Source organism: Pogoniulus pusillus, chromosome 29, assembly GCF_015220805.1.
Source record: "Pogoniulus pusillus isolate bPogPus1 chromosome 29, bPogPus1.pri, whole genome shotgun sequence".
NCBI classification, from domain to species: Eukaryota; Metazoa; Chordata; class Aves; order Piciformes; family Lybiidae; genus Pogoniulus; species Pogoniulus pusillus.
Genome location: NC_087292.1, coordinates 15,547,871 through 15,667,014, shown reverse-complemented (window position 1 = coordinate 15,667,014; position 119,144 = coordinate 15,547,871). Strand labels below are relative to the sequence as shown.

The 119,144-nt window shown below is 52.8% G+C and overlaps 4 protein-coding genes across 5 annotated transcripts; 3 read left to right on the top strand and 1 right to left on the bottom strand.

Moving 5' to 3' along the window:
• Window positions 1–324: 324 nt before the first annotated feature.
• PCMTD2 (protein-L-isoaspartate (D-aspartate) O-methyltransferase domain containing 2) lies at window positions 325–18,852 on the top strand. Of its 2 annotated transcripts, none has more exons than XM_064167567.1 (6): window positions 325–413; window positions 5,143–5,477; window positions 8,127–8,229; window positions 10,072–10,243; window positions 12,668–12,791; window positions 15,243–18,852. In XM_064167567.1, the coding sequence occupies exons 2-6, from the start codon at window positions 5,171–5,173 to the stop codon at window positions 15,623–15,625; spliced, it is 1,089 nt and encodes a 362-aa protein (XP_064023637.1). In that variant the 5' UTR covers window positions 325–413; window positions 5,143–5,170; the 3' UTR covers window positions 15,626–18,852. The 2 variants fall into 2 exon arrangements, with proteins under 2 accessions (XP_064023637.1, XP_064023636.1); XM_064167566.1 differs by lacking the exon at window positions 325–413 and adding an exon at window positions 554–671.
• Window positions 18,853–24,347: 5,495 nt separating this feature from the next.
• On the top strand, window positions 24,348–75,238 carry LOC135188100 (peroxidasin homolog). Its single transcript, XM_064167328.1, is given in 22 exon segments — window positions 24,348–24,550; window positions 36,572–36,643; window positions 44,410–44,481; window positions 44,665–44,736; window positions 45,973–46,044; window positions 48,280–48,351; window positions 51,440–51,609; window positions 53,464–53,581; window positions 55,880–56,049; window positions 56,670–56,942; window positions 57,444–57,560; window positions 61,045–61,203; window positions 62,313–62,425; window positions 64,148–64,304; window positions 65,246–65,354; window positions 66,430–66,587; window positions 68,436–69,939; window positions 70,401–70,535; window positions 71,889–72,097; window positions 73,652–73,766; window positions 74,341–74,434; window positions 75,143–75,238. Coding segments are annotated over 22 exon segments (4,221 nt in total). The 5' UTR covers window positions 24,348–24,386.
• A 6,153-nt stretch (window positions 75,239–81,391) lies between these two features.
• SRMS (src-related kinase lacking C-terminal regulatory tyrosine and N-terminal myristylation sites) lies at window positions 81,392–96,433 on the top strand. Its single transcript, XM_064167531.1, has 8 exons — window positions 81,392–81,747; window positions 86,497–86,618; window positions 88,174–88,340; window positions 90,823–90,961; window positions 92,230–92,388; window positions 93,351–93,532; window positions 94,429–94,585; window positions 95,775–96,433. Exons 1-8 carry the CDS (start codon window positions 81,392–81,394, stop codon window positions 95,966–95,968), a joined length of 1,476 nt encoding a protein of 491 aa, XP_064023601.1. The 3' UTR covers window positions 95,969–96,433.
• A 6,936-nt stretch (window positions 96,434–103,369) lies between these two features.
• PPDPF (pancreatic progenitor cell differentiation and proliferation factor) lies at window positions 103,370–106,580 on the bottom strand. Its single transcript, XM_064167433.1, has 5 exons — window positions 106,450–106,580; window positions 105,300–105,390; window positions 104,145–104,222; window positions 103,897–103,993; window positions 103,370–103,712 (listed from the first exon to the last, which is right to left on the bottom strand). The coding sequence occupies exons 2-5, from the start codon at window positions 105,352–105,354 to the stop codon at window positions 103,601–103,603; spliced, it is 342 nt and encodes a 113-aa protein (XP_064023503.1). The 5' UTR covers window positions 105,355–105,390; window positions 106,450–106,580; the 3' UTR covers window positions 103,370–103,600.
• Between the last annotated feature and the right edge of the window lie 12,564 nt (window positions 106,581–119,144).

Genomic DNA, 119,144 nt, shown 5'->3' with positions numbered 1-119,144 from the left:
ATTGAGCAGGCCAGAACTGGACACAGCACTCCAGGGGTGGCCTGAGCAGTGCTGAGCACAGGGGCAGAAGAACCTCCCTTGTCCTGCTGCCCACACTGCTCCTGAGCCAGCCCAGGATGCCATTGGCTCTGCTGCCCACCTGGGCACTGCTGCCTCCTGTTCAGCTACCCTCTCCCAGCACCCCCAGTCCCTCTCTGCCTGGTTGCTCTCAGCCACTCTGGCCCCAGCCTGTAGAGCTGCTTGGGGTTGTTGCGGCCAAAGTGCAGAGCCTGAGCACAGATGCAACAGAACCTCCTTCGACCACCCTTGTCTTGGCCCACTGCAGGACACCGTTGTGCACTGTGAACACGAGCACACCTCGCAGCCTCATGCTCCACCTGCCCATCGGCTTCGACCTGCACATCTCCCCTCAGGTAATCAGCGCGTCCCCCCGCCCCTCACACAGTGGTACAGCCCGCTCCCCCCCGGCTCTGCATGGTACAGCCCAGGGAGCTCCCCCCGCCGTGCCGCAATGGTCTGCTCCTCTCGCCCCCCGCCGGCGCATGGTGCGCGCCGCGCATGCGCAGTGGCGGCTCGTGCGCTCAGCCGGTGGTGTTTACGGCTCCGGAGGGCGGCGGGACGGGCCCGGGAGGGGAGCGGCGTAAACCGGGCCGGGCCGCGCCGCTGCTCAGGTACGGGTGGAGGCTGAGGAGAGACCCTGTCCGCTGAGCTGTGGCTCGTCTCGGTTCGACGCGACCTCACTGGGCCGCTGCCTCTCTCTCCAGCCCTCACCTCGCCCTTCCTCACCGCAGTAGCAGCCCCCTCGGCGATGCTCCCTCGGGCCGCGGCCCCTCAGCGCTGCCCTGCGGCTTTCCCTCGCCACTGCGGCTCCTGCTTCTGCCGAGGGTGCCCTCAAGTGTGGGTGCTCGGTCTTTCCCGTGGCTTTTCCACCGCCTTAACACCTGCTCTCCGGTCAGGGTAGCCTTGGGGCTCCGGGCATGGCCGGAGGCAGCGATGCTGTGTGGGCGCCGGGGCTAAGCAGGTGCAGCCGAGGCGAGGCGGGAGGCGGTGGTTATCACCATCACGCTTATCTAGGCACACCTCACACTCTTATCTCCATCGCTTTCCTCGGCAGCAGCCCGATAAGGCAGGTAGTGACTGAGGTGTGTGGTGTGGGGCTTTTAAGTGTTGTTTGAGGGGGTCTGAAGGGATCAGATTGACAGCTGCGCCGGCTGGAATTTGGGGTTTAATGGGTAAACAGCCTCACCTTTGTTACTCCTTCTGCAGCCTCTTATGCCAGAGCAGGGATTACCCTGGAAACCTCTTGTGGTGAAGGATTGCAGTCTTGTGCCTCGCGTATGGTTTGGAGTCTTCCCTTCTGCGTCTGTTGGTGTTTGCCTTGGAAGAACTCGCTTTGATTCCAGCGTTTTGGTTCAGGCCTCTGAAGGCAGCTTCCCTCGTCAGACTTGTTTGGGTTTTTTTTTTGTGTTATTACTTCTCCTGAAAGATGGCAACGTGTAATTGAGAGGTTTCAATGCTGAAAGGCTGCTCGGTTTGTTACCTGGGTTGTGGCCAGCTAATGGCCAGAGGTGTTTGGGTTTGCATGTTGAGTTTTGCCCCTGCTGAGATTCGTGGCAGTCTGTGCTTTGTAAGTGAATGAAAGAGGTCTGGCAAACGTGGCCTATGAAGAGTGGCTGAGGGAGCTGGGGTTGTACAATCTGGAGGAGAGGAGGCTGAGAGAGGGCCTTATTGCCCTCTACAGCTGCCTAAAAGGAGGTTGTAGTGAATTACTAATGATAAGACAAGAGGAAATGGCCTCAAGTTGCATCAGGGGAGGTTTTGGTTGGATGTAGGCAGGTGGGGATTGGTCTCTTCTCCCACACAACCAGCAACAGAACAAGGAGACACAGTCTCAAGTTGTGCCAAGGGAAATACAGGCTGGATGTTAGGAGGAAGTTCTTCACAGAGAGAGTGATTGCCATTGGAATGGACTGCCCAGGGAGGTGGTGGAGTCACCATCCCTGGAGGTGTTCAGGAGAGGACTGGATGGGGCACTTAATGCAATGGTCTAGTTGACTGGATGGGGCTGGGTGCTAGGTTGGACTGGATGAGCTTGGAGGTCTCTTCCAACCTGGTTGATTCTTTGTTGGGAAGAAGGTCTTTACTGAGTGGGTGGTCAGGCACTGGAACAGTGGTGGTGGAGTCGCCATCCCTGGAGGTGTTTAAAGGTAGAGTGGATGTGGCACTTGAGGCTGTGGTCTAGTGATGAAGGATGCTGGGGTGGAGGTTGGGCTGGATGATCCTGGTGGCAATTCGTAGTGATTAGATGTTGTGCTGAGGGATTTGGTTTAGTCAGGGACTTGTCAGTGTGAAACTAATGATTGGAGTCGATGATCTTGAAGGTCTTTTCCAATCTAAGAATTTCTGTGCTTCTGTGGAAAGTGCAACTGGGCTGATTAGTGGAGGGGGAGACCCTAAAAAGCTGGCTGAAAACAAGCCCTACTTCTAATCTTGGTTCTCACTTCCAACAGAAGGGAAACAAGGTTAAGCAGTATGAGGAGTTGAAATGTCAGAGCTCTATTTTCTGCATTCAAAACAGGCATTGTAGTGGAAGTAAGCTAGTTTCAGAGGTGCCTGACACCTGTCACCACTTGGATATTCCTTGATCTCATTAGAAAGATGCCTCTATGTTGTGGAACGTGGAAGGACAGTTAACTGAGCTAAAACCAGGTTGGACCAGTTGTCCCAGTTGTGTGTTTTGGGAACAATTTGGTTGGGATCTAAAGCAGAGCGCTGTTAAAAGGCACAACTTTTTCACCCCTGCTTTGAATCTCAAGATGTACACTTTAGATTCAAATTAACATTATCAAACGTACATTTAATGGTGAAAAAGTGGAAGAAAAACAGGAAACCTAAGAACCAACACGTGAAGGAAAGTCAAGGGAATCAGCAGCTTCAAGGAAGAGAGGAGTGAATGCAGGATGCAATATGAAACAGATCGAGCAAAGGGATAAGCAGCTCTGTATGTGCAGATGCAAATAGCTGGTGTGTAAGAGAAGCAACAAAACCAAACCAAACCATGCTGGTTGATGAACCCACCTAAGGCTTCAGCTTGATGCCTTTCCTCTCTGAAATGGTAAACTCTTTTTATTGTAGAGGAAATGAAAGGAGTAACTACAGAAAGGGGAGGAGAGGTGGTTTTGGGTTTGTTTTATTCGCGTTTGGGCCATGAATGTCTCAAAAAGTGGCTCGGGTTCCCTGCCTCAGTGTGCCCTGTTTTGTGTGTCTCCACAGGTAGGATGGGTGTTGTTTGAATAGCTGTGACCTTTCCTCAAGGCTCCTTTAGCTTTTCTTTGTTTCCTCTGGAAAGCGAAGTGTGTAATTTACTCTTGCTGAAGGGAACAAATAAAGCCCAACAATTTAGCTCCAGGCAGGTCTTTGGAGCCCAAGAATGAACTCTGGAGCTGTGCTTACTGTGAGCAAAGAAAAGGAATGCATTTAAAAATAAAACACCTTGTGTTTGCTGAAAAAGGACTTAGTGTGTTAAGATTTGGGGGGGGAGGAAAAGCTGGAATGCTAAATTCTTCTGTGTTCTTCTCCCCCTACAGCTTTTCCTTTCAAACCTACAGGTGTTCTATGCATGAAGCCTACAGCTGTGCTTAGTGTAATGCACAGTGGAGGAAGGTGTTTGCTTTTCCTCCCTCCTCATCAACCAGCCTGGCTGGGTTGCTGGAGACGATGATGTTGGTGAATTGAGAAGTGTCTGTAATTGTTAAATCTGTGTCACTCGAGAGTTTCCATGCTGGGGGTTGGCTCATTTAAGAGTTCAGACCTAAGAAATTCCAGTGGAAACTCTCTGCTCTTGCTGCAAGTACTTTACTAATGATAGTGGCTCCAGCTCTAAGGATGAGCTGCGGCAAAGTGCATTTGCCAAAGCTTTTTTCTGCCTCTGAGTTGTTTGAAGCTCTGTGAAAAGAAAACTAGAGATTTTCCAGCTTCTTTCTGCCCATGTCTTAGTCTCTTAATTTACCACTGATGCCATTAGGGATAGAAAGTCCCTGTGTGGCAGGAACTCTAACAGCCGAGCCAGACTTGCGCTGCTGGCTGGATTTGCAGTGAAAAATGACCTATGAGCACAGGAGCTGGAATAATCCTTTGTATAAAAGGCTTCAGTGGAAAAGCTGATGTGGTAGTAAAACGTTGGTAGTGTTTGAAGACACGTGTCTAGTGGCTGTTGTCATTTTCCCCACTGGTGTCAGGTATTCCCTGCCAGATCTGCTGCATTTCCATCTTCATTGTCTGAACCCGGGTAGATGGAGGTGCTTGGCCACAACAACCCCAAGCAGCGCTACAGGCTGGGGACAGAGTGTCTGAGAGCAGCCAGGCAGAGAGGGCCCTGGGGGGGTACTGGTAGATAGTAGCTGAACATGAGCCAGCAGTGTGCCCAGGTGGCCAAGAGAGCCAATGGCATCCTGGGCTGGCCCAGGAGCAGTGTGGCCAGCAGGACAAGGGAGGTTCTTGTGCCCCTGTGCTCAGCACTGCTCAGGCCACCCCTGCAGTGCTGTCCCCAGGTCTGGGCTCCTCCATTGCAGAGAGATGTTGAGATGCTGGAAGGTGTTTGGAGAAGGGCAGCAAGGCTGGGGAGGGGCCTGGAGCAGAGCCCTGTGAGGAGAGGCTGAGGGAGCTGGGGGTGTGCAGCCTGCAGCAGAGGAGGCTCAGGGCAGAGCTCATTGCTGCCTGCAGCTGCCTGCAGGGAGGCTGTAGCCAGGTGGGGTTGGGCTCTGCTGCCAGGCAGCCAGCAACAGAAGAAGGGGACACAGCCTCGAGTTGTGCCAGGGCAGGTCTAGGCTGGGTGTTAGGAGGAAGTTGTTGTCAGAGAGAGTGATTGGCATTGGAATGGGCTGCCCAGGGAGGTGGTGGAGTGGCCGTGGCTGGAGGTGTTGAAGCCAATCCTGGCTGGGGCACTTAGTGCCATGGTCTGGTTGGTTGGGCAGGGCTGGGTGCTAGGTTGGACTGGCTGAGCTTGGAGCTCTCTGCCAACCTGCTTGATTCTACGGTTGTGGGGATGCTTTGCTAGTACTCATGGTCCTGAGAGTGCCTTAAAGTGCTTCAGCATGACTAAGTGCATGTTCTGTACCTCACCTTCCTTTACTCTTCTTTTAGCTTTAGTGCTTACAGCAAACTCCTGACGATGGGAGGCGCAGTGAGCGCGGGAGAAGATAACGACGAATTGATTGATAACCTGAAGGAGGCACAATACATCCGGACAGAGCTGGTGGAGCAGGCATTCCGAGCCATTGATCGAGCAGATTACTACCTGGAGGAGTTCAAAGACAATGCCTACAAGGATTTGGCCTGGAAGCATGGCAATATTCATCTCTCGGCGCCGTGCATTTACTCTGAGGTGATGGAAGCTTTGGATCTGCAGCCAGGGCTGTCATTTTTGAATCTTGGCAGTGGCACTGGTTATCTGAGCTCTATGGTTGGACTCATCTTGGGTAAATAACTTTTCAGTCATCTTAACTGTTTACATTATGTCTTAAAAAAGACAAAAAACAACAAAGGAAAGGTTTTGAAATTGGGAATGAAGCATTCCTCAGGTATTGAAACTGAGAAGTAGGTAGGGACACACAGACCACATGAATCCAATGGGCCAGGTTATCAGGGTGCTTGCAGCCTTCTTTCTGCAGCTGGATGGGATCCAGATTTGTGTGAGTTCAGAATGGGCAGTGATGTAGCTGCATGAGTGGCTGTAGTGGGTTGCTCTAGGACTGGATGCAAACTTGGATTTATTGCTCCATGAGCAAGAACCCATCTCAGGGCCTGCAGTGCTATGGTTAACCTGGGATTGAGCATGTTCACAGAAAAAATCTCCTCTGTGCCTGGTTTCCTCTCCCCTGCCTAGACTGAAACGTGTTTGAGATAGAGTTTTGACTCTTCCCAACATACAGGTGGGAATAGTCTCTGGACAGCAGTTCATGAGTTGGAGCAGGCTTTGTGACCACATCTACAGGAGGCACAAAGCATCAAAGTGCAGATATACAACTGTAATTCAGCCTCATGTGCTTCAGTCCGCAGTTGTGCTGCAGAATGGACAGCAAACAGCCACAGGGTACGTGAGCACTCACAGCCCAGAACCAGCCATGTCCTGGGCAGATCTCTGACAGCAGGGGAAGGCAGGGGATTCTGCCCCTCTGCTGCACTCCACTGAGACCTCATCTGTAGTAGTGGGTCCAGCTCTGGAGTCCTCAGCACAGCAAAGACAGGGACCTGTTGGAGCAGGGCCAGAGGTGGCCACAGCAGGGCTGGAAGCTCTCTGCTATGAGACCAGGTTGAGGGAGTTGGACATTTTCAGCCTGGAGAAGAGAAGGCTCCAGAGAGACCTTCTGGTGGCCAATCAGAAAACTGGAGGCAGACTTACCGGGGCCTGTTGTGACAGGGCAAATGGGGATGGTTTGAGCTGAAAGAGGGAGATTGAGACTGGAGAGAAGGAAGGAAGGAATGTTTGACACTGAGGGTCGTGAGAATCTGGCCCAGGCTGCCCATAGAGGTGGGAGCTGCCCCATCCCTGGCACCATTGCAGGTTAGCTTGTTTGGGACTGTGAGCAGCCTTTGCTTGCAGAGGTCCCTCTGACTGCAGGGGGCATGGACCTTTGAAGGTCAACTCCAACCCAAAACAGTCTATGATTCTGTATTTCCCTTTTGGGGAGCTGTGAAGAGCTCCAGCTGCTGAAATGTTTGCTGGGGTCAGGGTAGAGCCTCGCTCCCATCTCTCACTTGTGATTTGCTGAGATTACCCTGGGTGCCAATAGGTAACTCCAGGGCTTTTGAATTCTGTTGTACTTTTGGATGTTAGAAAGTCAGTTCTGATTTTAAAAAAGCTGAACAAGTTCTGTGTTCCTCAGTACAATTTTTCTGTTCATTGAGACAATGTCTGGTAGCTTTCCCTGCTTCCACTGAGGAGATTTTTGCCATATGAAAAGAAGTGTAAAAGGAACATTGAAATTTTATCTTTTAGGGGAGTGTTTTAAAGTTAGTGCCCTCCATTAGGGTTTGCTCCAGGTAGTCAGTTTTCCAGCAAGAATATGAACGTGTCCCTCCTACAGAGGAATTTCCTGCAGAGTCAAGAGGGACTGATTCAAAACCAGTTGTGCCAAACAGCCTCGTTTGCTGCCAGGAGTGGCAGGTAAAGGATTGCAGGTTCCATTGTAGTACCAAGAGCTGACCCTATGCAGACACTGAAGGAGCAATCAGTTCTAGAGAGCACCCAGAAATGCTCAATCCTGCATGAGCCAGCAGTGTGCCCAGGTGGCCAAGAAGGCCAGTGGCATCCTGGCCTGTATCAGGAATAGTGTGACCAGCAGGACCAAGGACATCCTTCTGCCCCTGTACTCAGCACTGCTTAGGCCACACCTTGAGTCCTGTGCCTGGCTGGCCACTCAATTTAAGGAAGATGTTGAGGTGCTGGAATGTATCCAGAGAAGGGCACCAAGGTTGGTGAGGGGCCTGGAGCACAGCCCTGTGAGGAGATGCTGAGGGAGCTGGGAGTGTGCAGCCTGCAGAAGAGGAGGCTCAGAGCAGAGCTCATTGCTGTCTGCAGCTACCTGAAGGGACGCTGTAGCCAGGTGGGGTTGGATGAGGCCTTGAGTGACCTGTTCCAATGGGAAGTGTCCCTGCCTATGGCACAGGGGGGTTGGAACTGTCTGAGCTTTGAGCACAGCCTTGTGAGGAGAGGCTGAGGGAGCTGGGGGTGTGCAGCCTGCAGAAGAGGAGGCTCAGGGCAGAGCTCATTGCTCTTTACAACTACCTGAAAGGAGGTTGTAGGCAACTGCAGTCAGGCTATTCTGCCAGGCACCCAACAAGAGGACACAGCCTCAAGCTATGCCAGGACAGGTTCAGGCTGGCTGTTAGGAAGAAGCTCTTCAGGGTAAGAGTGATTGGCAGTGGAATGGGCTGCCCAGAGAGGTGGTGGAATCACCATTCCTGGAGGTAAGAGAAGACTGAATAAGACACTTAGTGCCATGGGTTAATGAGAAGGGTTAGGTGATAGGTTGGACTCGATGATCTTAGATGCCTGTCCCAGCCTGGTTGATTCTGTGGCTCTGTGTTGTTTCCTGTTGCCATTATCTCATGTTCTAAACCTGCAGGTCCTTTTGGTGTTAACCACGGTGTGGAGCTTCATTCCGATGTGATCGAATATGCCAAGCAGAAGCTGGACTTCTTCATTAAAACCAGTGACAGCTTTGACAAGTAAGAGTATGGAATCTTTGGCTTCACTTTGTGCACTTGGCTTTGGTCACAGCAGCTCTTGCTCTCTTGTGGCAGCTCTGGATCCAGGGTAATCTGAGGATTCTGGCTCCTTAGGCTTGCTGAGCTGCAGAGTGTGACCTTTGAAGCTGATCTGTGTTGTGGCGGGGGGGAGGTTCAGGAATGTGTTCACAGTGGTTTTAACAGTGGAGCTGCAGACCTTAGAAGGAGCTGGAGAAGGTTAGTTGAAAATACACCTGCAGGTAACAGCTGGAACCTTGCAGGTAGCAGGAACTTGGAGATAATCTCAGGGAACTGGACTGGTTTGAGTGAGGTGGGGATTGGTCTTTTCTCCCCAGTATCAAGTGATAGAACAATTTTGCCAGGGGAAGGTTAAGTTTGAGATAAGGGAAAATGTCTTTCCTGCAAGAATGGTCAGGGATTGGAACAAGCTGCCCAGGGAGGTGTTGGGGTCGCCATCCCTGGAGGTGTTGAAGAAGAAATGTGTGACCATGGCACTTGGGGACATAGTTTAGTTGCTGTGCTGCTGTTGGGTTGCTGGTCAGACTTGATTTTCAAGCCAAACAATTCTATCATTCTTTAATAGTTAGGTTTGTGATCATGTGTGTGGTTATCAGAAGAGTATGCACTGGTAACTGTGTTGGCCTCACAGGTTACGTGAGGAGAAAACAAATGCTGGTTTAAAATGAGAGGATACTTTTATGATGATTAAACAGGTACTAAAACTGCTCAGCCTTTGAGTTATGTTCTTCCTTAGAACCTTCATTTTGTTGATGTCACAAGGAAGAACTTTCCAGCAAGATAACCACTGCCAACAGTTACCTCAGCAAAAATGTTGTGCCTGTCATAGTTTTGGATCCCTCTCACGGTTTATTCCAACAGGGAAGTGTCTCTGGATACCTGATAGTGCTCCCCTTGTGGGAGGAAGAAAACTGAAGCTGTGACATGCTGGAATTTAAACTCCTCAGCCTTGTGCTGTTTCTGCAGTACTGGAAAGCTGCTGATTGCAGGGGCTGAGTGTTCTTGATGTTGGCAGCAGACTGAAAGTTTTTTGGCATGGACAGTGCTTGTGCACAGATAACAGTGTGGACTCCCAGCCTGGAGCCAGCTCTGTCCTGGGCTGATCCCCAGCGATGTGGGCAACAGGGGCAGGGAGAGGGTTCTGCCTCTCTGCTGCACTCTGCTGAAACCACACCTGCAGTGCTGAGGCCAGCTCTGAAGTCCTCTGCACAGACAGGGAACTTTTGAAGCAGGACCAGAGGAGGCCACAGCAATGGTAGGAGGGCTGGAAGCTCTCTGCTGTGAGGCCAGGATGAGAGAGTTGGGCTTGGTCAGCCTGGAGGAGAAAAGGTTCCAGGGAGACCTTAGAGAGCAGCCTTCCAGAATTTGAAGAGGGCTACAGGAGAGCTTGGGACAGCCTTTGTAAAAAGGCATGGAGTGGTAGGATGCAGACTGATGGCTCCAAAGTGGAAGAAGCTCAGTTTACATGAGGCATCAGCAAGAAATTCTTCCCCGTGGGGGTGATGAGGCACAGGAACAGGTTGCTCAGAGAAGTTCTGGAGCCTTCAAGCCTGGAAGTGTTCAAAGGTTGGATGGGGCCTTGAGCAAGTTGGTCTAGTGGGAGGCATCCCTGCCTATGACAGGGGAGTTGGAACTAGATAATCTTTAAAGTCCCTTCCAACCCACACAACTTTATGATCCTGTGTTATGATGTCTGTCTTTTTTCCAGTCTTTTCCATTGTTTCATTTTTGTCAGAGTCACAAAACCAATTCCTTTGCTCAGTTGTAACATTCTTGTGCTGTGCACTTCTCCTTCCCTTCCAGATTTGAATTCTGTGAGCCATCTTTTGTTACTGGCAATTGCTTGGAGATTTCTCCTGACTGTACTCAGTATGACCGTGTTTACTGTGGTGCTGGTGTCCAGAAGGAACATGAAGACTACATGAAAAACCTCTTGAAAGTTGGGGGAATTCTTGTCATGCCTCTAGAAGAGAAGGTTGAGTGATCTTTACACCTCTTCCAGTTCTTTCTTTTGGGTTTGTTTAACAGCTCTTCCTTTAGTCTGCCCTTATGTAGCAGGTTGACCCTGGAATGGGTTGCCCAGGGAGGTGGTTGAGGCCTCATCCCTGGAGGTGTTTAAGGGCAGGCTGGATGAGGCTGTGGCCAGCCTGCTCTAGGTTAGGGTGTCCCTGCCCATGGCAGGGGGCTTGGAACTAGATGATTCTTGTGGTTCCTTCCAACCCTGACTGATTCTATGATTCTAGGTTGAGGAAAGAGTGAAGCCCTCCAGTTCTCACTGTGAGGGAGGCTGCAGCTTTGCACACTTCAGAATGTGTAAGGAATTGAGAGTGCTGCCATTTTTTCACATATTCTGATCTGTTCAGTACAAATTCACTTGCCACGCTGCAGCAACATGCCAGTGACATCATCTGTTGTAACAGGAGAAGGGGTGATGGCTTGAGTGTTACCCACCTTCTCCACACTTAAGAAAAATCACCCAGACTAGACTCAGCTGAGCTGGAAATCAGAATGAAGCGTTATATTTATAGCTTAGCACAAGATCTAAGCAGGTGTTTACAATCTATACAGCTATAGATAATAATATGCAAGTTAAAAAGTGATACAGAAACACAACAGCCCTCCCAGAAACCAGAGTCCCCAGGAGGAGCTCCCAACCACCCTTCCACCTCCTTTCCACCTCTTTTCCTTGTCCTAGGTTTTGCCTTGCATTCAAGGTGAGTTTGGAGAATTGGCCAGGGGAGTTAAGCAGAAGGATTAGTCACACAGACAGCAAGTTAGGGAGAGAAGGGAGGCAGCCAGAGCCAGAAAGCAACTCTGTTATCTATATTTGTGTTCTTGTTTTTATACACCTCAGCAAGCCTATGAGTGCAGTAGACATCACCATTGTTTCCTTTTCACAGCCTATCATCTAATTCCTCTCACTAAAATATCCCTTCTAGGCTCAAACTAGCACACTAAAAGAGGGGAGATTCAGCCCAGGTAGAAGGAATATGAGGAAAAGAGGAGAATCAATGTGGCTGGAGAAGCAGTGTTGCTGAGGGAGTGCCTGCTGGGTTGTGCTGGTAAAACAGCCTGTGCAGGAGCTGCTTGCTGCCTGCTCTGAACGTCACAGAATCATTTAGGCAGGAAAAGGCCTTTCAGATCTAAGAGTCCAACCAGTAACACTACCAAATCCATCACCAAGCCATGTGTGTCAGCACATCTCCAGGGCTTTTAAACCCCTCCAGGGATAGGGACTCCATCACTGCTCTGGGCAGCCTTCTTTCAAGGCCTGACAACCCTTCTGGGGAAGAAATCTTTCCTCATGGCCAACCTAAGCCTCCTCTGTGGCAACTTGAGGCTGTTTCCTCTGGTTCCTTGGGAGAAGGGATTAACCCCCACCTGACTCCAGCCTCCTTTCAGGGAGCTATAGAAAGCCAGAAGGTCTCCCCTTAGCTTCCTTTTCTTCTGGGTTAGCACCCCTAGATCCTTGAGCTGCTTCTCACAGGATTCCTGCTCTGCACTTCAGGAAGTGTTTAGAGATAAATAGGTGCTGTATTGAGCTGCCTCTCAACTCAATGGCTCTGTTATACAGCTTCTGTTGAAATCAATCCTTAGGTGTAGGGCTTAAAGCTTGTGTAGTTTTGGAGCATGTAAGGAAACCAGAAGCACCACAGAATCATTTAGTTTGTCCTTCTAAACTGATTCAGAAATGCTGTGGGCAAAAACTCTTTTTTGTGAGGGGTGATGTCACAGCAGGCTGCCCAGGGAGGTTGTGGAGCCTTCCTCCCTGGAGATACTCAAAACCCACCTGGATGTGTTCCTGTGTGGTCTGGTCTAGGAGATCCTGCTCTGGCAAGGGGGTTGGACTGGATGAGCTTTGGAGGTCCCTTCCAGCCCCTGACATTCTTTTGGGGCTAATCAGCAAGTGACAGGATGAGAGCAAATGGCCTCAAGTTGTGCTGGAGGAGGTTTAGGTTGGACATGAAGAACAAATTCTTCCCCTTGATTGTTGTCAAAGCCTGACCTAGGCTGCTCAGGGCAGTGATGGAGTCCCCATCCCTGGAGGGCTTTCAAAGCTGTGGAGCCAGGGACCATGGTTTAGTGGTGCCCTGGCACTGCTGGCTGGGATGATCTTGGAGGTATTTTCCAAACTGAATGGTTCCATGATTCTAAGATGTGGGAAAGCAGGGGGAGCCAAACTGCTGTTGCAACAGATGAAGCTCCTTAGGACTAAATCCTGTCACAGGTTCTCTGGTTTCCCAAAACATCCTCAGTATCTCTCCTGGTCACTTAAACTTTTCCTCTTGTAGCTTGTCCAGGCAGAAAAAATTGCTTGTTCATTTTTGTGTGTGTGTGTGTGTTCAGAGCTCTTACTGTAGCTCACACAATGGACAATCACCTCCTTGTTTTGCTTTAGCTGACTAAGATCACTCGTACTGGCCCTTCTGCCTGGGAGACCAAGAAGATTCTGGCTGTGTCCTTTGCTCCTTTGATTCAGCCCAACCAGGCAGACTCAGGCAAATCTCGGCTTGTTCACCTGCGTGAGTACACTCCTGGGGCTGGGGGAGGCTTCCTTGGGGCTCCATGGCTTTAAGGTCCACCTTGCCTCCTTAGATGTCACATCCCTCTGAATCCTTCAGAGGGAAACAACTGCCAACTGCTTCCTGCTTTGAGCACTGGTGTCAGCCTTATGTTGATCCCTCTCGTTTCATAGAATCAGGGAATTGTTTGGGTTGAAGAAGACCTCTAAGATTCATTGAGTCCAACCATCAGCCTAACACCACCAGGGCCATTAAACCATGTCCCAGAGGACCATATCTACAGGTTTCTTGAACCCTTCCATCGTTGGCAACCTCACCACCTTCTCTGGGCAGCCTGTTCCAATCCCTGACCACTCTTGCAGGGAAAACATTTTTGCTTATCTCCAACCTAAACCTTCCCTGGCACAACTTCAGGCCATGAAATAACTCTGGAGGCCTGCTGCAAGAATCACCATTTCAGATTCTGATTGCTTGGGAAACTGTACCTAAACTTTGTGGGATGTTGCTTTTGCACACCCAGACATCTGTTTTTACTCCAGTGTGATGCACTGCCGTGGTTCTGAGGCCATGGGGATGAAAACCACACGAGCACTACCTGTCAACAAACATTTTTATCTACTCAAAGGCTCTCCTCACCTAGAATTAAGAATTATTCTGAGCCTGCAATGCTGGAGAGAGAGCCAAGTTGTGCAATTTCTGGTGAGCTGTTTGAAATGCAGGTCGTAGGCAGTGGCCTCAATCTTGAGATTAAGCTTGCAGTGTGGAAAGGCCTCTTAAGAACACATGAAGGCAGAGACACTTCCATAAAGGGATTAGTCAGGCTTTGTTCTTATTCTGGCAAGGTGTCTTTGCGTGACAAAAAGCAGCTCAGGAAGCAGCCTTTAGAGTGCTGGAGAGTCCTTTAGGGGCCTATTTCAGCGTGCTCTGCGTGGTGGCTTTGTAGTGAGACCTGCATGTGGAATATATTCCAGGAGTTTTCTTGGTGATTCCTTCATTCAGGGCAAAGGATTTGCACATCTCAGTAGAAAACAGAGCTTTCTGCTGCAATTTTAATTCATTGCAATGCATGGATGTGTGTGCATCAAGGCATTGTGCTTCTTTAGCTTCATGAGTTGTGCTGTGCACTTCCAGGCTGGCAGCAAATGAATGATGAAGACAGAATAGTTTTTCCAAAGCCTTGTTTTGGGAAGGATTTTAATACAATAACTTACTGTATGCTTCTATAATTAACTTTCAGCAGATGATTTCCAGCCTGTTTTCACCCACTTAGGTCTGAAGCAGTTTTTGGAGGGCATGCTGAGGTTTTAGAAGTGAAGAACTTGGCAGTGCTGAAGGAAATTCATGAGGGAAAAACGATTCTCTGGAAGAGTTGATTGGATTTGGGGTCTGGTTATCTTCTGTAGGAAAATAACCCCCTCTCAGTTCTTAACCAGCCATGGTTTCAGTCACTAAGTCTGCATTTGTATAATCTTTAAGACATATGTATGCTAAAATAATCATCAGGATCTAGCTGAGGATGTCCCTGCTTAACTGCAGAGGGGCTTGGACTAGATGACCTTTGCAAGTCCTTTCCAACCCAGACCATTCTGTGATTCCATGACTTGACATCAAACTATGAAACTTTTCTTTCATCCCATTCTTATTTTTCAGTTAATGAGAGAAAAGTGTAATTAACTGTTTGTTTGGAAACTTCCAACCCAGTTTATCAGAGCTGACAGCAGTTGAATAGAGCTGGTTTTGTAAGCCCAGCAGGGAATTCCAGTGGCCTGATTTTGAGCAAATACCACTTCTCCTGTCAGTACTTAAGGCTGAGAGACTTGGGGCTGTTTAGTCTGGAGAAGGCTGAGAGGGGATCTGATTGATGTTTATAAATGTCTAAAAGGTGAGGGGCAAGAAGAAGGGGCCAGGCTCTCTTCACTGAGGTCCTGTGGTAGGACAAGGGGCAGTGGACACAAACCAGAACCCAGGAAGTGCCATCTCGAAGTGAAGAGAAACTTAGTTACTCTGAGGGTGCTGGAGGCCTGGAGCAGGCTGCCCAGAAAGGTTGTGGAGTCTCCTCTGGAGACTTTCAAGACTCATCTGGATTCATCCCTGTGTGACCTGCCCTAGGTGACCCCGCTTTGGCAGAGGTTTGGGCTTGATCTTTGGAGTTCCCTTCCAGCCCTTAGCCTTCTGCCATGCCTCCAACCCTTCCTTCCCTGGAGATCTTTAAGGCCAGGCTGGATGAGGCTCTGAGCAACCTGATCTAGTGTGAGGTGTCTCTGCCCATGGCCGGGGGATTGCAATCCTGCCTCAATGCCTCTGTGATTGTGTTTCAGCCCCCGTGGCTGTTCACACTACAACCTTCAGATCCTTTTCTGCCACCAGCTCTCCAGCCACACTGCCCCAGAGCTGTAGCATTGCCTGGGGCGGTTGTGCCCCAGCCTCAATGCCTGTGTCATTGTGTTTCAGCGCCCGTGGCTGTTCGCAGCCTGCAGGACTTGGCTCGCATAGCCATCAGAGGAACCATCAAGAAGCTCATCCAGCAGGAGAGCCTGGGCAGGGCCGGGAGCGGGCTGAAGAACCCGCCGCGGTTCAAGCGCCGCCGCCTGCGCCGCCGCCGGATGGAGACCATCGTCTTCCTGGACAAAGAGGTCTTTGCCAGCCGCATCTCCAACCCCTCGGATGACAACAACAACAGCGAGGAGATGGAAGAGGAGAGGCGTGAAGAGGAGGAAACCAAACCTTCTGAACTCAAGCCAGATCCCCCTGTAAACTTCTTGAGAGAAAAGGTCTTGAGCCTGCCTTTGCCTGACCCCTTGAAGTATTACCTGCTGTATTACAGGGAGAAGTAATTCCCTTCCCCTAGAGAGAGGGAAGTAGGCAGAAGATGCTACTTAGGGCTTGACAAATGTATACCACTTGCTTGCCTGCTAAAAGACCACCCAAGGCAGTAGGCTAGCTGGGGAATGTGGCTCCTGTACACTTAAACTTGTTAGCTTTTGGTTTTTTTTTAATTGAATTTCTTCTTTCTCCTCAGTTGTGTGCTAGAGTTTTATCCTACAGCAGGGATTCCTTAGGAAGCAAGTTGGTGAAATGCTCAGCTGCTGCTGGAAAGGAGGATTGAAGTCCCTGAGGCTAACTGTGCAAAGACACTGAATATCTCGTGGCTGCTCTGCTGAGTTGCAATGTTAAGTACTTCTAAGCAGCTCCCTAAAGACCTTGGCTGTCTCTGCTCCCTCCCACCACACCTGCCTCATGTTCACTGTGGGGTGTGTTTAAGGGAGGATGAAGATCATTAGTGAAAACCAACCTGGGCAAAAATTGTTTCTTCCAGTCCTCAGCTTGGACAGGAATGAAGGAATGCTTCGTGTTAACCCTTGGTGCCATCTGGGTTTTGAACAAGAAGGAAACCATCAGCTCCCCTTTGGTTGGTCTCAGTTTTGCTTAGAAACGAGCTGCAGTTTGTCAGTGAAAGGTGAAGAGGTACAAATGGTTTAGAGAGTTTTGGTTTTCCTGGTGGGGAAACAGCTGCTCTGGTGAAGTGGTCTGAGAGGGGCAGAGTTGGTGCTTGGTTTCGTTTGTAAAGTGGTGGAGGCAAAGAAAGAGATGCAAACCTGATCAGCTTTGGCAGGATGCTGGGAGAGTTAGGGCTGGGGCTGCTGTCTGTGGAGATGTTTACTCTTAAGTGGGGAAGAGGGTAGAGAGGAGAAGCAGAGCAGTGAGGTGGTGAGAACTTGACTGTGAAAGCAGAATCTGGGTTTTGCTGCTGTGTGAGAGCTCTGCTGGGCTGAAGAGTGTGGAGTGAGGCATGCTAGGCTGAGCAGAGCTCTTTGTGTCCTGCTAAATCAGCCAAATGGAGTTTTGTGGAGGCTGTCTAGAACCTGAGAACAGTCTAGAAAGCCACACTGGTGCAGGTGTTAGTGCACCTGAGCGTGTGCACCCTGCAAAGTGGCTGGAGCACAGCTTTGTGCACACACCTTCCACCTGCATAGGTGGAGTGAAGTTGATCCACTTGCTAGGTGATTTTTATTCCTGCAGCAATCAAATAGATGTTTTTAACAGGCTCATGCAGAAGAACTTGACACCCTGCAGCTCTGTGGATGTGACCTCTTCACTTTTTATCCCCAGGTCTTCCTGAAATGGTGATGGAAGGAGGTAGGTTTAGGAAGGGAAGTTTGGATCTGCCTGTTAGAAGAATCTACCTAAACTGGTAGAGGCTGGAGAGAAACCTTCGTCAAACACTCCTAAAACTGGGAGAGAGGTTAAAACCACCCCTCTGAATAGGTCATGAGGCTATGGTAAGGCTTTGCCCCATCAGAAGGGCTTCAGTTGGGTGTCTCTTTGATATCTTTTTGGGCTCATTTTTGTCTTGGGCTGGCACCTCGTGTGAGGAGGACTGGCCAAAAACCCGCTGGGTTCTCGGTTAGCGGTGCCGAGTTGCACAGCTTGCTTAGTGACAAACAGCAGCTCCAAAATAAACAGATAACTTTTATGTCCTGAGTGTGAGGTGGAGAATTCTTCCTTGCTCTTCAGTTTTTGGGTGTATTTCTAAGGGTGCCAGGTAATGTGGTGTCTGCCGTGCAACTGCTGGTGCATAACACGGTTGTAGGCTGTGTTTTGCTTCTGCTTTCCCAAGTCTCCACTGCTGGCCTCAGTACACCCCAAAATATCTTGCTCTTTCAGGTTTTTGTTTCTTTGGTTAAACAGGGCAGTTCTGTGGGCGCTCAGCTGATGGTTTCCTGCACACCTGCAAATACCCTTGGTGTGAATCTAGCAGCTGCCACAGATTTCCCTCTGAAGCTGGTGGTGAATAGAGGCTTAACGTACTCAATGTGTGATAGCTCTCTGTGCCTTCCCCACAGGCTGTCACCTCCATCTGGGAGGCTTTTCTGCTCTTTAGCTGTCACACTAGGTGCCTTTCTGAATTGTGGCACAGTTTTGTACCCCTGCAGAGCACAGAGTGCTCCTGCTTCTGGCTACCAGGTTGTACTTCAGTTTGTTGATTAAGAAATTTCTTTTAAAGCAGCTGCTTTAAAAATTAACCTGCACTTTTGGCTTTGGTTATAGTTAAATCTAGAAGAGGGCAGGTTGAGGCTGGAGGTTAGGAAGAAATTCTTGACAGTGAGAGTGGGGAGACACTGGCACAGGTTGCCCAGGGAGGCTGTGGATGCTCCCTCCCTGGAGATGTTCAAGGCCAGGTTGGATGAGGCCTTGAGCAACCTGTTCTAGTGGGAGGTGTCCCTGCCTATGGCAGGGGGATTGGAACTGAATGAGCTTTGAGGTCCCTTCCAACTCAAACCATTCTATGATTCTGTGAAGGCCTTGCTGAGACCCTGTTAAAGCTGACCAGTTGTGGGAGAGTTCATTATCATTTATCCCTGTTGGGTTTTTACCCCCATCCTACCCCTAGTTGTCAGAACCTCATTTAGCAGATTTTTCTTTCACCAGATTTGCCTTTGTTTGTTTGTTTGTTTGTGTTTCATTTATTACATCTGCTAGATTTTTTGGGTAGCTTTCTATGAGATGCCTAAAGGAAAACATTGCTATTTTTATTTTCCCCTAGAGATTATTGACTCAATAAATATTTAGACAGGGAATTTATGTTTGGGCTTGTCAGATTGTCCCCAAACCCCACAGATCCAAACAAACCCCATAGCAGAAGTGTGCTGTGTAGTTAACAACTGTGAGCTGCTATTGCTTATAGCCTGGAATCAAAAGGCAACTAAATCCATTTCCCCTGTGCCACTGTAGTTTTCTTTGTGGATTAACTACAGGCTAAGTCTGGAAGCTGTCTGGGGATTTTTACCTGCTTTATTTCCCTTCCTGCTCTAATTTTTCCTCTTCATTTTAACTGGATCTGCTATCTCCTTTTAGGATTTCAGTACCACCATGAACTTGCAAAGAGGACTGAACTTGAAGCTGCTTTAATCATTAGTGTGTAAGTTACCAACCAAACAACAGATCTCTCTGTAGAAACTAGAGTGGAATTGGCCTGAGGCATGCACAAGTGTTACTCAACTTCAACTTTAAGAAGTGTTTCTGTATCAATACATTCAGTAAAGACTTTTTAGCCTTCTTACCTTGACTCTGCATCTTCTTGTGATAAGGATGCTCTGTAGATAAGGGTTTCTTTCCCTAAGAGACTACAAACATTAAGGGGGGGGGGGGGGGAAATAAAGGCACTTAATAATGTAGTGCAGCTGCATAGTTTTAGGTGAACTCCTCAGAAAACAATCTCTCAAACCTGCCCAGCTGCTCATTTCCAAACCTTTATGGAATGGAGTTGTGCAAGCAATGGTTTGGAATTGGCACAGACAGAACTGATCTGGATTTAATGGATCAGAATGATGAAAGAGTGAATTCACTGCTAGACCTGTGGACAACAGATACCTAATTTGGTCCATTTCTGTGCTTCAAGGAGCTGCCTGAACCAAATGTTGAGGGATTTGTTGAGTTCATTCTGAACTGCAGCTCCTCTCTTGCCTCCTGTGCTCTGTGTCAGTGCTTCATGAATGCAGATTTTTCAGAGCTGATGTTCAAGATTTCCATTTTGTTACTACTGACAACAATATTTTGGCTTCAGCTGGAAGAAAGAATGGATCATAACAGCAACTACAGCTGTTGCTGATGAAACCATAGAATGGGTTGGGTTGGAAGGGACCTCCAAAGGTCACCCAGTCCAGCCCCCCTGCAGTCAGCAGGGACATCCTCCACTACAGCAGCTTGCTCACAGCCTTGGCCAGCCTCACCTTGCATAGCTCCAGCCATGGGGCCTCAACTCCATCCCTGAGGAGCCTGCTGCAGTGTTCCAGCAGCGTCTTGGTGCAGAACTTGTTCCTCACCTCCAATCTCAAGCTGTTCTCCTCTCACAGAATCCATTATCCTCTTCCTGTCCCTGCAGGCCTTTGCCAAGAGTGTCTCTGCAGCCTGCTTGTAGCATCTTCAGCTACAGGCAGGCTGCTCTGAGGTCTGCCTGGAGCCTTCTCCAGGCTGAACACCTCCAGTTCCCTCAGCCTGTCCTTGTAGCAGATGTACTCCAGCCATCTGAGCATTTTCCTGGCCTCTAGACCCCTTCAGGTCTGTGTCCTTCCTGTGTTGAGGGCTCCAGAGCTGGACACAGTGCTCCAGGTGAGGTCTTAACCAGAGCAGAGTAAATTCCACAGGGTAATCACCTTTGTTCTTTCACCAACACAAGACTAGTTCAGGGTTAATGTTTCCCTTTGTGTGATGCTTGCTGAAAAGAAAAGTCTGCTTTGGAAAACAAAAATCCTCTTCTGCTTTGGGAAGCTCTGAATGTGTCGCACAAATGCTATCAAGTAAATTAAATGTGTCACCTTTGTTCCCCACTCCAAGTCCTTCATCACAGTTTGGGGGACCTACTATAATGAGATCTTGCTAGGGCATAAGTGCCTTAAAAATAACATTTAGAGGTGAGGGGAAACAACCCTCCCCAGGAAAGAAAACCACCCAAGGACTCCTTACATTCTGCTGGTGTAAAAAAAACCTCTGTCCAACAGAGGCTGGAGGTGCTTAAACATGGGATGTGAATGTTAACCCTGGAAGGGTCTGGGTTTGCAGATTTGTTTAGAGCTCAGAGTTTATGCATCGAGATGCAGGGAGAAGCAAGGTGTTTGCAGTCAGGTTATAGAATCTTAGCATACCTGAGGTTGGAAGGGACCTCAGAGATCATCTACTTCAAACCTACCCCCCGCCATTGACAACTTGGATGCTCAAGGCCTCATCCAGCCTGGTCTTGAAGACCCCCCCTGGGGGGGAGGTCATAGAATCAAGCAGGTTGGAAGAGATCTCCAAGATCATCCAGTCCAGCCTCGCACCCAGCCCTGTCCAATCATAGAATTAACCTAGGCTGGAAGAGACCTCCAAGCCCATCCAGTCCAACTTAGCACTCAGCCCTAGCCAGTCATCTGGACCATGGCAGAGACTCACCACCTTCTAGTGAAGAACCTTCTCCCTTAGCTCCACCCTAACCCTGCTTCAAACCATTCCCCCTTGGCCTATCTCTAGTCACCCCCATGAAAAGTTCCTCTGCAGCCTTTGTGTAGGCTCCCTTCATGTACTGGCAGGCAGCTCTAAAGTTGCCCTGGAGTCAGCCCCAGCTCCCTCAGCCTGTCCCCATAGCAGAGGTGCTGCAGCCCTTGGAGCATCTTTGTGGCCTCGTTTGGACTTTCTCCAACAGCTCTGTGTCCTTCTGCTGGGGAGACCAGAAATGGAAGCAGTATTCCAGGTGGGGTCTCACCAGAAGAGAGACGAGGAATAGTCACATCTGTCCTGCTGGCCACACTCCTCTGGATGCAGCCTGGGTGGTGATGAATGCCCTGAACACTGAAGTGTGGCTTGAAGAGAGCAATTCTGTTTATTCTCTTGGAACTGCTTTACAGAGCAGCTCCTGATTAGCTGTGTCCTAACAGAGCTCAGTCTGCTTTGGAAAGAGCTGGCATAGGGAACAACCAGGCTGGAGGGACATGGCTCAAGTCATGGAGACATGTGGTGGCATGGCCTGGCTTGTTTGATCTGCTGCACATGAAGAATGGCCTCTTGGACTCTGCTCTGGTAAGGCCACACCTCCAGTGTTGTGTTCAGTTTGGGGCACTGCAGAGAGAGATGTGGAGGTGCTGGAGCAGGTCCAGAGGAGGGCAACAAAGCTGGGGAAGGGCCTGGGGAATAAAGCTGATGAGGAGCTTAAGGGGATGGTCAGTGTGAAAAAGAGACAGAGGGCAGACCTCATTGCTCTCTACAACTACCTGAAAGGACATTATGGAGAGGCTGCTGCTGGGCTCTGCTCACAGGTAGTTGGAGACAGAACAAGGGGGAATGGCCTCAAGCTGAGGCTGGGGAGGTTTAGATTGGACATTGGGAAAAAAGTTTCTCATTAAGGGAGTGGTCAGGGACTGGAATGAGCTGCCCAGGGAGGTGGTGGAGTCACCCAGCCTGGCTGTGTTTAAGGGTGGTTTGGCTGTGGTTTAAGGTCTCAAGCTGTGCCAGGGCAGGTCTAGGCTGGATGTTGTTAGGAAGTTGTTGTCAGAGAGAGTGATTGGCATTGGAATGGGCTGCCCAGGGAGGTGGAGGAGTGGCTGTGGCTGGAGGTGTTGAAGCCAAGCCTGGCTGGGGCACTTAGTGCCATGGTCTGGTTGGTTGGGCAGGGCTGGGTGCTAGGCTGTGCTGGCTGAGCTTGGAGCTCTCTTCCTCCATCTATGATTCTGAGATGAATTTTGTAGAGTAGGGTTCTAGGTTGGACTTGGTGATCCTGAGGGGCTTGGCCAACCTGCACGGTGCTGTGATGCTGTGGCTGCACTCTTGGTGCTCTTCACTTCTCAGCCTGGACTTTGAAGCTGTCACTCGCCGGCGCTGCCTGCCCTCGGCTGCTACTCGTTAGGCAGAGGCTGGAGCAGGCAGCTGTAGCCTCTCACCCCCTGAGTTGGTAGGCGAGGGGTTGGGTGGCCGCTAGAGGACACTCGGCTCAAACCGTGAGTTGGGTCCACAGGAGAGCTGGGAGGAGTTGAGTGAAGCTGCTTAGATCTCAGCGGTGTCTGGGCAAGCAAGGAGCAGATCCCCTGAGGGCGAGATGCAGCAAACCTGCACTGCAGCCCTGGGTCGCTGGGCAAAATACATCTTCTGCCACCTAGGACATGTAAATGAGACCCCAAACCCCAGCGGTCTGTCCCTTGAATGCTCAAATGGCAATCTGAAGGGAGAATCAGAGAATCAATTAGGCTGGAAGAGAGCTCCAAGCTCAGCCAGCACAACCTAGTACCCAGCCCTGCCCAACCAACCAGACCATGGCACTAAGTGCCCCAGCCAGGCTTGGCTTCAACATCTCCAGCCACGGCCACTCCACCACCTCCCTGGGCAGCCCATTCCAATGCCAATCACTCTCTCTGCCAGGAACTTCCTCACAACATCCAGCCTAGACCTGCCCTGGCACAGCTTGAGGCTGGGTCCCCTTGTTCTGTCCCTGGCTGCCTGGCAGCAGAGTCCAACCCCACCTGGCTACAGCCTCCCTGCAGGCAGCTGCAGGCAGCAATGAGCTCTGCCCTGAGCCTCCTCTGCTGCAGGCTGCACCCCCCCAGCTCCCTCAGCCTCTCCTCACAGGGCTTGTATTTTTTCAGTAGTACCCAGCCAGGATAAGAGGTAAAAAGCACAAGCTGGAACGTAAGAAGTTCCATTGAAACCTGAGGAGGAACTTCTTTAGTGTAAGAATGTTGGAGTCTCCTTCTCTGGAGTCATGCAAAACCCATCTGGACATCATGTCCCCTGGCAACCTGCTGTGGGTGACCCTGCTCTGGCAGAGGGGTTGGATGAGATGATCTACAACTGCTGTCTGCAGCTGCCTGCAGGGAGGCTGTAGCCAGGTGGGGTTGGGCTCTGCTGCCAGGCAGCCAGCAACAGAACAAGGGGACACAGCCTCAAGCTGTGCCAGGGCAGGTTCAGGCTGGATGTTGTTAGGAAGTTGTTGTCAGAGAGAGTGATTGGCATTGGAATGGGCTGCCCAGGGAGGTGGTGGAGTGGCTGTGGCTGGAGGTGTTGAAGCCAAGCCTGGCTGGGGCACTTAGTGCCATGGTGTGGTTGGTTGGGCAGGGCTGGGTGCTAGGTTGTGCTGGCTGAGCTTGGAGCTCTCTTCCAACCTGCTTGCTTCTATGATCTCCAGAGGTCACTTCCAACTCTTATCATTCTGTAGCTCAACTGGGAAGAAATTGTCCCTCTTGCATCTCTACTTTATTATCCCATGGGAGAAACAAGCTGAGCTCTGCATTTCCTCCCATCCAGCCTTAGTCAATTTCAGTCTTTGCTTCCCTCTCTTTACTGTCTTCAATTTCTTCAAACCCCAAACACTTTTCTGGATGAGCTGCCTGGGGAAAAAAAAAAGACATTTTACCAGTGTAAAAAGTGTTTGAAAAGAATCAGCTTATACTTGGCACAAGAAGCTGCAGACTGTACAGACATGGGAGGGTCTTGGGGGGTTAGTTGGCCTCTATTTGCAGGAGGTTTATTTCTTTTGATGACTTCCTTTTTAAGATCTCTTATCTGTAGCTTTTCCTCTTCCCACCAATGGCTGAAGACGTCTTCTAGCTGGATGTTGTAACCACATGTAACAAGAGACAGAGTCCTGCTGCCTGCTAGGTTTGCCAGGCTGTTAGAGAAGATTCTGTCCTTAATGTGCTAAGGCAAAAGTCCTGCCACTATTAAACTTGACTCTCGACCATCTGCATCCTCCCTCAGCTCTGCAAGCCCAGGCTCTTGTGGTGGTCTCTATCCCTGAAGGTTCAGATGAATGCCTGAGGAGAAAGCAAGGAGTTAATTTGCTGTTCAAAGTAAGGAAGAGAGCAAAACTAAACTCAAACGAAGAGTTTGGGTCACAGCATCTCAGCTAGATGGAAGGGGGGGTGGGAACAGGCTGATCTTCAGTGCTGTCCTTCATGGCAGAGAGGGTGGGTGGCTGGACTGTCAAACTGCCTTAATTTAATCACAAACACATGCTGATGAGTCCCCTCCTCCTCCTGGACCTCAGTGCTGGGAAACTCTTTTCTTGTTCCTTTTTTTTTTTGTCAGCTCCCTGCAGCTCAGAATTGAGGCAAATCCACTCCAGCTAGCACCATGCTGCTCCCATCCTCAGCTCTCCCAGGCTTTCTGTGCTTGCTCCTCTTGCCTGCCTTCTCCTGCTCCTGTCCCAGCCGCTGCCTGTGCTTCAGGACTACAGTGAGATGCATGCATCTGATGCTGGAAACCATCCCTGAGATCCCACCCCAGACAAGCATACTGTGAGTAAGCCTTTCATTTTACTGCCTTTCTTACCCTCTTGGGCTCCAGAAAGAAAAAGTCAAGGCTGAGGAGATGCTTTTTACCCTTCCTCCTCTCTCCCCTTCCTCCTCTCTCCCCTTCCTCCTCTCTCCCCTTCCTCCTCTCTCCCCTTCCTCCTCTCTCCCCTTCCTCCTCTCTCCCCTTCCTCCTCTCTCCCCTTCCTCCTCTCTCCCCTTCCTCCTCTCTCCCCTTCCTCCTCTCTCCCCTTCCTCCTCTCTCCCCTTCCTCCTCTCTCCCCTTCCTCCTCTCTCCCCTTCCTCCTCTCTCCCCTTCCTCCTCTCTCCCCTTCCTCCTCTCCCCACAGCATTGTCTGCATCACAAAATGCTTCATGCTTTTAAGGCACAAAACATCTTCATTTGTCGTACCAGGACAATTGAGGGAATGAAAACTGTGGGAAGAATAATGGCACTAGAAGGTGGCTTTGGAGAATGGAAGGTCACAGGTGTTAAGCTGAGCTTATAGAGAGGTACAAAGTTAACATCTGAGGAGGCTTTGTCTGTGGGAGAGAGGGGAAATGCAGCAGCTCAGACTTTGTCTGTGCTGAAACAAACCTTCTCCTGGTACAGACACCACCATTTCCACCTCAGCCTGTTAGTGCTGCTGTCCCAGTTTCTATCTGAACTGTACAAACCCAATTTAAGGGTTGTTTGGTGACAGAGACCTTGAGAACTAAAGTAGCTGATGGTGAGGGAGCTGCTGGCTGAGTATGGATGGGAAAGGTGGAGGAAAAAATAGGCAGTTAATGCTTGGAGCTTCCTAACAGTTGACAGATCTAGAAGGGCACTTCCCTGTGATCCTAAACTTCAATGTAGCTGCAGTGGCATGGGACAAAACTCTTCCCTTTGTGCTACTCTCAGCTGATCCCTGAGAGAGCCTTTTCTGTAACAGTAGGAAAGACTTGTCAAAAGTTTGTCCTTGTACTCATCCTCCTTAAGCTTTATCAGCTCCTTAAATTGATTGTCAAATGTTTTCAGCAGTGCTTAGAGAAGCTTTTCTCTGTGCCTGTCACACCCCAAATGTGGGCTCAGCCAGAACATCTCTACCAGCATTCAACCATCACCCTGATACTGCTGATGCAGTTTCTCTGCTGGCAGCCTAAGGAACTTGCTGTAGGCAGGATGCTGCCATCCAGACCTGCTTCAGCAGGTGGAAGCCACAGAGATTCCAGCATTAGTGGCACAGAAGAGAAAGTCTACACTTGCTACAGCTGCCAGAGCTGTGCTGGTGGGGACACTGATAGCAGCTGGGCTACTCAGGAGACATCCTGATGTGGGGCAGCTCAGCATCTGGACTTGCTTCTTCCCTGGGCAAGTGATGGAGTGGTTACTTACAGCGTGGAACTGGTCAGTGCTGGGGCTTGTTGGCAACTGGGCAGTGCAACTGGGCTCTACACCAACCTGCACAGTCTGACTCACTAAGCTGTCACCAACCCTTTGCCTCCCCTTATTCCCCTCTATCTTGAAAGAGCAGGCTATTTTCTATACCCTCACACTGTTTGGCTTTAGCAAGATAACTTGGCATCTCCCCACTTAAACAGAGAATTTTATCAGGGAGAAAGTTTGCTTTGTTGCCTGAATTAAGTCTGAGCTCAGGAGTTTCTGTTCTGTCTTTGAAGTGAGCCAACATTTGCAGTCACACTGGAGAGCCTGAGTGTGTTTCTGGTAGGGATTCTTTGAGTGCAGAGAGAGGGAAATTTACTGTAGTCACCAACAGTTGCTTTTTCAGTCCAGGTTCATGGTTAAATCCCTTCTGGCCCCAGCAAGCTTCTAGGCTGCAGGGGGAAAAAAGCCTAACTCTGCTCCATGGCTTGTCCCTGGAGCTTTAGTTGAATTCCAGGGTGGCATCTTGCTGTCATAAAGTGGCCTTGAGCTGTCTGTAGAACTCAGTCTAGGAGGGTTTGCAGGTTTTGCAGTGTAGACAGACACCCTAATTCCCTCTCCCCTTCACACTGCTTGTGAACCACAGCTTCAGAGAATGATTTGTGTTGGAAGGGACCTCAGAGATCATCTAGCTTCAGGTTGCTCAAGGCTTACTCCAACCTGGCTTTGTACACCTCTAGGGAAGGAACATCCACAACCTCCCTGGGCAACCTGTGCCAGTGTTTATTTAGTTTGACATGACAGAATCGTCACAAGATGGTTTGGGTTGGAAGGGAACATTCAAGGTCATCTATAGGCTGGATGTGAGGAGGAAGTTGTTGTCAGAGAGAGTGATTGGCATTGGAATGGGCTGCCCAGGGAGGTGGTGGAGTGGCTGTGGCTGGCGGTGTTGAAGCCAAGCCTGGCTGGGGCACTTAGTGCCATGATCTGGTTGGTTGGGCAGGGCTGGGTGCTAGGTTGGGCTGGCTGAGCTTGGAGCTCTCTTCCAACCTGCCTGATTCCATGATTCTTTTAGCCCTGTCTGCTCCATTGTGATCAAGCCCCAACCGGATGAGCACAGATCCCCATGGATAGAGAGCTGAGCCTGGGAAGTGCTGTCTGTTGGCAAAGCCTGTGCCTTTGTGTGGTGTGTGGCAAGACAAACCCCTTGGCACTGTGGCTATCTGGAAGATCTGCTGCACGTCAGTGCATTTGCCAGCCAGCATCCCCTCGGGACTCTTACAGACAGCAGCAGAATAATGAAACCTCTCAGTTGTGAAAGAGCAAAGAATGCTTCTTTACCAAGCCCCTGACCACTCCAGCTGTTTGGTATTGTGATGGTTTGGGTGTTACCTGCCCCCTACACTTGTGAAAATCACCCAGACTAGGCTGAGTCCATCTGGAAATTGGATGGAGCTTTGTACTTACAGCTTAGCACAAGATCCAAGCAGGTATTTACAGTAGATGCAGCCAGAGACAGAAAGAGACAAGTTCAAAAGGGAATACAGAAACACAGCAGCCCTCCCAGAAACCTGAGTCCCCAGGAGGGGCTCCCAACCACCCTTCCACCTTCTCCCCACCCCTCTACCTCACCACAGACTTTGCCTTATGCTCAAGGTAGTTCGGAGGGTCGGCCAGGGGGGTTAGGATGCAGATGGCATAGTCAGGCAGCAAGTTAGAGAGAGAAGTGCAGCCCAGAAAGCCCAGAGAGAGACTCTGTTATCTATGTTTGTGTTCTTGTTCTTATTCATCTCAGCAAGCCTATGAGTGCAGCAGCCATCAGCATTGGTCCCTTTTCACAGCCTAGCATCTGATTCTTCTCACCAAAATACCCCAGCTAGGCTCAAACTAGCACAGCTATGTTAAGCTTCCTCCTGGGAGCACCCAGGTGCCAGGGAGAAGGTTTAGAGTCAGAGCAAGGGCAGTCCTGTTGGTGGAGTAGTTCTGAGTGGCAGGTGTGGGGTTGTGCTGCTCTCCATTCGCCCTTGGGTCTGAGCAGGGCCAAGGCAGTGAGTGCGGATCCAAACGCCAGCCCCAGGCTCCAGCTCCATTCCCTGGCGCAACAGCTGCAGTTTCCACTTGGGGCTGGCTTTGAAGTTGGGACTTTGGGACTTTCTGACCTCCACCACTCTGTGCCACCCTCTCTCTAACAACCCTTGAAGAGTGGGGAAGTCTTGTAGCCGGCGCAGGCTGTGCTTCAACAAGCCCCATTGGCAGATGGCCCCCCTGGGGCTGCGGCCAGCTGGCTTCACTTCCAGCGGCCCATAGCCTTCCCCGAGCGATGCTGGGGTTGGCATGGAACCAGTTCCAGGATTGATGAGCTGTTACTGGCTCCTCTTTGGTCACCATGTCCCTCCTCCTCCCTCCCCACTCCCAGCTGGGTGCAGCTGAGGATCTGGCCCAACGTCTGCCTTTAGCAACGGACTATTTAGCTCCGGTAATGAAGCCTGTTGGCGGAGAACGGGATGGCAGGGACAGCTACACGTGTACAGATAAGGAAGCTATAAAAACCCTCCTGCAAATGTATTTTGGCTGCTGTCTGTTCAACTGGAACATGATTATCCAGATGTGATCTTCTGGTTACCACTGGGAGTCAAGCAGCTCTTTCAGGCAGCAGCCCAAAGGAGGGAACAGCTGCGAAACATGCACTCGGAAAATCTCCATAGGTCTTTAACCTTCTAAGCCATTTGTTCTGCAGTGTGACATTTCAAACAATAAACTCTGAGACGTGTGGGCATGAGGAGAAGTTGTTCATGGCAAGAAGTTCCCCTCTGGCTGGCAGCTAATGGGTTGCAATCCAATTATCCCTGGGTTGTTCTCCTCGCCGCATTGATGCGTCGCGCTTCATGAATGAGCTCTTCTAGAGGGATGGAGCTGAGGCCACAAGCAAAGGGCTCTGAACACATCGTTGGCACGAACTGAAGGTGACCCAGTTGTTCACAGACCTGCTTGCTAATTGGGCAGTGTAAGCATGGCCAGCTTGACAAGGGGTTTTTTTTGTCCCCTTCCTTTCATCACTGTGCTGCTTGTTTGGTGGCCACTCAGTTCCTTTCTTCCTCCCTCGGGTCACTGCACTACAGCGGGGAAGCTGTGGTAGGATGGGATGCAGCTCGCAGGCTGAAGGAGCAGCTCACAGGCTGAAGGAGCAGAGTTTTGATCAAGCACTTCCTAGAGTCGTTGGGGAATGGTTTAGAGAGCAAATGAGTTCTTGGAAATGCTGCTCCCTTTGTGGTCTCTGTCGTGCTCTCTGGGTCGAGGAGGGGATTACTCATTTCCTCTGCGTGTGATAGTCTCATGTGCAGCCATTAAATGCACACCCACGCAGCCTGCAGTCTGCCAGGTGGGAGCTCTTCCTGACTTCTTTCCCTGGAGTGTTTCATCCACATGAAACCTTTCTGAGGTGACCAAAGTCTTCTGCGTGTTCTGTTTGTGGATGCCTCTCCGGCGCAGCGGAAGGAAGCTGGGAAGGGAAAGTATTTGGAACATGCTCCCCTTCCTAGAAACATTCCAGCATCTTTTGAGGAAAACATCTTGGCTCTTGGCATTGCAGCTACCTCCAGGATTTAGAACCACTGAATGGATTGGGATGGAAGAGACCTGCAAAGGTCACCCAGTCAAGCCCCCCTGTAGCCAGCAGGGAAATCCTCCCCTAGAGCAGTTTGCTCACAGCCTTGTCCAGCCTCACCTTGAGCAGCTCCAGCCATGAGGCCTTAGCTTCCTCCCTGGACAACCTGATGCAGTGTTGCAGCAGCCTCCTGCTGCACAACTTGTTTCTCCCCTCCAATCTCAAGCTGCTCTGCCCTCATTTCAATTCATTGCCCTCATCCTGCTCCTGCAGGCCTTTGCCAGCAGTCCCTCTGCAGCCTGCTTGTAGCCCCTTACAGCTACAGGCAGGCTGCTCTAAAGTCTACCTGGAGCATTCTCTTCTCCAGGCTGATCACTTCCAGCTCCCTCAGCCTGGCCTCATAGCAAAGGTGCTTGGAGCATCTTTGTAGCCTCCCTGGACTCTCTCCAACAGCTGTTCAAGAAAAGCCTGGATGAGGCACTTAGTGCTATGGTCTGGTTGACTGGATAAGGCTGGGGGATAGGTTGGACTGGATGATCTTGGAGGTCTCTTCCAACCTGGTTGATTCTATGATTCTCTGTGTCCTCCTTGTGCTGGGGACACCAGCGCTGGACGCAGTACTGGAGATGAGATCTCACCAGAGCAGAGTAACTCTCCCCTCTTTGTGAGGAGCTGAAATCCTCAAAGGCTGGTCTGGGGAACAGCTGTGATGATTTCTTAGTTAAAACCTGGTGTGCCCATCCTTGACAGCCCCAGGTGGGCAGTGTGGCAGTGAGAGAGAGCACAGCAGCCTCTCCTGCAGCACGAGGCTCTCTTCAGTGCTTGGGTGCTGATGTTTCCATTCTGAACATAGTTCCTTTCCTCTTCTCTCTTTGAAATCTTCATGCCTTCAGCTAGTACATCCCAAAATAACTAGGACTTGGGGGGAAAAGAAAACCCCAAACAAAGCAGCACAGAGCCTCCCTGTGGTCTCCTCATCTGTCTAGCAGAGACGGCGATGCTCAGCTGTCCATGTAGGGACTTGGAGATGAGGGCTGCCATTTATTAAAGCCATTTGGGGGTTTCTGTGTGAGAGAGAGTTGGGAAGCTGATGACAGTGAGTCTGGAAGGCTTCACTGCCATCTCAGCAAGGCAATTTTTCCTGCCTGCCAGGACTTGGAGCTGTTTGGCAGGACAGAGGAACCTGCAGAGCTGACTCTGATGTTCTGTGGATAAGGAAATGAGCATCTTTCTGATGGATGTTCTGGATCTGCTCAGTGGCAGGCAACTTAACTCTGAAACTGTCTTCAGGATGGCTTTCACACTCTGCCTTCCCTGGGAAATACAGAAAGGAGCCTTGATGTCTTCTCTTTCTCTCAAATCACCTTCACTCACACACAGAATGCATTGGGTTGGAAGGGACCCTCAAAAGTCACCTTGCCCAACTCCCCTGCAGTGACCAAGGAGATGCACAACTAGATCAGATCGCTCAGCACCCAAACAAGTTTGACCTTGAATGCCTCCAAGGATGGGGCCTCAACCACCTCTCTGGACAACCATTTCACCACCCTCGTGGTGCAGAACTTCCTCCTGATGTCCAACCTAAATGTACCCTGCTCCAGTTTCAAACCATTACCCTCACAAGCCTTTCTAAGCAGTTCCTTCCCAGCTTTCCTGCATCCCCTTTCAGGTTCTTGAAGGCTACTCTAAGATCTCCCTGGAGCCTTCTCCTAACCAGACTGGACACCCCCAACTCTCAGCCTGTCATAGAATCATAGAATCAACCAGGTTGGAAGAGACCTCCAAGATCATCCAGTCCAACCTGACACCCAGCCCTAGCCAGTCAGCTAGACCATGGCACTAAGTGCCTCATCCAGGCTTTTCTTGAACACCTCCAGGGACAGTGACTCCATCACCTCCCTGGGCAGCCCATTCCAATGCCAATCACTCTCTCTGCCAACGACTTCCTCCTAACATCCAGCCTAGACCTCCTCTGGCACAACTTGAGACTGTGTCCCCTTGTTCTGTTGCTGCTTGCCTCAGAGAAGAGACCAACCTCCACCTGGCTACAGCCTCCCTTCAGGTAGTTGTAGACAGCAATGAGGTCATCTCTAAGCCTTCTCTTGTCCAGGCTGTCCCCATAGCAGAGGTTCTCCAGCCCTTCAATCACCTTTGTGGCCTCCTCTGGACCTGCTCCATCAGGTCCATGTCCTTCCTCTATGCTCTTGTTGCTAGTGGTTTGGTGGCCTCTCTATCCCTCAACCAGTTCTGGGTGGAATGGTCCAGCACTGCCATTGCTGTGCACAAAGATTTAACCTCAAGAGATGCTTTAATGGGACTAAGGCAGTAAATTTCCCTGGGGCTGCAGTAAAACACCTCTTGTAGCTAATTATCTGCTTCACTGATGTAGTGATAGAGGGCTCTGCAAAAGCCTAAATCAATTCAGCAGAAGTGGAAGCCTCTTGTAAAAGCCAGGGGTGGCTTTGTGTGCTAATCACTGCTAATCAGTTAACACAGCACTGTCAGGAGTGATCCTTCTGGCAGCAGCTGAGAGACTCAGCAAGATTCAAGTGTCATTCCCTAAAGATCTCTTTCCCCATCCATTCACAACTTCTGGCATCTTTGGTAAGGCTCTGCCACGGGGTTAAGAGTTCCAGCAGCCACAACAGGTGAGTTGTTGTGATAGCAGATTCCAGATGATCCTCATAGAATCAAGCAGGTTGGAAGAGACCTCCAGGATCATCCACTCCAACCTAGCACCCAGCCCTGCCCAACCAACCAGACCATGGCACTAAGTGCCCCAGCCAGGCTTGGCTGCAACACCTCCAGCCACGGCCACTCCACCACCTCCCTGGGCAGCCCATTCCAATGCCAATCACTCTCTCTGACAACAACTTCCTCCTAACATCCAGCCTAGACCTGCCCTGGCACAGCTTGAGGCTGTGTCCCCTTGTTCTGGTGCTGGCTGCCTGGCAGCAGAGCCCAACCCCACCTGGCTACAGCCTCCCTTCAGGTAGTTGTAGACAGCAATGAGCTCTGCCCTGAGCCTCCTCTGCTGCAGGCTGCACACCCCCAGCTCCCTCAGCCTCTCCTCATAGGGCTGTGCTCCAGGCCCCTCCCCAGCCTTGCTGCCCTTCTTCAAACACCTTCCAGCACCTCAACATCTCTCTGCAATGGAGGAGCCCAGAACTGGGCACAGCACTCAAGGGGTGGCCTGAGCAGTGCTGAGCACAGGGGCAGAAGAACCTCCCTTGTCCTGCTGGCCACACTGCTCCTGGGCCAGGCCATATCCCATCCCAATGTCCTGACAGAGCTGTGGTGCTTTGGCTTGAGGGTTTGGTGGCATTTTCTGCTCAGCCACTTGAGCTGGTGTTGTCTGGAAGGATGAGGACTGTGTGATGGAGGAGAGCTGCTGGCCCAGGACTCCAGGCAGTGTATATGTGAAGGCAGAAGAGGACCTGAGATCCTCCAGCGGCAACTATCCCTTTTATTCTTTGGAGAAAGGTATCTTGCAATATCTCTCTGCTCTGCTGAGACCCCACCTGCAGTGCTGGGACCAGCTCTGGAGTCCTCAGCACAGCAGAGACCTGCATCTGTTGGAGAGGGGCCAGAGGAGGCCACAGCAATGATGGGAGGGTCTGGAAGCCCTCTGCTATGGCCAGGCTGAGAGAGTTGGGGGTGTTCATCCTGGAGAAGAGAAGGCTCCAGGAAGGCCCTAGAGCAGCCTTCCAATGTCTGAAGGGGTCCATCTGAAAGCTGGGGACAGACTTCTGAGCAGAGCCTGTTGTGACAGCACAAGGGGGGATGGTTTGGGCTAAAAGAGGGAGATTCAGACTGGAGAGAAGGAAGAAATGTTTGACACAACTCAGGTTGCCCAGGGAGATGGGAGCTGTTCCATCCCTGGCACCATTGCAGGTCAGCTTGTTTGGGGCTCTGAGCAACCTGCTCTTGTTGGGGACCTGTTCTAGTAGGAAGTGTCCCTGCCTATGGTAAGGGTTTGGAACTAGATGATCTCTGACATCCCTTCCAACCTAAACCATTCCATGTCCCTGCTGACTGCAGGTGAGATGGAACTGGATGACCTTTAATGGTCTCTTACAACCCAAACCATTCCACCACCCAATGATTAACCCCAGACTGCCAAGCTTTGAAATCAGAGGGGAGAGTGAAACCACAAGGCCTGCTATTGTTGTTCCTTTTTTTCCATTCCCTCCATTTTGCACATGCCAAGGTGGGAAGGAGCAGGAGGGAGTGAGTGAGCCCAGCTGCTGGTGCTCACAGCAGCTACAATGGGCTGGCATGGGAGAAGCTGTGTGGTGGGTCCCCATGAAAAGCTCATTTGTTCATGGAAGGGAACATTTCCAGAGTGAGTGCCCTGGGAACAGAGAGAAACATTCCTCTGGAGGAGGAGGCATTTCAAAGCCATGGAGTTGTGCTGCTGAGGGACATGGTTTAGTGGTGGACTTGACAGTGCTGGGTTAATGCTTGGACTCTGGGATGATTAAAGTGAATCTTGTAGAGTAGGGTTATAAGTTGGACTTGGTGATCCTGAGGGTCATAGAATCATAGAATCAACCAGGTTGGAAGAGAGCTCCAAGCTCAGCCACTCCAACCTAGCACCCAGCCCTGCCCACCCAACCACACCATGGCACTAAGTGCCCCAGCCAGGCTTGGCTGCAACACCTCCAGCCACAGCCACTCCACCACCTCCCTGGGCAGCCCATTCCAATGCCAATCACTCTCTCTGACAACAACTTCCTAACAACATCCAGCCTAGACCTCCCCTGGCACACCTTGAGGCTGTGTCCCCTTGTTCTGGTGCTGGCTGCCTGGCAGCAGAGCCCGACCCCACCTGGCTACAGCCTCCCTGCAGGCAGCTGCAGGCAGCAATGAGCTCTGCCCTGAGCCTCCTCTTCTGCAGGCTGCACCCCCCCAGCTCCCTCAGCCTCTCCTCAGCTCCTTTCCAACCTGGATGATTCTGTGCTCTTGGAGGTCTTTACCTTTATGATTCTGTTCTCAAGCACTTGCTTGGAAAAAAAACATTTCAGCCCCTTGGATCCTCACTCCCAGTTCAGGTTTGCAGCCTCCTGCAATGACTTTGCCTCTTTCTAACCTTTTTTTTCCCAAAGGCCCTGACATTTCTTGGTGCCCTTTCTGAAAACAAGTGTTCATTTTGTAGCTATTTGAGGAACTCTTGTTTTCAGCTCTGCCTCCAAGTGCTCTGTGAGCTTGGACAAACCAGCATAGAAGCACAGAATGGTTGGGGCTGGGAGGGACCTTCAAGATCAGAGCTTAGACAAACCAGCATAGAAGCTCAGAATGGTTGGGGTTGGAAAGGACCTTCAAGATCATCCAGTCCTAAACCCCTGCCATGGGCAAGGACACTTTCCACTAGCCCAGGTTGCCTGGGGGAGCATCTTGATGTGGTTATTACCTCTTAAAAGACTGCCTTGAACCAAGGAATAGCTGAGCTGTGTGTTCTCTAAATGGGAGAGATCAGGCAGCATGAGGTGGGAGGGGAAATGCAGCTTCATCATTGTGCTTTGGATAGAAAGGAGCAGCTAAAAATCCATCTCTCACTCCTGCCTGATTTGCTTTCATGCACTTGACCAGGGAAGGTGTCAAACCAATGCATGTTCCCCATAGGAGTGTTTCTACTTGGTTAAGCAGGTTCAACCACTTAGCTCTTATTTGATTATCTCATTAGCAATCCAAACCCCCCCACATTTAAGGGCTCCAAGCTGATGGAGCTACACCAGCAGCCCTTGACATTTGCCAGGATCCCCTGGACTCTACTAATTCTAATTGAAGTTGGCACAAATGTGAACTGCAGGCAGTGATAAGCTGGTCTGAGTCTTGGAGCACAGGGAGAGATGCTTGCTCTATGAGGTTATTTCATCACATTTAACCATTTTAGGGCAGAGGTGATTTTGGTAGGGAGTTAGAAACTGGTTCTGTGAGAGGGGAGGTGTAGAGACAAATCAGAATGAGGTGCAAGGGTAATTGCATGGGAATTTGGGGTGTTGAGCAGCAGGCCTTGGAAATGGTCATTTGGGTCCTTTTCAGTCTTTAGTTTCCTAGGAAATTGAAATTCACCTGTTCAAGGTGAGGCTTGAGAGGGCTCTGGGCAACCTGATAGAATCATAGAATCAACCAGGTTGGAAGAGACCTCCAAGCTCATCCAGTCCAACCTAGCACCCAGCCCTATCCAGTCAACCAGACCATGGCACCAAGTGCCTCATCCAGTCTTTGCTTGAACACCTCCAGGGATGGTGACTCCACCACCTCCCTGGGCAGCCCATTCCAATGGCAAATCACTGTAGTTGAAGATGCCTCTGCTTGCTGCAGAGAGGGTTGGGCTGGGTGACCTCTGGGGGTCCCTTCCAGCTCAGCCCAGCCTGTGACTCTGTGGAAGTGAATTGTGTCAGTTTAGGTCTGTCCTGGCTGTTGTTTGACTTTGCAGACAAGAGCAGAGCCCAGGCATTGTCCTTGCTTTTTCTCCTCTCCCTTCCCCTGATCTTTGTCTCCATTTCTCCAGCTTGTGTAGGCCTGGTAGGATGGACTGAACAGCCACAAAGTGTGCTGAAGGGAATGGAACATCTCCCTAATGAGGAAAGGTTGAGGGAGCTGGGGCTTAAGCTTGGAGAAGAGGAGCCTGAGGGGTGTCCTTATTCATGCTGATAAAGATGTGAAGGGCAGTGGCAGAGCCAGGCTCTTCTGGGTGATGTCCACTGCCAGGACATGGGGCAATGGCTGCAATCAGGAGCAGAGAAGGTGGCAGGGGAACAGAAGGAAAAACTTTGTCACTGTGAGGACACCAGAGCCCTGGAGCAGGCTGCCCAGAGAGCTTGTGGAGTCTCCTTCTCTGGAGGCATTCAAAACCCTCCTGGATGTGTTCCTGTGTGATGTGACCTGCCCTGGGTGATCCTGCTCTGGCAGGAAGGTTGGACTGGATGATCTGAAGTCCCTTCTAGCCCCCAGAATTTAGTGACTCTCCCCAGAGCCCTCTCCCTTCCTCCCATGGGTGATGCTGAGTGCCAGTGGCTGCTCTGTACCTGATTATCTTTTCTGCTCTCAGAGATCTACGCTTCAACCGCATCAGGGAGATACAACCTGGAGCCTTCAGGAGACTGAAGAACCTCAACACCCTGTAAGTTGCAACCCTGGAGTGAGGATCTCCTATCCATTTATCACCTGTGTTCTCCTATCCATTTATCACCTGTGTTCTCCTATCCATTTATCACCTGTGTTCTATCCATGCATCACCTGTGTTCTCCTGTCCATCCATCACCTGTGTTCTCCTGTCCATGCATCACCTGTGTTCTCCTGTCCATGCATCACCTGTGTTCTCCTGTCCATCCATCACCTGTGTTCTCCTGTCCATGCATCACCTGTGTTCTCCTGTCCATCCATCACCTGTGTTCTCCTGTCCATCCATCACCTGTGTTCTCCTGTCCATCCATCACCTGTGTTCTCCTGTCCATCCATCACCTGTGTTCTCCTGTCCATCCATCACCTGTGTTCTCCTGTCCATGCATCACCTGTGTTCTCCTGTCCATTCATCACCTGTGTTCTCCTGTCCATTTATCACCTGTGTTCTCCTGTCCATCCATCACCTGTGTTCTCCTGTCCATCCATCACCTGTGTTCTCCTGTCCATCCATCACCTGTGTTCTCCTATCCATGCATCACCTGTGTTCTCCTGTCCATGCATCACCTGTGTTCTCCTGTCCATGCATCACCTGTGTTCTCCTGTCCATTTATCACCTGTGTTCTCCTGTCCATGCATCACCTGTGTTCTCCTGTCCATCCATCACCTGTGTTCTCCTGTCCATCCATCACCTGTGTTCTCCTGTCCATCCATCACCTGTGTTCTCCTGTCCATGCATCACCTGTGTTCTCCTGTCCATCCATCACCTGTGTTCTCCTATCCATGCATCACCTGTGTTCTCCTGTCCATCCATCACCTGTGTTCTCCTGTCCATCCATCACCTGTGTTCTCCTATCCATTTATCACCTGTGTTCTCCTGTCCATCCATCACCTGTGTTCTCCTATCCATTTATCACCTGTGTTCTCCTATCCATGCATCACCTGTGTTCTCCTATCCATGCATCACCTGTGTTCTCCTATCCATGCATCACCTGTGTTCTCCTATCCATTCATCACCTGTGTTCTCCTATCCATGCATCACCTGTATTCTCCTGTCCATTTACCACTTGTGCTAGTGCTACCTCCTCTGGTGACTGAAGGACAGCCTTGGCCTCTCAATTCTTTCAGCCAAGGGCTGCACATCCAATTGAAGCTTTCACATTCCCTCTGTCCTAACCCTGGATTGTGTCTCTTACCCTCTTCAACTCAATGTGCTGTGGAATAATGTCCATTTTTCAGAAGTGACCTGGCTTTTCAAACAACAAACTAAAACCCTGATGCACACTGGCACTGCCTGGAGGTGGTTGAGCAGGCCTGGCCTTAGAGCAGCCCAGAAAAGCAGTCTGGGATCAAGCTACTGGAAGGGTGCATGGAAGGCTTCTTCCTTTCCATGACCTCCTCAAACACATCACCCACAGGAGTTGCTCTGCATGAGTTTGCTTAACTGCATCCTCCCAAACAGCAGCTTGCCATATCATTGCTGTCTGCAGCTACCTGAGGGGAGGCTGGAGCCAGGTGGGGTTGGGCTCTGCTGCCAGGCACCCAGGGACAGAAGAAGGGTATGTATAGGCTGGGTGTTAGGAGAAAGTTGTTGTCAGAGAGAGTGATTGGCATTGGAATGGGCTGCCCAGGGAGGTGGTGGAGTCACCATCCCTAAAGGTGTTGCAGCCAAGCCTGGCTGGGACACTTAGTGCCATGGTCTGGTTGGTTGGGCAGGGCTGGGTGCTAGGTTGGAGTGGCTGAGCTTGGAGCTCTCTGCCAACCTGGCTGATTCTGTGGTTCCTGTGATGATTTTGTGTGCCAGGGCAGTAAAAGGAGTGTGCTTTGCAGAGCCTTTGCAAACCCTCCTGCTTTCCCCACGTGCTGTCCTGCAGCCATGGTCAGAGCTGGAATCCTGGGCTGGGTGAAACCTTGCTCTAACACACTGCGTTTCCACATGGGAATGCTGAGAATGAACTGCTCCTGCAAATCACAGGATTGCAGAATCATTTAGGTTGGAGAAGGCCTTCAGGATCATCGAGTCCCAACCATTAACCCTACTCTAGCAAGTCCTATCCCAAGGCTTCACATCTCATGCACAGAACAGCCCAAGTTAGGCTCTCAACCAGCACCATGTGGTGCTTAATTCCCAAACCCAACAGAGAGGAGAGAAGCTTTGGCTGGATTTCTGTCATCTGAGATAGGGTCAGATAGGGTGATAAATGAGGCTGAAATATCTAGAGAGAGAAAATAGAGCCTGACTCCTCAGGGGTTTACCTTATCACAAAGCTCTGCTGAGGCATCTTGATCTCCAGCCCTGCTCTTCCACCCCTGAAGCTCTCCTGAGCTGAGAAAACCTTTCCAGATGATGTCATCTGTGTGTGCTGCAGACAGATGTTTGGCAGCAGCTCAGCAGGCCTGCAGCCGAGGCTCAGCTGCACCCTGGGGAAAAGAAGGCTGCTGGCAAGCCTTCAGTTGGAGAGATGCTCCACCCAACCTGCTGAGCTCTGCAACAGATCCCAGCTCCTGCCCTGCCTGTGCCTTGCTCTAGGCAGGTCCCTGCCAGCTACCAGCCTTCTGTTGCCAGAGGTGGGGGTGATAGAATCAGGCAGGGTTGGAAGGGACCACAAGGAGCAGCCAGTTTCAAGCCTAGTGCCTTGGGCAGGGACACCTCACACTAGATCAGGGCCCACAGCCTCATCCAGCCTGGCCTTAAACACCTCCAGGGATGAGGCTTTCACCACCTCCCTGAGCAACCCCTTCCAGGATCTCACCAACCTCACAGTAAAGGACCTTATTGGTCTCTTTTCCTCACTATTAGGTGAGAGGATGGGAGGAACTGGCCTGAAATTGTACCAGGGAAGGATTAGGTTGGTATCATAGAATCAATCAGGTTGGAAGAGAGCTCCAAGCTCAGCCAGTTCCACCTAGCACCCAGCCCTGCCCAATCAACCAGACCATGGCACTAGAGGAAGGATTTTTTACTGCCATAGTGCACAGGAGTTAGGCTGCCCAGAGAGGTGGACTCAGCATCCCTGGAGCTGTTAAAGAAATGCATGGACATGGCACCTAGGGCCATGGCTTAGTGGCCATGGTGGTGTTGGGTTGATGTCTGGACTTGATGATCTTGGAGGTCTTTGCCAACCTAAACAACATTATGATTCCTGACTCCTGCCTCCCTGTTTAAACGTAGGTATAGGCATAGAGCCTGGCTGAGGTGGCTCCAAGAATGTCACAGATTCTTTCTGCCTTCCTCCTCCTCACCTTCCTGGCCAGGAAGCTCAAGGACAGCAAGTTCATGGGCAGGTAGAGAAGGGAACAGGCAGGATTGTCACCTCTAAAAGCCTATGAGGAGAGGCTGAGGGAGCTGGGAGTGTGCAGCCTGCAGCAGAGGAGGCTCAGGGCAGAGCTCATTGCTGTCTGCAGCTGCCTGCAGGGAGGCTGTAGCCAGGTGGGGTTGGGCTCTGCTGCCAGGTAGCCAGCAACAGAACAAGGGGACAGAGGCTCAAGCTGTGCCAGGGGAGGTTCAGGCTGGATGTTGTTAGGAAGTTGTTGTCAGAGAGAGTGATTGGCATTGGAATGGGCTGCCCAGGGAGGTGGTGGAGTGGCCGTGGCTGGAGGTGTTGAAGCCAAGCCTGGCTGGGATACTTAGTGCCATGGTCTGGTTGGTTGGGCAGGGCTGGGTGCTAGGTTGGGCTGGCTGAGCTTGGAGCTCTCTTCCAACCTGCTTGACTCTATGGTATGGAGGATCTTTGAAGGTAACATCTTCCTGCCAGCAAGGAGGGAGCCTGTTTGCATCAGTTCACAGTTTCTTTCTCAAATCTGGGAAATGGCTGTTCCAGATCACCAAGGGACAACTCAAGGCTGAATGTTGAGCTCACCTTTTCTCCCCCTTTAAGTACCCTATTTGCTGATTTTGGTACTGGTGGGAGGGGGAAAACAGCTGCTCTGTCACCATGACTGTAGCATGTGGCTTGTCAAATGCAAGAGAGCATGGCCTGAGGTTGAGTTCTGAACTCTCACATCGTTTAAAACATTCTTCAAACCAGACAACAACTCACTGGATGCAACTTAAGCCTGTGCTTGGCAACTCAGTGAGAGGGTGGGGAAGGAGAAGGGAGGGGTGGTCAGGCCATAAAACCTAAAGGAAGCTGAGTGTAAAAGGTCCTCTGAGGGAATCAGGGCTGGATCTTGTGGTGCTTGGAGATTTTGAACCTCCCAGGAGTTCTCAGGATTAAGATGCTTAGAGGGTGCAGCAGCTCTGCTCTGAGGACAGGCTGAGAGAGTTGGGGCTGTGCAGCCTGGAGAAGAGAAGGCTTGGAGGAGACCTTGGAGTGGCCTTCTAGGATCTGAAGGGGGCTACAGGAGGGCTGGGGAGGGACTATTGAGAAGGGCTTGGAATGACAGGAGGAAGAGGAATGGGTTTGAAGTGGCAGAGGGGAGATTGAAAGTGGCTGTTAGGAAGAAGTTGTTTGCAGTGAGGGTGGTGAGACACTGGCACAGGTTGAGGGTGGTGAGACAATGGCACAGGTTTCCCAGGGAGGTTGTGAAGCACAGAAGCACAGAATGTGATCAAAGATCAAAGATCACATTCTGTGCTTCTGTGCTCCACAACCTCCCTGGAGGTGCTCAAGGTCAGGTTGGATGAGTCCTTGAGTGACCTGTTGTAGTGAGAGCTGTCCCTGCCTATGGCAGGGAGTTGGAACTGGCTGATCTCTGAGGTCCCTTCCAACTCATTCCATGATTCAGCTGATAATGATCTTCCCAGCTTCACTCTGCCAGAGTGGTTATTCTGGAGCCTCTATTGCAAGAGGGCTATGGAGGTGCTGGAAGGTGTCCAGAGAAGGGCCACGAGGGTGAGCAGAGAGCTGGAGCTGCTCTGCTGTGAGGAGAGACTGAAAGAGTTGGGGCTGTGCAGGCTGGAGAGGAAAAGGCTCCCAGGGGACCTTCTTGTGGCCTTCCAGGATCTGAAGTGGGCTATAAAAAAGCTGGGGAGGGACTTCTGAGGCTGTCAGGTAGGGATAGGTATGAAGGGAATGGAACCAAGCTGGAAATGGGGAGATTCAGAGTGGATGTTAGGAGGAAGTCGTTCATGGTGAGGGTGGTGAGAGGCTGGAATGGGTTGCCCAGGGAGGTGTTTGAGGCCCCATGGCTGGAGGTGTTTGAGGCCAGGCTGGTTGAGGCTGTGTGCAGCCTGCTCTAGGGTAGGGTGTCCCTGGGCATGGCAGGGGGGGTTGGAACTGGCTGCTCCTTGTGGTCCCTTCCAACCCTGACTGATTCTGTGATTCTTCCCAGCAGAACTTAGCACTGAATCCTCTCTAACATGAGAAGGAAGTTGGAGGGGGGGCTGCTGTTGACTGAAGCTGGGACCAATACCCAGGTCAGGGCAGGTCTTTGCTCACTTCTCTCTCTGGGTGAAGTGCCCAGGGGCTGAGGAGCAGCCAGAGCTGGGCACAAGCCATCTAAGCTCTTTCTAGGAGCCAGATGTGCTGCCTTGCCTCTGGGTTTCTCCGAAAGCAGCATGTTGGATTATGTGGAAGTTTGATGGACTTCATCAATTATCTCACTTGTGAGGGTTTGCCAGGACATATCCTCCAATTCCAATGGGGAATCCTGAGGCAGGAAATGGAGATGGCTCCTTCCATACGCCTGGGCAAGGACCAGGAGGCTGAGTATCAGACGATGAGATAAGAGATGCTGCATGCCATCTCGGCTTCCAGAGCCTCTCTGCTTTGGCTTGGATCACTGATGACACCCCCTGAGCCATTCCAAGTAGCCAAGAAAACAAAGCAGCCTTTGGTTAATTCTTTTTAACAGCATCAAAACGCAAGCAGAGAACATATTGCAATTTGAAATCACCCCCCTGGGCTTCAGTCCTGGTCTGAACCCACTGCACTGAACAAAAAGGGGTCAGTGGAGGAGCTGAGAACATTGGACTGGGCTGCCCAGGGAGGTGGTGGAGTTGCCATGCCTGGAGGTGTTGAAGCCAAGCCTGGCTGGGGCACTTAGTGCCATGGTCTGGTTGATTGGGCAGGGCTGGGTGCTAGGTTGGGCTTGGTGAGCTTGGAGCTCTCTTCCAAACTGGTTGACTCTGTGATTCTGTGATCATGGTGCATGGGGCTGCTCAGGGTGGTTGGTGTCATCCTGTCTCCAGGATCTGCTCATCTGGTTAGTGTCTTATGCTCAGAGGGCTGCAGCAGCTCTGCTCTGAGGACAGGCTATGAGAGTTGGGGCTCTGCAGCCTGGAGAAGGCTTGGAGGAGACCTTGGAGTGGCCTTCTAGGATCTGAAGGGGTCTACAGGAGGGCTGGGGAGGGACTATTGACAAGGGCTTGCAATGACAGGGGGAGGAGGAATGGGTTTGAAGTGGCAGAGGGGAGATTAAAAGTGGATGTTAGGAAGAAGTTGTTTGCAGTGAGGGTGGTGAGACACTGGCACAGGTTGAGGGTGGTGAGACACTGACACAGGCTGTGGCTGCTCCCTCCCTGGAGGTGTTCAAGACTTGGTTAGACGAGTCCTTGAGTGACCTGTTCCAGTGGGAGGTGTCCCTGCCTATGGTGTGGGGTTGGAAGTGGCTGAGCTTTGAGCTCCCTTCCAACCTAAACCGTTCTGTGGTTCCTGTGCCCCGTGGAACGAGCAGCCAATGCCAGCTGCGTGGCAGGGGATAGGTGGTCATGTCTGTGGGATGCCACAGGAGCTGGCACCCATCTCTCAGCCCATCATGCACCCTCAGAAGTGGGGCCAAGGATCAGATAGCAGAGAACAAGCTGCCTGCCTGCTGCCTTGGCTGAAGATGAAAGCTGCTGAGGGAGGGCAGGGGAGGAAGCACGCACGGTTGGTGCCTGTGTTGTCTTTGTCCTGTGGGTAAATAGACAAAAGCCCTCTCCTGTGCTGCTCCCCAGCAAGTTCTTCTCAGTCCTTGGGTGTTCAATCATCAAGTAAACCTTTAGGTTGGTGCTCAAGGGCTGCATTTCCACTCAGCATTTCTGGCTGTCAAAGCAGGGTGGTGTGTTCCAAGGACCTGACATCATTTTTGCATCGTCTGAGGATCTGTGTCAGCTAACAATATTGAGTCCATGATTCTAAGAGGGGCAGCAAGGTCTGAAGTGGCCTTATTGTGGCCTTTCAGTATCTTAAGGGGGTGACAAGAAAGCTGGGGAGGGAGTTTTGAGGATGTCAGGTAGGGGTAGGACTGGGGGGAATGGAACCAAGCTGGAAATGAGGAGATTCAGACTGGATGTTAGGAAGAAGTTGTTCAGCATGAGGGTGGTGAGAGCCTGGCAGGGGTTGCCCAGAGAGGTGGTGGAAGCCTCATGCCTGGAGGTGTTTAAGGCCAGGGTGGATGAGGCTGTGTGCAGCCTGCTCTAGTGTGAGGTGTCCCTGGGCATGGCAGGGGGGTTGGAGCTGGCTCATCCTTGTAGTCCCATCCAGCCCTGCTTGATTCTGTGATTTCTCCCTCACTTCCACCTCCTTCTGCCTGTCTCTCTTTCCCTCATCCATTTTTTGGCCAAAATGGCCTCTTTGGGGTCCAAAGCACTGTGGCAAAAGGTGAGAAAAGTCTTTGAGCATTGCAAATAGTGGAAGTATTTGGCACCCCTGGGTGAGGAAGCTTCTCATTGTCTTAGCTGCTGTGAGAATCCAGACTTTGCCTGAGCAACCTCTTTAAAGCTTTAGCTCTGCAAAGCACAGGTTCAGGACCGTTTGAAGTGGCCACCCAGGCAGAGCAGTGCCCCCCAGGCTCAGAGGTGCTGCCTTCACCAGCTGTGTTTTCCTTTCTCCCTTTGAACAGGCTGCTGAACAACAACCAGATCAAACAAATTGTGAGAAGATCCTTTGAAGAGCTGGAGAACCTGAAATACCTGTGAGTTCCTTAACCTCTTTGCAACTGAACTTCTGATCTTTGCCAGTCAGGGACCCGTGTTCAGAGCTCAGAATGTTAATGTCCCAGCTAGAAAGCATTGCTCTGCTTTGGGCTGAAGTTTGTGGCTGGTTCCTGTCTCCATCAGCCTGATGCTTTTTTCCCCCCTGCCTTTTCTCCTGACAGCTACCTTTATAAAAATGAAATTCAGAGCATCCAGCATCATGCCTTCAGTGGGCTCCACTCCCTGGAACAGCTGTAAGTACAAACAGGTCTTGTCTGTGCTGGCTGTGAGGGGGGGTAAGAGCTGATTTAGCAGCTCCTCGAACCCAAGTGTGGGGTTTCCAGTGGTGGAAGGTGCCAGAACCTTAGCAAGGGGGAAGATGAAGTTCCTACTGTCTCAGCATCCAGCTTGGCAAGACTGCACTGGCTTCATTTGGGAGCAGCAGGTTCCAGTGCTGATTTTGGTTAGTTTACAGGAATAAAGAATCAAGCAGGTTGGAAGAGACCTCCAAGATCATCCAGTCCCACCTATCACCCAGCCCTAGCCAGTCAACTAGACCATGGAAGAGACCTTTGAGATCTTTGAGTCCAACCATTAACCCAGCACTGCCAAGTCACCACTAAATCATGGCCCTCAGCATCACATCTCTATGGCTTTGAAACCCCACCAGAGATGGGGACTCCACCACTGCCCTGGGCAGCCTGGGCCAGAGCTTGACAACTCTTTTGGGGAGGAATTTGTTCCTCATGTCTAACTTACAGGTCCCTTGGTCCAAACCTAGGTTGTTTCCTCTTGACCTAACATTTGTTGCATGGAAGAAAAGGCCACCAGTGAGGTCTTCTCCTACGGACCCATGTGTGCATCAGGAGCAGTGTGGGCAGCAGGACCAGGGAAGTCCTTCTGCCCTTGTACTCAGCACTGCTCAGGACACACCTTGAGTGCTGTGTCCAGTTCTGGGCTCCTCCACTGCAGAGAGATGTTGAGGTGCTGGAAGGTGTTTGGAGAAGAGCAGCAAGGCTGGGGAGGGGCCTGGAGCACAGCCCTGTGAGGAGAGGCTAAGGGAGCTGAGGGGGTGCAGCCTGCAGCAGAGGAGGCTCAGGGCAGAGCTCATTGCTGCCTGCAGGGAGGCTGTAGCCAGGTGGGGTTGGGCTCTGCTGCCAGGCAGCCAGCAACAGAACAAGGGGACACAGCCTGAAGCTGTGCCAGGGCAGGTCTAGGCTGGCTGTTAGGAGGAAGTTGTTGTCAGAGAGAGTGATTGGCATTGGAATGGGCTGCCCAGGGAGGTGGTGGAGTGGCTGTGGCTGGAGGTGTTGAAGCCAAGCCTGGCTGGGGCACTTAGTGCCATGGTCTGGTTGGTAGGGCAGGGCTGGGTGCTAGGTTGTGCTGGATGATCTTGGAGCTCTCTTCCATTCTGCTTGATTCTATGATTCTTGAAAGCTCTTCTTTTCAACTGCAACCTCACAGCCCTCTGTGGTTTTGCTGTGTGACAGCTACCTGCATTTCAACAACCTGGAGAGCTTGGAGCTGGAGACTTTCAGTGACCTGCCTCAACTTGAAAGGCTGTAAGTAAAGATGGGACCTTTCTAGGGCTTGAGGAGAAAGGGGGTGGAGGGTGGAGGGAAGCAACCTTGGCTTTGTTTAACCATTTTGGTGGCATGAAGATTGAGCTTCAAAAACGAAGGGAAAGGCAAAAGAAAAAGCTTCACTGGAGAAGGAAATTTGTGTGCTCTGGCTGAGTGGATTAGTGAGAATAGGAATCCAAGAGGATTAGTGAGAATGGGAAGGGGATTTCCCATGCTGTGTTGTGTCCACGTTTCCACCCAAGCAGGGCTCAGTCTGCAGAAAGCCTTGCAGCTGGCCAAGCCAACTGAGCTTTTGCTCAGACCAGAAGGTCAACATTAGTCATTGCTGGGCAGTTTGTGCTAACAACATACGCTGGGGGGGGGGGATAAAGTCAGAACCAAAATCCACCAAGGCAACCACCACCTCCTCCTTCTGGAAGGCAGCTGGGAAATGCAGTCCTGTGTCTCCTGCCCTCCAGCTTTGCTTCTGGTAGCAGTGGAGGTACTGGGACAGAAGCTCACATGGTGTGATCCTCAGCCCGTGCTGCAGGGGAAAGAGCCTTGTGTCCATGTGTGCTAGGGAAAGCAAATCCTGGGATCCAAACGCCCTTAGGGGAATTCTGAGCTGGATCAGGACCCTGAGGCTGATCTCAGTGGCTGTATCTGGTCCAACAACAACTTTGGGCTTGCATTTCAGAGGAAGGTTTGTCAGCATCCAAGCTGGGCAGCGAGGCTGAGCTCGTCTGGGCACGGCTGTCTGCTGGCATCCAGGTGTCAGCCTGTGCTGCTGCTGTGCTGCTTTCCTGCTCCTCCACCACCTCAAATTGCTCCCTGGGAGCTCAAACTGCTCCCTGTCTTCTGTCAAAGGGCTCCTATGAAGTGTAGATGCAGCCAACATTACTAAATCTATGAGGATGCTGAGGGGATTGGAGCACTGCCTGGTGAGGAGAGGCTATGGGACCTGGGGCTGCTTAGTCTGGAGAAGAGAAGACTGAGAGGGGATCTAATAAATGTCTATAACTATCTGAGGGCTGGGGGTCAGGAGGGGGGGACAGGCTCTGCTCACTGCTCCCTGGGATAGGACAAGGAGCAATGGATGGAAGCTGCAGCACAGGAGGTTCCAGCTCAGCACAAGGGGGAACTTCTTGCCTGGAAGGGTCCCAGAGCCCTGGCACAGGCTGCCCAGAGAGGCTGTGGAGTCTCCTTCTGTGGAGCACTTCCAGTCCTGTGTGCCCTGAGCTAGATTGTGTGGTCCTGCTGTGGCAGGGGGGTTGGACTGGATGATCTCTTTGGGTCCCTTCCTACCCCAGTCTGCGATCCTGTGATTTCCCCCCTGTTAGGAGAAGGGAAGGTCATTATCCCATCCTGGTCCCCAGTGATCCATTTTAGTGCAAGCAGGAGTATTTTCTCTCTGCTAAGGCTCTGGAAGTGTCTGGAAGAGAGCAGATTTGAGGTGGAAGAGAGTTGATTTAGACTGGAGACTAGGAAGAAAGTCTTCACAATGAGGCTGGTGAGACACTGAAACAGGTTGCCCAGGGAGGTTGTGGATGTCCCCTCCTTGGAGGTGTTCAAGGCCAAGCCTTGAGCAACCTGCTCTAGTGGGAGGTGTCCCTGCCCATGGCAGAGGGTTGGAACTGGATGAGCTTTGAGGTCCCTTCCAACCCAAAGCATTCTGTGAATCTATGGTAAGTGAAAATTGGCCTTGGGTTTGTTGGGAGATAAGCTCAGCTGAGGCTGTTGTGATCTAGGTTAGATTTACTCCTGGATTTGGGTCAATAACCTCTCTAGGTCCAGGGCATGGTCATCCTGTGTCTTCTGCAGCCTTACTTCAGTAGCTGTGGGGAGGGGGGGAAGAAAAGGTCCCTTCTGCACTGGAGCTGGGACAGGCACAGCACACACAGGGTGGGTCCAGCCCATGGGGATTTTGTGCCCTTTCTCCTCCCTCTGCAGAGCATGGAGCAGATTTAAGGCTCCAGTTTCACCCTGTTACATCACTTCTTGAGTCACCCTTTCCAATCCCCACCCTCTCTCCACTTTGGTGTGTTGCATTGCCCAAATGAACAAGATCCCAACAGCTCATGGAAACAACACACAGAGCACTGCAGAACTCAGCTCCATTGTGGAAGAGCAGCTTTTTGTGCTGGAGTTCTGACCTGGGGGGGGACAGGGGAGTGGGGTTCATTTGTGGGGTGCAAATCCTCGCTCATGTTTTGGCCTCTTGCTCTCCTGCTGCAGATTCTTGCACAACAACAAGATTTCCAGGATACATCCAGGGACCTTCTCTCAACTGGCATCCCTCAAACGACTGTAAGTCAAAAGCAGTGCCTGCAAGGAGCAGTTGTTTGTCTGTCTTTGTTCAGACGGCCAGGACCTGAGGAGGAATGTGCCTGCTTGGCAAAGATTTCAGCTGTTGCACTTCTAAGGCCACTGCTAAGTTTATAAAGCAGTTTTGTTTGGACCCAGGAGTTGATTTAACTACTTAGTAGTTTCTTTATGCTGGTGTCTAATTATAATCCAACTGCAATCTGCTTACAGCTCACTAAGGTCACAGGAATGAACGATACTGGAAGGGTCCTCACAATGCTTTGAACCCACAAAACACCCTTCAGAAAGCTGAGGAGCCCAGGCCCCAGAATCCCAGCATGGTAGGGCTTGGAGGGACCTCTGGAGATCCAGTCCAGCTCCTCTGCCAAAGCAGGGCACCCACAGCAGCTTGCTCAGGAGCACAATGGCCAGCAGAGGTTGGAAGCTCTCCAGAGAAAGAGACTCCACAACCTCTCTGGGCAGCCTGCTCCAGGGCTCTGCACCCTCACACCAAAGAATTCTATCCTCCCATTCAGGTGGAACCTCCTGGGTTCCAGTTTGTGCTCAGTGCCCCTTGTCCTGTCACTGACAAGAGTCTGGCCCCATCCTCTTGCCCCTCACCCTTTAGCTGTTGCTGAGCATTGATCAGATGCCCTCTGGGGCTGCTCTTCTCCAGGCTCTCAGCCTTTGCTCCTCAAAGAGCTGCTCCAGGCCCCTTAGCATCATCATAGGCTCTGCTGGACTCTCTCCAGTAGATCCCTGACCTTCTTGAACTGGGGAGCCCAGAACTGGAAGCAATACTCTCTAACCCTAACTCAATACTCCAGCTGTAGCCTCACCAGGGGCAGGAGAACCTTTCTTGACCTGCTGGTCCCACTCTTCTTTATGCACCACGAATAAAAACCAAACCAACCAGCCCACAAAACCAAACCCCTGACATGCCCTCAATAAACAGGCATTAAACTCTCTCTGAGATGTTTTGAGCTCCAGCTGACCTTGAACATGACTCCAGATCAGTATCTAAGGTGGAAGGAGCAATCAGAGCTATTAAAGACAATTCTCCTCCCATGCAGCAACATCCTGCTGTGTTGTTCCCACTTCACCTGGCTCTCTTTTAAGCTCACTTTTTTCCTTGCAGAGCTTGTGCTTTGTTTGCCTTTTATGACCTTTGGAAATCAGTTTTATGACATTTTTTCAGGGAGGGAAAAAAAAAGGGGGGGGGGGAGAGGGAAAGTAAAGAATTTTTGGTGCTCTGCCATGCTTTGAACCTACAAGAAAAGAGATGTGCTGCTCTGTGACTTCTGCAAGCAGCTAAAGTGCTTTGCTTTAGCAGGGAATAACTTGTGAGGTGCCTGCATGTGGCAGAGGAAAAGCTGAGCTGTCTCTAAAATGCTCTGCCATGACCTTGTGTGAAATCTTCCCCTCCTCAACTCTGTCCCTGAGCACATCAGAACTTCCTGCCATGGTTTGGTTTGGTGGCCCAGCCCCAGCTGCTGTAAAGCTGTCAGTGGGGAAGGAGACATCAGCTAATCCCCAAACTGTCTCTTATTTACCCTTACCCTCAGCCCTGCAGTCAGGAATGAGGTCAGTGGAGGCAGAAGCAGGGATGCGCTGGGAGGTCACCATGCTCCATATGGCAGGGGTCAGGTGGATGTTGCAGGAATAAAAGCTGGAGCTGTGCTGAACTGCTGCAATCTCTAGCAGCTGGCCATGGGAAGAGATTGATCTAGTGGAGGCTAAGATCAGTTAAAGGTGTTTGGGAGGCTGAATGGAGTGGGGAAGCTCCAATGGATGTGGTGTCGAGTGCTGCTCTTAGAGAGCTCTCTAAAGGCTGAGGCATAGAAACACAGAATCACTTTGGTTGGAAGAGACCTTTGAAGGTCATCAAGTCCAACCCTTAACCCAGCACTGCCAGGTCACCACTAAACCATGGCCCTCAGCATGCCTTTGGAATCCCTCCAGGGCTTAACCACTCTTCAAGTGAAGACATCTTAATATAAAACCATCTTCACTCACTCTGTGTCCTCAGTGTTCAAAGTAGGGCAATAAAGCTCAGCCCAGAGCTGAGGAGCAGCTGAGGGAACTGAGGTTGTTCAGCCTGGGGAAGAGGAGGCTGAGGGGAGACCTTCTGGCTTTCTACAGCTCCCTGACAAGAGACTGGAGCAAGGTAGTGGTTGGTCTCTCCTCCCAAGGAACAAGACACAGGGCAAGAGGAAACAGCCTCAAATTGCCCCAGGGGAGGTTTAGGTTGGAGGCAGTAAACTTCAAAACCCCTCCATGGATGGAGACTCCACCACTGTCCTGAGCAGCCTGTTCCAAGCCTTAACAATCCTTTTGGGGTAAGAAATTCTTCTTCATGTCCAACCTAAACCTCCCCTGGTGCAACTTGAGGTTCAGTGGCCGTGGTGGTGTTGGGTTGATGGTTGGACTTGATGATCTTCAGAGAATCCCAGAATTAACCAGGTTGGAAAAGACCTCTGAGATCATCGAGTCCAATCTATCACCTAACCCTTCTGATTAACTAACCCATGGCACTGAGTGCCCCAGCCAGCCTCCTCTTAGACACCTCCAGCCATGGTGACTCCACCACCTCCCTGGGCAGCCCATTCCAATGCCAATCACTCTCTCTGACAACCGCTTCCTAACAACATCCAGCCTAGACCTGCCCTGGCACAGCTTGAGTCTCTGTCCCCTTGTTCTGTTGCTGGTGCCTGGCAGCAGAGCCCAACCCCACCTAGCTACAGCCTCCCTGCAGGCAGCTGCAGACAGCAATGAGCTCTGCCCTGAGCCTCCTCTGCTGCAGGCTGCACCCCCCCAGCTCCCTCAGCCTCTCCTCACAGGGCTGTGCTCCAGGCCCCTCCCCAGCCTTGCTGCCCTTCTCCAAACACCTTCCAGCACCTCAACATCTCTCTTGAATGGAGGAGCCCAGAACTGGACACAGCACTCCAGGTGTGGCCTGAGCAGTGCTGAGCACAGGGGCAGGGCTCGGAGAGCTTTGCCAGCCGCAACGTTTCTGCCATTCTGCATGCCCTGAGTGAGGAGGCAGCAGTGGGAGGCTGGGAGCTGAGCTGTCCTCTCCTTGTTGTTGCAGGAGGCTGGACTCCAACACCTTGCTTTGTGACTGTGACCTGATGTGGCTGGCTGAGCTGCTGAGGAGCTACGCGCAGCAGGGCAGCATCCAGACAGCTGCCACCTGCGAGGCTCCGCGGGAGCTCCACGGCCGCTCCATCGTCACCCTCACTGCCCAGGAGTTTAACTGTGGTGAGTGGGCTCAAACTCCTCAGCCTGTGGCCTTGGGCTCTGGACCAAGGATTGCTTCTTCTACCCCTTTCCCTCCCTCTTCCCTGAGGAGTTGAACCGGTGAGAAGAGTGGAAGACCTCTGCAGTGGATGGAAGCTGCAGCACAGGAGGTTCCCCCACAACACAAGGGGGAACTTCTTGACTGGAAGGGTCCCAGAGCCCTGGCACAGGCTGCCCAGAGAGGCTGTGGAGTCTCCTTCTGTGGAGCCTTTCAAGGCCTGTCTGGATGTGTTGCTGTGTGCTCTGAGCTAGATTGTGTGGTCCTGCTGTGGCAGGGGGGTTGGACTGGATGATCTCTTTGGGTCCCTTCCAGCCCCATTCTGTGATCCTGTGATTTCCCCCCTTGGTTAGGAGAAGGGAAGGTCATTATCCCATCCTAGTCCCCAGTGATCCATTTTAATGCAAGCAGGAATATTTTCTCTCTGCTAAGGCTCTGGAAGTGTCTGGAAGAGAGCAGATTTGAGGTGGAAGAGAGTTGATTTAGACTGGAGATCAGGAAGAAAGTCTTCACAATGAGGCTGGTGAGACACTGAAACAGGTTGCCCCTGACATCCTGTGAGCTGTGATCTCTGTTAGGAGGAAAGACTGAGAGAATTGGAGTTTTCTAGCCTGAGGGGGGGATCTCATCAATGCTGAGTGTCTGGAGGATGAGATCAGGCATTTTCCAGTGACAGGCACCAAGATGAACATCAGAAATCCCCTCTAAACGTGGAGGAACTTCTTTAATTAAGAGTGATGGAGCCCTGGAGCAGACAGCCCGGGCAGATGGTGGAGTCTTTGTTTCTGGAGAGGTTAAGAACTCACCTGGACATGTTCTTGTGTGAACTTTTCTAGGTGAACCTTCCCTGGCAGGGGGGTTGGACTGGTTGATCTCCACAAGTCCCTTCCAACCCCTACCACTCTGTGACTCTGGCACAAAAGGCTCTGTAACCTCAAGTAAGGGGGAACTGGCAAGGGTCTGGAGGGAGCAGCTGTGGGACACATGGAGTGGCACTCACTGGGAGTGGATATGGCACACAAAGAGCTGCCCCCACTCCCCCCTGGTGCCACAGTACAGCCATTAATGTAAATTTGTTCTGGTTTAGGCAGGGGCACACAGTGGGATGCTTGACATTTAGCCAGAGCACCTGGTGGGAAGATTTTGCTGGCATTAGGCTTTTAGGCTGGTGTGGTGCCAGCTGGGAAGGACAAATGCTGCATAATTCAGCAGCAAGCTCTAATGATGCAGGCAGCTGATATCTGAGTCAGTGCAGAGCCTGCTGGCACCACCTGAACCCACTGTGGCTCACAGATGTGAGTCAGAGAAGAAAATCTGCCCAGGGACAGCTTGTGGGGCTGGGCTGAGTTTGGTTCTGAACTGGTGCTGTTGTTGGGGATAAACTGCCAAGCCCAGAACTTGTGATCTAAGGAGTAGACTCTCCACAGAATCCCAGCATGGTGAGGGGTGGAAAGGACCTCTAGAGACCATCCAGTCCAACCCTGTTAAAGCAGGGCACCCACAGCAGCTTGCCCAGCAGCACAATGCCCAGCTGGGGTTGGAAGCTCTCCAGAGATGGAGACTCCACAACCTCTCTGGGCAGCCTGCTCCAGGGCTCTGCATCCTCACACTGGAAAAGTTTTTCCTCCCATTCAGGTGAGACCTCCTGGGTTCCAGTTGGTGCCCACTGCCCTTTGTCTCTTGACTAGAATTTTTTCAGTGGTGCCCAATGACTGGACAGAGGGCAACAGACACCATCTGGTGGTGGTGTAGGGACTGGGCTGCAGGTGGCTTTTGCGCCGCTCTGAACTGGGTTCTGTTGGGATGCTCTTTCACAGAGAGACCTCGCATCACCTCTGAACCCCAGGATGCTGATGTCCTCTTGGGAAACACAGTTTACTTCACCTGCAGGGCAGAAGGCAACCCCAAACCTGCCATCATTTGGCTGCACAACAAGTAAGTCACACCCGAGGAGCCCTGGGGCAGCAGAGGGTTCTCAGGCATACAGCTCTTGGCTTGCCTCTAGCTACAGAAAACTTGTTTCATGCAACATAAACCCAAACCAATCCCCACAGATAGTGCCTGGGTTTTATTTGCCTCCCCTTTACCAGCGTTCTCTGGTGACCAAGGAGTGTTTTCATCTGCACTTGGAGTATTTCATCTGCATTTGTAACGGCTTCCCAGAGCTCACAGCTCACCCATGAACACACTCTGCCGGCTGTAAGCCTTTTGATGAAGAACAAAAGTCCAAATGAGTGCTTTGCATTGCTCTAAGGCACCATTTTTGCCTCCTCTTAACTGCTGGGATGCTTTTCCTCTCCAGGTTTGTCTCAGGAGAGGATGGCTTTGGTATTTTTATCCTTTTCCCTTCTCCACTGGGCTCCCTTGAAGGACAGACCTCACAAAGCAGCCTGGAGATCATCGTGCCAAGCAGCAATGCTCCAAAAACCCAAGGGTCTGTTAGAGGCTAAAGTGTTCCTGGGAAATGCTACATGATAAACCCCCCTCTGTGCTCCAGCAGTTGTGCAAGGCTGCAGAGGTGGGCACAAGCCGACCTCAGGAGGTTCAACAAGACCAAGGGCAAGGTCCTGCAGCTGGGCCAAGGCAAGGCCAAGCACAAATGCAGGCTGGGCAGGGACTGACTGAAGAGCAGTCCTGAGGAGAGGGACTTGAGGTGCTGCTGGAGGAGAAGCTCAACAGGAGCCAGCAGTGTGCACTTGCAGCCCAGAAAGCCAAGCAGAGCCTGGGCTGCAGCAGCAGAAGTGTGGCCAGCAGGGCCAGGGAGGGGATTCTCCCCCTCTGCTCTGCTGAGACCCCACCTGGAGTGCTGCATCCAGCTCTGGAGCCCCTGGGACAAGAGGGATGTGAAGATGCTGGAGAGTGTCCAGAGCAGGGCCAGGAGGATGCTCAGAGGCTGCAGCAGCTCTGCTGTGAGCACAGCCTGAAAGAGTTGGGGCTGTGCAGGCTGGAGCAGAGGAGGCTCCCAGGTGACCTTCTTGTGGCCTTCCAGGATCTGAAGGGGGCTACAAAAAAGCTGGGGAGGGACTTTTGAGGCTATCAGGGAGCGCCAGGAGTGGGGGGAATGGAGCAAAGCTGGAGGTGGGGAGAGTGAGGCTGGAGGTGAGGAGGAAGTTGTTGAGCAGGAGAGTGGTGAGAGGCTGGAATGGGTTGCTGGGGGAGGTGGTTGGGGCCCCATGGCTGGAGGTGTTTCAGGCCAGGCTGGCTGAGGCTGTGTGCAGCCTGCTCTAGGGTAGGGTGTCCCTGGGCATGGCAGGAGGGGTTGGAACTGGCTGCTCCTAGTGGTCCCTTCCAACCCTGCCTGATTCTGTGATCCTGTGATTCTAAAGAAGTGAAGTCACTGCACTGCTTTATGAGCTCCTCGTCTGCCGGAGCCTGAGCGAGGCTCGGTCATGAATAAAAATGATCCATGTTTGCTTCTTCAGCAAACTCCCCACCAGGCAGAGCTTCAGCACAGAGCAACAGTTTATGGCTGAATTAAATCCCCCTGGAAGGGAAGGTTTTGTTAGGGAAATGCTGGCAGGCTCCCAAAACCAGCATTGCAAGAGGACTAATGATAATAAATGCTCCTCAAGCAAGATGTAGCTGGAGTGAGGAGACACCAGGGGAATGAAATGAATGCCTAGCAAGCCAGAGTGGATTGCAGAGTGGATTCAACCTTTGTCCTGGGGAGGGAGAGGTCTCTTCTCCCTTCTCAGTCATCTGCAGCCATCCTTTGTGCTGGGATAAATGGGATGTAGCAGTGGGACCTTCTGCTGCAGGCTGGGATGCAGGAGTCGCAGGTCACCCTAGAGAGAAGGAAGATGTGTCACAGCCCTTGGGTTGGAGTCCAAGCTATGTTGGGGTCCCACAGTGACTTGTTCAGAGTGTTTTGCCCTCTTGAGGTCATTTGACTAGGAACAGCAATGTTAATTCATTGTTGTATCTGCACTTAGTAAATCATGGGAACAAGCTTGCTGGGCCAAGCCTCCCTGCACAATGGCAACAGCGCTCTTGCAGGAGAGCAGAACAGCTCTCTTCATGGGCTATAAATGTCATCTGTAATCAATGGTGAGAGGGGAAGGAGCTCACCCAGGCTGTAAGCCAGAGCTGGAGGCTGTAAATCATCACTCTTGCTATGAATTTCATGGAGGTCTCAAACCATCTCCAAGGAACACCAATGCCTGCAAAGTCCTACTGCTCCCAGGGGCAGCTTTTACTCCGCTCAGACTTTGCCTCTTTGTGCCTGTTTTTCAGTAATGAGATTGACATGAAGGATGACACTCGCCTCAACCTCTTGCAAGATGGTACCTTGATGATCCAGAACACCAAGGAGTCAGACAAAGGAGTCTACCAGTGCATGGCCAAGAACATAGCTGGGGAGGTCAAGACACAAGAAGTTGTGCTGCGCTATTTTGGCACCCCATGTAATTGAGCCTCCTGCACCCCTTTTAAAGGTTGGGGCTGGGAGTGGAGCTAAGGCAGAGGCAGTCCCAGCTTTGTGTGAGCCAAGATGTCCTTGGTGTGGTGGGAAAGAGAGTGCCTGCAGCATAGAGTGCTCTCAGCTTTAGGAGGTTCCTTCATGGGAGTGGGAAGCTAGGGAGTGTTAGAGATTGAAGGTAATTTGGGGCTGGGGAGGGTGTTTGGAGGCTGGGAGGAATTAACACTGGCACAGGTTGCCCAGGGAGGTTGTGGCTGCTCCCTCCCTGAAGGTGTTCAAGGCCAGGTTGGATAAGGTCTTGAATGACCTGTTCTAGTAGGAGGTGTCCCTGCCCATGGCAGAGGGTTGGAACTGGCTGAGCTTTGAGCTCCCTTCCAACCTAACCCATTCTATTCTATGACCCAGCAGCACAGAGGTGTTAAGAGTGAAGGGGACAGAGAAGCTGGGAGGAAAGAGGTGGTAGGAAGTACTGCTGGGGGAATTGCTCACAGTGAGCCTTTGGAGCTGACTGCTAGCTGGGTTGCATCAGGAGGCCAAGCAATTTCTGCTGAGAGGTGAGTGGGCAGCAGAGGTTCTGGTTTCTGAGAGGGGCTCATTTCCTTCCAGCCAAGCCCACTTTTGTGATCCAGCCACAGAACACTGAAGTGCTGATCGGGGAAAGCGTCACCTTGGAGTGTGGGGTCTCTGGGCACCCCCACCCTCGCATCAGCTGGACCCTTGGCACAGGCTCTCCTTTACCACAGGATCCCCGTTTTGCTATCACCACCTCTGGAGGCCTCTTCATCCAGAACGTCACCTTCTCAGACCAGGGACAGTACAACTGCAATGCCAGCAATGCTGAGGGATCCATCCAGGCAACAGCAAGGATCATAGTGCAAGGTGAGGAGCCCCAGATGGCGTTTCTGGGGCACAGTGTTTGGTCAGGGGGGTGCATTTTTGATGATCTGGATGAGGGGATCAAGTCCAGCATCAGTAAGTTTGCATATGACACCAAACTAGAAGCAGGTGTGGAGCTGGAGAGTAGGACAGCCCTGCAGCAACAGAACAAGGGGACACAGCCTCAGCTTGTGCCAGGGGAGGTCTAGGCTGGATGTTAGGAAGTTGTTGTCAGAGAGAGTGATTGGCATTGGAATGGGCTGCCCAGGGAGGTGGTGGAGTGGCCGTGGCTGGAGGTGTTGAAGCCAAGCCTGGCTGGGGCACTTAGTGCCATGGTGTGGTTGGTTGGCCAGGGCTGGGTGCTAGGTTGTGCTGGCTGAGCTTGGAGCTCTCTTCCAACCTGCTTGATTCTAAGGTTCTACCATTTAAGCCCACTGACTGAGACCTAACCCAAACTTGCTGTTTGAGTTTTAACTGCTGCTCAGTCCTTGCTTTCCCCTCCAGACTCTCCCAGGTTTCTCCTCATTCCCACTGACCAGACAGTGACTGAGGGACAAAGTGTGGATTTCCCCTGCTCTGCTGAGGGCCACCCTCCACCTGTGATTACCTGGACAAGGGCAGGTACTTGACTCGTCATTTCTTTCCCTCCCATGCCATCATCCACGGGATAGAGGTGAGAACAGCTGAGCTGATGGTCCAGGGTGATGACTTGCAGTGGTGACACAGGACAGATGGAGCTCACCACAGACCTAGTCACACTAGGGAGGGATGTTACAGATCACCAAGGGTGATGTTAAGCCCTGAGGAGCTTCTTAGGTCTTTGACACACTAAATTGCCATGTCAGAAGGAAGGAGTGTGATGGTTTGCATCAGCATGAAACCCATGCAAAGCCTCAAACTTCCTCCTGGGGTGGCTCTTGACCTCTAAAAACCAAGGGCTGGACACTGCAAACAGTGGCTGTCACCACGTGCCAGCTCTCTGTCACTGCCATTGCTTTTGCTCCTTTTGGGGAGCACGTTGCAGAAGAGCAGTGCTCACCACTGGCACACCTCTGAGCTTCCTTCTAGCTCAGAACAAACCACTTTGGGCCAACAGGTGGTGGTGGACTTTTAAGGTCTAGGATGCTTGTTAGCACTGGCTCCACAGAACTGATCCCATCCAACACTTTCTGGGACTGAAGCCAACAATGCTTGGCCCAGAGCCCCTCCAGCTTTTCCTTATGCTTCACAAGCCATAATTAATGGGTTAGTGCTGTGGAGAGTTCATGGCTATTGTACTCCAGCTTCCACAGCAACAGCTCTGAGATAGAGTTAAGGACTGGCTGCAATTCTCCTCCACTAGCATGTTCTCCATCTCCTTTGGTTGATGATCTTGACACAGACATAGAGTGTATCATCAGTGAGTTTGCAGATAGCACTAACTTAGGTGGGAGTCTTGACCTGCAGGAGGGTAGGGAGGCTCTATAGATAGACTTTGATATATTAGATTGATGGGCCAATGTTAATGGTATGAGTTTCAGCAAGGTCAAGTGCCAAGTCCTGCACTTAGGTCACAATAACCCCGTGGTAAGCTACAGGGTTAGGGAAGTGTGGCTGAAAGGCTGCCTGACAGAGAGGGATCTGGGGGTTCTAGTGAACAAGCATCTGAGTATGAGCCAGTAGTGTGCCCAGGTGGCCAAGAAAGCCAATGGCATCCTGGCTTGTATTAGAAATGCTGTGTCCAGCAGGAGGAGGGAGGTGATTGTCCTCCTGTACTCAGCTCTGCTGAGGTCACACCTCAAGTATTGTGCTCAGTTTTGTGCACCTCAATATGAGAGACAGGCCCCTCAATTCAAGAGAGATGTTGAGGTGCTGGAGTGTGTCCAGAGAAGGGCAACAAAGCTGGTGAGGGGCCTGGAACAAAAACCCTATGAGGAGAGGCTGAGGGAGCTGGGGGTGTTTAGCCTAGAGAAGAGGAGGCTCAAAGGTGACCTTATTGTTGTCTACAACTACTTGAAGGGAGGCTGTAGCCAGGTGGGGAGTGGCCTCTTCTCCCAGGCAAGCAGCAATAGAACAAGGAGACACAGTCTCAAATTGTGCCAGGGCAGGTCTAGGCTGGATGTTAGGAGGAAGTTGTTGTCAGAGAGAGTGATTGGCATTGGAATGGGCTGCCCAGGGAGGTGGTGGAGTCACCATCCCTGGAGGTGTTCAAGAAAAGCCTGGCTGGGGCACTTAGTGCCATGGTGTGGTTGGTTGGGCAGGGCTGGGTGCTAGGTTGGACTGGCTGAACTTGGAGCTCTCTTCCAACCTGCTTGATTCTATGATAAGGTGCTGCAGCAAGTGCAGAGGGCAACAAAGCTGGTGGATGGCCTGCAGAAAAAGCAAGTGGTCTATGCTGGATGTCAGGAGGAAGTTCTTCACAGAGAGAGTGATTTGCCATTGGAATGGGCTGCCCAGGGAGGTGGTGGAGTTGCCAGCCCTGGAGGTGTTCAAGCAAAGCCTGGATGAGACACTTAGTGCCATGGTCTTGTTGCTTGTCCAGGGCTGGGTGCTAGGTTGGACTGGCTGAGCTTGGTCTCTTCCAACCTTCTTGACTCTATGATTCCTCTAACCTATTTTCCTCCACTGCCCAGATTTCAGAAGGTATCTCTTGAAAACCTGTGGAAAGGAGCAGGTGACAAGAAGTAGGATCAGTAATTGCTTTGTGACCAGGTTTGCTAGCTCACTCCAGCTACCTGGAGATCAAGCAGGCTTTGAAGTGCTTCTGCAGAAGAGTTGCTAAGAGCGAGTGAAGAAGAGAAATGATGGAGCATCCTTCATCTCAAAGCCACTTTTGACAGTGTGGGGAGGATCCAGATTCCTTTCAGTATTTGGGAGGAATAAACAGAGCCCTTATTTGGTGGGGAAACAGAATATTAGGAGGAATAAAGTGGCTGAACTGAGAAGTTCTAATTGTTTTGTTTGGGTTTGCTGAAGCAATTTTGAGGTTGAACTTTTCTCCTTAAATAGAGGAAATATTGAAACAATGCAGATCCCCAAAGCAAAGGGAAATCAAAATACCCAATTAACACAGCTGAATGTTTCCATTTGTTTGATTAAACAGCACTTTGGGTAATTGAACACAGATTTGCTTCCCATCAGGTGTCAGTAAGGCTGCAGTCTGCACTGAGAAAAGAGTGAGGAGGAAAGAAAAGGGGCTCCAGTTGCTCAGACAAGAAAACTGCTGCCTACAGCTCCCTGAAAGGAGGTTAGGGTGAGGTGGGAGTTGGTCTCTTCTCCCTAGCATCAGGTGATGGAACAAAAGGAAATGGACTAAAATTGTGCCAGGGTTTAGGTTGGATGTTAAGTAAAGCTTCTTTCCTGCAAGAGTGGTCAAGGATTGGAACAGGCAGGCCAGGGAGGTGGTGGAGTCCTCATCCCTGGGGGTGTTCAGGAAATATGTGGCCATGGCACCTGGGGGCATAGTTTAATGGCCATGGTGGTGTTGGGTTGATGGTTGGACTCTATGGTCTGAAAGATCTCTTTCAACCAAAACAGTTCTGGGATTCTATGAACTCAGTCATCAGTCAACCTCAGCCTGACAGGAGGCTGTAGCCAGGTGGGGTTGGGTTCTTCTGCCACAGAACAAGGGGACACATCCTCAAGCTGTGCCAGGGCAGGTTCAGGCTGGATGTTAGGAGGAAGTTGTTGTCAGAGAGAGTGATTGGCATTGGAATGGGCTGCCCAGGGAGGTGGTGGAGTGGCCATGCCTGGAGGTGTTGAAGTCAAGCCTGGCTGAAGCACTTAGTGCCATGGTCTGGTTGGTTGGGCAGGGCTGGGTGCTAGGTTGGGCTGACTGAGCTTGGAGCTCTCTTCCAACCTGCTTGATTCTATGATCATCACAGAATCCCAGGATCCCAACTTGGTGGGGCTTGGAAGTGGCCTCTGGAGGTCATCCAGTCCAACCTCCCCACTGAAGCAGATGGGAAGAGCAGAATCTAAGTTCCTCCCTTAGCAAGACCAAGGTGGTTTTTCAGGGTGGCTGATGGCATGTTGGGAAGGAAATGCCATCTGGAGCTGTGGCAGCAATCCCCCCAGTGCTGGGAAGAGGAATGCCACAGCCAGCTAACAAAGCTTGTCTGAGCAGGTGGGCAGCTGCCGAGCGACCGGAGGCACAGCATCCTCTCCACGGGCACCCTGCGGGTGATGCGGGTGGCTCTGCACGACCAAGGCCAGTATGAATGCCATGCCATCAGTGCCATCGGGGTGAAGAGCCTCCCAGTGCAGCTCTCAGTGACTCCTCGAGGTAAGCTGGTGAGGCTGGGGGCAAGAAGGGCTGGCAAATAGATTCCCAGCTGGAAAGAAGGCGTTTTTGACACTGAGGGTGGTGAGATCCTGGCTTTGGTTGTCAAGAGAGGTGGTAGATGCCCCAGCAGGGCACTGTTGCAGGTGAGCATTCCAGGCCAGGTTGCCAAGGGTAGGATTGGATGAATGATGGCCAGAAGACCATGGGTCTCAAGAAATGCTGAATGAGTAATTGGTGCAGGCCCAGAGCTCCTGAGAAACAAGGAGCTAAGAGTCTGTTCAATTTGGGGCACCACAGTACAAGAGAGATGTGGAGGTGCTGGAGCAGGTCCAGAGGAGGGCAGTGAAGCTGGGGAAGGGCCTAGAGAATAAATCTTATGAGGAGTGGCTGAGGGACCAAGGGATGGTTAGATGGAGGAAGGGGAGGCTGTGAGGAGACTTCATTGCTCTCTATAGCTACCAGAAGGGACATTGTGGAGAGGCTGCTGCTGGGCTCTGCTCACAGGGAATTGGAGACAGAACAAGGAGGAATGGCCTCAAGCTGAGGCTGGGCAGGTTTAGATTGGATATTAGGAAAAGATTTTTCATGGAGAGAGTGCTCAGGGAGGTGTTGGAGTCAGCATCCCTAGAAGTCTACAGTTGCCTGAAGGGAGGCTACAACTACCTGCAGGGAGGCTGTAGCCAGGTGGGGTTGGGCTCTTCTGCCAGGCATCAGCAACAGAAGAAGGGGACACAGCCTCAGGTTGCGCCAGGGGAGGTTCAGGCTGGCTGTTAGGAGGAAGTTGTTGCCAGAGAGAGTGATTGGCATTGGAATGGGCTGCCCAGGGAGGTGGTGGAGTGGCTGTGCCTGAAGGTGTTGAAGCCAAGCCTGGCTGGAGCACTTAGTGCCATGGTCTGGTTGGTTGGGCAGGGCTGGGTGCTAGGTTGGACTGGATGAGCTTGGAGCTCTCTTCTGACCTGCTTGATTCTATGATTCTAAGTGTTCAAGAAACCTGTGGCCATGGCACTTTGGGACATGGTTTGTTGGCCATGGTCCTGTTGGGTAGATGGTTTGGCTTGATGATCTCAGAGGTCTTTTCAATCTTAGTTACTCTATGACTGTCCCCACAGTGATACCTGTGTTCCTCCATCCTCCCCAAGATGTGGTGGCAGAGACAGGCCAGGATGTTGCCATTACCTGCAGTGCCCAAGGAGAGCCAAGGCCCACCATAACCTGGGTGAAGGTAAGAGATGGCAGCATGACATCAACAGCCCCTGGGGAGCAGGATGGCTCCTCCATGGAGTCACTAACCACCTGGCTCCTCAAACACCTCTCCCAGCTCAACTAATAGGGTGGGACAGGTTGCTCAAAGAGGTTGTGGATGCCCCCTCCCTGGAGGAGGAAAGGAAAGGGTTCTTTGCAGTGAGGGTGGTGAGACACTGGCACAGGTTGCCCAGGGAGGTTGTGGAGCACAGAATGTGATCAAAGATCACATTGGGTGCTTCTGTGCTCCACAGCCTCCCTGGAGGTGTTCAGAACCAGTCTGGATGACTCCTTGAGTGACCTGTTCTAGTGGGAGATGTCCCTGGGTTGGAACTGGATGAGCTTTGGGGTCCCAAGCTGACCTTCAAGGCTCCCTTCCAACTTGATGCCTTCTGTGATTCTATGAGCTGGGTGATGCTGGTTGGCTCTAGCTTTGATGGGACAAAGCTGAGATCCTTCACTCTGCTCTTTCAATAATTCATCAGATGGAGCTCTTCAGGCTGTTTTCCTGCTGTGCTGTAGCACAAAACCTGTGACCTTCTTTGGGACCTGCTCTGCCTTTGAGCAAAACTGGAGGGGAAAATGCTTGAACCTCAATTACCCTGCAGAGGTCTCATGAGAGGTGACCTAGCAGCTTGTCTGGAGCTCCAGACAGCTGTGGGTGAAGAAGAGAAGAGCCTGGGAAGCAGAGTAAGCATGAGATTGGGGCAGGGTAGCAGGAGGTTAAGAACAGGATAAGGAAAACCTGGAGCCTCATCCAGGCTGAGAGGTGGGATTTGATCAGTGATGCTGCCCAGAGGAAATCTGGTATCTGCAGTTCAAAGCCATCAAAAATCTCTCAGGTTGTCCCCAAACTGAAGACTTTTAGTCATATTTCTGTGCCACGGCTCTCCAATGGCAGCATTAGGGCACAGTCTGCAAGAGGTGCAGGGAAATGCGTGGGGGAGTCTGTGCCCTGCACTGAGTGTTTGGAGGTAGACCTGAGTGAAGGAGCTGGGCAAGAACCTTCTGGCAGTGGGTCCAAGCAGGAGCAGATGTCCTCGGGTGGCTCTCTGGTTTCTCTGGTAGAGCAATGCTAACATCTGCTGGCCACCCTGTTCATCGCAGCCACCTGCAGCTTTCACAGGATCAGAGATGTCAGGGGCTGGAAGGGACCTCCAAAGCTCAGCCAGTCCAACCCCCCTGCCAGCGCAGGATCACCTAGAGCAGGTCACACAGGAACACATCCAGGTGGGTTTTGAATATCTCCAGAGAGGGAGACTCCACAACCCCTCTGGGCAGCCTGTGCCAGGGCTCTGGCACCCTCACAGGGAAAAAATCCTCCTCATGTTTGCACAAAACTTCCTCTGCCTCAGCTTCCACCCAGTGCCCCTTGGCCTGGCACTGGGCATCACCCAGCAGAGCCTGGCTCCAGCCTCCTGCCACTCACCTGCACACATTGATAACCATTGCTGAGGTCACCTCTCAGCCTCCTCCTCTCCCAGCAGCACAGCCCCAGCTCCCTCAGGCTCTCCTCAGAAGAGAGAATCCCTTAATCCATTCCCTTAATCACCTTTTCTGGCTGGGTTCTCTCCAGCAGTTCTATGTCCCTCCTGAACTGGGGGGCCCAGAACTGGACTGCTTTGCTGAGCAGGCTTCCAGCTGGACTGGGAGGAAGCTTTCCACACCCTGACATGTTCTCTGTCTTTTGGTGATGCAACAGGAGGGTATCCAGATCACAGAGAGTGGCAAGTTCCACATAAGCCAAGATGGGACCCTTTCCATTCAAGACCTCGGCGTGGCTGACCAGGGCAGATACGAGTGCATAGCAAGAAACCCCTTTGGCTTCACCTCCAGCACCATGCAGCTCACCATCACTGGTAGGGTATCTCCTCTGTGCCTCCTCAGCCTTCTCCTGCTCTCCTGTGAGCAGGGGCTCTGCTGGGTTGGCACTTTGGTCAGATAACTCTGGTATGTCTGCCTTGCAGACAGGTCCCTTGCAGACATGAAAGCCCCACACATCTCCCAGCTGCTCCTCACTGTTTTCTCAGCTGAGCTGCAGCTGCTCCCTGCAAAGCCAGAGGTGTTGTCTGAATCCTCCTCCTGCATGCTCAGCTGTTGGCATGCCTGGAGTCACTGCCTCTGCTGGGAGGGAGGAACTAATTAACAGAATCCCAGAATTCCTGCCTGATAGGGGTTGGAATGGCCCTCTGGAGATTATCCAGTCCACCTGCCCTGCTAAAGCAGGGCACCCACAGCACCTTGCCCAGGAGCACAAAGGCTGGAGTGGATTTGGAGTCTCTCAAGAGAAGGAGACTCCAGAGCCTCTCTGGGCAGCCTGCTCCAGGACTCCAGCACCCTCACAGTGAAGAAGGTTCTCCTCAGATAGCTGAGCAATTTCTCTGCTCAGATAGAGTCCCCTAGGTTCCTGTTTGTGCCCACTGCCCCTTGTACTGTCACTGAAAAGAGCCTGGCCCCATCCTCTTGCCCCCCACCCTTTAGCTCTTGCTGAGCATTGAGCAGATCCCCTCTGGGGCTGCTTTTCTCCCGGCTCAACAGCTCCATCGTTCTCAGCCTTTGCTCCTCACAGAGCTGCTCCAAGCCCCTCAGCAGCTTTGTAGCCCCTGCTGGACTCCCTCCAGCCTTCTTCAGCACATCTGCTGAAAACAATAGACTCATGGTGCTGATGTTGCAATTGGAAGTGCAGCTCTACCTTCTGCAGAGTTAGAGCTTGTGCTGCCAGCCAGATTTTCGTGAGCTTGGAAGACAAATGAATACCAAAGTAACTTTAGGAACTGTTCTTTCTTTCTGCTTTGGAAAGCCACAGATGTTGGCCGGAGTGGGGACACGTTTGTGGTCACATCACTACGAGAGGCCATCAGCAGCGTGGATCAGGCCATCAATTCCACACGCACAGAGCTGTTCAGCAAGTAAGTCCCTGGAGCAACCAGGATCTGAGAGCCTGAGGCAGAAAGGAGATGGAAAAGACACTGAAAGGAACTGCTTTGAGTCTGTTGTTTGCAATCCACAAAGCAAAGCTCCAGCTTGGTTTGGAGTGGTGGATGTTGGAACTACACAAGGCAGAAGTGAGGCTGTGAGAGCTCCGTAGTGAGCCTTCCATAGCATCTGGGGATTGTAGGATTGTTAGGGTTGGAGGAGACCTCCAAGGGCACTGAGTCCAATTGTTAACCTAACATTGCCAAGCCTGACACTAAACCCTGCCCTTAAGCATCCCATCTTCATGATTTTTGAAACCTTCCACTGATTGCAACTCCACCACTCCTCTGGGCAACCTGTTCCAGGGCTTGACAAACCTTTCTTGGAAGACCTTGTTCCTCATGTCCAAACTAAACCTCCTCGATGTCCTTCTTGGCGTGAGTGGCCTGAAACTGAACCCAGCATTTGAGGTGCAGCCTCACCAGTGCCAAGCACAGGAGGGCAATCAGTTCCCTGGTCCTGCTGGCCATGCTGTTACTGATCATAGAATCAGAGAATCAAGCAGGTTGGAAGAGGCCTCCAAGCTCAGCCAGTCCAACCTAGCACCCAGCCCTGCCCAACCAACCAGACCATGGCACTAAGTGCCTCATCCAGGCTTGGCTTCAACACCTCCAGCCACAGCCACTCCACCACCTCCCTGGGCAGCCCATTCCAATGCCAATCACTCTCTCTGACAACAACTTCCTAACAACATCCAGCCTAGACCTGCCCTGGCACAGCTTCAGGCTGGGTCCCCTTGTTCTGTTGCTGGCTGCCTGGCAGCAGAGCCCAACCCCACCTGGCTACAGCCTCCCTGCAGGCAGCTGCAGGCAGCAATGAGCTCTGCCCTGAGCCTCCTCTGCTGCAGGCTGCACCCCCCCAGCTCCCTCAGCCTCTCCTCACAGGGCTGTGCTCCAGACCTCTCCCCAGCCTTGCTGCCATTCTCTGGACACATTCCAGCACCTCAACATCTCTCTTGAATTGTGTCTCCTTTAATGTTCCTGCCTCACCTTTAACTCCTTCCAACAGGCGCCCCAAGACCCCCAATGACTTGCTGGCTCTCTTCCGCTACCCCCGGGACCCCTACACCATTGAAACAGCCAGGGCAGGTGAGATCTTTGAGAGGACCTTGCAGCTGATTCAGGAACATGTGCAACAAGGTCTAATCGTGGATATGAATGTCACAGGTAGGAGAGACTTTGCTTTCCCTTTCTTAACTTTAGGATTAAGCTAAGACAACAATGTCCAGAACGTTCAGAAGTGCAGAGGTGTCCCAAAAAGCCCAGATGACTCTTGGGTCTATCAAGAAGTGTGTTGGCTGGGTTGTGTCTCTTACATCTCGTGGTTTCCCTAAGAGCTGGAGGGCTGTTACCATGGAGGAGATAGAAAGATTTTCTCTTTCAGGTCCAGCTATAAAAGTCCTAATCTTTAGAACACATCTACCCACCTGAATCTCAAAGGGAAACCTTTGTGAAGTCCCTTAGCAGTGTGGTCAAAGAGGTTTCCTGCCCTCCAAGATGCAAGGAGAAGAATACTGTAAACTCTGAAGAAGAGGAAGGGAGATGCCACTTCTGACTTTCCTCTCTGTCTTTCTACTACTTAGACCTCTTAACTATAAGCTTAGTTGAGTTCCAGCTACTCAATTCATAGAATCATAGAATCAAGCAGGTTGGAAGAGAGCTCCAAGCTCAGCCAGCACAACCTAGCACCCAGCCCTGCCCAACCAACCAGACCATGGCACTAAGTGCCCCAGCCAGGCTTGGCTTCAACACCTCCAGCCACAGAGACTCCACCACCTCCCCGGGCAGCCCATTCCAATGCCACTCACTCTCTCTGCCAACAACTTCCTCCTAACATCCAGCCTAGACCTGCCCTGGCACAACTTGAGGCTGTGTCCCCTTGTTCTGTTGCTGGTTGCCTGGCAGAAGAGACCAACCCCACCTGGCTACAGGTTGCTTTTATTGAGGCAAGATAACCAAGAACAAAGCAATGCCACACCGAGTTAACTTAGTGAGGTCCAAGCAGCCAGCAGCTGGACTCCAAAACTTGTGTCTGGGAATTCCTTGCTACAAGAGACCTTCCTGTACCCTGCATGTTTCTGCCCATAGTGTGAATCACCGTGGGGCAGGTGTGTACCTTTGAAGCCCATAAATATTTTTACCTGCCTGGATGTATTCCAGGGCATGAGAAGTCTTTCTCCAGTGCAGGTCTGGCCTGGGCTGGTTGGATTCCCAGCCTCTCCTCCTGCTTGCCCTGTCAGCACCCTCTGAGTGCAGCATTATTGAGTGCTTTCAGGTGCTGTAGCACCCTGGCAGTCAGCCACAGCTTCCCTGCTGCTTGTCGCATAGGGTTTGGGTGGCAGATGGAGCTCCAGGGTGCAATAATAACCCAGAGAGATGTAAAATATCTGAGGGCTGGGGATCAGGAGGGGGGGACAGGCTCTGCTCACTGCTGCCTGGGATAGGACAAGGAGCAATGGATGGAAGCTGCAGCACAGGAGGTTCCAGCTCAACACAAGGGGAACTTCTTGACTAGAAGGGTCCCAGAGCCCTGGCACAGGCTGCCCAGAGAGGTTGTGGAGTCTCCTTCTGTGGAGCCTTTCCAGGCCTGTCTGGATGTGTTCCTGTGTGCCCTGAGCTAGATTGTGTGGTCTGGCTGTGGCAGGGGAGTTGGACTCAATGATCTCTTTGAGTCCCTTCCAACCCCTGCCATCCTGTGAGCCTGTGAAAATAAACCTAGAATGGGCACCAAGACCACCCCCCACGGCCTGGTCTACCAGTTGCACTTTTGGTGTCCAGCTCAGTGCAGTTTAGTCTAAATTCTTCCCCTCCTTTTCTTCTTCATGGGGCTGATACCATCTCAGCCTTCATCTGCCATCCGTAAATTGCACAGCAACACCCCGGCCAGAGGCCTGACCTCCCTGTGCCCACCTGGACAGCCCCAGCAGCATGTTCCACACCAGAGGCCTGGCATGAGGCGGTGGGAACCAGATGGCTACAGCAGCCACGGTCTGACTGGGTGCTTTGCCTTCGCAGGCTATCGTTACAACGACCTGGTGTCCCCTCACTACCTGGCCATGATCGCCAACCTGTCCGGCTGCTCTGCCCACCGCCGCACACCCAACTGCTCAGATATCTGCTTCCACCAGAAGTACAGGACCCACGACGGCTCCTGCAACAACCTCCAGCACCCAATGTGGGGAGCATCTCTCACTGCCTTCCAGAGGCTCCTCAAACCTGCCTACCAGAATGGATTTAACCTCCCCCGGGGCTTCTCCTTGGCAGAAGATGCCAGGGACTTGCCTCTCCCTCTCCCTCGCCTCGTCTCCACGGCCATGGTGGGGACGGAGACCATCACCCCCGATGACCAGTTCACACACATGCTGATGCAGTGGGGACAGTTTCTGGACCACGACATGGACCAGACGGTGGCAGCCATCAGCATGTCCCGCTTTTCAGACGGCGCGCCCTGCAGCCAGGTGTGCAGCAACGACCCGCCTTGCTTCTCCGTCACTGTGCCTGCCAACGACCCCCGCGTGAGGAACGGCCGCTGCATGTTCTTCGTCCGCTCCAGCCCCGTCTGCGGCAGTGGCATGACCTCCCTGCTGATGAACTCCGTCTACGCCCGGGAGCAGATCAACCACCTGACCTCTTACATCGACGCCTCCAACGTTTACGGCAGCACGGAGCAGGAATCGCGGGAGCTGCGGGATCTGAGCGGCCAGCGGGGGCTGCTGAAGCGAGGGCAAGTTGTGGCCGGCTCAGGGAAGCATCTCCTCCCCTTTGCCGTGGGGCCACCGACCGAATGCATGAGAGACGAGAACGAGAGCCCCGTGCCATGCTTCCTGGCGGGAGACCACCGTGCCAACGAGCAGCTGGGGCTGACGGCCATGCACACGCTTTGGTTCCGCGAGCACAACCGCGTGGCCACGCAGCTGTCGGCCCTCAATCCCCACTGGGATGGGGACCTCCTGTACCACGAGGCGCGGAAGATCGTGGGTGCCCAAATGCAGCATATCACCTACACCCAGTGGCTCCCCAAGGTCCTCGGGGAAGCTGGCATGAAGATGCTGGGTGAGTACAAAGGCTACGACCCCAACGTCAACGCGGGGATTCTCAATGCCTTTGCCACTGCTGCCTTCCGCTTCGGGCACACCCTGATCCACCCCGTCCTGTACCGGCTGAACGAAACCTTCCAGCCCATCCACCAAGGCCACCTCCCCCTGCACAAGGCCTTCTTCTCCCCTTTCAGGATCACACAGGAGGGTGGGATCGATCCCCTCCTCCGTGGGTTGTTTGGAGTTCCTGGGAAAATGAGGGTCCCCTCTGAACTCCTCAACATGGAGCTGACGGAGAAGCTCTTCTCCATGGCACACTCTGTCTCCCTGGACCTGGCTGCTATCAACATCCAGAGAGGGCGAGACCATGGCATCCCACCTTACAATGACTTCAGGGTCTTCTGCAACCTCTCATCTGCACAGGAGTTTGAGGACCTCAGGAATGAGATAAAGAACTTGGAGATCAGGGAAAAACTCAGGAGGTACTGTAACCTGGACTTGGAAGCATCAGAATGCCTGGAGATCAGTCCCTGAAAAGTTCCTGCTCTTCCCAGGATGCCTATCAAATAACCCTCTCAGATATTGCTCCCCACAGACCTTAAGACAGGGTAATAGCTGTGGGTTAAGAATGGGGGAGGACAAATGATGGCTCTCCAAGTGGTCAGTCTGGTTCTGAGTGGAATGCCATCAAGCCCTGTCACAATGTAGCTTGGCAGCAGGTTGAGCCTTGGAGCTATTTCCCAGTGAGCCTAAAGTACATCCCATTGGAACTGGCTGCCTCTTTCCAAGGCAGGCCTTTATCCCATTGTCTTGTAGATAAGCCCACTAGAAATAGTGTCCAAGACAAGTTCCTTGTGTATAGATCCCTATGATGGGATCAGATTTATGTTGTCTCCATTCTTGGGTAGTCTTCTAACTTCTTTTGCTGTCTGTTACTCTGCAGTTTGTATGGAACTACCAAAAATATTGACCTGTTCCCAGCCCTGATGGTGGAGGATCTTGTCCCTGGTACCAGAGTTGGCCCAACGCTGATGTGCCTGCTAACAACACAGTTCAGAAGGCTGAGGGATGGAGATAGGTATTGCTGTGAGGGTCAACCCAAAGTCTTTGGAACCCTCTTCAGGGACATTTCCTCCCTATGGAGAAGAACAGAACCTGTGATTGTTGATTATTTCTTGCCTTGTGTTATAAGGAAAAGTCTCCTTCGACCAGGTCCATTTGCAAAAGGACTTGCCACAGTCACTGGCAGTGAGTCCTTTCCTGGCTTAATGGTTGCCATTCACTGCAGGACACTGAGGATGTGCCCAGTGTCCCCTGAAAATATTAGAGTATGCCCACAGCAGCTTCCTTCTAATCCCTGCTTTCTGCTTGTGAGAATCACAGATGGTTTGGATTGGAAGGGACCTTAATGATCATCTAGTCCCAACCCCTCTGCCATGGGCACCTTAAAGATCACCAAGTCCCAACCCCTCTGCCATGGGCAGGGGTACCTCCTGGTAGACCAGGTTGCTCCCCCACCCAATCTGTCTTTGAATTGACAGGAGTAGGGGAAATGGAGCAAAGCTGGAGGTGGGGAGAGTCAGCCTGGATATGAGGAGGAAGTTGTTCCATATGAGAGTGGTGAGAGGCTGGAATGGGTTGCCCAGGGAGGTGGTTGAGGCTCCATCCCTGGAGGTGTTTAAGGCCAGGCTGGATGAGGCTGTGGCCAGTCTGATATAGGGTAGGGTGTCCCTGCCCATAGCAGAGGGGTTGGAACTGGCTGATCTCTGTGGTCTCTTCCAACTCTGACTGATTCTATGACTCTATGAATGAGACACACCTTTGCCTGGTGATGCACTTAGGACAGGAGCATTGTTCATCCATGTCCCAGCCTGCTACAGCAGAGCTGTCTTGGCCTTGGGATTCCCCTCCAAGGGGCTGTATCTGCAGGTGGTGGCACCCTGAAGCTTCATCCTGCAGTTCATATGGAGATTCAAGGGTTCAGAAAAGGGCAGTCTGTGCTTGCAGCCGCTTGAAACCAGAGTAATAGCTCCTTCTAGGGAGACTCTACAGCAGCCTTCCAGTACCTGAAGAGGGCTACAAGAAAGCTGGGGAGGGACAAGAGGAAGTGGCTTTGAGCTGGAAGAGAGCAAATTGAGACTGGAGATTAGGAAGAAATTCTTGACAGTGAGAGCAGTGAGACACTGAAACAGGTTGCCCAGGGAGGTTGTGGTTGAGGTATTCGAGGCCAGGTTAAAAACCTTAGGCTAGTGGAAGGTGTTCCTGCCCATGGCAGGGGAGTCAGAACTAGATGATGTTTAAGATCCCTCCTAACCCAAACCATTCTAGGATTCTGAGGGGTGTGGGTGAAGGGGAACTCGCCTCCCTCTCCCAGCCTCACTCCCTGTCCTCTCTTCCTCCTGAGTCATGCTGTGATTACAACCCACTGCAGATTTTGGTATGAGAACCCTGGAGTCTTCACAGCAGCGCAGCTGACTCAGATCAGGCAGGCATCCCTTGCTCGTGTCATCTGTGACAACAGCGACCACATCCAGCAGCTCCAGAGGGACGTCTTCAGGGTGGCACCATACCCACAGGGCATGGTGGGCTGTGAGGAGATTCCCACGGTGGACCTCCGCCTGTGGCAGGACTGCTGCGAGGGTAAGGAAGGAGACTACTCCGGCAGCAGCTGATGTGGGGATGGCTCTGAGTGGCATTTGTCACATGCCATCAGCTCATGGGGAGTGCCAGGAGATGCTTTCGTGCCTCACCACGAGAAATGTGTGTCAGCAAATGGATGCAAGGAGAAGGATGGGATGGGGTGGGAAGGAGAAGGATGGGATGGAGTGGAATGGAACAGAATAGAACAAAGCAGGGCAGAGCAGAGCAGAATAGAAATAGAGCAGAATAGAATGGAATGGAATGGAATGGAATGGAATGGAATGGAATGGAATGGAATGGAATGGAATGGAATGGAATGGAATGGAATAGACTGGAATAGAATAGACTGGAATAGAACAGAGGAGGGCAGAGCAGAGCAGAATAGAATAGAATGGAATAGAACAGAGCAGGGTAGAGCAGAATAGAAACAGAACAGAATGGAATAGAATAGAACAGAATAGAATGGAATAGAACAGAGCAGGGTAGAGCAGAATAGAAACAGAACAGAATGGAATAGAATAGAACAGAATAGAATGGAATAGAACAGAGCAGGGTAGAGCAGAATAGAAACAGAATAGAATGGAACAGAATAGAATGGAATAGAACAGAGCAGGGTAGAGCAGAATAGAAACAGAACAGAATGGAATAGAATAGAACAGAATAGAATGGAATAGAACAGAGCAGGGTAGAGCAGAATAGAAATAGAACAGAATGGAATAGAATAGAACAGAATAGAATGGAATAGAACAGAGCAGGGTAGAGCAGAATAGAAACAGAACAGAATGGAATAGAATAGAACAGAATAGAATGGAATAGAACAGAGCAGGGTAGAGCAGAATAGAAACAGAATAGAATGGAACAGAATAGAATGGAATAGAACAGAGCATGGCAGATCAGAGAAGAATAGAAATAGAATAGAATGGAATGGAATGGAATAGAACAGAGCAGAGTAGAGCAGAGCAGAATAGGAATAGAATAGAATAGAACCGAACTGAACTACTTCAGTTGGAAGGGACCTACAACCATCATCTATAACCTATAACTGTAGTCCTATGTCCTGGCCAGTTCAAGACAGACCAAAAGTTAATGCAGATGATTAAGGTCATTGTCCAAGTGCCTCTTAAACACTGACAGGCTTGGGGCATGGATCATCTCCCTGGGAAGCTTCACTGAACCTGGCCAAAGGTCCATCTAGCTGAGGGCTTCTGTCTCTAGCAGCAGCCCGAGGGAACAGAGGCCACGAGGATGTAGTCGTGGTGAGCCCCACCATGTGCCACTCTACAGATTCGTTTGGGAGGCTCACAGACTCTGCCACCAAACCCCAGATCCCATCCTGGCCCCTTTGTGCTGTGTTCTGGGTACAGGCGTCCAGCTGAGACATGGGCATCCATGTGTGATGCCTGCCCTGCTACACACCTTTGTCGCCTCCTCCCCTCTGGCAAAAGAGACCTGCCAGGGGTGGGTGTTGAAGGAGGGCAGCCTTCTGTTGCCTGCAATCCCCATGGGTCTGCTCTGAACTCCAGTGCTCACTGCAGGCTTTCCCTTCCTTCCCAGACTGCCAGACACGAGGGCAACTCAGGGCTCTTTCCCAGCGCTTCCGAAGGAAGAGGTCTCCAGGCTTCAGCTACCCAGAGGAAAGCCCTGCCAAGGTGAAGCCTGCCTCCTCCAGGTGTAGTATCACCACTTCTTACCTTCACTTCAGGAAGCAGAGGGAAAGCTATCAGAGGGACTGTTTCAAAGGGCATGTGGTGATAGGATGGGGGGCAATGGTTTGAAACCAGAGCAGGGCAGGTCTTGGTTGAACGTTGGGAGGAAGTTCTGCTCAATGAGAATGGTGAAACACTGGAACAGGTCACCCAGAAGTGTGGTGGAGGCCCCATCCCTGGAGCCATTCAAAGTCAGGGCCAAGCAACCTGATCTAGTTGCAGATGTTCTTGCTCCACTGCCGAGGGGTGGGACAAGTCGACCTTCAAGGGTTCCTTCCAACCCAACCCATTCAGAGCTTTGAAGTTTGGAGGTCAGAGGTGATTCAGTAGGTAGATACTGAGCTCAAAGTTTTCCAGTGCTGTAGTGCAGAGCCCAGCTCTGATATTTAAATGGGCAGAGTGGCTCTTAATTGGCTCCCCTTGCTTAGGTGATTCTGGCAGCTGGGCCCTTCTGTGTGGTGCTGACTCAGAGAAGGCAGAATGAGTCTTACATCTGATGTTTGTATGATCCCTTGGACTTTTTCTCTCTGGCCCCAGAAATGAGATGCCTTCTCCAAGCCCTTCCTCCAGAGAGGATCTCGAGTCCCTTGTGGCTGAGCTGGAGAAGACAGTTGCTTCTCTGCAGAAACAGGTAACACTTTGTGCTCTGGTGTTTGCCTGCCATGGAGTGACCCCAGCAGCAGGAATTAGCCTCTGAGACTCTACAGCCAAGAGCAACCTCATCAGAGGCAACTAGTGGCAGGTAGAGAAGAGGCAGAATAGGGAGAAAAGAGATGAAGCTGATCTCTGTGAGCTCAGACCTCTACCAGCTGTGAGGTAAAACAGGAGGTTGAGCCTCAGTGAAGGTGACCCGAGTCAGCACTGTCTTCTTACATTTGGGACAGGTTGCAAGTGATCTGTGATCTCCTCTGAGCTGCTGCTTTCTTGTCCCCACCAGGTGTCCTGTCCCAGGGAAGTGGTGGAAGCCTCATTCCTGGAGATCATAGAATCATAGAATCAAGCAGGTTGGAAGAGACCTCCAAGCTCAGCCAGTCCAACCTAGCACCCAGCCCTGGCCAATCAACCAGACCATGGCACTAAGTGCCTCATCCAGGCTTGTCTTGAACACCTCCAGGGACAGCAACTCCACCACCTCCCTGGGCAGCCCATTCCAATGCCAATCTCTCTCTCTGTGAAGAACTTAAACACCTTAAACATCTGTGAAGATGTTTAAGACCAGGCTGGATGAGGCTCTAGACAGCCTGATCTAGTGTGAGGTGTCCCTGCCCATGGCAGGGTGGGGGTGGAACTAGATGATTCTCGTGGTCCCTTCCAACCCTGACTGATTCTCTGATTCTAGGTACATGCACTAGAGGGCCAGCTGAGGTGGCACCAGAGGAGCAGCAGCACTCATGGGCAGAGGAGGAAGACTGGAGACAAATGGTGACAAAGATGACCACGTTGCCTGTTCAGATGAGGTCAGTGTGTTTGTTCTGGGCTAGCATCCAAGAGGCTTGGGTCAGTGTGGTCCTGCTGAGCATGCAGTGGGACACTTCAGCAGTCTTCACATAGAGAAGAAGCTGCTGAAGAAAGGGATGGAGCAATCAGGTGATGAATGGGAGAGGAGGTAATAAGGCTTGAGTGCAGCAGCTTAGACACTCATTTCTGCCAGTAATGATCAGTGACTCACTGGAATGGGTTGTCTGGGGACCTTGTGGTCTATCCATTCCTGGAGGTCTTTTAAGAACTGGTTTGGCAAAGATGGGGAAAGACATAAGTATAGGATGGACCAGGTGGGACTGGGTGAGGTCTCTCAGGCCTGTTCTCCTGGGACTCTGGGTAGGTTTCTTCTAACAATTAATATCATAACCCCAAATCCAACAGCCTCCAAAGGACCTTTGTGGGGAGAGATATCACAAAGCTCAGTGAGGGAGTAGAGGGACTGGTTCCTCCTAAAGGGAACAAGGACATTTGGGCTGATGGAGCAATCCATCATTTGCTTACATATTGGCAGAGGTTTCCCCCTTGACATCTGAGTCACTGTGCACCTCTTTTCTGAAGGCACCTCTGTCTGCTCAGCTTGAGCCTAGGAAGCAAGGCTCTGAAATGGGTGTTTGAAGTCCCTGCCAGCACCCACCAGCCTAGGGCCTCCTGCTGCTGCTCAGCTGTGGCAAAGTGCTGGCAGAAAGCTGCTGGACTTCTGATGTCTGGTGTTCAGGGGCTTGGAAAGCACAAACTGATCTCCTTTAGCTTCCCACGGAGATCCCTGCAGCCTGGAGAGAGAGGATGAACAACTCGCTGGCACCTGCCAGTCTGGAGGAGGTGTTGAGTGGTTGCAAATGATCACTTCGGGAGCAGGAGCAAAAGAGTTCTGCAGAAGGGTTGTTCTGCCAGGCAGTCTGTAGCTGAAGGAGCACCCTCTGGAAGGCAGATTACAGGGCAGAGCCAGCAAAGGCTGCTTGGTGCTGGTAATCTCAGCAGAAAGCAGAAGCCTGTAGGCTGGCCACATCGTTTGCCACTCACATTTGCTGTGTTGGCCTTCAGAGATTTTGCCACACAAACAGCAATTGCCCTCAAGCTAGAACCACAGAACCACAGAATTGTTTAAGTTGGGAGAGATCTTGAAGATCATCAAGCCCAACTCTTTAGAATAGAATAGAATCAACCAGGTTAACCCAGAACTGCCAAGTCCACCACTAAACCATGTCCCTTGGAAGCACATCTACACAATTCACCCAGGGATGGTGACTCCATCACTGCCCTGGACAGAAACTGCAGTGTGACATCTAAGTTGGCTTTTCCTTGCCATCACTTCAGAGCTTTGAAGAGCAGGGTCCCCATGGGACAAACCCACTGGGGTTTGGAGGGGCTCTGGAAAGTGTTTTTGAGGGTGTGAAGGGCTGCTGCTGGTTTCATGCTGCACTTATGCCTGCTCTGGATCCCCCAGGCACAATACAATACCTTGCTCTGCCTCAGCTGCTGTTCTGCTTCCTTGTGCCATTTCAGGTGCCCTGTGACCTGCACTCCTGCTCTCCACCAGCCTAATCCACTCCTGCAGGGCTCAGAAAGAGCAGCCATGAGACCCCACCACGCTCTGCCTCCTCTCACACAGCTCCCGTATCACTCCCTGTCCCAGGACAACTGTACTTTTGCCCGTGCCAAACCTTCTGCACTGACTGTGAACTCCTCAGCCCTTGGACCATTCCTGCCCTCATCAGCCTCCTGGTACAGGCTCTGAGCTCTTTGATGCTACCAAGAAGCCAGCTTCTTCCACAGTCCCCAGGAAAAGGAGAATAACTGAAGCTGCTTTAGTGCCACCATTCTGCTTTTCTCCTCTGCCCACGTAATGCTGTCATCATCCACCACCCCTTGTCTGAAATGTGCCATGGGCACCCAACCAAAACAACTCATCAAGAGGCAAAACCTCTCTCAAATGCACTGTGGTGCCGAGGAGGTGCCTGGAGAAATCTAACAAAAATAAGATCAACCAAACATGAAACCTAAACCAACCCTCCCCAGCCACCCACTCATGAGCAAGAGGAACCTCAGGGGGCCCTGGCAAGCACTGTTTGCTTTGGGCTTACAGCCTCTGCCAGCAGTGAAGAGGTGAAAAGAAGGGCTGGGGAAGTCTCCCAGCTGTTGAGTTGCTCCAGGATGGGATGCCAGGCACAGAAGACCTTGATGATCTGCTCTGCTTTGCCAGTCATTGGGTCACAAGTGGCACATCCTTGGTTACCTGACCCTGAAAGTGACCTGCTACTATGTGCCCAGTGCTGAACACCATCTCCCTCAGCATGACCTCCAACTTTCTGCCTCTCTATGAGTTCAATTGAATTGATGCTTCTCTTCCTTTCATTTCTCCCAAAAAGGCTCCTTGCTGGAAGATGGACTTTGAGGTCAGCCTTAACAGGCCCTGGAACAGATAATTATCCCAGATGATTAGATGTAATGAGTGCCCTCTTTAGTGGAGGGGAGCTGCTGGTTCCTGTCCATCAGTAGTGGAGAACATGATGTGCAGCCTTACAAGACATGGATGAAGGTGATGTGGCTCTGTTTATTCCTCCCAGGTGCTCTGCAATGAAACCAGGACCTTGACACCAGTTCTACTGAAGAGGTCTTCTGATTTTGTTGCTCTTTGGAGGTGCTTTGTAGTGGTGCTAGAACTAAAGTCCCTGTGTAGCCACCCTAAGCCCAGATCTGTGGACAGATTGGTGTTGAACCATCCTTGGAAGCTGGTCACAGGGACTAAAGAGAAGATACTTGATCCATTTGTGCCTTCCTCATCTTTCTCACTTTTCCCTGCACCCTCCTACCTTCCCTCCCACAACACAAGGACCAGAAACTAACTAACTTTCTTCCTTTCTTCCTTTCTTCCTTTCTTCCTTTCTTCCTTTCTTCCTTTCTTCCTTCCTTCCTTCCTTCCTTCCTTCCTTCCTTCCTTCCTTCCTTCCTTCCTTCCTTCCTTCCTTCCTTCCTTCCTTCCTTCCTTCCTTCCTTCCTTCCTTCCTTCCTTCCTTCCTTCCTTCTTCCTTCCTTCCTTCCTTCCTTCCTTCCTTCCTTCCTTCCTTCCTTCCTTCCTTCCTTCCTTCCTTCCTTCCTTCCTTCCTTCCTTCCTTCCTTCCTTCCTTCCTTCCTTTCCTACTTTTAGGTGCTTTTTATAGTACCAAAGGGATTGAAAGCAGCAGGGATGCTCCTGGAACTTCACAGGAAAATAAAGAAGGGAATAAAAGGATACAGGGGGAAAAAAAGGTTGTGATTTCTCAGCTCTTTCAGGGCATGGCTCTGTGTGTGTGTGTGCCTTGTGCTGTCACAGGGTTGCAGTGATGAGTGTGTGTTGTGCATGTCTGGAAAGCCCAGCTCAGAGGCAGCATTTAGTCCTCAGGGCTGTTTGTCATCTTGAAGTCCTCTTTCATTTAGGTGCAAATCAAGATCTGAAGCCTTGTGTGTTATCCACCAAGCTGCACTTGTCCCTCACTTGTACCACCAGAGAGCTCAAGCTGACAGAGGTCAATAAAGGTAAATCTGTCTCCAGCCTCCTTCTGCAAGCCACAAGGTCACCAAGTCCCCATTCAAAACAGCAAGTGCTGGATCTAATCAGATCATCTCTAAGTGCATAACCAAGCAGCTCTGGTGGAGCAGGAGGTGAGGAGCAGAAGCAGTGGAAGTGCTGCAGAAGGCCAGCAGAAGGGATGTCCCTTCTCCACGTGTTGCAGACCCTTCTGTGCTCCATGCTCTGTGCCCATCCCCAAAACACAAGGTGAAATGACACATCCCTTTGTGCCACCAAGGGGGCAGGCTGTGTGCTGAGCACCTGGGGAAGGTCTTGAGGGCACCATCCATATATCCAGGTGCTACTCTGAGAAGTAGGCACCCAACTTAAAGACCTGTTCTTTTTCCCAGGTCCCAGCTCTACAGCATCACACAGGGCATGCTCGTGGAGCTCTGTTGACTCCTGTCCTCTGCCCTGAGCTTCTCTGCCTGCAGGAGGATGAGGAAAGACCTGACCCCTAAATCCAGATACTAAAGTCCAGCTTTTGCAGGTTATTTGGCCATGGTGAAGCACCCAGGGTGCAGGACAGGGCAGCTGTTGACCCAGGGATCACAGAATTGTAGAATCATAGAATCAGCCAACTTGGAAGAGACCTCCAAGCTCATCCAGTCCAACCTAGCACCCAGCCCTAGCCAAGCAACCAGACCATGGCACTAAGGGCCATGAACACTTGTTCATGTGCTTGAACTCCCCTGGAGGTGTTGAAGCCAAGCCTGGCTGGGGCACTTAGTGCCATGCTCTGGTTGATTGGGCAGGGCTGGGTGCTAGGTTGGACTGGATGAGCTTGAAGGTCTCTTTCAACTTGGCTGATTCTATGATTCTATAATCCAGGCTTTTCTTGAACACCCCTAGGGACAGCCACTCCACCACCTCCCTGGGCAGCCCATTCCAACGCCAATCATTCTCTCTGACAACAACTTCCTCCTAACATCCAGCCTAGACCTCCCCTGGCACAGCTTGAGGCTGTGTCCCCTTGTTCTGTTGCTGGCTTCCTGGCAGCAGAGCCCAACCCCACCTGGCTACAACCTCCCTTCAGGCAGCTGTAGACTACCTACAACTGGATGGGCCCAGTTTGTCCTTCATACACTTTCTGGCTGCAGTCTGAACCTTACATCCTTACAATGAATTTTCCATTGCCTTTTTATTATTTTAAGCAACCTCTTTCAAAACCCAACTGCCCACCCCAAAATGAGCTGCCCAGACTGATTACAAGCAGAGGAGGACTGAAACGATGGGCTTGAGGCCAGGAGTTGCCAGGCACATAACTCCCACTAATTAGATGGAACAGTTAAATGACAAATCCCAGGCAGGGGCTGGCAGGGCCTGGAGTTGGGATTTTTCACCAGAGCAGTGAGCTGCAAGAGGCTTAAAGTGGGCATGTAAGATGTGAGCTGGAGATCTCCATACTTCAACCAACTCCTGTGGTTGCTTGGGTTTGGCAGGGAGGTTGCAATCTGCCCAGGACTGTGGGGAGGGTTTGGCAGGGAGGGTTGTAGCATGCTAGAGCTCACCTCTGGATGCTACCTGGGGCTGATCCATACCCTGCATCAGCCAAGGATCTCTTGATGTTGCTGGGGACCCATCTCTGCTGGAGGCTGAAGCATGCTAGAGCTCACCTCTAGATGCTACCTGGGGCTGATCCATACCCTGCATCAGGCAAGGATCTCTTGATGTTGCTGGGGACCCATCTCTGCTGGAGGCTGAGCAAGCACCAGATCCTGGTGGAGGTGGGAAGTGGATTTTCTAGAGATCTAGGGAATTAGTGGGAAGGGATGAATGCTTTGGTGGGGTAATAGAGGAGGTCAGTGCAGATCAAAAGGAGAAAGGATCTTGTGCTACAAATCCCACGAGACAAAATAATGGAACTGTGGATAGTGGTGTGGGTTGGAAGGGACCTTAAAGGTCATAGAATCAGTCAAGGTTGGAAGGGACCACGGGGATCATCTAGCTCCAATCCCCCCTGCCATGGGCAGGGACACTCTACCCTAGATCAGGTCATCTACTTCCAACCCCTCTGTCAGCAAACATCCACCCAGCAAATACCCAAACCACGCCAGGTCCCTTCCGAGGTTACTTCCTTCGTTCTGCCTGGGCTCTCCCACGTTTGTGGACGCAATTATTGTCCTGTGGGAAAGCAAACAGCCTCCCACACAGGCAGGGCTATTAGCTGGAGTCAGCCACTTGTCAGGAGAGCTGCTTGCAGGAGAGCTGTGTTTAGGCGAGCAGCCTCGGCAGCAGTAATTAGCGAGGCACAAAGCCGTTGCCCGTCCCGGAGAGCGAGGAGCCCGGCTCCAGCTGTGCCTGTGGGGCTGCCAGCTGTGCCCGCGGGGCTGAGCCCTTGCCTCCCGCCTGGCAGACTCATCCCACCTGCAGACTGGTCCCACCAGACCGACCAGTTTCACTTTCCAGCGCTAGGAAGTGGGCCGGGAAGCTGCCGGCGAGCGCCCAGACGTGTGCGGGACGGCAGCATGAGCCGCGGCAGCGGTGCCAGGGGCCGGGGCTCGCCTCTGCCCCCCGCCCCCGGAGCCTCGCCGCCTTAGCCCGCCGCAGCCAGCAGGCATGGAGCAGTTCGTCCGCAAGCGTTTGACCTTCCTGACATCCTTCTGGAACAAGCTGCGGCCCCGCTCGGTGCAGGAGAGCTGCTCCCTGGCCTACCTGGGCTCCGATTCGGTTTCGCTGCACTCGGAGCCCAGCTCCGTCTCCTTCATCCCCAAGTCCTCCCTCTTCATCGCTCTCTACGCGTTCACAGCCCGCAGCGAGGAGGAGCTGAGCGTGAGCGCGGGGGACAAGCTGCGTGTGCTCAGGGAGGAAGGAGACTACGTCCTTGCCCGACGGCTGCTGGGGGAGCCAGCCATGGGCTACGTCCCTGCCGCCTACGTGGCCAGCCTCAGCCAGGGCACCTCTGCGCACCGGCCGTGAGTAACCCTGGGCTCCGCCGGGGGTGGAGGCTGGGCCAGGGCAGCCTGTGCCTGCCCAGGGAGGCAGCCCGTGGTGGTGGGAGCAGGAGCAGGAGCGTAAGGACAGGGAATGGTTGGATTTGGTGTCCTTAAAGAGCTTTCCAAACAGTCTGGTTCTATGATTCTATCCCCTGCTTTTCCTGTCAGCAGTGGTGGGACCAAGTAAGGATCTGCCCTTCCTTGGATAATCCCTGCCACGAGGCTCCTGCAGCTCGCAGCAGTGGTGTGGAGGTAGTCAGCACAGCAAGCAAGGCTTGGAGGGTGGATCAAAGAGGAGAGATGTTGATTCCCCTTCCTAGGGGTTGCTCTGTGGGGGCAGAGATGTTGGTTCCCCATTCTAGGGATTGCTCTGTGGGGGCAGAGATGCTGGCTCCTCTTCCTGGGGGATGCTCTGAAGGGCAGAGATGCTGGCTCCTCTTCCTGGGGGATGCTCTGAAGGGCAGAGATGTTAGTTCCCCTTCCTGGGGGATGCTCTGAAGGGCAGAGATGCAGGCTCCCCTTCCTGGGGGATGCTCTGAAGGGCAGAGATGTTAGTTCCCCTTCCTGGGGGATGCTCTGAAGGGCAGAGATGTTAGTTCCCCTTCCTGGGGGATGCTCTGAAGGGCAGAGATGTTAGTTCCCCTTCTTGGGGGATGCTCTGAAGGGCAGAGATGCAGGTTCCCCTTCCTGGGGGATGCTCTGAAGGGCAGAGATGTTAGTTCCCCTTCCTGGGGGATGCTCTGAAGGGCAGAGATGCTGGTGTCTCTCTCTGGGCTTACCACCCTCAGACAGGAGGAGGTGACTGGCCAGGGACATGAGGTGATGGTGTGTAGTGGTGCAGTCACAGTGCTGAATAAAGGAACTTCTGCTTATTCTGTCTCCTCTCCCTCTTGCCCCACATTAAAGGGGAAGCAGCAGGGAAGTTGTTCCTGAACCCTGCCAGTTCTACAGGGCCCAGGAGCATGGGTAGAAGCAGTTTGGATTGGAACCTGTTGGGAAGCCCAGAGATTTGCAGGGCCAAGCCATGCAGCTGCTGCCGCCATGCAGCTCCTGCTCATCCAGGGCTGGGAATCCCTCCTTGTCAGTGCCTCTGCCACCCAACATGAGCTCAGGATGATGTCTCAGCCATGTCTCAGCAGAGAAAAGCCCGAGCTCATTGTTGCATAAGGCAGCCTGGTCCTGACACGCCAGGCAAAGCGCCCCGAGACACTGCTGCGCCCTCTGTCCTGGGCCCTGAGTCATGCCCAGTGATGGGAAGTGCAGGCACAGGATGGGTGCAGCCACCCTGCAGAATTCCCAGGCACTCCCCTTCAGCTGGGGGAAAGGAAAGAAGCAGAGTGGGCCTGGGAAGGGCTCTGACTTGCAGGGGCAGTGACAGCAGCTGGTGGGATGGGAGAGAACCCTCCCTCACTTTCCTGTGTGTGCTTTGGAGAAAGGCAAATCTGGTCTGGGCTGCACTGTGCTGGGGCCACAGTGGTGAGGACCACGGGGTAAGCTTGCTGATTTAGTCCCATCTAGTCCTGGTTCAGTCCCACCACATGAAATGTTTGAGGTTCCTTTGTGTGTGTGTGTGTGTGTAACCCATGCCCATCTCAACAATGAGGATGCAGTTGGGGGTTGATGCCAAGAGATGCAGGAGGAGGTTCGTAGAAGCATACCCATCACTGGATTGGAAGGGAGCTTCAAGACCATTTAGTTCCCATGAGCAGGGACATCTTCAACTAGACCAGGATGTTCAAGGCCTCATCCAACCTGGTCCTGAACAGCTCCAGGGAGGTTGTGGAGCACAGAAGCACAGAATGTGATCTTTGATCCCATTCTGTGCTTCTGTGCTCCACAACCTCCCTGGAAAACCTGTGCCAGTGTCTCACCACCCTCAACCTGTGCCAGGCTCTCACCACCCTCAATGGAGAGAATTACTTCCAAATCTCCAGTCTGAATCTCCCCTCTTCTAGCTCAAAGCCATTGCCATTTGTCCTGTTGCTACATGCCCTTGTAAGAAGTCCCTCTCCAGCTCTCCTGTAACCCCCTTCAGGCACTTTGCAGGCTGCTCTAAGGTCTACTTGGAGCCTTCTCTTCTCCAGGCTGAACAACTCCAACTCCTTCATCCTGTCCCCATAGGGCTCCATCCCTCTGACCTCTGACACAGGCTCCATCTCTCTAACCACTGACAGATTCCATCCCTCTGACCACCTTCAATTTCTAGTTTTTAAAAGAGCAAAGTATATGAGGTCTTCAAGCAAAGCCTGGATGAGGCACTTAGTGCCATGGTCTAGTTGACTGGATAGGGCTGGGTGCTAGGTTGGACTGGATGAGCTTGGAGGTCTCTTTCAACCTGGTTGAGTCTATGATTCTATGATTCTGGACCCATGCCAACAGTTCTATGTCCTTCTTGTGTGGAGGGCACCAGACCTGGAGGCAGCACTGCTGGTGGGATCTCAGCAGACCAGAGCAGAGGGGCAGGATCACCTCCCTCACCCTGCTGCTTTGGTTGGCAGCAGCCACATGCAGCTTTGCAGAGGGCACAGACTCCACGGAGCCGCAGGTTGGGGTTGGGTACTAATTTGTTCAGCTGCTCAAACCCCATCATGTGTAATTTGCTGCCCAGCTTCTTCAGAAGCTGGTGATCCCAGCTAATGGTGACACCTCCAGCTTCTCACGTCCGCCAGCCAGCCAGCCAGCCTGCCTTTTCCTACTGGAGAGCCTCTGGTGAATCTTGGCACTGAGCTACCACAGGAATCATAGAATCAAGCAGGTTGGAAGAGAGCTCCAAGCTCAGCCAGCACAACCTAGCACCCAGCCCTGCCCAACCAACCAGACCATGGCACTAAGTGCCCCAGCCAGGCTTGGCTTCAACACCTCCAGGCACAGCAACTCCACCACCTCCCTGGGCAGCCCATTCCAATGCCAATCACTCTCTCTGCCAACAACTTCCTCCTAACATCCAGCCTAGACCTGCCCTGGCACAGCTTGAGCCTCTGTCTCCTTGTTCTGTTGCTGGCTGCCTGGCAGCAGAGCCCAACCCCACCTGGCTACAGCCTCCCTGCAGGCAGCTGCAGGCAGCAATGAGCTCTGCCCTGAGCCTCCTCTGCTGCAGGCTGCACCCCCCCAGCTCCCTCAGCCTCTCCTCACAGGGCTGTGCTCCAGGACCCTCCCCAGCCTTCTTGCCCTCCTCTGGACACCTTCCACATCTCTCTTGATTTGAGGAGCCCAGAACTGGACACAGTACTCAAGGTGTGGCCTGAGCAGTGTTGAGTACAGTGGAAGAAGAACTTCCCTTGTCCTACTGGCCACACTGCTCCTGATACAGAGAGGGGTTTGCCTGGGTCCTCCCTCCTGGCATGGTGCTGCTGAGGTCCTCAAGCATCACTGCAAAGGGCAGGTGCCAGAGGTGTTTTCACCAATGTGATTTGCTGATGGGCTCTGAGTGCTGGTTGTGTCCATGAGCTGCAGGCTAAGATGTACAAAGGCAGCCTGTGCCTGTAGCTGTTACCCTTGTGGCAGGACATATGGGTGCAAGCCACACTTCATGATCCAGGGAGACCTTCAGGTGGCCTCTCAGTGCATAAAGTGACCAATCAGAAAGCTGGGGACAGACTTTTGAGCAGGAGCTGTTGTGAAAGGACAAGGTGGGTGGTTTGAACTCAAAGAGGGGGATTGAGGCTGGAGGGAAGAAAGAAGTGTTTGACACTGAGGATGGGGAGAACCTGGCCCAGGCTGCCCAGAGAGGTGGGAGCTGCCCCAGCTCTGGACCTATTCCCTCCCAGCCCCCTTCCCAGCCCCAGCAGAGCTCCTCAAGGTCAGTCAGTGAGGTGCTCTGGTCCTTCCCATCCCCAGCAAAGCCCCCAAAGCATGAGCTGTGCTTTACACATCAGGTGTTGGAAGTGACACAAAGAGATCACTGAGTCCAACCCCCTGCCACAGCAGGACCATACAGTCCAGCTCAGGGCACACAGCAACACATCCAGACAGGCTTTGAAAGGCTCCACAGAAGGAGACTCCACAGCCTCTCTGGGCAGCCTGTGCCAGGGCTCTGGGACCCTTCCAGGAAAGAAGTTCCCCCTTGTGTTGAGCTGGAACCTCCTGTGCTGCAGCTCCATCCATTGCTGCTTGTCCTATCCCAGGCAGCAGTGAGCAGAGCCTGTCCCCCCCTCCTGACCCCCAGCCCTCAGATACTGAGAAACATTTATTAGATCCCCTCTTAGTCCTCTCTTCTCCAGACTAAGCAGCCCCAGGGCCCTCAGCCTCTCCTCACCAGGCAGTGCTCCAGTCCCCTCAGCATCCTCATAGCTCTCCTTTGGTCTCTCTCCATCAGAGGAGGAAGTTCTTCACAGAGAGAGTGATTGGCATTGGAATGGGCTGCCCAGGGAGGTGTTGGAGTCACTATCACTGGAGGTGTTCAAGAAAAGACTGGATGAGGCACTTAGTGCCATGGTCTGGTTGACTGGCTAGGGCTGGGTGCTAGGTTGGACTGGATGAGCTTGGAGGTCTCTTCCAACCTGATTGATTCTATGATTCTATGATCTCTCTCCCTCTTCAACTGGGGAGCCCAAAACTGATGGCATTACTGAAGAGAGGTCTCCCCATGGCCGAGCAGAGGCAGAGGAGAACCTCCCTCCATCTGCTGGACACACTCTTCTTAACACACCCCAGGATGCCATTGGCCCTTTTGGCCACATCTCCTCCCCACCTCCTCCCCCCTCACTAACCTCTGCTCTGCCTCTCCAGCTGGTACTTCAGCAGGATCAGCCGGAACGAAGCCGAGCAGCTTCTGCTTTCGGCTCCCAACCAGCACGGCTCCTTCCTGGTCCGGGACAGCGAGAGCAGCAGGGGGGAGTACTCTCTCTCAGGTAATTGTGTGGCAATCACCCAGGGGAAATCAGCAGAGGGAAAGGAAGCAGCAACCTGTTCCTTAGGGGCAGCTCCTAGCTAGGTCAGCACGGGAGAGGGAAGGGTTAAAACGCGGACATCTGTTTGAAGCGTTTGGCAGCATCTTGCGAGAGGGAATTGCTTGGCTGCTAGGAAAGGTAATGGGTGCAGGTCTGGGTGGTTGAGTTACTGCAGCCAAGGAAAGTGAGTTGCTCCATGTGCAAGGTATGAAAGGCAGAAGCAATTCCCAGCAGCTTAATGATGGCTTTGCTCCACTGACTCCCAGGATCTCATTCCAGTGGCTTTTGTGTCATAGGATCACAGACTGGTTTGGGTGGGAAGGTTTTCTCACAGGTCATCTTGTCCAGCCCTCCCCCCCCCCCACAGTGAGATCCCCAAACACATCAGGTTGCACAGGGCTCCATCCAGTTTGAATGTCTCCAAAGATGGAGAGTCTTAACCACACTTCTGGGCAACCTGTTCCCAAGCTTCACTACCCTAATGTCCTCCTAATGTCCAACCTAAATCTCCTCTGCTCCAGTTTCAAACCATTGCCACTCATCCTATCCCCACAGGCCCTTCTAAACAGTCCCTCCCCAGCCTTCCTGTAGGACCCCTTCAGATATTGGAATGCTGCTCTAAGGTCTCCCCAGAGCCCTCTCTTCTCCAGGCTGGACAACCTCAACCCCCTCAATCTGTTCCTCTTGTCCTCTGAAGGCTGTCTAAATATACACTGCCACTCCAGGTTACCAGGGCCTGGGATGCTCCCATGTAGAGACATCAGAGTTCAGAAGAATTCAAACCAGGCAGCTCCAATAGGATCTGCTCTGACCCATCCAAAAACAGCCATGAGATATTCATGAGGAACCTCACATCTCACCTATCAGTCCTCTGGGCAGTGAGGTGCCCACAGGAGCTCCATCTGCTGCTGGTTTCTCCACCTCCAGCAGCAGTGAGCTCCACTGCTCTACAAGCATTTGTGGGGGAGGTTGGACTTGATGATCTCTGGAGGTCACAGAACCATAGAATCAACCAGGTTGAAAGAGACCTCCAAGCTCAGCCAGCACAACCTAGCACCCAGCCCTGCCCAACCAACCAGACCATGGCACTAAGTGCCCCAGCCAGCCTTGGCTTCAACACCTCCAGGGACAGCAACTCCATCACCTCCCTGGGCAGCCCATTCCAATGCCAATCACTCTCTCTGCCAACAACTTCCTCCTAACATCCAGCCTAGACCTCCCCTGGCACAACTTGAGAACCTTCCAACCTCTGAAGTTCTGTGCTCTGTGGTTCTGTGACCTGCCCCTGCCCATCAGGCATCAGCTCTCCAGTCCAGCTGAGCCCTGCTCGCCCATGGTCAGGAGGTGGGAGCAAAGGGAGCGATGGGCATTGGGATGTAAGCCCCACCCAGGGCTGAGTTGGGTTGCTTTAGGGTGACTTACCAGAGTGGCTGCCTGGAAGGGAGAGAGCATGAGAGTCCTGCAGGAGCTGGTGGTGGCACGAGCTGAGCTCTCTCTGCAACGGGCTTCCCCGCAGTGCGCAACCACGCCAAGGTCAGCCACTTCCGAATCTGCAAGAGCCCTGGGGGCAGCCTCTACATCCAGAAGGGCCATCCTTTCCCCGACATGGAGGAGCTCCTTGCCTTCTACACCAAGCACTGGAAGGTCATCCAGAGCCCCTTGCTGCAGCCCTGCAGCCCCGCGGTGCGTACGTGGACAGCGTGGCTCAGCCAAGCTCCCAGCCATGGCTGGCCAGGGGGGAAAAAGGGAACTGGGGGGAAAGAGAAGGAATTAGTCTGTCCTTTGGGATTTCAGCTTGTTAAAGTTAAGATAGGGCCATGAGGATGAGCAGAGGGCTGGAGCACCTCTCCTATGAGAGACTGAGGGAGTTGGGGCTGTGCAGTCTGGAAAGGAGAAGGCTCCCAGGGGACTTTATTGTGACCTTTCAGTATCTTAAGGGGGATAAAAGAAAGCTGGGGAGGGACTTTTTAGGCTGTAAGGTAGGGATAGGACTGGGGGGAATGGAACAAAGCTGGAAATGGGGAGATTCAGACTGGATGTTAGGAAGAAATTCTTCAGCATGAGGCTGGTGAGAGCCTGGCAGGGGTTGCCCAGGGAGGTGGTGGAAGCCTCATGCCTGGAGGTGTTTAGGGCCAGGCTGGATGAGGCTGTGGGCAGCCTGCTCTAGTGTGAGGTGTCCCTGCCCATGGCAGAGGAGTTGGAACTGGATGATTCCTGTAGTCCCTTCCAACCCTGCCTGATTCTATGATTATTTGAGCTGCCAGCATGAACTTTTATCAGCAGTGTGAAGGCCAGGATATGACACTGGAGTTTGGTTTTGACCAGCCACATTGCACAAGGCTGTTCTGAAATCATAGAAGCATCATAGAATGGTTTGGGTTGGAAAGGATCTTAAAGATCATCCAGTTCCAACCCCTCTGCCATGGGCAGGGACATTCCCCACTGGACCAGGTTGCTCAAGCTTCATCCAGCCTGGTCTTAAACACTTCCAAGGATGAGCTGTCCATAACCTATCTGGGCAACCTGTCTCACCACCCTCATAGCACAGAATTTCTTCTAAGTCTCCCCTGCTCTAGTTTCAGACTATTGCTCCTTGTCCTATCACCACAGGCCCTTATAAAAAGTCCTTCCCCAGCTCTCCTGTGGCCCACTTCAGGCACTGGAAAGCTGCTCTAAGGTCTCCCTGGAGACTTCTCCAGGCTGAACTGACCAAACTCCTTTAGCTTGTTCTCACAGGAGAGATGCTCCAACCCTCTGATCATCTTTGTGGCCTTGTGTGGACCCTCTCCAACAGATCCATGTCCTTCTTGTGTTGAGGGCTCCAGAACTGGATGCAATGCTCCAGGTGTGAGCAGATTGAGAGGAAAACCTCCCTTGCCCTGCTGCCCACACTTCTTTTGATGCAGCCCAGGACATGGGTGGCTTCTGGGCTGCCAAGAGCCCATTGGTGGCTCTTATCAAACACCTCACCGAGCAGTACCCCCAAGTCCTTCTCTGCAGGGCTGCTTTCAGTCCACTGAGCACCCAGCCTGTATTTGTGCTTGGGATTTCTCCTACCCAGGTTCAGGACCTTGCATTAGCCCTGTTGAACTTCCTAAGGTTGGCATCTCTCCAGCCTGTCAAGATCTCTCCATGTCCATGTTGTTACCAATCTCTTTGACACCCAGTCTGGAAATACCTGCACTTCCAACTCGTGTTTGCCTAGAGCACAACAAGACCAGGTTGCTTTCACATAGTTTTCATGCCAATTAGCCTGGCACTCATCAATGCAATTAGAGCATTAATCCCTAATTGCCAGCTCATTTCCTGATTAGGTTCCAGCCACCGATGATGACTCAGAAATAACAATTAAACCTGTGAATAAGCCCCGGGGTGAAACTGAACCGTGTGAGAGAAAAGAGATGCTTTGTGAGCTGAAGTCACAAATCAGCCTTCATGTGCAACAACAGTCATTTAATTGCTTTCATGTATTGGTGGCAATGGGGAAAGGCCACTTTTGAGGTCTGCTGAGCAGTGAATTGTGACCTGAATTCCTGATATTTCATGTAGCCTCCCCAAACCTCCTCCCTTGTGCATGTTGGGTCCTGGCAGAGGCAGGGTAGAGGATGCTATGCATGCTTTGTGCCCTCAAGGAATGTTTAACAGAGGGAGAAGCCATGCAGGTGGGAGAGCAGCACCTTCTGCATTTATTTGTGCCCACCAGGCCTTGGTGGGCACCAAGAACTGCTCCTTCCAAGTATTGAATGTCCCCCCTTGTGCATGCTGGGTGCCAGCAGAGGCAGGGTAGAGGATGCTCCACATGCTTTGTGCCCTCAAGGAATGTTTAGCAGAGGGAGAAGCCATGCAGGTGGCAGAGCAGCACATCCTGCATTTCTTTGTGGCCACCAGGCCTTGGTGGGCACCAAGAGCCAGTCCTTCCAAGTATTCAATGCCTGTTTGCATACCTGCAAAACCTCCCCCCTTGTGCATGCTGGGTGCCAGCAGAGGCAGGGTAGAGGATGCTCTGCATGCTTCGTGCACTCAAGGAATATTTAACAGAGGGAGAAGCCATGCAGGTGGCAGAGCAGCACATCCTGCATTTCTTTGTGGCCACCAGGCCTTGGTGGGCACCAAGAGGCAGTCCTTCCTGGCCAGCTGTTCCAAGTCTGCAATGCCCATTTCACAGACTCCCCCCGAGAGGGACGGCTGGGAGCGCCCACGCTGGGAGTTCACCCTGCGGAGGAAGCTGGGCGAGGGCTACTTTGGAGAGGTGTGGGAAGGGCTGTGGAGGAACACAGTGCCAGTGGCCATCAAGATCATAAAAGGTAGGTGGAGGGCAATCATAGAATCACAGAATTGTAGAATCAGAGAGTCATAGAATGGTTGATGTTGGAGGGGACCTCAGAGATCAGCCAGTTCCATCCCCTGGCCATAGGCAGGGACACCTCCCACTAGAACAGGTTGCTCAAGGACTCATCCAACCTGGTCCTGAACACCTCCAGTGGGGTTGTGGAGCACAGAAGCACAGAATGTGATCTTTGATCACATTCTGTGCTTCTGTGCTCCACAACCTCCCTGGGCAACCTGTGCCAGTGTCTCACCACCCTCAACCTGTGCCAGTGTCTCACCACCCTCAACCTGTGCTAGTGTCTCACCACCCTCACTGCAAACAATCCTTTCCTAACATCCACTTTCAATCTCCCCTCTGCCAGTTCAAACCCATTCCTCCTCCTCCTGTCATTCCAAGACCTTGTCAATAGTCCCTCTCCAGCCCTCCTGAAGCCCCCTTCAGATCCTGGAAGGCCATTCCAAGGTCTCCTGGAAGCCTTCTCTTCTCCAGGCTGCACAGCCCCAACTCTCTCAGCCTGTCCTCAGAGCAGAGCTGCTGCAGCCCTCTGGACATTTTCATGACCTCCTCTGGACTGGCTCAAATAGTTCCATGTCTTGCTTGTGTTGGGGGCTCCAGAACTGCACACAGGACTCCAGGTGGGGTCTGAGGAGAGCAGAGCAAAGGGGCAAAATCCTCTCCCTTGCCCTGCTGCCCACACTTCTCTTGCTGCAGCCCAGCACAGGGTTGCTGTCTGGGTTGTGTGCACACACAGTGGCCAACTGAGTCTCTTGTTCACTACCACATGGTTGGCCTCCTTTTGTTTCCTGGTCAGTGTGTCTATCTTATCAAGCTAGATGTGGTAGGAGCTGGTAAGCAGCCACTGGACTTCTTGTGGACCCATCTGAGATTGGGCTGTGCCTCTATAAAATGGCTTCAGCCAGTGGGATTTGTGATGTCACATCCAGGCTAAGCAAATGGGCATGGGGCAAGTCACATCAAGTCAGGTCAAATGGCTTTGTGACAAGCACAATGGATCTGTGGTAAACCAAATCCTGATGGGATCTGGAAAATGGGATGCAGAGCCCTGCAGAAAACAGCTCTTGAGTGTTTGGATCTGTGGCACAGGCTATGCAGACCTGAACATTTGAGTTCAAGGGTGGGTTGTGAGGAAGGAAGAAAATCCTTTCCTCAGCTGGAGGTGCTGAGTTCTGATGTGCACATGAGGCAGTAGCTCACAGAGGCCACCTTGGCTTTCTCCCCCAGCTGACATGAAGGCAGAAGACTTCACCAAGGAGATTCAGAATCTGAAGTGCCTGAGGCATGAGAAGCTGATCCAGCTGCATGCTGTCTGCTCTCTGGATGAGCCAGTGTACATCATCACTGAGCTCATGAGGAAAGGCAACCTCCACAGCTACCTCAACAGTAAGTACCTGAGCTGGCCCCACAGGGTGCAGGCTCCTGGGGCAGTGCTGCTCTAGGAATGCTTTTTGTGCCCCAGAATGGCCCCATGAGCCCAAGAGGGAACCCTAAGAGAGCACAAGATTAGTTTTGATCCTGTTCAGATCAGTGATCATGCAGAGCAACCCATGGGTGCTTGGTAGAGACCATCCTGGGTGACACCAAAACCCAAAGACATAGTCCTTGGGTATAGTCCTTTTGGTGTCTGTGCCCCTGGGACCCCAAGAGTGCTGGTGAGGACCTTCAGCCCCCTTACTTCACTCATCCATGTTCTTCCAGCTCTTGGCAGTGCACAGAAACCCCACTGCCATGTTTGGGCAACTCTGCCTTTGCTGGGAACGAAATGACCCAACACTGCCCCGGGTTGGCACTGTGGGTTTGGTCATGTGCAGAGCTTGTAACAGGCCACAGGCCACTCATCACCTGCCTGGCAGTTTATTTGTCTTGGCCTTTCTTCTCCTGACCCAGTAATCAGTCTTGAGGAGAAACAAGCCAAGCCAAACCACTCCCACCAAGACCTGTTTTTCTGCCTAGTACAATCCCCCCCCCCCGACACTGACCTAATTTTTGCTTGAGGCTCCAGTGGCATTTGGTGCTGGAGGAGCTGGAGCTTGCAGGTAGGACAGGTTGAGAAGCTCAGCTGGTGATTTGCATGGCAGAAGGTCACCTTCAGCTCTGAATGAGCCATGGAAATCTGCACCTTTGCTGAGGCAGAGACTCTTCAGAGCTCCCCCTGCCCTATTCCTGAGGAGCACATGGCTGTGCTGAACTTCCCAGGCACTCCAACCAGGATGGATAGGTTCCAGTTTAAGGTTTTACCCTAACCCTGGTCCCACACTGCTGGCACAGGCTCTCCATCCAAACCACAACACCCAAAATAGTTGCTGCTAGACCCCCTCCAATGCTTGGATCATCTGGGTTAACAGGTCCTGAAGGGAAGTCCCTGGGCACCTCCCACCTGCTCAACATTGCCTGTCAAGTGGCAGATGGAATGAGGTACCTGGAGGAGAAGCACATTGTCCACCGGGATCTGGCAGCCAGAAACATCCTGGTGGGAGAGGAACTCACCTGCAAAATCGCTGATTTTGGGCTTGCTCGGCTCCTCAAGGTCAGTCAGTGAGGTGCTCTGGTCCTTCCCACCACCCCAGCTCACCAGCTTGCCCCATCCTGCAGCCATTCCCTCCCAGCTCCAGCAGAGCTCCTCAAGGTCAGTCAGTGAGGTGCTCTGGTCCTTCCCACCACCCCAGCTCACCAACTTGCCCCATCCTGCAGTCATTCCCTCCCAGCTCCAGCAGAGCTCCTCAAGGTCAGTCAGTGAGGTGCTCTGGTCCTTCCCACCACCCCAGCTCACCAACTTGCCCCATCCTGCAGTCATTCCCTCCCAGCCCCAGCAGAGCTCCTCAAGGTCAGTCAGTGAGGTGCTCTGGTCCTTCCCATCCCCAGCAAAGCCCCCAAAGCATGAGCTGTGCTTTGCACATCAGGTGTTGGAAGTGACACAAAGAGATCACTGAGTCCAACCCCTCTGCCACAGCAGGACCATACAGTCCAGCTCAGGGCACACAGCAACACATCCAGACAGGCCTTGGAAGGCTCTACAGAAGGAGACTCCACAGCCTCTCTGGGCAGCCTGTGCCAGTGCTCTGGGACCCTTACAGGCAAGAAGTTCCCCCTTGTGTTGAGCTGGAACCTCCTGTGCTGCAGCTTCCATCCATTGCTCCTTGTCCTATCCCAGGCAGCAATGGGCAGAGCCTGTCCCCCCCCCTTGACCCCCAGCCCTCAGACACTGAGAAATATTTATTAGATCCCCTCTCAGTCTTCTCTTCTCCAGACTAAGCAGCCCCAGGGCCCTCAGCCTCTCCTCACCAGGCAGTGCTCCAGTCCCCTCAGCATCCTCATAGCTCTCCCTTGCACTCTCCAGCAGGTCCCTGTCCCTCTTCAACTGGGGAGCCCAGAAGTGAACACAGTAGTCAAGCTGGGCTCTCACCATCTCCCACTGCCTTTCAGGATGACATTTATTCCACCAGCAGCAGCACTAAGATCCCAGTGAAGTGGACAGCCCCGGAGGCAGCCAACTACCGCACCTACTCCCTCAAGTCTGACGTCTGGTCCTACGGGATCCTGCTCTATGAAGTCTTCACCTATGGTCAGATCCCCTATGAAGGTAGGGCTGCCAGCTCCCTCTAATGCCTCTCCATTCACATCCCAGGCAGCTTGCCCAGGCTTCCCAAAAGGCCAGGTGTCATGAATTGCCATGTTACCCATTCCACAGCGAATGTGGAAGCAGCTCCAAGGGCATGAGCAGGTTATTACCCACTTTGCATCACCTGGAGGTGTTCAAGCAAAGCCTGGATGGGGCACTTAGTGCCATGGTCTGGTTGATTGGCCAGGGCTGGGTGCTAGGTTGGGCTGGCTGAGCTTGGAGGTCTCTTCCAACCTGCTTGATTCTATGATTCTATGATTTTAAGAGGAGCATGTTCAGTAGGGCAAAGGATGTGATTCTCCCCCTTTGGTCTCATGAGACCCCACCTAGAATACAGTTCTGGAGCCTCCTACACAAGGAGGACATCAAACTGTTGGGGCCAGTCCAGAGGAGGCTATGAAGATACTCAGAGGGCTGCAGCAGCTCTGCTATAAGGGGAGGCTACAAGAGTTGGGGCTCTGCAACCTGGAGAAGAGAAGACTTTGAGGAGATCTTGGAGTGGCCTTTCAGGATCTAAAGTGGGCTACAGGAGGGCTGGGGAGGGACTATTGACAAGGGCTTGGAATGACAGGATGAGGAGGAATGGGTTTGAAGTGGCAGAGGGGAGACTGAAACTGGATGTTAGGAAGAAGTTCTTTACAGAGAGTGTGGTGAGACACTGGCACAGGTTGAGGGTGGTGAGACACTGGCACAGGTTGAGAGTGGTGAGACACTGGCACAGGTTGCCCAGGGAGGTTGTGGAGCACAGAAGCACAGAATGTGATCTCTGATCTCTGACACATTCTGTGCTTCTGTGCTCCACAACTGCCCTGCAGGTGTTCAGGACCAGGTTGGATGAGTCCTTGAGCAACCTGTTCTAGTAGGAGGTGTCCCTGCCTATGGCAGGGGGTTGCAACTGGCTGATCCTTGAGGTCCTTCCCAACCTAAACCATTCTATGACTCCATGATTCTATTTTCAGTGCTTGGTGCAGGAGCTGGAGGCAGATAAGTGGTATGGGCTGATTGATCTCCCACAACCTCCTCTCTACCAGTCTCCTGGCACAGAAACACCATTTAGCAGCAGCAGTTGACCTCCTGGTCCACTGGAGGTGCACCTTCAAGGCTTCCTTTGGGGATGTCAGATTCAGAGGCATCTTCTCCATCCTTGCAGGAATGACAAACCAAGAAACAGTAAGGCAGATCACCAGGGGCTATCGCCTGCCCCGGCCCAGCTCCTGCCCTCCTGAGATCTACAGCATCATGCTGGAGTGCTGGAGCAGCAACACGGAGGAGCGTCCTACCTTCCTGGCCCTGCGGGAGAAGCTGGGCTTCATCTACAGACGGCTGCTCAGCTCCCTCTCCTGACGGACCCTTTCCCACCAGCCTTCCTGCACAAGCCCCCCCCGGCCAGCTCTTGCCGAGAAACTCCTTCCTTCTGGTTTGCCCTCTGACAGGGCTCCAAGGACAGCACATCCCCCTCTCCAAACCAGCTCACGGTCCCCTGATGGTCAGGACTCAAGGAGATGGCCAAGGGAAAAGGCAATGAGCTGTGGAGAGCTCACTGCCAGCACCTGGCTGGGTAGCAGTCTGGGTAGTGAAGGCATCACCCAGAGTTTACTTCTTCAGTCAGCCAGTGGGGTGGGAGGTGCCTGCTGCTCCCCAGGCCACCGTCAACGTTTGCAGGCTGTGTTCAGCTGTGGCTCTGCTTGGTTTGTCTTGCAGTGTGTGTTCCGTGTGTTGGTCAATAAACATGTGTGCAGCCAGCCCTCCCTTCCCTCTTCCCTTTCCCCTTCCCTCTTCCCTTTCCTTTCCCCCTCCCATTCCTTTCCCCTTCCCTTACCTTCCCTTTCCCCTTTCCCCTTCCCTTTCCCCTTCCCCCTTCCCTTTCCCGACTTCTGTCCCCTTCCCATTCCTTTCCCCTTCCCTTCCCCCTTCCCATTCCTTTCCCCTTCCCTTACCTTCCCTTTCCCCTTCCCTTACCTTCCCTTTCCCCTTCCCCCTTCCCTTTCCCGACTTCTGTCCCCTTCCCATTCCTTTCCCCTTCCCTTACCTTCCCTTTCCTCTTCCCCCTTCCCTTTCCCCTTCCCTTCCCCTTTCCTTTCCTCCTTTCCTTTCCCTTCCCCCTTCCCCCTTCCCCTTCCCCTTCCCCTTCCCCTTCCCCTTTCCCTTTCCCCTTTCCCCCTTCCCTTCCCTTCCCTTCCCTTCCTTTCCCTTCCCTTCCCTTCCCTTCCCTTCCCTTCCCTTCCCTTCCCTTCCCTTCCCTTCCCTTCCCTTCCCTTCCCTTCCCTTCCCTTCCCTTCCCTTCCCTTCCCTTCCCTTCCCTTCCCTTCCCTTCCCTTCCCTTCCCTTCCCTTCCCTTCCCTTCCCTTCCCTTCCCTTCCCTTCCCTTCCCTTCCCTTCCCTTCCCTTCCCTTCCCTTCCCTTCCCTTCCCTTCCCTTCCCTTTCCCATTTCCTTCCCTTCCCTTCCCTTCCCTTTCCCATTTCCTTTCTCCTTTCTCCTTTCCTCTTTCCCTTCTCCCCCTTCCTGGGCACTCAGATCCCTCCATGGTGCTCCCCTCCCTGCCCAGCTGTCAGTGGTTTGCAACCAGTCTGGCTCTTGCAAACAGAGGCACAGCATCTTCCTCTCTCTGGTCTCTGTTTGTCCAGGCATGGATTAAACCTTGGTGTTCCTCGGCCAACCCTCTGTCAGCTGCTCTCTGGTTCCTTGCCCTGTTCAGGTTCACTCAGTAAAACCCTGCTTCATCCTCCTCTGCTCTTCATCACACTCCCAGTGCAAAGCCAAAAGATGCTCCCACCACCTCCAGCTCCTCACTGCTTGCAGGTTTAGCCCAGTACAGAAGGACCTGCAGCTTCTTGTCCCCATTTGCTCCAGCCAAGTAGCTTTTACCCCCCTGCCCATGCTGACTCCTGGAGGCTGGGCTGTCCTTGGCAGTGGGGGAAGGACTCACTGAAAAGCAGCACTGGGAGTTGTGCCAGAACCTTTCTGGGGTCAACCTGACCGCGGCTGCTTGGGCAGTGTCATGCCTGGGGCACGGGTGGCATGGCATGGCATGGCATGGCATGCTGTGGGTGAAAGGCAGCCTGGCACAGCCTGGGGCTAGATGAGATTGAGCAAGTCTGCGTGCAGGAGGGGCCTGGAAAGGGGAAGTGGGAAGGTGGAGTGGGTGTGTGCTGAGTTCTGAGCTGCCTGTGCTGGCTCCCAAGTTTGAACAAAGGTGAAGTGGTTGCTGAGTCCTGCTGTGACCTGGGAAAGCATCATAGAATTCCAGACCGGTTTGGCTGGGAAGGGATCATTCAAGGTTATCCAGTCCACCCCCCCCTGCAGTCAGCAGAGACATCTGCAAATAGAGCCACAGCCAACCTGACCTGCAATGGTGCCAGGAATGGGGCACCTACCTCTCTCCTGTGTGGGCAGCCTGGGCCAGGGTCTCACCACATGCAGCATAAACCCATAGCTCTTCCTTCTCTCTGATCTGAGTCTCCCTCTTGTAGTTCAGACCCTCACCCTTTGACTTGGCACAACAGGCTCTGCTCAAAGGTCTGGCCCCAGCTTTCTGGTCACCCCTTTGAGCACTGCAAGGCCACCAGAAGGTCTCCCTGCAGCCTTCTCCAGGCTGACCAAGCCAAACTCTCTCAGCCTGACCTCACAGCAGAGCTCTTCCAGTGCTGCCAGCACTGCTGTGGCCTCCTCTGGCCACTCTTCAGCAGGTCTTGTCTATACTGTGGGCTCCAGAGCTGGCTCCAGCACTGCAGGGGGGGCACAGCAGAGTGGAAGAGAAGAGCAGAATCCCCTCCCTGCCCCTGCTGCTCAGGCTGCTGGGGATCAGCCCATGACACGGCTGTGGGGTGGGCTGGGAGCACACAGTGCTGGCTCATGTTCAGCTTTTCACCCCCCAGCACCCCTAAATTCTTCTCTGCAGGGCTTCTCTCCTTATATTCATCCCACACCCTGCACTGAGGTACAGGACCTTGGATATGGCCTTGTTGTACCTCCTGAGGTTCACATGGACCCACTCCTCCAGCTTGTCCAGATTAGAGTGGTCTCAGCTGGCATAAACAAGCCAGGCAGGTTGGGTTTGGACATGCAGGAGGAAACCTTCGTCTTTCAGAAGCATTTCTCAGCCTGATCCATCCCCTGAGCAGGGAGCAGATGTGGGCACAGCCCAGGTCCCACCCGAGGAGAAGCTAAGGACCAAAGCCATGTCCAGCAGGCGTTGGGTTCCCTGCACACCGAGCCAGGGCAGTGCTGTGTGTGGAGCAGGGCCTTTTTTAAGCCCTGGAAGTATGAAATGTGCAAAGATCTCAAGGGCTCAGGGCTGGCTGCCACCAGATGGAGCTCAACATGGAGCAGCAGGAGAAGGGAGGGGGTTGGTGGTGATGATGGGGTTGCTGTGGGGAGCAGCCTGCAGGGCCAAGCTCCCTCCAAGAAGCAAGCAAGGTCCCTCCTGCTTGCAGCAGAGCTCATAGAAGTGTGAAGGGCAGACACAAAGCCACCCACAGCAGCTTTGCCTTCCTCCTCTGCAGCTGCTTGAAAAGCAGCTCCACTGCCTGGGTTTGCCCTCCAGCAGGGTCTGCTGGGGGGGGGTGGCATTTCTCTGACTCATTGCTTGCTTTCTAAAAGTAGCCAGAGCTGGATGGGAGCCCAGATTGTCTCATCTTCTGCCAGCATCTCAGCCTGGGCTGAGCCCTGCAGCTTCCCCCCACCCCCATGCCCACCCCCCACTAAAATTTGGGCCACTACAGGGAGCAGGCTCATCCCAGAAATCCATCCCACAAAGGCAGAGCTGCTGGGCTTCTAGTGCTTTGCAAGTCCTGCCAGGGTGGGCATTGCAAACCCTGCTGCTAGGGACATTCTCCAGCTCTGCTTTCAGCCTGGCACGTGCCCCACTTGTGGGTTCAGCCTGACCGAGTGGCATTGCAAGCCTGTGCCAGGCTGGTGGCATGGGGCTGAGCTTCATGAGGTGTTTCTATTTTGAAGGTCCCACGGTGGCCTTTGAAGGGTGAGGGGGAAGCAAAACTGCTTGGCTGGAGGAACAACATCATCCTGCCCCAGGCAGGCAATGGAGGGAAGTGTTTCTCACCGAGGTGGTGGGAGTGGCACAGAGGCCCTCGCAGTAAGCACAGGCTGGTTCAGAATCATGGAGTGACAGAATCAAGCAGGCTGGAAGGGATAGCCAAGCTCAGCCAGCACAACCTAGCACCCAGCCCTGCCCAACCAACCAGACCATGGCACTGAGTGCCCCAGCCAGGCTTGGCTTCAACACCTCCAGGGATGGCAACTCCACCACCTCCCTGGGCAGCCCATTCCAATGCCAATCACTTTCTCTGCCAGCAACTTCCTAACAACATCCAGCTTGAGACTGTGTCCCCTTCTTCTGTTGCTGGCTGCCTGGCAGCAGAGCCCAACCCCACCTGGCTACAGCCTCCCTGCAGGCAGCTGCAGACAGCAATGAGCTCTGCCCTGAGCCTCCTCTGCTGCAGGCTGCACCTCCCCAGCTCCCTCAGCCTCTCCTCACAGGGCTGTGCTCCAAGCCCTATGAGTGGCCCAAATATGTGAGTCCATCAACAGCAAAACCAGAGACTGGCCAAGTGGCACAAGGAAGCAGCAGGAGAGAAGGAGAGGGGACATGTGTCCCTCATGGGGGGGTTGGGGACATGTGAGGAGGGTGCTTGCCCCTCTGAGAGTGAGCTCAGTGGGAAGTGGGGATGGGATATGGTGCACAGGGAGACCTTTTGCTTGTCTGGCTTCTGTTCCTCTTGCTGTCCTGCCACAGCAGACACAGGGAATCAGCTGGAGTCACGGAATTGTTCTGGCTGGGAGGGACCTTTAAAACCATCAAGGCCAATCATTAACCCAGCACTGCCAGGTCACCACTAAACCGTGTCCCTCAGCCCCACATCTCCACCTCAGCTTTGAAACCCCCACCCCAGGGATGAAGACTCCACCACATTCCTTGGCCAGCCTGTACCAGGGCTTGACAACCCTTTGGGGAAGAAATTATTCCTCATGTCCAACCCAAACCTCCCCTGGAGGCACCTGAGGACATTTCCTCTTGTCCTATCAGTTGTTCACCTGGAAAATTGAGACCTACCCCCACATCAGTGGGGCTGGAGACAGCACAAACACAAACGTGCTTGGCCACCAGATGCCTTCCCTAAACACACCTGAGTGCTGTGAAGGGCCAAGAAAGGCCCCAGAAGCACCATGCACCACCAACAAGCAAGGTGATGCCAAGGTCTGTGCTCAGAGCAATGCCATGGAGCTGCCCAGGAGCAGAGCCTGGAAGAGAGGATCAGGCTCACCCTGTTTTGTCACCTCCAGTACAGCAGGAGGCCAAATCTGTGAGACTTCACAGACCTTCAAAAACACCCCAAAGTTTTAATTCAGCAGGGTTCTTCAGGCAGTTTTGCTCCACTGGCACCAGAGCAGCCACTTACTGATGCTGTGGTCACTGCTGTGAACCCAGCCTTGCTCTGCAGCAACGTGGGAATGGGCTTCACCTCCATGCAGCATCCAAAAATGGGATGGAGGAGCGTTGCTGGGCTGCTGGCATCACAGCAGCTGACCAGAGCTGGTCCAGAGGTGAGCCAGGCCAGGAAAAACACCCAGCTAAAACCCATGGGTGCAGGGTTGGTGCCTTTGCTCTGCCACAGCCTCTTCCAGGTGCCTGAGGACAAGTTGCTGGATCTGACTCTCTGCAATCAGCAGACCAACAAGCAAATCCAGCAACATTGACTTGACTCTTGTGTGTCCACACCTCCACCTGCAGCCCCTGAAGCTGTAAGCTTGGGACGTTTATTTGTCTCTGCAAAATAGAGAGTTTGTGTTGGGAAGCAGCAGCAGGTGAGGCCACTCAGCTCCCCCAGGGCATCCTGGGGGCAAGCAGCAGCTAAAGAGCTTTGCCTGGCATGGGAAGGAGGATTTCTGGGGGGGCTTCTTTGGGTTTTCCTGTGTTTTGTGAAGTTTAAGGGCTGCCATCTGCCTCCTGAGATACAGAGCCACCTGCATGGGGGCAAAGCCTCCTCAGCAGCACCCAGCACCAGTGATGCTGGAAATCTCAGGGGATTCAAACCATGCACCCGAGGTTGTTTGCCCTGAGGAGCCTCCTGCAGCCATTCCCTTTGGCATTTTACACAGCAGAAGTTCCAGTGCTGCCCTGGCTCCCTTCTAGGGACAGAAAGGACACAGAGCCCCTGCCCTAAGGACAAGAACCACTGCCTGGAGACGCAGGGCTCAGAGCAGAGCTTACACAACACTTTTCCTTACCAGCAACAACAACCAAAGTTGGAAGTGACCTGGGATGCCTTTGCAGAGTGGACAAAAAGCAGAGCAGCCTCCTCCTCCTCCTCCCTCCGCTGCTCCTGGGCCAGGCTTTGCCCTTTGCCCCTGCCCACATGGATGCCAGCAGTGTAAAGTCACTGCTCAGGGGTCCCCAGCTGCCACCAGGGCAGAAGCACACAGGGATTGTTCCATATCTGGTGCTGGAAGCAGTCCAGTGCAGGAAGGTTTGGCACCTTTAAATGGAGCCCTGCCAGGGCTTTGTTTGCCTCCAGCAGGAACAGGACCTTGCTCTCAGCATGCAGGCACAGGCAGGCTCTTGTTTTCTATCAGGCTCCTCACAGAAGGGCCAAGTTGACTGATTCAAGGCAGAAATCAACCAAAGCACCATCTCGGGCAGCACAGGGCCAGCTGAGCTCCAGGGCTGCTCAGCCCAGTGCACTCTGAGCTGCCACCACACCATGGGCTCCAGCCTGACACCAGACCCACAAAATGCATGCCACATGCAAGCTATCTCCCCCTCCCCCTTTACTGAGGGCTCACTGCACCCAGATCCTTCTACCAGTACTGACCAGGCTCAGGCACCCACTCCTACACTGCAAGACACTGGAACAAAGACAGGGCAGGGGGGAGCAAAATTAGTTCAGTGTCTGCAGGGGCAGGTTGGAAAAGAGAAGGAAAGGGTGGGGAAAGTGTTTGCAGCCTCCACCACCACCCAGCCAGCTCTTGCTCACATGCAAACCACAAACACCAGTGAGTCATCCTGGCACAACCATGTGCCACCCAGCACTGGCAGGCAAGACAATGAGTTGCTGGAGTGTGCCCAGGGGAGGGCAAAGCTGGTGAAGCACTGAGAACAGGTCTGGTGAGGAGCAGCTGAGGGACCTGGGGTTGTTTAGTCTGGAGAAGAGCAAGGTGAGGGCAGACCTTCTGATTCTCTACAACTTCCTGAAAGGAGGTTGCAGTGAGGTAGGGGTTGGCCTCTTCTCCCTAGCATCAGGTGACAGAAATGGCCTCAAGCTGTGCCACAGGAGGTTTAGGTTCACATTAGGACAAATTTCTTTGCTGCAAGAATGGTCAGGCATTGGCAGAGGCTGTCCAGGGAGGTGGTGGAGTCCCCATCCCTGGAGGTGTTCAAGCAAAGCCTGGATGAGGCACTTAGTGCCATGCTCTAGTTGACTGGATAGGGCTGGGTGCTAGGTTGGACTGGATGATCTTGGAGGTCTTTTCCAAACTGGTTGATTCTATGGTTCTATGAAATAGGTGTTCAAGACACCTGTGGCCATGGCACTTTGGGGCATGGTTTAATGGCCATGGTGGTGTTGGGTTTGTGGCTGGACTCAATCTTGAAGGTCTTTTCCAGCCCAAACAACTCTATGATTCTGTGACCCTGCTGCTGTGACTGGAGGTCACATCCCAACCTCACCCAGCCCCCCCCCCAGCACTGCTCTGCCCTCCCATCTCAGACGAAGAACAAGGCACAAGGTTTGAAAAGGCTGCTCGAGTTTATTTAGTTGCCATTGCAGGAGCACAAAGTGAACCAAAAGAGTTTCCCCAAGAGCAGAGTAAAAAGGCTGGTGTGGGAATCATCAGGGGCTTGCTGCTCTAGCACAAAGCAGCAGCTCTGCTGGGAGCAGCCTGCCTAAAGCTACAGGAGGGGGGTGGGGGGAGGGGAAGGGGCTGTGCCCGCCGCCGTGGGGAGCAGCCGCAGACCCGCTCATGGCGAGGGCCCGGAGCTGGGCTCGCTGGCGTGGCGCCTCCGTCCTGCTCCGGGGGCTGGCGCCAGGCCACATGCCAGCGGTCCTGCTGCCACCCGCAGTGTGCCCAAGCTGCAAGACAGCAGAGAAGGGGTCAGCCCCAGCACCCAGGCACTGCATCATCCCTCCGTTTGGTTTGGCATTGCACCAAGACATCACCCACCCGGTTAGGATGCACCCCCAGGGCTGTCTCCCAGCTGCCCTGGGCGCTGCGTTGGCATCCCCTCATGTCACCGCCCCCGAGGGAGGCACTCACCTCTCCGGGGACTCCGACACCGTTGTCATGGCCGGGTGGGCTGTCTTCCCAAAGAAGAAGCTGGCCCACCAGTGGCCAGGGTCGGATTTGGGCAGACCTGGAGGAGAGCCCAGGTCAGTGTAACCCAGGCAGCCCTGCAGCCTCCTCAGCCTCATGCTGCAGGAGAGGCTGCATCACCTCCAGTAAGGTCTGGGGAAGAAGGGTTAGGAGCAGAGTCTGCCCACGGCCCCAGGCCAGGCAGCACTTACCCGGGGGGTGGGGGATGACCTCCCCAGAGTACTCGGAGCTGCCACAGGAGCTGTTGCTGGACGTGGAGCTCAAGCGCCCTGTAGAGACATCACAGCCATCAGGGCCACCAGCAACCCTTGGCTGTGCCATGAAAAGCAGAGCATGGCCTTGGTGTGGCACGGCACAGCCCAGTCCCACCACTATCTCACATCAGTATGTGCCCAGCTTTAGTGGGCAGGTAGATAACAACCATGAGGAAGGGACCAGGGAGACTACAAGCTGGCCAAGAGCAGGCAGCAGCAAAGCACCTGAACACCTCTGTGGGAAAGCATTTGCAGCCCCATGAACATTATTTAATGTCTCTGCATCTGTAGGTGACACTTGGGAGGCCTTTGAAGACAACTTGAGGTCAAGATGGTGCAGATTCCTGCATCTGATCCACTCAGTTTGTTTTAGCCCAACTGCTACAAGCCTGTCACAGGTTTCAGCTCAAGGGGAGCACTAATTCTGGTTCAGGTAACCCATTAAACCCCTCCCCTAGAAAGGTACCAGCAGCTGCCATCAACCCAGGCTGGTTTGGCAGCTCATTCCATAGAATGGCTTAGGGTTGGAAGAGATCTTAAACATAGAATCATGGAATCAGTCAGGGCTGGAAAGAACCACAAGGATCAGCCAGTTCCAACCCCTCTGCCATGCCCAGGGACACCCTACCCTAGAGCAGGCTGCACACAGCCTCAGCCAGCCTGGCCTCAAACACCTCCAGCCATGGGGCCTCAACCACCTCCCTGGGCAACCCATTCCAGCCTCTCACCACTCTCCTGCTCAAACAGCTTCCTCCTCACCAGATCATCTAGTCCAAAGCCCTTTGCAGTGCAAGATGGATCCAAAGCCATCACCTCCCCACACCTACAGTCTTAACAACTGAATTTCAAAGCTCCTTCAGCTGGGCAGGGGCTGTGGCAGCCCTCGGAAGGGTCTGAGCAGCAGGGGGGCAGCTGCTGGTTGCTCCTTTCCTCAGCAAGAAGCCTGCCAGCTCTCATGGAGCTCCAGCTGAAAGCACATCCCTGAAGTCAGCTCCATCTCTGCTGGTGCCATGGTCCCCCTGCAGCCTGGCAGAGCACCTTGCCTGCTCAACCACCACCCCAAACCCACCCCAGCCCCAAGCCCACCCTTACTTCGGTGGTAGTTGTGGGTGGCCATGAGCGAGCCGCTCGATGGGATGGACGCCATGGTTCTAGACCTTGGTTCTTGTGCAGATCTACAAACCTGCAGGCAAAAGGGACATTCATCACTGCAGAGGGGCCCAGACATCTCCCACCCACTCAGCGCCTGGCCTCAGGAGAAAGACCCGAGAGTTTAAGCGGCCCCAGCGTGACTGCCGAAGCAATCTGCCCCACGCAGCGGCACTGACCGGGCGCAGGGCTTAGGGCTCTCGGTGCCAGTCCCGGCTTAAATCCACAGCGACACGCGAGGGCAAAATAACTCCTTGGGAAACACCTCCCAGCACCACGCTGAGCCCTGGCAAAGCCTGAGCTCACAGGGATGTTTCCCTGCCTCGCACAAACTCAGCTCCCCTCCCTGCATCAACAGTTGGAGCTCACCAAGCCTCAGGCAGAGGTTGCGTAAGAAGCAAAGGAGCGTTTAGCTCGGGGCACAAACCCAGAGCTTTCCAGCTTGGAATTCCAGCCCCAGCCAGTCCCCAGCATCGCCTCCGCCACCCCCCCGAGCTCGGGGCAAGCCTGCCAGCGCTGCTCCATCCTGCACAACGCATCCCTCCCTCTGCCACGTCCGTTTCAAGCATGGGCATGGCCACTGCCCTCCCCGGCCCGCGACATGCCCATGGAGCTGGGGAGAGAGCGTTCTCCTCCTGGCACAAGGCACTCTCCGATGCGATCCCCTCCCATCCCACACCCCATGGGCTCGAAACCAGCTCCTAACTGGCTGGAACAGCAAAAAAATAGTGTCACTTGCCAGCACAAACCACAGCCCCCTGGGGGTGCAGAAGGACTCCGACCCCCGTCAAAACACGGCAGGACAGCAAAAGCACCGACCCGGGCTGTACGCTGGGTGCAGGGATCCAGGACCAAACGACCCCCACCACCCCCTCCCAGGCATCCAGCTCCTGAGGAGGCTTTCCCTACTCTAACGAGGCACCCACGCGTTGGCTGTTCCGCCACAGAGCGTCCTCCGCGCAGCCCCGGCCCTGCTAACCATCCTTAGTGGGGAAACTGAGGCACGGACTCCCCTCCCCTAAGGCTCACCCCACAGAGACGCGGGGCAGCCTCGCCCTCCCAAAGCAAAACTGCCCTCTCGGTGGTACAGTACCTGTGCTGAGCGGCTGCGAAGGTGGGGAAGGGGGTGGGGGTCCGGCTGGCGGGCACTAAGGCCGCGGGGGGCCACTGAAGGCCGTAACCGCTCCGCGCTGCCGGCCTCGGCCGCGGCGCTGCCGGGCCTGGCCCCAGCCTGGCCCTTATATACCGACCGACCACGCCCCCAAGGGGCGGTGCACCAATCAGGGGAGGGGGCGCGGCTGGACACGCCCCTTGACAGAGCCGGGGACGGGATCGCGCAGGCGCCTGGTGCGCAGCGGATGGGTCCGGCCGGGATGTGCTGCCGAGTGCGGCCGGGATGTGCTGCCGGCTGCGGCCGGGATGTGCTGCCGAGTGCGGCCGGGAGCTGCTGCCCCGTCCGGCCGGGATGTGCTGCCGAGTGCGGCCGGGAGCTGCTGCCCCGTCCGGCCGGGATGTGCTGCCGGCTGCGGCTGGGAACTGCTGCCGGGTCCGGCCGGGATGTGCTGCCGGCTGCGGCCGGGAGCTGCTGCCGGGTCCGGCCGGGATGTGCTGCCGAGTGCGGCCGGGAGCTGCTGCCGGGTCCGGCCGGGATGTGCTGCCGGGTCCGGCCGGGAGCTGCTGCTGGGTCCGTGCGGGAGCCGCTGCCGGGTGCGGGGGTACCGGAGTGCATCGGGGATCGCGGGACCTGCCCCGGTGTCTGCCGCATGACAAATTGCCCTGGAACAAACATCAGGGCGCAGAGGGCGTGAGGAACGCTATCTTCCCCCAGCAGAGTTGTCAAGCCCTGGAATAGGCTGCCCAAGGCAGTGGTGGAGTCCTTGTGGCTGAAGGGGTTTCAAAGCCCTGGAGATGCGGTGCTGAGTGCCATGGTTTGATCGTTTCTTCATAGGGGGAGACAGCAAAATCCTAACTGGAGCACTTAGGGCGCTAAGATGTCATGGAAGAACTCTTGGGGAATAAACATAGGGTCTGGCAGGCTTCATTTGAAAGTGCATCAGACCCACAGATGAGGTGAGAGGTGGACTTGCTGCCTGTGAGAGAGAGCTTTCTCGATGGACGTAGCTTGCTCGGTGCTATACACACCCCTGGATCATGCAGCCAGGCTGATCTAGTCGGAGATGTCCCTGCTTGCTGCAGGGAGGGTGGTTCTACACTTCAGCCACAACCCCAAGCAGTGCTACAGGCTGGGGACAGAGTGGCTGAGAGCAGCCAGGCAGAGAGGGTCCTGGGGGTGCTGGCAGAGAGTAGCTGAACATGAGGCAGCAGTGCCCAGGTGGGCAGCAGAGCCAATGGCATCCTGGGCTGGCTCAGGAGCAGTGTGCCCAGCAGGACAAGGGAGGTTCTTCTGCCCCTGTGCTCAGCACTGCTCAGGCCACCCCTGGAGTGCTGTGCCCATTTCTGGGCTCCTGAATTGCAGAGAGCTGTTGAGGTGCTGGAAGGTGTTTGGAGCAGGGCAGCAAGGCTGGGGAGGGGCCTGGAGCAGAGCCCTGTGAGGAGAGGCTGAGGGAGCTGGGGGTGTGCAGCCTGCAGCAGAGGAGGCTCAGGGCAGAGCTCATTGCTGCCTGCAGCTACCTGCAGGGAGGCTGTAGCCAGGTGGGGTTGGGCTCTGCTGCCAGGAGGTCTAGGCTGGATGTTAGGAGGAAGTTGTTGGCAGAGAGTGATTGGCATTGGAATGGGCTGCCCAGGGAGGTGGTGGAGTGGCTGTGGCTGGAGGTGTTGAAGCCAAGCCTGGCTGGGGCACTTAGTGCCATGGTCTGGTTGGTTGGGCAGGGCTGGGTGCTAGGTTGTGCTGGCTGAGCTTGGAGCTCTCTTCCAACCTGCCTGATTCTATGATTCTGTGGCCAAGATGCCCTCTGAGAGTCCTTTGCAACCCAATTTGGATCTGCTCATACACAGATCTTGTAACCTGCCACTGCTGGGTTAACTGTTGGGCTAAATGATCTTAAAGGCTAATTCCAACCAAAACAGTTCTGGGATTCTGTTAATTAACCAAAATGAGTACTTGGATGTAAAGGGAATCAGAAGCACAGTTGGGGCTCTTCCTCTGCCCCAAGGGTTTAGCATCAGGCATGCACATATGGGAGGGGGCACCAGCAGGGGGAAATCTGAGCATTGGACTCTTCTCCCAGGTAGCAAGCAATAGGACAAGCTGCCCCAGGGGAGGTTTAGTTTGGGCATGAGAACAATTTCTGCCCTTTGAGTGGAAGAAATGCTGGGAAACATCATTTTTTGAGGGGTGTTGCTTGGGACACTTCAGGGTTTCAAGACAGGAGGGAACCCATTTTCCGTGCTGGGATGGTTCTGGCACAAGCTGTCCATGCAATGAGGTTCATCCCTCCCCCAGACAGTGATTTGGGCTGTGAAGATGGAGTTACCTGTTTGACTGGGAGCCAGGCAGCCAGCTCCAAGACAGGCAGTGCTGCCTCCCTCCAGGAAGACATCAATCTCCTTGCACAGCTCATGGAGCTGCAAAGGGTCCCAGCTGCCTTTGGAGCTGCATTTCTCAGCAGAGCAAGCCACTCCAGCATGGGGACACTCCAGGTGACCTATGTCCTCAGATCCCTCCCTCCTGGCCCACAGGACAAGGCAGTACTCTGGGCTGGATGCCTTCCTTGCCTGCGTGGTCCCAGGAAATCAGCCAGGACAGCTTCAGGGAAAGCTTTGGCACCACAAGGCTGTAAATAAATAGTTTATCCTCAGAGTTTACCCTGAAGGTTTAAGGACAAACACAAGAGCATGCCTGGTCCAGCTTTGGAACCAAGTCCCTCCAGCCCTGCCTCAGTTTCCCCATGGATTATACTGACTCAGCTCTTTCCAGAGAGTGAGTTGGCTGGAGGCTGTGATGGACTTTGAATACCCAAATATCAGCTGGCAGTTTAAACAACCACCTGCTTGTTTTCATTCCTAGCATTCAACCTCATGATCAGCTTTGATCAGTGGTTTGATTTCAGGGTCTCTTGGAAGCCCAGACCAGCCCTGCTGGGAGCATTCACTCTCAGCCTTGTCAGCTTCAAAGCCCCAGAGCATGATCTCAGAGCATGAGGATCCTTAGAGCATGATCTCAGAGCATGAGGAGCCTTAGAGCATGATCTCAGAGCATGAAGAGCCCCAGAGCATGATCTCAAGCATGATCTCAGAGCATGAAGAGCCCCAGAGCATGATCTCAGAGCATGAAGAGCCTTAGATCATGATCTCAGAGCATGAAGAGCCCCAGAGCATGATCTCAAGCATGATCTCAGAGCATGAGGAGCCTTAGAGCATGATCTCAGAGCATGAAGAGCCCCAGAGCATGATCTCAAGCATGATCTCAGAGCATGAAGAGCCCCAGAGCATGATCTCAGAGCATGAAGAGCCCCAGAGCATGATCTCAGAGCATGAGGAGCCTTAGAGCATGATCTCAGAGCATGAAGAGCCCCAGAGCATGATCTCAGAGCATGAAGAGCCTCAGAGCATGATCTCAGAGCATGAAGAGCCCCAGAGCATGATCTCAGGAGATTTCTCTGCTCCAGAAAGAAAAGTTAAGCTACAGCCAGAGTGTTCCAGACCTGAAAAGTCACTTTTCTTTTTATGAAGCTGTGTCATCACTCTGGTTCCTCCTCAAATCCTTCCTAAGAGATGCATCCCTCAGTCCCTCGAAGAATCTACAGAGCAATGAGTTTGTTGCTGTAGAAATTATCTTCTACAGTGGAGTAGATTCTCCCCAGTGGGTATGGGATGGCTTTGAACCGAGCCTGAGTGGGCTAATTGCTTTAATTAATGATAGAGCAGAGATGAACCAACACTTCCTGGTCCCTTTGTGCAACGACGCCACTTACACCCACGCCTGGGGCTGCTTTTTAAAGCTCAGCTCATGAAACAGCACTGGAGAGGGAAGGGGGAGCTGCTGCCAGGGCTGTAGGGGATGAGCTGGGGCTGCACTGGTGCAGGGGAGGTAGATCAGTTTCCTGGTGTAGCTGAATTACAACCTGTATTTTGCTCTGCCTTTTATCCCAAAGCCAAATCCACTTCTGCCTAATGATGCAGTGGGGCAGAGGAGCCCAGGGGTAATGGATGGAGCATCCAGCAGAAAGTCTGTCCTGAATGTGTTGAGGAGGAGGAGGAGGATGAATTTCATTTGTATTGACCCAGAATCAGTGGGTTTAGTAGCAGGGGGGTGACAAGATTTGGATAGATTTTCTCTTCCATTTCCCCCTCATTAGAGCCTCTGAGTTGATTCAATTTCTCCCTGCCCTTAGCTTTTGAGCAAGCTTTCTGTGGTTCCTTTTTAGTTATCATTTCCCCCTCTTAACCCTGCCTCTCTCTGGGCTCCATGTTACAGCTGGAACTCAGCTTTTGGTACCTGCTGGTTGTGAGCACTACTCATGTCAGCTGTTGTACTCGGCAGAAACACCTGGAAGCTAGCAAAGGCTGTGGAGCTGAAGCAGCTCCTGACTCTGGGCTGCACCAGCTCTCATGAGGGCATCATGGATGGGTGTTAGCTAACACTGGGGCATCCCAGTGCCCAGCCAACAGCGCTTAAAGCTGCTGCCAGATTCCTCCTGGGGATGTGACATTCCAGAAGCTTCAGGAAATCATAGAATCATAGAATCAACCAGGTTGGAAGAGAGCTCCAAGCTCAGTCAGTCCAACCTAGCACCCAGCCCTATCCAGTCAACCAGACCATGGCACTAAGTGCCCCAGCCAGGCTTGGCTTCAACACCTCCAGCCACAGCCACTCCACCACCTCCCTGGGCAGCCCATTCCAATGCCAATCACTCTCTCTGACAACAACTTCCTCCTAACATCCAGCCTAGACCTGCCCTGGCACAGCTTGAGCCTGTGTCCCCTTGTTCTATTGCTGGCTGCCTGGGAGAAGAGACCACCCCCTACCTGGCTACAGCCTCCCTGCAGGTACAGTGGTCCCCACCAGGCTTCTCCTGGGTCAGAAGCTGTTGCTCCCTCCCAGCAACAGCAGTACTGCAGAACTGAGCTCTGTGTAGAGCGAGGTCCTACATCTCTGAGGGTTTGGCTTAATTCGTTCTCTGCTGAGGAACGAGCCGGGACAACCTGTGCTGAGGCTCTGCCCTGCTGCTCCTGGGTCTGGGATTTGGGCAGCGTCTGCCCAGTGCAGGCAGCTGCTGCCACCTATGGACAAAAACCAACCGGAACGTTCACCCCAGACACCACATCAGGGTCAGCTCCTCTCTGCCCCAGGGACTTGGCAGCCTCACAGAGCAAGAGTGGCAGCCTGGAGGAGAGGAGGCTCCAGGGAGACCTTCTGCTGGTCTTTCAGTGCATAAAGAGGCTGATGAGAAAGCTGGGGACAGACTTTTGAGGAGGGCCTGCTGGGACAGGAGAAGGGGGAATGGGTTGAACTCAAAAGAAGGAGATTAAATAAGATGTGAGAAAGAAATGTTTGACACTGAATTGGTGAGAGCCTGGTCCAGGTTGCCCAGAGAGGTGGGAGCTGCCCCATCCCTGAAACCATTCCAGGTCAGGTTGTTTGGGGCTCTGAGCAACCTGCCCTAGTTGCAGATGTCCCTGCTGACTGCAGGGGGCTTGCAATAAATGACCTTTAAAGGTCCCTTCCATCCCAAACCATGCAATCATTCTGTGGTTCTGTGAAATCAAACCCATGGTCTCCTCATCTGCAGTTTGTGCCAAGGAGTGCTGGCATCCAGGGCTGATTTCCCTGTGGGCTCAGGGAACTGGCACCAGGAGCTCCCCAAAATTCCGAGTCTGCTCTGCAAATAAGCAGATTGTGGGGGGAATTGGGTAGAAAGTCACAAAGTGTCTGATTTGGCTAACCAGAAGGGATGTCTCCAACTGGGAAAAAGGGCTGAAGGAAGACATCTGCTGCTTGCTGTAATCCAGAAGCTTTAGGTGAAGTTGCTCCCATGAATTCCTGACTGTTGTCCCAGAAGAGGCTGAGGGAGCTGGGGGTGTGCAGCCTGGAGAAGAGGAGGCTCAGGGCAGAGCTCATTGCTGTCTACAACTAGCTGAAAGGAGGCTGTAGCCAGGTGGGGTTGGGCTCTGCTGCCAGGCAAGCAGCAACAGAAGAATGGGACACAGTCTCAAGCTGTGCCAGGGCAGGTTCAGGCTGGATGTTAGGAGGAAGTTGTTGGCAGAGAGAGTGATTGGCATTGGAATGGGCTGCCCAGGGAGGTGGTGGAGTCCCTGTCCCTGGAGGTGTTTAAGAGGAGGCTGGCTGAGGCACTCAGTGCCAGGGGTTAGTTAATTAGAAGGTGTTAGGAGATAGGTTGGACTCAATGATCTTGAAGGTCTTTTCCAACCTGATTTGTTCTGTGATTCTGTGATTTGTTCCTCTGGGAGAGGTGAAGAAACCAGCAGCAGCAGAACTGAGCAGGCTCCATCTCCCCACAGAAAACTCTTGGACCAGCTTCTCCTTTGTGGGGCTGGAGGAGGTTTCACCACCCACTCACTGCCATCATATGGAGACACCATGGTAGAGGCAGGAGATTTCACTGCCACCACAGGCAAACAAATCCCTGGCTCATACAAATCCTTGGGCTGTGCTGGGGGTTGGCTCAGCAACAGCTTTTCTCATTAAGTTCCCTGATCTATATTTCACCCCTCTGAATGCATCCAGAGCCTGTACTCATAGCCAAGTGCCTCCATTAACAGCCCTAGGACTAAAAGCAATCAAAGATTTGGGCAGCCAGGGCTCTTTTCACTCAGTGGCTGTGGTTTAATATGAAAAGCCATCCCCAGGATTAATGCAGGCTTCTCCTCAGTGGGAGATGTGCAGAGCTGCCAAAACAAACACATCAGGCTGCTGGAGCTTGGTACAGCACCAGACTCTCTTGCTGGAAACCCAGTGTGGACCAGAAGCAACCCAGCATTCTGCAAACAGCATTAAGCCCCAGGGCAGAGGTTCTTTATCTCACCTGGGTTTGACCTCAGTCAGGGCTGGTTCCCTCCTTGGCTCACAGGGAGATTTACAGGATCAGCTTCTCACAGCCCCCGCGGATGCCACAGCCAAGCATCAGAGGTGCCTCTGAAGAGAGGCACTTGAAGTGGTGTTTTTCTCCTGCTTTGGAGTTAAAAAGAGATTTAAGGGTGTGGAAATGTCTGTTCTGGCTGGTTCCCAGACAGATAGCAGCTTGCACTGGGCATTTTTATTGTTCCCAGCCTCTCGCTGCCAGCAGCGTGTTGGAAAACAGGAACAGAGAGAGAAAAGACAGTGGGGAAGGTGAAGAGCAGGGCAGGAGCTAAACTCTTCAGAGGAAATCTGAGTTTAGGTGAGGAGCTTCAGGGCTCCATCACCCTCACAGCAAAGAAGTTTCTCCTCGTGTTCAGATGGAACCTCCTGGGTTCCAGTTTGTGCCCACTGCCCCTTGTCCTGTCACTGAGAGGAGTCTGGCCCCAGCCTCTTGTCTCCTGTCCTTTAGCTCTTGCTGAGCATTGAGATCCCCTCTCAGGCTGCTCTACTCCAAGCCCTCAGCTTTTCCTTCTCTCAGAGATGCTCCAGACCCCTCAGCATCATCATAGCTCCTGCTGGACTCCGTCCAGTAGTTCCATGTCTCTCTTGAACTGGGGAACCCAGAACTGGACACCATACTCCAGCTGTGGTCTCAGCAGTGCAGAGTAGATGGGAAGGGGAACCTGCCTCCACCTGCTGGCCACACTCTTCTTCATGCTGTCCCATCAAGGCTGACACCAGACACCACTCCCAGCCTGCCAGGTGGCTGGAGGGCTTGGACATCTTGTTATGACTTCCAAAGTCTATTTTTAAACCCCAGGCTCCAATTTAAAGGTATCAGCAGCATGTGCTGAGTGCAGGAACTCAAAATACTCCCCTTCTCCTCTTCCTTCTGCCTTTTTGCCCCATCATTTGAGATTGAAAGTGGATGGTAGGAAAGGGTTGTTTGCAGTGAGAGTGGTGAGACACTGGCACAGGTTGCCCAGGGAGGTTGTGGAGCACAGAAGCACAGAATGTGATCAAAGATCACGTTCTGTGCTTCTGTGCTCCACAACCTCCCTGGAAAACCTGTGCCAGTGTCTCACCACCCTCAACCTGTGCCAGTGTCTCACCACCCTCACTGCAAACAACCCTTTCCTAACATCCACTTTCAGTCTCCCCTCTGCCAGTTCAAACCCATTCCTCCTCCTCCTGTCATTCCAAGACCTTGTCAATAGTCCCTCTCCAGCCCTCCTGAAGCCCCCTTCAGATCCTGGAAGGCCACTCCAAGGTCTCCTCAAAGCCTTCTGTTCTCCAGGCTGCAGAGCCCCAACTCTTGTAGCCTGTCCTCAGAGCAGAGCTGCTGCAGCCCTCTGAGCATCTTGGTGGCCTCCTCTGGACTGGCTCCAACACTTCCATGTCCTTCTTGTGTTGGGGGCTCCAGATCTGCACTCACTTCTTCCTTCCAGAGACTCTCTCTGATGCTTTGCACAGGAAGAAGGAAGAAACCCAGCAATTTGTAGCCATCCTTGTGCCCAGCCCCAGCTTTTCCTTGTTTAGAGCAGAGCTTCAGGAGTGACATCAGGGCAGGCATCCTTTGGTTGCTGTCTGCCCTGCCCAAACTCCTGCTGTCAGAGCAGATCTGAAGCATTTTCTAGTGACAAACCCACCAGTGCTCAGTGAGCTGAAGACGTTGCTCAGGGGAAGGAACACCCCCAGCACCATGGCAAATCCCAGCAGGCAGCCTGGGGCTGTTCTCATCCCAGATGCATACCAATTACCAGCACTGCAGATTGTTCCCCCTCCCAGTCACATCAGGAGGGGCCACTCTGGTAGGGGAAAAAGAAACCCCAAAAGAATAAACTAACCCTCCCCCAAAAAAAAACATCTCAATGATTATGTCTGGGAAATGGAAGTTTTAGCACAGCTTGAAGCATCAGATGCTAAACTTGGGGGCTTTGGGGCTGGATGGGGTTGAGGATCACCTCACTGAGTCCCTGCTGTGCATATGTGCAGCCTGCCCATCTCTTCAGGGTGTGTGTGTGTGTGTGTAGGGGGGAAGATATCTTCATGAGTGACCCCCAAATCATTTGGTGATGGTTTTTGGGGTGGGGGGAGTCAAGCTTAAATAGGATATATGGGAATTGGTTCAAAGATCTGCAGATTCACAGGTTGCATTGGCTTGGAAGAGATTCCCAAAGGTCATCCCCCTGCACTCATCAGGAACATCTCCAGCTAGGTCAGGTTGCCCAGGGCCACATCAGGTTTGGTCCTGAACAGGGCAGGACCTTCACTACATCCTTGGGCAACCTGTTCCAGTGCCTCACCACTCTCCCTGTGCAGAACTTCCTCCTGGTGTCCACCTTAACTCCACCTTGCTCCAGTTTCAAACCCTTGCCTCTCACCCTATCACTTCAAGCCCTTCTAGACTGTCTCCCTCCAGCCTTCCTGTAGGTCCCCTTCAGATACCAAAACGCTGTTCTAAGGGCTCCCTGCTCTTCTCCAGGCTGGGCAGCCCCAATTCTCTCAGCTGGGACCTGGATCTGAAGCCAGATGGCTGGGGACGAGGTGCTACATTTCAGCTGCCCTCAGGTTTTGCCTGCTCAGCTCTCGTTGTGTTTCCTGTAGCTGAACATTTAAGGTCAGGCTGCCAGTTTTCCACTTCCACTCAGGTGTGTGACAGTTGAGCCTGCTGGTGCACAGGGACCACATGTGTGTGGTGAATCCCTTTCCTGCAGGCACTGGGCAGACCTGGGCAGGCAGCTGTGGCTTTAAGCTTCTGGGAGGCTGGGTGTGAGGTGGCTTAGCTGAGCCAGGATTATCCAGGTCTGCCAACCCTCTCTCCTACTCATGTCCCACACTATTTATAGGCTGATGGGCCACCAGGCTCTGTTTCACTGTAGGAGTAAAGCATGTTGCATTGCCCATTTCTCTTTTCCCTGCCTGGAAAAAAAAAGAGAGAGGTGGAAGTTCAAATTCTCTATCCTGATGAAAGGGAATTTGAGGCACAGAAGGTTCCTGAGGAACCTGAGGAAGGATTTTTTTTTCCCCTGTGAGGGTGACAGAGCACTGGCACAGGCTGCCCAGGGGGGTTGTGGAGTCTCCCTCTCTGGAGATACTCAAGAACTGTCTGGATGTGTTCCTGTGTGATCTGCTCTGAGTGATCCTGCTCTGGTGGGGCAGGGTGGGGGGTGGACCAGATGAGCTTTTGAGGTCTCTTCCAGCCCCTGACACTCTGTGATTCTAGGATTCTATGAAAGACCTGAATGAGGAGAGCTCCATCCCATGCTCCTGTGGCCCAAGCAGCTGAGGGCCCTGGGATTTACTCCATCTCCTGAAGGCTAAAGTCCATCAGCAAACACAGTCTCTGCCTTTCTGAGAGCAGTTCCCAGTCTGCCTACAGCCTTTGTATGCCCAGGAGGAGATCATTTCCTGGCAAAACACTGAAGTATGGACAGGAATCATCACAGAATCATAGAATCAGTCAGGGTTGGAAGGGACCACAAGGATCAGCCAGTTCCAACCCCCCTGCTCTGCTGTGAGCACAGACTGAAAGAGTTGGGGCTGTGCAGGCTGGAGCAGAGGAGGCTCCCAGGTGACCTTCTTGTGGCCTTCCAGGATCTGAAGTGGGCTACAAAAATGATGGGGAGGGACTTTTTAGGCTGTCAGGGAGTGGCAGGACTGGGAGGAATGGAGCAAAGCTGGAGGTGGGGAGAGTGAGGCTGGAGGTGAGGAGGAAGTTGTTGAGCAGGAGGGTGGTGAGAGGCTGGAATGGGTTGCCCAGGGAGGTGGTTGAGGCCCCATGGCTGGAGGTGTTTGAGGCCAGGCTGGCTGAGGCTGTGTGCAGCCTGCTCTAGTATGAGGTGTCCCTGGGCATGGCAGGGGGCTTGGAACTGGCTGCTCCTTGTGCTCCCTTCCAACCCTGACTGATCCTGTGATTCTGAGCATCAGTGAGAGGCTAGGACCATTTTAATCTGACTGCTCTTAGAGGTCTTTTTCCAACTGAAATAATTCTTTGACTCTGTGAGTAAGTTTTTAACCCTCAGGCTCCAAAGGAGGAAAAGTAGCATCCTAAGAGTACCTAAGAGTAGCTGATTTAGCTGTTAAATTCACTGGCAGGATGGTCTGGGCCATGAAATTGGCCTGGACTCTTACAGAGCTTGGTTCAAAATTAGCTTTCATTTGACCTATATTTAGCTTTGGGACAGAGAATATTTTGCCTTAGCCTCCTAATTGCACAGCAGGCACAGGTATAAAGATTATTTCTGTAGAAAAGCACAGATTTGGGTTCTGTAAATCACCACCACCTGTTATTTCCTGCAAGTGTCATTGTGCTGCTAAAGGAGCTTATTTTCCTCCTAGGACTTGAATCCCATCTCCCATTAAATGAGATGATGCTAATAAACCACAGATTCTCGAGCAGCCAGGTGCAGGAATTTGGTTTGCTCTGTTTGCCCTTTGCTTTGCTGTTTGTTTCTGAGCTGATGCATGTCCACCGAGGCAGAAAGTCAGGACAGTGCCTGTGGGGCTCTGCCCAGGGGTGTGTTTTTCCTCTGGGCTGTGCAGGGACCCTTCTCCTCCCAGCACATAGGGGAGAAGCAGTCCCTCTGCACCACTGGTCCCTCTGTGGGCAGAGCAAGATTTGGGGCACTGGGTGGCCCTGGGTCTCTTTCCACTTCCAGCCCTGTCCCTTTACCCCCAGGCTGTCACAAGGGGTCCACAGCCTGCTTGGCTCCTGGACCAGCACTTCCATTATTCCCTCTCTCTTCCAAAAAGTTCTTTCCAGCATGCTTTGTCCCTCCATCTTCCTCCCACCCCTCTGTCTCCAGTGGATCCATCTCCCCCATCCCTCTATCCCTCTCCTATCTTCCATCTGTCTCCCCTGTCTCTCCCTTTATCCTTCCACCTTCCTCTCATCCCTCTACCTTCCACCCTGCTGTCTTTCTGACCTCTGCCTTCCATGCTTATTCCACCCCTTCATCTCTTCATTTCTCTCATCCCTCCATCTTTGACTCTTTCACCTCTCCCCCTTCCATCTTCCTCCCCTCCCTTTATCCCACATCCTTCCATCTCCTGCCCATCCCTCCATCTCCCATCTTTCCATTTCTCCCATCCTTTCCTCTTCTTCCTATCACTAATCTCTCATCCTTCCACCTCCTTCCCATCCCTTCATTTCCTCCATCCTTCCATCTTCCTCCCATCCCTTTATCCCCCATCTTTCCACCTCCTTCTCATCCCTTTATCTCACATCTTTCCATATCTTCCATTCCTTCATCTTTCCCCATCCCTTTATCTGACATCTTTCCATATCTTCCATTCCTTCATCTTTCCCCATCCCTTTATCTCACATCTTTCCATGTCTTCCATTCCTTCATCTTTCCCCATCCCTTTATCTCACATCTTTCCATATCTTCCATTCCTTCATCTTTCCCCATCCCTTTATCTGACATCTTTCCATATCTTCCATTCCTTCATCTTTCCCCATCCCTTTATCTCACATCTTTCCATGTCTTCCATTCCTTCATCTTTCCCCATCCCTTTATCTCACTTCTTTCCATGTCTTCCATTCCTTCATCTTTCCCCATCCCTTTATCTCACATCCTTCCATTTCTTCCATTCCTTCATCTTTCCCCATCCCTTTATCTCACATCTTTCCATATCTTCCATTCCTTCATCTTTCCCCATCCCTTTATCTCACATCTTTCCATATCTTCCATTCCTTCATCTTTCCCCATCCCTTTATCTCACATCCTTCCATTTCTTCCATGCCTTCATCTTCTTCCCATCCCTTTATCTCACATCTTTCCATGTCTTCCATCCCTTCATCT

Bases quoted from the DNA above. Each gene is read 5' to 3' on its own strand.
- PCMTD2 (XM_064167566.1), top strand. From the start codon at position 559: ATGCGCAGTGGCGGCTCGTGCGCTCAGCCGGTGGTGTTTACGGCTCCG. The intron at 672-5,142 runs GTACGGGTGGAG...CTCTTCTTTTAG, and splicing joins CGGGCCGCGCCGCTGCTCAG to CTTTAGTGCTTACAGCAAAC. The intron at 12,792-15,242 runs GTGAGTACACTC...ATTGTGTTTCAG, and splicing joins ATCTCGGCTTGTTCACCTGC to CGCCCGTGGCTGTTCGCAGC.
- PPDPF (XM_064167433.1), bottom strand. From the start codon at position 105,354: ATGGCGTCCATCCCATCGAGCGGCTCGCTCATGGCCACCCACAACTAC. The intron at 104,223-105,299 runs GTAAGGGTGGGC...ATGTCTCTACAG, and splicing joins CACCCACAACTACCACCGAA to GGCGCTTGAGCTCCACGTCC. The intron at 103,994-104,144 runs GTAAGTGCTGCC...GCTCTCCTCCAG, and splicing joins GGTCATCCCCCACCCCCCGG to GTCTGCCCAAATCCGACCCT.
- SRMS (XM_064167531.1), top strand. From the start codon at position 81,392: ATGGAGCAGTTCGTCCGCAAGCGTTTGACCTTCCTGACATCCTTCTGG. The intron at 81,748-86,496 runs GTGAGTAACCCT...CTGCCTCTCCAG, and splicing joins GGCACCTCTGCGCACCGGCC to CTGGTACTTCAGCAGGATCA. The intron at 86,619-88,173 runs GTAATTGTGTGG...GCTTCCCCGCAG, and splicing joins GGGGGAGTACTCTCTCTCAG to TGCGCAACCACGCCAAGGTC.